The following is a 103,306-nucleotide window of genomic DNA, read 5'->3' as shown; positions in this document are numbered from 1 at the left end:
TTATAGGTAGGTATTCTAGCAATTTAGCTTAAGTTCATGTCCTGCTCTGGTATCACATTGTCTGTTTCATGTCGCCGATATTCAAACAAACCCATAATGTGGCCTGAAGCACTTCATTTTCCAACAGAGTGTGTCCCCGGTCTTGCCAAACAACCTAGTAAGAATTAACTTGGAAGGACAGGAGAACGTAACGCATCTATTGCGAGCTTTGAGATGTGTTGTGCAATTGCCTGTCTCAGCGCATTTTCACACCAGTGACAGCATTATTATAATCACACCAAATGAAAAATGAGGCCCAGAGCCATCAGACTTCTGTGAACTAAAAACAATAAATGTCCTTCGTCTGCCAATGAAGTTCTGCAATGACATCTGGATCTTCAAATAAGTTATTAACCACAAATCAACATCCGATGCATCCTCGATATTCGGTCCGATCAAGAACACATCTGGGTAATTTTATGCATTCTCTGTACTTGCGCTCTTGAGTATTGAAATTTTGGATACTTCGGCTGTTGATGACGATGGTCCAAGAGAACACACAAGAACACACACTGAGAAACAGCCAATGTTTCTTAACAACTCTATGAAATCAGATTAGAAAACCATCTTTATGCTTGTGGACTGCTAAAAATGTACAAAATACATTTTTAATCTTTCTCTCTGGGAAAACAGACCATAGATATTGATGACATTATCTTTCACTCAAGGGCTTATCTCAACCTAATGGCTACTGTCTCTTAAAAAAAAGGGACAAGCCAATATTTCCATCCCAACTTACTGCTAATAGGAAATACATCAAGACAGGAAAGAAAACTGCACTCCACAAGTGATTTCATGGGGTCTTTTAAAAGAATCTTCTGGGTTCAGATTTTAACTGCAGCATGACTGTTGTGAAATGAACGTCTCCCGGACAGACATTCAAAAATCATATTTTTTCATAGGATCTACCAAGGAGGTCTATAATATCTAATAATATTTGTTATTTAAATGTTGCTTGCAATAATTTAGGTTCGTCAGGGTACACGGTTATGCTGCGTTCCATTCAAGTTGGATGTGGGATATTCCTACTTAATATCTCCGAAGATGAATGCAATTCAATCCCCGATATTCGGAACTGCAACACTCCCGTTAGCTTAGCAGAGGTTTGACTCTCATTAGAGATGTCTCCTAGCAACCCAACTGATAAACATTTACATTTATGCATTTGGCAGACTCTTATTCAAAGCGACTGACCACATTTAGAAATCTAGAAGTCCAACTCCGGTGCAACCTGGAGTTAAGTGCCTTGCTCAAGGACACAATGGTGGTGGCTGTGGGGATCGAACCAGCGACCTTCTGATTACCAGTTTTGTGCATTAGCCCACTACGCCACCACCACTCCTCCAATAAACAATGCTAGCAATGGTACTTCAGGTGTACGATTATCAAAAGAGATTATAATGTTTTATACACCGGTTTCTGCAGACGCTTGTTAAACAAGCTTTAATATCATGTAATGTGGAAACAAACTCATTTATCGATATTATTTAATAAAGTCAATGTTTATCACTTACTACATCTCCCTGAGTGTCGACATGTTTGTGTGACGTCATGCCCCTGCATCGGCTAAAACGGAGTTGAGAATTTCTGCAGGAGTACAAGTTGTAATTCTGACTTCCTACTAGGAAAAGTGCAATGACATGCATCTTGAAGTTTTAAAATCAGCACTAATTGTCAAAACTTGATCCGACACTGAATGTTCAAACAGCCTAATCTACACTTAGCAACATCAGTTTTCTATAACAATGCAAAAAGCACTTACCAATTTACTTGAAGTGAGTTCAGTTCTCCTTTCCTGTTTAATAAATTAAACAATCACACGGCCATGCAGAACATCTTGTGTTTTCATATACATAAGGATCTCTTTCTCAATGGTGATGACAGCCGACTTGTCAGACGTGCTCTTGAATTACGTGCGTCACTTAAAGCGTGATTGCGTCACTCAAGGCCAGCTAGAAGACCTTGACATACAGTATCCTAAAGATCACACCCACCAACAACAAATAAATCAATCTGATTGGCTGATGAATCTGACTTTAGATGCCCATTCATTTGCACTGTTGAAGGTTTCTGAAGAAATCCTGAAGGGCTGAGAGGATGGAGCTCAGATTCACAAGCTGCTTTGGGCATGTGATTTGTAAAACAGTTGTCACACTTTGCTTACAAGCAACAATAAATAAATTCTGAATGGATAAACATATGTTTTTTCTCTATTTGTTTGTAGATTAATTAAGAGTGGAAAGCAATTAAAAATACATAGACAAAAGGTGATTGAGAATGAAAGATGAAAAATATGCATTTATTTGGCATGTTAGCCCAGCAGAGAATGCTTTACTGGCCTTGAGAATTCACCACTGCTATAGTCCTTATTCACACTAGAGCCATCTTTGACAATTGGGGCATTGGAAATGACAAAGAGGCTGTGAGGGATAGATTACAGTCTCTTCAATGGCACAAATGGTATAAAGCTCCTAGATCACTTTTAATTTCTTACAACTCATGTTGTCTGGAGTTAAAGGTCTACTGAATGTTTTTGGACAGATCTTTTATCAATGTTTTGTCCAAGCAACAATCCAAAAACACTAAATTGCAGTACATTAAATTGATGAGACTAAGTCTATCCCTCACAACCTTGTTGTCATTCCTATTAATAATCAAAGATGGCACAAGCATGAATAAGGTCTTTGTGTTTTCATTTGCTCCAACAGTAATATAATCCACTACTCCAGCGATGCCCAAACTAGGGCCTGTTAAGGTTTGCACGATCTTTGATTTACAGCAGATGACTTGATTTCTGCTAGGTTCCTGCCATTATTAATGGTAGCGAGATGCCATGGGATGGTATTACAAGCATCATCATAATAATTCAAAACAAACTAGTCCAAATGGCACTGGGTCAGGGAACAAGACTAAGAGCTTTGGACAGAGCACTTAGATTGAGTTTAAACAATCAGAGCTTTCCATCCCCTGATTTTTGAAGAGCCATGATGTGATGTAGAACTAATATAAATTACATCACTTTACTCTTGTTATGTTTTTCTAATTAAATAATGGCGACAACTTCTAATGGTCATCAGTGTTTTATTAATGAAATCAGTAGTAAAAATGCAATTCAAGTATGCAGTCATAAGTTAAGCTTTTCGAACAGTATTTCTCTAGAATAAACCTTCTTCTGTAAATATGGGTGTATGTTATGTGTGAATGAATTCAAAAACTGTTTTAAATTATTATGTACAACACAGGAGTTTTAGTTGCCATAGGAATCATCGTCCTCCACCATTGGCTGCTCCTCCTCCGGCTCCTCCACCCGACTGATCCTGAGCTCCAGACATCATCAGGAACAGAACAAGCGGGACAATATACATCCACTAAAGATAAAAGAAAAGGGGAAAAGACAACTGAGGATTTCAAAATTGTGTTTTCAGGTTTGAGATGGTTCCTCTTCATGTCAAAGATTAAGTGCTGGGCATTTACAGGCGATTTAATTAATTGGCAAGTTTTCCCCCAGCAAATCATTTTCAGTTTCATCCTTCCTCACTCTTTCATGCTCTCCCTCTCTTTGTTCAACCTCCACCACTTATTGCTTCGTACAAATCACATTCCTCTGGGAGGGAGAAATCATGAGAAATGAGACTGAAAAAAATAGGAGAAAGTGAAGCAAGCAAAGTGGGTCATGAACATGAAACTACCCCAAGGAGAAAAGCTCTGCTCGCCTCTTTGAGACTAGTGTTACCTGTTGACTTCATTAACTCACATAACACTAAAGAATCCTCCAAAAAATATCAAGACACCACTGATTTGGTCATGACCCAGCAGAACAAAATGACACAAAAATCAAAGAGGATCAGAGGATTTGAGTTTGTGTGCATGTGGGTGTGTGTGCAGGCCCATATACAGACACACACACAATGAGAGAAATGCAGCTGGAGTGAAAGAGCAACCAAATAAGCTGAAATGAGAATTCAGTACTTGAAATGGAAATCAGCTCTGCTCTCTGGCGCCCCCTGGTGGGGTCTGTGCTGAACTGGTGGCCATGAGGAACACTGCACCTCCCAGAATCAAATACCACTGGAACACAGCACAGACCAGCACAACGTCAACACACAGCACAAGGAACACAGAATTGCCTGCCAAAAAACTCGCTGATGAGTGATCAGTCACACACACGCACGCACACGGGAGTTAGTCCTGTTAAAGGGACACTCAGGGACTGTAGTGTTGCAATTCAGGATTGGCCAAACAGCAGCTTGAACAGAGCAGAGCAGCAAATGAAGAACTGGTTAGCACAGAACATAACACCTAAAACCAAACAGTTACAGTAGCTTAGACCAGAGTTTCCCAACCTTTTTTCTGCCATGGCACACTTTTTACGACTAAAAAATGCTACGGTACATCACTATCCCACATAGGCTAACCATCGTTAATATTTTTCCTTTATTTGTCCATGTTTTCTGTCCGTCTTAGTAGCGTGTTTACTTTTAATGTTTGAAATTCGGCTATGCAAAAAACAAGTCACATAGGTAGGCTATGCTGTGTGAGGTCACAGGTGGCAAGATCGCTAAATGGGTAATGAAAAAACAACAAATTTGCTTTCTAATTTGTAGATTTGTTCTTGCAATGCCACAACACATTACAGGGATGCAAACTCATGAGGGGTGAAAAAAGTAAGACAATCACTGGTCCACGAAAATTCTCTCTGGGGATATTTATTTTTAAAGAATAAGCTAAAAACACCATTTCCAGATATTCTTTAATTCCAGATATTCTATTGATTAAAGTTTACAATTGTGCAGAATTAGCAGCAAAATAAATATTATTTTGGAGAGGCTTGCTCCTGTTTCACAAATTTGTTCAATTTTATTAACATTAGTTAAGTGACCCCTTCTGGAAATGTCACTAGGTGGCGACAAATGAGCGTCTTATGTGCTATGAGTGAGTCAGTGAATAATTTTGTCATTCATGACCGAAATCTACCAAGAGGCTTTTTAGAGTATAAGCATTAAAAGAAGCAGATCTATAGTCTTCCTTCAGTTTGAGCATTATTTTTAATCCAAAAGGCAACAATAATAGTGAGTTTCAATAACGTTCGTTACTTCCACCTTTATTAAAACTTGTATGGCTACAAATCTACTGACTTCAGTAGAAGAATTATAAACACATAGCAGATCTATGGTATCATTTTCCTACAGTATTTAAACTGCAGACTGAGCATGGCTTTTATCAGAAAAGACCACAATAATAGAAAAATAAAATAATTTTCTTTCATCATTGTAAAGCACATCTCACATGAGTTGAGTCGAGGCGTCAACGCTCTGTTCAACGCACAGCGTCAAGCTCTGCATTGCCCTCCACATGACATGAGTTGCAGAAAGCATCACAGAAGGGCGATTTTACAAGTTTGCCACATAAAAAAGCGGGAGGTGTGCTCAATAAACATGGCAAACATGTATTTGGAAGAGAGAGAGAAAAAACAAGCTTGCAGTTGCTTTGATAGCAGAAAGTAATGAAATGACTTGTTTATGTTTAGGTCTAAGTGTTTTCTTGGTGAATTTAAATTAGTTCAATAACTGGGGTCTCTGATATTCGTAAATGATCAGATAACATTCAATAAAAGAAACTATATTATTATTATATATTTCTTATTGCTTACTACTCTCAAAGACATTACTGGTGAAGCAGAAACATGTGTGTGAAAAACACAGTTATAAGTGACGTAACTTCATAGACATCAATGTAGTAGTAGTCCTTTATTGTCACATAGTAAACCAGTGAAATTGGCCATCGACCTGACAATGTGTTCTGCAACGCTGACACGAGACATGTGAAAGTCCTTCAACACGTATAAATATCACTCACTTTAGCACATTAATCATTGCTCTTCACAATCACAAAAGTGACCGATTATGCTTCCAAAATGGCGAATTTCTCCAAAAGGAGAGGAGCTTGGATCCCTGAATTTTTTTTACATTTTATTTTTTATGCATTTACATATTTTGTGGAATTTTATAATTTTCTACAACACACCTGACAATCTTTCACAGCACACTAGTGCACCTCGGTACAGTGGTTGGGAAACACTGGCTTAGACAATGCAGTACATTAGTTTCATAACTCCAACACAAACAGAATAGATTAAGAAAAAATTACACTAATTCCAAAGAGGAACAATAGAGCAAAAACTATTAGTAGGAATCAAAGCCATTTGGAAAGGAGTTATATTCCATAAAAGGATGTGAAATGAAGGATGAGAGAAACAGTACAAAAGTTTTACACCTTTACTATCTACTTAACTGGTGAAAATGATCACAAATAATTAGTCAAGTCTGAAACCAAATGCTTTTAAGTGAGTGAACTCAACTTTTACAGAAATGCAAAGTAAAAACCAGCACAACCAAAGTAATAATTCTTCGAATACTCATACTGTTGAAATTGAATTGTCAGGTGTCATAAAGCAAAAATAAAAGTACTCACGTATTTGGCAAAGAAGGATTTCTGTTCTTGTGGGTTTTTCCCTTTCTTTTCCATTTCCTGTTCCATTCTCTCAATGAATGGTGCGGTTTCAGGTCTAAATCAGAGCCACATGATGCAAAACAACAAAATCAAAATGAGCTTGTAACACATGGCCTTCTCTCACATGCATGTTGTGGGTGCAATAGTTCCATTAATTAGTCATTTCTATGCAAGTCTTGAAAAAGCCGTACAGTCGAAACTTTTACTTTGTTTTAAATGAATCCTAAAGTAACAAAGCCACCGGTGTGAGTGTATGTGTGTGTGTGTGTGTGTGTGTGTACTTACGAAGGTGCAGTGACTGGTGCCACAACACTTATTGTTGTGTTAAACAATTCAAGATCAACCTCATCCTCCATCTCTATCCCACGACATGACCCAGGAATTGTCACCATGGAAATGCCAATAACATATCCGCTGACATCAGTGTGAAGGGTGATGACATCACTGAGGTTGGACTCCACTAATGAACACTGTGGAGAAAAGATAACAATGATGATAGCTGAAAATATCTACTATTTGAATAACAGAGGAATAGTCAACCCAAAATCTTTTTATTTTTTAGGGGTGGATGAAAAAAGAAAGAAAAAAAAAAACAAGATTCTCCACTGCATCCGAATCAATTCTTGCGTATATACTAAAGCAGAGCGCACACTACAGAACTGATCGTAGACTGGATGTATCAACCACACGTCTATTCATTCCCGACTGAAACTACGATTCCGAAACTCATTCACAAACTCATGCGTTGATTTGTGTTAGCACATCAATAAACAACATGAAAGACTGGTTTGCACTGGTTTTCACATAATAAAATTAGGGTTCGGGAGACATGGGTGAAGTTTTTATTTTCAAATAATTTTTTGTCTCTTGCTACCCCAATGCCTTTCTCTTTATGTGTGCGCTCTATTTCATTGGCTGTTGCTCATTGCTTAAACTTGCTCATTGGAGGAGTGTGCATACATGATGCTTGACTGCTTTAAGCAGCAACCCCACTATTTGTGTTACTTTACTATCACCTGTGGTGTGGAAAGGAGAAGCTAAAATGTTTACACAGATGCAGATATCTTATATAGCCATACTGGACCAGCAACCAACAGTTGTGTATATAGTTATAGGATAGGGATCGATTCATTCTAAATTAATAATTTAATAATATTTAAAGCTGCACCATGTAAGATTATTATTATTTTTAACCAAATTCACAACAGAAAGCCTATGATAATCATTTTTATTTTTAACTGATGCGTTGGATTTGGCACGAAATCACAGCCTTACATCATTCATCCTTGTTTGTTTACGTCATATCTGTAAGCTCAGACAGAAGGTCCGGCTGTGTCGCATCAAGGGCGCGTTCTAAAATACGAATCAATTATTTTCATAGATTATTTACAATTTGGACAACATAGATTATTTACACTAGCCATAACTGGATGATAAATTGTGTATATGTACACTGCCTAGACAAATAAAGGCACATACTCTAATATTTAGTTGGACTGCCTTTAGCTTTGATTATGGCATGCATTCATCGTGGCATTGTTTCGAGAATCTTATGCAACATCTATTTCCATCCAGTTGCATTTGTTTTTGTCCGAGATCTTGTATTGATGACGGGAGAGTCAAACCACTCCGTAAATTGTTCTCCAGCACATCCCAAAGACTTTCAATGGTGTAGAGGTCTAGACTCTGTGGTGGCCAATTCATGTGTGAAAATGATTCCTCATACTCCCTGAACAACTCCTTCACAATTTGAGCCAGATGAATCTTGGCATTGTCATCCTGGAATATGCCTGTGCAGTCACAGAAGGAAAAAAAAAAAAAAAAAAAAAGATTGATTGATTGATGGGATAACCTGGTCATTCAGTACATTCAGGTAGTCAGCTGACTTCATTTTACTGCTGCATAACATTGCGAAGCCTAGACCTGACCAATTGAAGCAACCCCATATCATAACACTGCCTTAAATCCAAACGGCAATTTATTTATTTTTTGGCCAAGCAGTGTATCTTTCATATAGCCTACACAATGTATTTTGTGGTTTGACAGCCTGAATGAAGCCCATTCAATGCTACAGATAGAGAAATTGCACAATTAACGTCGCCATTTCTGATCTTTCAGTTTGTGCAGTTACACCAGTTTCATACACTAACCTGCAAACTCATCAACGTCACTTTGTTCCTTCTTAAAGAAGGGAAAAACCTTGGTAACTTTTGTGTGACAAACCCGAACTGCATCGCTGTGCCCTGTGTCTGGTACCTTTACCGCGTCCTACCCACAACGTGGCACTTCTCGTTTGGTGTGTGACCACCTTGAGTGTCAGGGAAGGGAGTGTGACAACTGTTCCTTCACTCTGGACAGCAGCAGCATGAAATCAATCTCCTAATGGATTTCTTAACTGTTTGGCGACGCTGCTTACCTGCTATAATGCTTGGATAGGTTTTCTGGTAGGGTTGTTGAAGCTTTTCCTTTTTTGAGTGAACGAATCTTTTCAGAACACATAAAAAGGACTAACAACATAAACAAATGTCTGTAAATAGTAGGAGGTTTACTTACAGCTCTAACAAATGCAGAGAGGTAACCCTCAGACCGTCTCTCTGTCTGCCAATCTGCCTGTAGAGAGACTCTTGGGACCCGGATTCTGTATATACCATCAACTGCTGCAACATCCTGAAGGACACAGAGAAAGGCAATATTGGACCAGAGAGAAAACATACAAGTTTGAGACCAACATATAGCCCTACAAAACTAAAGCTTGTGTTTTCTCTCACCTTCAGAGTATTCCTATCTTTCTCTGAGAGCTGATTTTGGGAGAGATACACACTGTTCTCTCTCCCACCCCTGAACTGCAGGGCACCACGAAGTCGAAATCTGGGGACATCATCTGAAACGAAGATCAGCAGTGATGATTGCACAGCAGAGAAACACACTCATACAGCAATTGGATTACTCAAATACTCACCCATTTCAAAGGAGTGCTCTAATGGCACTGAGAATCCACTGAAATCTGTGTCCACCACTTCTCCTGACTAACAAAGACAAAAGCAACCAGTCACTTTGGGTTCCAAAATCATAATTGCCAATTATTTCCTTTGATATTGTAATTGCAATTGCAATGGGTGGCAACAGCATGCCATATTCTTAATGTGGATTATACCTCAAAACAAGCAGAGAACTGTTACTGAATTGCACTCTTAATTTAACTGCATGGAAAACAAAGTGCCATTCACATTTTGAATAAATTATATAAAGTATAATTTAGATAGTGAGCATTACTGATATATGCCCTGAATCGAATTTAAACGTATCTGATTTTCCTGTGCATTCATGCACGCGACGGCCCAAAAATATGTTGCAAATAGGAATGCACAATGGAGGTAGACCTAAATTTAATACTTCTCACGATTATATAATTGCGACATTGATTATTTTTTCGATGAATTGTTCAGCACTACAAGCTCCCAATGCAAGACATCAGCAAGCCTCTGGAAAAATACACATTACATATCTGTGAGATATAACGAGCATGCTGAACTTACCCTTCGGTGATTATTGCATTCGCCCAATTCTGTCCATAACAACGTTATAGCTGACAGGACGGACAGAATGAGGGACAAACCTCTCATCGTTGCCATTTTGTCGCAAGCCTTGAGAGACTGTCTTTCCGCCTAGCGGTACGTTGGCGTTTCAAAATAAAAGCCAGAGAAACGTTTAAGATTCTCATCAACACGGTTTTCAAAAACACACTTGAACCCCCCTCTCATTGAGTTTAGAGTGTTTATATACGTTACAATGCGGTAGTTTCACTATCACATAGTTAATGACACCTGATAATACAGGTCTTCAAAATAAAAGTCTTGAGTTACTCAGCTTCGCTTACCAGTTTAACTGAACCTATGTTTTTATACCTGTCCTGCCCGTCAGCACAAAATACAGGTAAAATACAACATATATCTAAAGAAAAACATTCAATGCTCATTCTCTTCGTCTATGGCTGTCAACGTGAAACTTCTGCAGTGTTTTTCGTCGACTGCTAGAGGGGAGTAGAGACACCATGTTTTCATTTACCACTAGAGGGCGCGCTGTGCATTGAAGATTCAGTGACATTGAAAAGCTGCTCAGATCTCATGTTTTCTCGCCGGGCGCGGTGGCGTGCGCCTGTAATCCAAGTTACTGGGAGGCTGAGGCTGGCGGACTGCTTGAGCTCAGGGGTTCTGGGCTGCTGTGGACTATGCCGATCGGGTGTCCGCACTAAGTTCGGTATCGATATGGTGCTCCTGGGGAAGCCCGGGACTACCAGGTTGTCTAAGGAGGGGTGCACCGGCCCAGGTCGGAAACGGAGCAGGTCAAAGCCCCCGTGCCGATCAGTAGTGGGATCGCGCCTGTGAATAGACACTGCAGTGCAGCCTGAGCAAAATAGTGGGACTCAGTCTTTTTTTTGTATTTTACCTCAAATTCCAATTTTAAACAGTATGTGACCTATTTGTCAAATGCATATTTAATTGATTAGCAATTTACATTTAGCATTTTTTAACCTTAAACCTTTTATGCCACATTAGTCAACATTTTCTATCTTTGATATCTTCGATTAGCGCTTATGTTTTCCATTTTTCTGTTAAATTTGGTTCATATTAACTGTACAACATTAGGCTAGAAAATAAGTGCTTTTCTGCCTCCCTCTGTTTACAAGAGCGAATTACACCTGAATTTTGCTCAATGTGAATCATGGCCAGCAGGAGTCACTCTTTAATCTTAACTGTTCCCTCATCACTGTTGTGCTGAACACAAACAAAGATTTTACAAGAATGTTGCAGCTCTGTTGGTCCAACACAAATCTGGGTTGCAAGTGAATAGTGACCAGAAATTTGAAGGTCCAAAAGGACACAAAGGCAGCATAAAAGTAATCCAAAAGACTCCAGTGGTTTAATCCATGTCTTCTGAAGAGATGTTATAGGTGTGGTGAGAAACAGATGAATATTTAAGTATTTGTTTTACTAATATTCTCCACTTTCACATCTTCTTCTTTTGTTTTTGGTGATTCATTTTATTTGTGCATATCGCCACCTAGTGGGCAGGGAGGAGAATTTATAGTAAAAAAGGACTTAAATATTGATCTGTTTCTCACCCTTCTAAGGGGAGCCTACAAATAAGCCTACAAACTTATCAAAAAATAAAATAACACAGTGGTCAGAGGAGAAAAGAGGCCATTTTGTTTTTAATGGATGTCTATGTAGGAGATGCTTCAGTGTGCTGAATAAACTGCTTTTGCAAGGAAACAGCTCATCACCAAATTAATAGACCGCCTGTCCACTAATCTTTAAATATTTTATACTAAACATAGCTTTTGGAATGGACTGTGGAGTATATTTCAATTTAATTGCTGTTTTATTAGAGAAGTCACTGGACAGTTTTGTGACAGGCGTCAGATTAAGGCTCTCCCCATTCAATTGGTATCCAAAAATGGTGATTTACTGTCTTTACATGCTAGTAAGAGATTCTTCTTATCTCAGTAAATCATATTGCTTCAGAAGATATGGATTAAACCACCGGAGTCATATGGATTAATTTTATGCTGCCTTTATGTGCTTTTTGGAGCTTCAAAATTCTGGCCACCATTCACTTGCATTGTATGGACCATACTCTCATGGTTCTTCCTTTCTCAGTGTTCTTGCAAAGAGGTCACTGTATGATTTATCAGATTTTATATCTCCATAATTAAAGGTGGTATTAAATGTAAATCTGTATTTCTGATGTATTCCAAAATACATTAAAATAATATTTTAGGTTCAATACAAGTTAAGCTCAGTCGACAGCATTTGTGACACAATATGAATGACCATAACAATTATTTTAGACTTGTACCTTTTCTTTAAAAAAAGCACAAATCTGGGTTGCATTGAGGCACTTACAATGGAAGTGAATGGGGAAAATCCGTAAAAGTTAAAATACTCACCATTTCAAAAGTATAACAACAAGACATAAACAATATGCATGTTAACATGATTTTAGTGAGACAAATCGCTTACTATCTATCTAAATCGCTTATTATCCAATTTTACAATGCCATTGCCAGGATGAAGTAATCCCTGCTTAAAAATGTCTTTCAAACTCCAAAAATACACAAAAATAGAAGAATTACTGTAAGTGTTTTTATATAAATATAAGCTTCACATTTCTGCCTTTAAACCCTCCAAAAAGTGGCCCCATTCACTACCATTGTAAGTGCCTCACTGGAACCTCCATTTTTTGTTTTTTAATGAAAAAGAGGGACTAGTAAAACATTGTTTGTGGTTATCAACATTATGCCAAAAATGCTGTCGATTGAGCTTAACTTGTATTGAGCCAAAAACATATTTGAAAAGGGTTGTTGTGCCTGTTGTGTTTGCGGCCCATGTTTCTGTTGAGGTCATGGTAATAGGTGAAGAATATGCAATCGCAGCAGTTGGACACTAAAGAGCGATTTAGTACCACATAGTCATACTCCAATATGGATGTCAAAACAAATTTGCCAGAAGTCAGAATCTAAATTGAACGAGTACAAGAACTTTTTCTCACCTCGCAATGTGAGCCAGTTATATTTTTCTAGAATTTTAATGTCATTCTGCTGAGCCTGAAAATGTTTGTCGATTTGTGCACGCTAAAGTTCATGTTTCATTATTAATGTCGTAATCTAGTTATGTTTGTCATGAGCAAGTCATGAATGTAATACAATGTTTTCCGATTTAAGTCGTTACAAATCAGGTCTACACAAATTTTGCAATGTCCCCACAACACCCAAGAACTTACTAATTTTCCAGAACAACTGTTGTTGTTGGAAATTTTATATCGATAAGATAATAGCCACCACTGTCACAGAATGATCAATAGCTTAGATCGATTACTATCAGTTACACTAGCACACCGTTGTTGTGTTCCTCAAAAACTTCTGTTCCTATTGTTCCAAAGTTGATGATTATCTCACTCCCTTTATCTCTAATCGATACAGCACCTCACTCACACACACACACACACACACACACACACACACACACACACACACACACACACACACACACACACACACACACACACACACACACACACGTTGTGTTTCCATGTTTTATGGGGACTTTCCATAGACATAATGGTTTTTATACTGTACAAACGTTATATTCTATCCCCTAAACCTAACCCTACCCCTAAACCTAACCCTCACAGAAAACTTTCTGCATTTTTACATTTTCAAAAAACATAATTTAGTATGATTTATAAGCTGTTTTCCTCATGGGGACCGACAAAATGTCCCCACAAGGTCAAAGATTTTGGGTTTTACTATCCTTATGGGGACATTTGTTCCCCACAAAGTGATAAATACACGCTCACACACACACACACACACACACACACACACACACACACACACACACACACGCTTTCAGTTACAAAAATCAAATGCTAGGGTAAGTGATACGGCACAGAGTATTGGCATTTCCATAACCGAACACATCCCTTTGAGAGCGACTGTATGATTAAAGGACTGTTTCAGCAGGTTCCCCATGAATGCAGACAATTTGATTTCCAAGAAATTCTTACTTTGAAATTAATATCCATTTCATTAATATGTCAGCACACCCTCAGACAATAGTGCAGCCACACACTCCTCCATAATTATAATTAGCCATCTCACCACCACAAAGACGTGTGTGTGTCATAAGATGCTTTGACATTTTATTATAAAGTTGTGTTATCTTATGCTTATATTTCATGATGGACCAAGCCGTAGCCTGTCCAGTAGCTCTACAGTTGTTCAACACTAACTTATGATTATCATTTCTTTACCAATCCCACATTTGAAGCTCTAATTTAATCAAAAAGATTAAGTTAGCACATAAAAATGTATCTTGTTTCCTGGCCGTTGCCTTCTTGTTTGACTATGTGCGTGTATGCAAGTCTTCTCTGTCTCCAGTTTAATCTCTCTCTCTCTTTGACACCTGCCTCTCAAGTTGCGCTCATTTTAAATAGCGCAGTCTCTGCCCAGTTTTCTCTCTCCCCGATTAAAGTTCAAAAGAGCGTTTATTGTTGTGTCATGCTTAATAGTGCATCACTGAACTCCACACTTCAGCATTCATGCCTTGGCATGTAAAGACCTACTAGATAGGCTTAATGAAAAAGCGGTCTTACATGTCAGCACATGTTTCTTGAAAGATAGTCCTGGTTAGAGATCTCTCAGAACTGTGAGGCCAAAGGGTCAAGCTCTCAATTGTACTTAAACTCTGACATCCCTGACAGCATTTCAGCCAGCCTGATTCTGTTCTGCCATGTGTCATAATTCTCAGTTAAAATCACATTGTAGGCTATCACAAGTTAGCTAATAGCCTGGTTCATGCCTTAATAAGATAACCAATTAACAGGTTTGCCAAAGAGACACTCTCTCTGTTTGTTAACCTCTTTCAATCCTGTCTATTTTTCATCTGCTCCTCCTTTCCAAGTTGTATTCCCTCAACATCTCAAGTGACACTCGTTCTGTGATGGGGATGGGGATGAAATGCTTGCCAAGGGAGGAGGGAATAAAAAGGGATGAAGAAGGAAAAGGGGACAGACGAATAAAGTGTGGGAGAAAGAGAAGTTAGGGTGTCCGACATATGACAAAACACCATGCCTGAACCAAAGAACCCAGGTAAGCCTCCTAAGTTCATTTCCAGCATCGACTAAACATTTAATACTGTTTGTCCTATTTGTCAGTTAATATAGTGCATCTCATTTATATAAAAGTTGCTGTAACTGGTGGTATGCTTGAGAGTTTGGCTCAGACTCATGATTCAGCTGATGATTTGTTATGTGCATTAATAATTTAATTTGTGCATCTGTATGACATCAGTAGTATGATACAGGTCACATAGTTGGTTCACACTTTTTGTTCTATGTCTGAGATATATTGTTTAATATGGTCAATACGTAAATCAAGGGTCTGAATGTAAAACTCTATGTAAGGGAATGGTAAGACTACCTCAGCTCTGACAGGTGGTGAAAGATTCATTTTATAGGTTGGGTTGGCAGCCACGGGAGTGAGAGGTCAGTTATCATATCCAGATTTCTGTTCTTGATATAAATGAGGCTATGCGACCAAACTGAGGATATAATCTATATCTTGATACACATTAGTCTGAATTATATATCTTGGTGTTGACTACTCTAATCGTCAATAGTATAGTAAATTATCAACCAGTGGCAAATACTGTGCATTTCTGTTCTCATAACAAATCAACTCAATTTTAATTATTCTGTTCTGAGGTAGAAAATAAATCTGTTCATCACTTGTTGAATTGATCCCAGGACAGCACAAATTATAAGTAATAAATTGCAACAGTCTGGTTCCAGATGTGTAAATCACATTTTGTTTTCTGAAGGGGAATTTAATTTTAATGATAACATATTAACCTTTAAAGACAGACCTGTATTTCATGAAATCTCTGTGGAAAAACATCAATAGGAAATGGAAGCGAAAGTTCTATCAGGAAGACTCGTAGTAAACATACTTCATTCATTCAGTGTAGGTATCTCATCCAATCATAATCCAGCCTATGTTTTATAAGCTCCACACAGCTGTACTTTTATGCCGCCATGGTTTTCACCCTCCACAACCCATCATCACAAGTTTAGGTCCCATCCTGCTGTAAGGGGTACGCTGACTTTAGATCTGACTGTTCGAGTGAGAATCTGGGCGCTGAACAATAGGATGGGGCTTGCGCCAAAGGAAACTATTCTCCCACTTTATTCGAAATAATCATTATATTCTCAGTGTCTTACTGAAAGAAATATACTTCCGGAATCAAGACGGCTGAAAACGTCTATTACATTTCAACTGTAGTACAGAATTTGGGGTCCTGAAATTAGTGTAGATATTTAGCGTTGGATTAGTTCTGAACATGGGGCTTCAGTTGCTACTGTTGCTACTATTAGGCTGCTTGCACCGATACAGAAGTAAAAGCTTTTTGTGTATCTTTTAAGATGAGTGAATTGTACGCCTGAAATCAGAGTGGAATCATTAGGATTATGTTACAAATATCAGAAGTTAAAGTCATGTGCAACCGAGAGGTTATGTGCAACCGAGAGGTTATGGTTCTTAAATATGAACTTTTTGATTTCTTGAAGACAAACTAGAGGTTGTGCAATGCGTCATGCTGCTACTGGATTTCTTACACTCGGATCAAACTCAGGTCAGCCTGAGCTTGTAATCAAAATGCATGTAATACATAGGGAAGTAATATACACTGATTGTGGCACTAAGCTGCTTAATGGTGGAAGGGTGATGGATCAGGATATTGGTTATAACTGTAAATGTAACTGGAATGTCCATGTTTGGGAATTATACTAACATGGGTCATTCTCAGGAAACAAAGGTTACTGCTGTATTTTCAAGAAATCATATTTATTAACATTAGGCTAAAACTGTATCAGGGCCATAACTGCCATAAACTTTGGGCGACATTGGTAGACACTGGGAGACCACTATTCAGATTAGTCAAAAACAAATATAGTTTTTTCAATGACAGATTTGTAAACATTTAACCCAATCCTAGATGCCTGGTAATAGTTCAATGGTAATGAATAGGGACATGCAAATTGGCTTATATTCCTATAATTTGCACTACACACTAAGCAGCATTAAACCTATACAGTAATATGATTTAGTTTGTTATATCAGTAGTAGTAGCGATAGTTATGTTAATCACATCAGTAGTAGGTCATGGAGCCAAAATGAACACACAGATTTCCAAAGTATGACCCACTCAAAGACATACTGTAAGGTCAGACCACTGTCTTTGGTATGTCTTGTGCCACCATCCCTTCTTGAGATCCACACTTACATAATCTCTGCTCAGGATTATCTCAGGATTTCCTTCTAACTCAGTCCTATCACTCTCGGCTCATGTCTTAAAGTGTAAGGCCCTGCCTGAGAGCATGACATCACCAGTTCCAAATAATGGCCTCCTCTGTTGGGCCATAACCTGTTACCTCACAACTTCTTTCTTTCTTTCACCCCACCTTCACCCACAGAAGACCACACACTACACTCTTCTTTTAGTTAATTGCTTCTTAAAGATCACATTTACCACCCTCCATTCAAATCTCTCATCCCACCACCACTGGCCCCCCTGCACACATACAACCCTTTTTACAGTAAGTGGGACCTGTCAAGATAATGTCTGGTTGGATCTTCTGAATCTGTAGAGACTGGCAAGGAGCACGATTCCTTAATAAACAGGTTCCAGAATAGCCCCATGGCCTTGAGCTGCCTGGAGTATGTGTGCTTTTACAAATGGGCATGTTGACAGTGGATAAGTGTTCAGAGATGGTTGTATCGCTGCATATTGCTCTATGATAATGGATACGCTGTAATGATAGTACAGTAATTGGGACGCAAGGCTGTGCTGTCAACTTGTGCATTTGCATTGATATTGAATGGGAGCTGGAAAAAAAAACTCCATGTAATATGTAGTACAGCACAGAGATGTTTTTATCATGGCCTGACTATCACAGGTTGGGACAACCTGATTGCATGAAGTCATAACAATTGTACAAGAAGGCAAAATTATTTTTCTTTTTCATTTAAAAATCTTTTACTTCCTTAGAGAAAAATAAACAATACAATGAAGGTTATTATTATGATTTTTTTTTAAAATCCTAAACCTTAACCTTACCATAAAGGCTAAACCCTTACCCAAACCCTAAACCTAACTATAATTGTAATAGGAAAATACATTTTGTCTACCACAGAAGACAGAAAACATCGGGACAAGAGCAGAATGGGACAGGTTATTGACATATGTCAGTCATTTGTATTGCATAAATATGGAATGAGTAACAAACATTGTTCACTGATGTTTTACTGTATATATTAAAATGAAGTGTTGGATAGTAGGCAAGCCAACATTTTATGCCTGTTTTGTATCAGTTTGTTGATTGGTTGGTATCTAAGGGAAGAAAAGTTGTAGCCTACCTTTTTGAACCAGCCAAGTTGTATGATTTCTTACAAATTTACCTACTTACCTATGTCCTAAAATTGTTTTTCAATGGATTTAGTTATTTGGGATCAATTACCTCATTGTGCTGCTATGCATCTTCAGAGTCTGTAGAGCTGGTGTCCCAGTAGCTGGATACTCTACAATCACATTGACTGAACTCCTTGCTGAATTAATGGCCCTGCCAACACTCTGTCAATATCCAACTTGTTTGAAATGATCATTCAGTTGCTGGGGTGGGCTCTTGTGGCCTTGGTAGTGACTAATGAGCTTCTCACACTAAAGAAATATCAAGCCATTAACCTGCTTAGATCTGATCCAAACCTTTTCCTCAGCAAATGCAAAGCCACATGGTGATTACTGTTTGTAACCAAGTGTTTTACTAGTATTCTAATACACTTACATGATTAATAAAATAGGAAAGCAGAGGCAGAACTGTCTGTGTTTATTGAATTACATTTTTTTTTTGTAAACAGGTGCATTTTAACCCCTCCTCTTCTTCCTTTTTAAAATGTCATCAAGTGTTTTTCTCTTTGTGGTTGGAACTTTTAATTGATGTCTATTTTTTTATACTGAGCTAACTATTTTCTATCTGCCAACCCAATTTATATATTTGTTTTTAGATTTCCATTAAGATTTTATTTACTATGTTTATTAAGCATTTTTACTTACTAGTTCCTCCAGTGTAAGTAATTTCAGGTTTTACTACTCTTTTGGGACAATGTAGGGAAAACCTGCCCTACACTAACACACATGCATTTGCAGGGAGGGATCAGTGTCTTAGCATTCAGTGTCTCATTTCTAGCTGGGTTAGTGTTGCATGATCTCATATTATCAACATCACAATGCTCTCCTTGGCAAGCATTTCCATCGTGATGGATCACACACAGATGAGCACTCACATTTGGAGTATTCTGTGGTATGTCCTCCAACTTAACCATAATGAGATATGCACTGCTTGACTTAATCATATTCATAACTTCTGTTGAATATTCCATACACCAGCAGTGCTTCTGTTCCTAGAGATCTAAAATCATGAAATATTCAAGTGAACCCAATGACCTGATGATTAACTGGTTCATGAGTTTTTGATTAGAGGTGGATGGAGAGTCTGCAGGAAGGTAGATCTGCATGAGAAGGAGTGTGCAGCCCTGCTTTAAATAAGATCAATTTATTTTATTATTATTATTTTTAAACTGTTTTTATAATTAAAATCAAGTTTCAAGATTTTTTTGTATGATATATGATTTTTTTAATGATAAGACCCAAACTGTAAAATCCACTGTGTTTTGGGGTGGCTGTGGGGCGGCTGTGGCTCAGTTGTTAAAGCGGGTCGGCCACCAATCCCAGCACACATGACTCCACATGCCGAAGTGTCCTTGGGCAAGACACTAAACCCCAAGTTGCTCCCAATGGCAGACTAGCACCTTGCATGGCAGCTTTGCCGCCATTGGTGTATGAATGGGTGAATGCGACACTGTGTAAAGCGCTTTGAATACCGTTAAGGTTAAAAAGGCGCTATATAAATGCAGTCCATTTACCATTTAATTTGTATCAATTTAAAATAATTAAATAATGTTTTCATAATAATCAATGAAACAATAAATAATAATAATAATAATAAAATCACTAATTAATATATTATTAAAACACAATTATATTTATTTTATAAAATTCTTATCATAATTATTATGAATTAATTATTTAAAACCATTAATTAATAAATAATAATCCATTAAATAATTACCTTACCATCATGGCACAAAATCTCCTGCTTCCTTAGCAACCCTATGTGTAATTCTTATCCATTTATATGCTATGCTGTTAGAGAGAGAGACCACTGCCAGAATTGTAAGTTTTACTCACAAATACAAGGGAGGCATTACGGAGATACACGTTACATGAGCAGCCACAGAAACTTGGGTTCTTGTGTTATTGGTGAGAGTGATTTGGAGGTTGAATTTTTGTTGACTATATTACATCATTTACAATAAAAAATTATGCTTGTTTTTGCCGCCACTCCGTGCACATTTCACCTGGAAACTGAATCTGACACGTACCTATTGGTTCAACAATAATTCCAGCTTCAACCACAGGGGGCAATTACAGCTACATTCATAGCAACCAATTAATTTTTTTTCTCTGGGCCACATAATGAAGTCGTGATCAGATATTTTAAACATTCTCCCTGGCAAATGCAAATCCCTCTTTCTGCATAGTCACCATCTAGTCGCTCTCATAATCTTTAGCTTTCCAGCTCATCTTTCCTTTTCTATGTAGGAGAGAGTTATTTATAATCTAAATCCATAACTCAAATCATCACCACTGTCATACAGAGTGGGAGACATGAGATATTGCAACATCTCACTTAAGTGTTTCCTCTCACTGCCAAAAGAATCACTCTCACCATCCTCATAAAACAGAAATTTCATCATCTGCGACCTACCCTCCCCGCACTTGTACACACTCCAAATGCTTCTAATGCCAATGATACTCCATCACACACCCGCTCGTAAAAACAGATGCCTTCAATTTGGATCTCCAAACTGAATGAAGCCTGAAAGGGAAAAACATATATTTTCTGTTGTGATACCTTGAGGAACACTACAAATATCACCAGTCTGATCCCATTAGAATTTTCTTTTTATTCTGAAAATCTTGATATTTCTTTATTTAATGAATTCATTTTATTTATTAGACATCAGAATTAGAGTCAAGACCAGAAACTCCAAAACCCAGACCAGTAATAGACCACAAAGATCCAGACCAAGACCTAACCCCAATACTGACAAAGATTCTTTGTACCCAGACAAAGAGCTGTCCCTCCAAGAACCAGGCTGTCCATCAGGGGCCGCGTTTGCGTATGGATGTGAGTTGTCATACCATATTATGCAGACAAATCCGGAGAAATATACCCCTTATTAAGATGCTCATTATTAAAATCATTCATAAAACAGGCCTAAATCTGAACATGACATCAGCAGGAAGGGTCCATCAATTGCAATGATATTTGTAGCCGGAGGTCACTGATGAGCTCTGCTTTCATCCTAAAGGCGACTCTTCTGATTGGATCCAGTGTCAGGATTGTTGGTAGTGTAGTTCTTTACCTGTTTTTTGGAAATTAAAGCTGTTCAATTGAGACGGGCTACAGAAATTGCATACAGCAGCTTTAAAAGCATATTTTAAATAGTCTAAGGATTCATGGTGTGAACAGTTTGACATTTCGAATATTATCCACTTGATATGCTTCTTTTATTATTATTTGTTTAAAAATATTGCCATCACTCCCAGATTGTTCACAGAATATAAGGCTCATTTTCAATTGTATTGGCAGCATATGATCATTTAAAATAGGCTCTATTTTCAAGTGGCAGTGTTTTTTGTGTTAGTCAATTTCCAAGCACCTGAGCCTGACTCTTAACACTCTGACAGTCCTTTCATAATCTGTTTGTATAACACTGTATGTGACAAGTCGAAGTGCATTTGGAGCACATATATGGAGGTATGCAAAGGGCATTTGTCGACATTAACACAGAGTGGTGTGGGCAGACATGTTAACTCAAGCCCATACAAAGTGAGGGCTTTAGGACAACTGCTTTCATTTCTCACATTTAGAGATGTGTCTGCAAGCCTTGACAATGTTGCCAATATTTGTCTTTCCCAATTGACCTGTTGTTCTTTAAATTGTGTAACTAAAGTGTTTCTAAGGCAACACAAGCGGTTCTCTCCTTTCCTCTTTAGACAGTTTATCAAAACTCGAATTGAACTGTCTTCAGTGGCGTCTTTATTTTGATTTGCTGGTAAGCTTATGGCTCAAAGAGAGCTTTTTCCTGTTGCAATACAGTCAGCTGCAGAAACAGCATTTTAAGAAGAGATACCGAGAGTCGTGAAGTAAATATCACAAGAGATTAATTTAGTGAACAGGCCACTATAGTTACCCGGCAAAACAGAGAGAGGAATTGAGAGCGAGAGTGATTTATCGGCAAAGTGAAGGGAGAGTACTAAATCTGTAAGCTAATGTAACTAAAAGGAGCAAATTCTGAGCGTAGCGACCCATAAGATATACAAGTATTTGACTCTGACCTAAATTTCAGGGCTTTGGTTGCTTTTCATGGATTAAAAAAATATCAGTATGACCCACAGGTCTGATGAATGGCATCTCTGAAAGAGTTATGGATTAGCTATTTCAAACCTTCCATGTTTGGATCCGACAGACATGAATGGGAAGAAAAAACTGGCATATCCTCCAGCCTACTCTACCTGTCACAATTTACTTTTTCTTCACATTTTAGAATACTAGTAAAGTCATCAAAACTATGAAATAACATGAATGGAACTATATGGGAATGATGTTGTGACTAAACAAAATCCCAAATAAATCAAAACTGGTTTATATTATATTTTAGCATCTTCAATGTAGCCACCGTTTGCCTAGATTTTACAGACAAGTACTCTTGACATTTTCTCAACCAACTTCTTGGGGTATTACCCTGGATGCTTTTTAAACAGTATTGAAGGAGTTCACATCTATGTTGGGCACTTATTGGATGCTTTTCTTTATGATTTGTTCCAAGTCATCTATTAAAAAAAACTTTTTTTATTATTAAATGTTAGTTTTATAATGAAATGAATGAATATGGTGGCACAATTATATTTTTGTTTACAAAAAATTTAAGCATTCGCCTTCAGATCAAAATATTTTTAAGATCATGAGAAACATTTCAGTCAAGTGTTTCAAAACTTATGTCCAATAGTGTATATATATATACAGTAGAATTGTACATGAAATGGAGAGATATGTAATCATAGAGGATGTATTTATGGAAATGGATTCACATTATTGAAGGAGAGTGGCACTGGAGAGGAGAGGGTTTAAGACCACTCATTTACACTTTACTCACATTATGTTTGTAGTAGATACTCGTAGATATTTGAGTCTTCTCTGTGGCCTCACTGACCTTATGATCTCCATCTGGCTCTGTGGCTTATTTTCTGTTTTCATCTCTCTCTCTTTTTCTCCTTTTCTGTCTCTTTCCACCTCTCTCTCAAAGACAAAATCAATAGGAAAGGTACAAGAAAAAACATTGTGAAATTTGTCAAGTCCACATCTTAGTGCATTAGTGCTCAAAGGGCTACACTGGTCTTATTTTTGACTTCTTTTTCACCACACATAGACTTCCAGAAGATGTGTGAGTGTATATATATATATGTGTGTGTGTGTAAGAAAGAGAGTGTGTAGAGATAGTATGTCTGTATATTAAGTTTATTAAGTGTGTAGCGGTGACAGAGACCAAGACTTGCATGATGGAGAGTGCTGACGACTGGTAACCAGAGAAGTCCCGGGGTGGAGTGGCACAGTAGGAGATCAGGAGCCCAAGGATTTTGGTATCAAGAAATACTCCGAAAAATGTGTATGCCTCATTATAGCGTCATTCCTATTTAGGGACATATTTCAGTGGGAAATTATCTCAAGTATGAGGGTGTTTTGTCAGCTTGGCAGACTTTTATCTCCCAGTTTTTATTTGATTTCAACTTTTTTATTTTGTAAAATTAATTGAAAACTTTTTACCAGGCCTTTATCATTTGTTCAAATGCCCTTTATGTTAGATTTGAATGTTTTAGCCTTGTCCCAGACCTAGACTTTCAACATTAAACTATGAATTATTACATTTAAAACTATTATATACTGAACAAAACAATTCAATATTTATCAAACAAAAATGATGTATAAACATTTTCAAAAATTACCACTGTCCTGCAGTTGTGGCGTCATTTCCACAACACTAAACAACTTTGTCCTTATGCTTTTTTCTTTTTCTTTTTTAAAAGTTAGTGCTCTTGTATATCAAGTCAACAAAAGTAAAGAGCATGAGTGATCATAAGTGATCATTGAAGAAAACAAAGAATTTATTTTATTAGATGTCATTTCCAATCTAGCTGTAATTTTGACAAATTGCGCAAAAGTGCACAAATATGATTTAGTTGTGTTTATTTAGGATACATAATGTGTTAAGTATGAAATTAGCCAAAGCAAGACAAAGGATTAGGCCTTTTAATTTAATACATGCTTAAAATACAATTTGATTCACTGTCATTTCCACCACAGAATTCTACTGAACACTGTACAGAATTTGAGATTTGGTGGGGATTTTCATGACTTTCAGCAAAAAAAATGTCAAAATGTATACAAGTCTCCTGTACTGCATGTACATATACTGTTGGACACAGCTAGCAAACAATAAAATAATAAAAATAAAAAAAATAAAAAAGTAAAATGGAAAGTTTGGAAAACATTTTTAACAAGACTTGACATTTTTTAACCCAAAGTGCCAAAAGTACAAAAAGCACCAAAAGTGCCAGAAGTCGAAGAAACACTCATGATGAACTTGCTTTAAAGGACATTGTTTTTGCAGAAAGAAAATCAGCCTAAATGTACTCTGTTGCAAAGATGAACATATCCAGCATGTGTTTTATTTTGGATGCTGGTCTTCAGCATATGATGCTGTGTCATCAAATTCAAGCTGGTGTAAACTGCTCTTTTCCACAGTGTAGGAGGCCAAGGAAATAAAGATGATTAATAGACGTTTACCTCGGTCGGTTCAACAGATAAGAGCATGAGAGTTGGAGTGGTTTCCATAGTCACAGAAAGACACAAGTGCACCATTGCAGTGATGTTAGCATTAGGTTTCAGAGGGAAGTGCCATTTTAATATATTCTGACAGTGATTCTCCACCTCATCAAAGATTTTAACAAAATTTTATAACTGCAAATAAATCTTGGAGTCAGGTAATGCAGCCAGACCATTCATCATTGGTACGTGAAATGTTGCCAAATTCACTTGAGTATTTCACAATAGATTTCAGAGTTGTTTCAGGTCCTTGTTTGTGTGGATGTAACCTACAACTGTCTGGTGACCCGGTGCTCTGTCCTTTTATGGGTGGACATCTCAGCCTGGTCCTTATATCCTAAGGCAGGGAAAGCATTTATAACCTGCTGGATCCTCATCCCATCCCCTGGATCCATGTCCTCTGAGACTAGGAGATATATCAGAAGTGCTTGGGCGCCATTAACAGATTGCCCTGTGAAAGTCAAACCTTATCAAAATAGAAGTGTCTGAACTTTAGTATGCAAGAAGAGACCACAATCTGAAGGGTGATCACGCAATCTCACCCTGTAGGCCAAGGCCAAGTGTGGTGTCCCATATCTTTAACACTAAATAGTGAAGCGCAAATCCCTTCCTCCAGGTCTAGAGTCAGTCTGAGGCCATGTTTGTGTGCACATGGAGCCAGAGCAAATATTTAACCACAAATTCACATAATTATTTTTGTCATTTTGTGTTTTACTTGAAGTTCACAGAAGTTACTGTCTGTAATTGTCTTATAAGTGCTCAATAACCTACATATCATAACCTGTGATCCTGTGAACTGGATTCTTCACAGGCACTTTTTAACATTCACTGCATGCTACTTTAGTCAAAAAGATTTTGAACAGAACAATGTTGAATAATATTCAGCTGATGTACTTTTTTCCCTCATGAGAGACTAACCTAGAAGTCATTGGTAAAAGCTTAAAATAGTCCATTATATGGCTTGATCTTCAATTGCCATTTTGTTTATTTTTACAGTTATTCTTGAAACCTTTAAATGTTCAGCATTTGATATTTAAACTTGGTTATATTTATTCTTCTGATTCTTTTCCGTATCAAGTACAATTTTTGTTGGATTGTGTGTTCACTGGTAACCGCTCTTCGTTTGCATGGGATGGACAGTTTATGTTCAGTCAAACTAATGTCCTTCATGATTTACATAATACTTTACGTGTATGAACATCTTAAGGAATCAGATGAGATTAAGAGGCTACAGCAACTTGGGTCACTCAGTTTATTTGTACAGTGAAAAAAAAATGCTTTCAATTTACATGATTTAATCATGTACATCAGTTCCACATGAATCAATTAAGATACTTCAACATATTTTTTCCTCTTGGTTTAGCTCATCATTTTTTCATGTGATTTTAAAGGTGCACTCAGTATGTTTTTGGTCATGTCATTTTGTACTTACAATACCTAGAGAATTGGATGCATCATTCAAATACAATAGTTACCAGATAATACTGAAGTTTTTAATTTCTGCTCCACTAGTGCCACCAAATGGAATTGCAAAAATAAATTGCACCATCTGCCATTGGTTTAACAAAGAGATAGTCCCGCCTCCAACTAAAGTCATTGGTTGAGTAATGATGTTGGGGCAGGTCTAAGTGGGTCGCTCAAAACAAACAGATACATTTTATAATTCTACAGAAACAAAGAGCTAAGAGTTATCGAGAAAATTAACCTGTGAATGGCTTACTAATAGTCTTCATATTAAGCTGGAATAGTAGTATTTTAACACAGAAAAAGCTGCATACCTCAGCTTTCAAAATGCTGTTGTAGAAAATCATTATTTTTACAGGCAGCAAAGAATAATTTAATTAATTATGGAAAGTGGGTGGTTACAGAGATTAAGCGAGTGGTATTCAGCTGGTCATGTCATCCTAACATGCAGCCCCCATGAGGGGACCCTCTCCATGTAGAATAAAACAGGTATTATAAGTTTACCAAGATGACTGGAGTATTTCATCTCATGTGAGTGTTCATGATTATATCCATATGTTTCAAAATTGTAATTAATTTCTTTAGGAATGAAACTTTTTCAATGAGGAAAAAATTACTTAGTGCACCTTTAAAGGGCTAGTTCACCCCAAAATGAAAATTCTCTAATAATTTCCTCACCCTCATGACATTGAAGATGTGTATTCACTTTTTTCTTCTGCAGAAGATAAATGAAGATTTTTAGAAGAATATTTCAGCTCTGTAGGTCAATTCAATTCAAGTAAATGGTGGCCAAGCTGATCAATATAAACAGCATAAACATAATCCATCAAACTCCAGTGGTTAAATCAATGTCTTCTGAAGTGATCCAATTGCTTTTGGATAAGGACAAACCTAAATGTAACTCCTTTTTCACTGTACATCTTGACAGCAGTCTTCTTGGCGATCATGGTTTCAAGCTCGATTACACTTCCTATAGTGCCATCTAGTGCTCTGCACCTACCTCAAGCACTAGGAAGTGTAATCAAGCTTGAATTGACGATCGTATGAGAGACTGCAATGGCAAGGCGTACAATGAAAAAAAGAGTAAAATGTTGGTCTGTTCTCACCCAAAACCAACTGTATGGATGGAATTTTATGGATTACCTTTATGCTGACTTTATCTCCTTTTTTGGATCTTCACAGTTCTGGCTTAGTTCACTTGCATTGAATGGACATAAAAATCTTTGTTTGTGTTCTGCAGAAGAAAGAAATTCATACATATGCTGAGAACTGCAATTCCCCTGCCCAAATTGTTGAGCACACTTGATTGGTTCACATTCACCCTGTATAATGTAGAGTGGTATTGTGCACATGTTAGAGAATAACATTAATCGAAAGCAAAGAAAACAAGTTTAGAAGAGAAACAACATTTTGTGTAGATCACAAATAATATGATTTAGTAAATCAACCTTTGTAAATTAAAGTTCTTTATGCTTTTAAGTTCTTTGGGATTTTTTTTATTTATAATTTTATTTTAGCTATTATGATCTCTTTTTATTACTGATTTATTTTTTTTAAAATTATTTTTCAGGTGCCAAGGCAGAGGAGAATGCTGCTCCTGTTGGTGAGTAAATGCATATAACGTTAGACTTTTAACTTTAAATTCTTCAGCATCTCTAAAATAATGCTAATCTTTCATATTTTACCCCCTTTTTTTTGCTTTTTTCACAGATAAGCCTGCAGAAGGTGGGTCACCTGGTCTGAATCTTCTCATGACCACCATTAATCTTCATTCTGTCTGTCAAGGCTACAAGGAATTACATTGCATCTTCAAATTAGTTGTGTGTGTGTGTGTGTGTGTGTGTGTGGGTTTCAGGTGCATATATATGTGTGTGTTGGACACCTCTTACTTTATCCTACCCCCTTACAACATTTCCAAACATTAGACATGGAATTAATTTTTAGCAATAAATACAGAATCACTTAGAAATCAGAACTGAAAAATACTCACACTTTTCTACAGTAAGTGAACTATTAATCTACTTACATATTCCTACAGTTTATGTGCAGTACACTACTTAGTCATACAACAATATAATTATTCAGAATAATGCCAAATGCATAAAGGCATTCTAACATAGCTGACTTGACCTTATGCCTCACTATCTTTATAAATATAATCATAACCAACAGTAATAGAAGTTAATTTAAATTATTACATGCAGAAACATATTAACTGTATTTAATTATTCTTTATCAGAATCAGAATCAGCTTTATTGCCAAGTATGCTTACACATACAAGGAATACATAAACATAAATAGCAGTGTACTCTATGTCCATACATCTACATAAATAAACAGTAATCTTAACTGACTGCTAAAAATACACTATTATTATAAACCAAATATATTTTTCATTGTTGTATTGCATGAATTTATATATTTTTTAAAAGTCGTATATTTACAATACTTATTAAAATGTATTATCTTGATATTCTAATGTTTTTTGTTTATTACTAACACAATCTAACGAATATAATTATTTTATTTTATGAATATATTTGCATTTTTACAACAGCTTCAGGGGGTAAGGACTTATTTTGTTCATTTTAGTACATACTGAATATACACCAAGGTCAGAAATTAATGGGAGCTTGAAAAAAAAAAAGCCCCTAATAAAATGTACTTTTAAATATTTCCTAGTATTTTATTCTGAGCCAAATACATATCATCATAAAATATGAGTTGATGCTGATTTAAACTCATGGATCACAGCCTTAATTAATTATAATATATATTTTAATAAATTGATTAAATTATTTTACAGAAAAAGATGACACAATTTCTTTTAAATGCCCTCATAAAGGAAAAAAATATACCCCAATAATCTGACCGAGGGGGCAAATATTGTCCTAAAATAGTTAATACAAACAATAATAAAAAAAAGTTAATTTCTGACCCTGATATCCATGAATGTGTATATATGATTCTATTGAATGTGTGTGTGATTATGGGCAATATGTGCATTTAATCTGATTATGAACAATTATGATACAGCACAGTTTTTGTATGAGTGCACACTCTGTTGGAGTGTGTGCATACATTACTGAAAAGAAATCAAATCTGTCTCGGCATAGTTTTGTTGTAAGGGTGCGTCTGTTAGAGAACTTTTTTCTTTTCTTTTTTTAAATGTTCCAGTGTCTATGAGAATGAATGGAGCTGATACCTGCATATCAAAACACTGTACTGTAAACTATATTTGACAGGCCTATCTCATTCTCTCCAGCCGCTGTCTGCAGGGACAGGACACAAGGACTTTGAGTTTGTAGTCTGTTATGTTGCCTTTTTAACCTGTCTCTATGTGCTGCCTTAACCTCATTATGCTTTCATTGTTTGTTTTTATTTAGAGGCAAATGAGGGCCGTGATGGTAAGGCAAAGAAACATTCCTTTTGGCTCGCTGTGTGTGTGTGCTTATTTGTCAATGCGCAAGTTGCTTCTTTGACTGTGCACATGAACAAATGTCAGTCACTGTCTCTGTGGTTCACAGGTCTGTTACAGGGGTTCTGACTGGCCAAAATTTTTACCCACAAGCAAACAACTGATTCACTGATGAAATCTGAGATTGCCCTGGCAAATGCAAAGTTTTTTTTTACATTCATTTTATTTATTTATTGCAATGAATTGACTCTTACAAAGGACATTTCACCATGTTTTAGAAGCCATATTTTGTTTAAAGATTCACCAAAGCAAAAATACTAAAAACAGTCTGCTTAAGAAACATTTTTTTCTCTATTCAAATAAGGTTTAGCAAAAGCATTCAGATAAAGAACCATGTTAAAAATATTCTAGCACATTATTAATACTATTTTAAGTGAAATACTTTTTATTGGTAAAAAGTTGGATACTTTGTTTAATAGAGTTGGTATACATACTGTATATCAATGTATGTGTGCTGGTGTATACAAACAAAAAGTTGTTTTATTCAGACATTACTTAACTCCTGGCCACCATGCCAAAAATATCTGACAAACTTTGTTAGATTTTTAAGAAACCCAGTCATTTCCAGACTAAATCTGGGTGCACACTGTATGATATATATGGTCCTTTACAATTGTTGCTTGTAAGACTGTACGATATGATCTCATATCTGTGCGAGATTATCAGACATTACGATCAACATCACAGCCAAGACTCATGTGGACTGGGTCATTTGGCCATCAAAGGAGAAGTCACACTGCTTGACTACTATTTGTGATACGAAGCAATTAAACACTGTCGACTAGAGAATTTCCCGAAATTTGGCTCAGACGGCAAAATCGTACATTGCAAACCTGGATTAATTTTGTTGGCCTTACTTTCATTAATAATTTTCAGTGACAGACATCAGGTTTTGATTTCTTGGTAACAACTTTGTTTTAATTTAACCTCTTCAAATGTTTGTAGATGTGTGGTAACCATTCCTTGGAGGCTAATATTATGCAGTATACTGATACTCTATAGTGGATTTCCCTTTGAAAGTTTCACCGTTGGAAATGTCGGGATCTGTTTTTGAGATCCAGTGCTGGAGTGTGAAATTGTCAGGTTCAGGACATTTAGCAATGTGAGGTTAGGACACCAGAACTGAGCAAGAGCATGAATTATGTTCACAGTGCACATGTTTAGTATCTGACATTGGTGTAAAAATTCAGCAGAGCATCTGTCTAATCTGGGATAAGTGTATCTAGTGCATCTTTATAGAATAGGATGGTTAGGTCTAAACATTAGTAGAACATTTTTGAAAATGTGCTGCTTGCAAAGATTTCTTTAAGTACAAGTGTAAGCCAAACTAAGCATTGCACTGTGAATTTTCATCCATACGTGGCACATCAAATTAACTTGCATAAACATAAAACAGAGAGTGGCTGGGCCAAAGATTGTCTCTCTAGTTTTATGGAAATGCATGATATCATTTGGCCTTGATCCCACATGGATAGTTTATGTTGCTAGTGGCTAAATAAGCACTTTGAAAAATATGCATTTTTTGATTTTCTGATTTTATATAATGTAAATGTCATTTTTCATGTAAAAAAATTCTTTAGAGGTATTGTCTGATTATGAAGGTGAGAAGGAAAATGTAAATAATCAGCTATCACAACTGTCCACACAACTTCAGTTTAACCAGCATTAAAACCAATATGATGATAATGGTTTGCAGGAAAATTAGTACAATTTGTTGAGAATTGGCATGACTTCTTAAAGTAATAGTTCACCCAAAAATGAAAATTCTCTCATCATTTACTCACCCTCATGCCATCCCAGATGTGTTTGACTTTCGTTTTTTGTTTTGCTTTTAACACATTTCTTTAGAAGATAATCTCAGTCTGTAGGTCCACTCCACACAATACAAAAGAATGGTGACCAGAACTCAGAAGGTCCAAAGAGGACACAAAGGCAACATAAAAGTACTCCTTCAGACTCCAGGTTAAATCCATTCCCTCTGAAGTGATATGATAGGTGAGGATGAGAAACAGATCAATATTTATGTCCTTTTTCACAATAAATCTCCACATTTGACCACCCCCATCCTGCAGTTAGGATAGAATTAACATTATGTGGCTTGCTGTGGAAGGCTCAAGGCTAGAGAGCCCCCCCATCAAATGCCTAATACTCACTTAGTATTGATGGAATAGATAGGAGGATATGAGAAGGTGGCAGGATGCCAGAAACTCTCAATGCTACATATAGGTAAGCAGCTGTTTATATACTATTACTCTGGCTGTGTGATTGATCGAATTAAATTAACTTGCTCCTCCCGAACTTTGTTAATAAATCACCATATATCCTTCTCCACCACATCCTAAATATTCTCTGACTGTTGATGACTTTGCCACGTTTTTCTCTGACAAGGTAGTGAGCATCAGTACACATAACACCCACAGCTACTCTCTTCCAACATCCCATCATCTATTTTCCTCTTTATCTCCTTTCTCCAAGACCGTGGTCTCCAAAGTGCACTCTTTCTAACATCCTCCCACTTGTCCACTTGACCCTATCCCCTCCCATCTTATGCATGCAGCCTCTCCATCGATCTTACCCACACTCACAAACATTATCAACGCATCTCTCACAACTGGAAACTTTCCCAATATATTCAAGCAGGCTGGAGTAACCCCACTGCTTACAAAACTAACACATAACCCCACAGTAGATGACAACTACAGAGTGGTCTCTCACCTAAACTTCCTGTATAAAACTCTTGAGAGGGTCGTATTCAACCAGTTGTCTGATTTTCTGTCACAGAACAACCTACATGACAGACATCAGTCTGGCTTCAAAAAAGAACACTCAACAGAGACTTCCCTCTAGTCAGTAGCTGAAACCCTGCGACTGCCAAGTGCTAACTCCAAATCATCGATATCATCCTCCTTGACTTGTCTGCTGCATTTGACACAGTGAACTACAAGATCCACCTGCATCACAGGAACTGCACTTGGATAGCTTGAGTTCAATCTCACTGACAGATCATTCAAGGTCTCCTGGAGAGGAGAGATGTTCAAGACACACCAGCTGACCACTGGGGTTCCTCAAGGATCAGTGCTTGGACCCCTCCTCTTCTCGATGTACACAACACCACTCGGACAAGTCATTATGAGGCACATGACTTTTCCCTACCACTACTACGCAGATGATACGCAGCTCTACCTGTCGTTCAAGCCTGATGACCTTACTGTCTCAGCTCGTATCTCTGCCTGCCTCTCAGACATTTCGGTCTGGATGAAAGAACGACACTTTCAGCTCAACGTTGCCAAAACAGAACTCAGGAGTGGTGATATATGACCAGCTTTATTTCACTGCACACATCTTATCAATCGCATGATCTTGCAGATCCATGCTTTACAACATCAGGACAATCTGATCTTTCCTGTCTGAATATGCTACACAGCTCCTGGTCCAAGCTCTGGTCATTTCAAGACTGGACCATGGCAATGCTCAGTTGGCTGGCCTTCCAGCTAACACAATTAAGCCACTGCAGATGGTCCAGAATGCAGCAGTGCATCTGGTCTTCAATCAGCCAAAAAGGGCTCATGTCACTCATGCCTGCATAAATTCAAGGCTTTGACTCTGGCTTACAGGAGAGCCAATGGAACCGCACCCTCTTAGTTCAATTCACTTCTTCAGGTCTATCCTCCAACACACTCTATGTGATCTATGAATGAGCAACGCATGGTTGTCCCATCACAAAGAGGTTCAAAGTGTATTTCAAGATTGTTCACGTTCTCTGCTCCTCTGTGGTGGAATGAACTTCCAATTTCCACACGATCTGCTGTTACCTTCTCAATATTCAATAACCAGCTGAAAACACACTGTTCCGTGAGCACTGAACCAACCCACACTAATTGCACTATACTTAATGTACAAAAAAATGTAATAAAATCCTTGTCTGGCTCTTTCTTCTGTGCTAGCATTTTTACTACTCCAGCTACTGAGAGAACTTGGCAGTCCTATACTGCAGATGTTGTTAAACTTTGCATGACAAATTGCTTGCTATGTGTCTCAGTTGTATGTTGCTTTGGATAAAAGTATCTGCTAAATTACTAAATTTAAATAGAATATGAAAGAATTTTCATATTTGTGTGAGCTATTCCTTAAATTAAACTTCATTTTCAGCTATGACCTTTTTCGTTTTGAAAGACTGAAGGACTTGGAGGAAAGCAACTACTATGTGTGTGTGTGTGTATGTATGTATGCGTATATGAAGGCCTTCTAATAGGTCCACCTTAAAAGGGCCCTAAAGTCTTGGCCTATATTAAGTTCCTAATGATTTCTCTCTCTCTCTCTCTCTCTCTCTCTCTCTCTGATACAGAATTGCCTGAGGATGGTAAGACACACAAATCCTTTAGCATGTATTGTCAATGACATATACATGAGAAAAAAAAAAAAAACTTTTATATCTTTCATGCAAAAGGAAATTGTGTAAGTGTCTTTCACATCCCAGCGCAGACCTTAAGGAGCTGGAAAGGGTAAAAGTTGAGAGTAATAAGCCCCAATGTGACCCCATGAAATCAAACAGTTTTGTGGTTTTAGTCCATGTCTGTTAGCTTTGAGGCCATTTATATCATAGTGCAAATTGAAAAAGTTTTAGAATTTAGAATTTAAAGTCTTACTCTTCCCAGCAAGGGTGGTTCTAGGGTTAGTGGAGATCCAGGGCATAGCCCAGAGACATCCATGTATGTTTAAAGTTACATCAAGGCGTCCATTTTAAAATAAAGTAAATCACTCAGTATTGTTTGTTAAAAAAATACAAAACATAAAATTTATGTCTGAGAATAAAATGAGTTGGATTGAAAACTTTTCCGATCTACCACCAACTACTTTATTCCACCACTATAAACAATCATCTGCAATCCTCCTTTGTAATACTGATTAATGCTATTATAATTTATAATCAAATGATTATTTAATTGATTAAATTAATTAATTGAACACATTGAAGGCTATATGTTAAAAACCTACACATCCAGAGCCATGACACCAAGCTGTTATTCCTTGTCAAATTAGGAATTAGGAACCTGCTTACTAAATATCCACAAATTACATCATACTCATCAACAAAAATGCATGACCACAAAGTGAGAATACCTGACTGCAACAAGGTTAAAATGGAAAAACTATTTGGCGGGAACAGGCTGAACAGTAAAAATAATATTTAATTAAAACAAAAAGACATGCACACAAATACACACACAGCAGCTGCATGTGGCTCTCTCTCTCTCTCTAACTGCACATCCCACTGCACTTATCCCTCTCCTCGGCTAATTAGCCCAACTGGGGGTTATATTACTATATCAAAAACAAAGTTTTTCAATAAAATAAAATGTTTGTATTGCCCATAGACTACTAAAAACAAACAAATATGCAAACATTAATAAGTAACATGTTGCAATATGGAATTGAGTACACATGTTTGAGCAGGTCTCCATTACATTACTTCATTTTACAATTGTTCATGAAAAATGTTACTTAGCTTTTGGACTGGGCGATATGTAAAAAATATTTTTATTATAATTGCATTTAAAATATTGTGATATTCGATTATATGGTGAATATTTTTGCTTGATTGATTTTGCTTTAAAAATTACATTAAAATTTTTTAAATATATTTATAAAAAGCAATTAAAATAACAAAGTGATTAAAAAATATTCTATATAACCACCTCCCCAAATCCAAACATTTATCATCTCCAACAGCCCCATTTGCCATCACGCAATTATCAATATTCAGCAACAGGTGCAAATTAAAAACTAAAGACCATTATAACTGTAAAGATAATTATAATAAGCATCATAATAAAAAATAAAAAAATGCTGCCATATGCGTGTTCTTATCGAATGTGTTTGTATTATGTTTGTTAATACAGTTTATGCTGCCAAAACAAAAGAAAATAGAACTACATTTTAGCTTCATGGTGAACGTGTCTTGTAGTACTTTATGATTTAATCACATTCGTCTTTATTTCTTTAATACAAAGATACCTGTCAATATAACTGAACCTGCAGAGTTGCATTCACAATGCATAAGAGCACCTCATGAGATGATCGGAGATCATGTGCAGTATTCTCATAGATTACATTATTCTTCAAACAGTTTTCAGTTGAATGAAACAAGAGAAAAATGAGTGATAACTCTTTACATGAGTTTGCTCCACGAGACAGGGTCCCATTGCACGGCAAACAGCGAATCAGATAGGAGCACTGATGCTTTTCTTTTGACTTTTCTTACAATTATATTAAAGTGTGTTTCTTCAAGCGTATCTTTTTGACAGCATTTCTTGTCATGTGGCACTCCGAGATGTCTTACATGTCATCCACCTGTTGTGGGTAGATGAGCAAAATTACTCACGCATGAAACACATTTGGACAAGCAGCTCAAACTGGATTGAGTCTTGTCGCATTTTGTGGGTGGCAGTTGCTAGTTTTACTCCTTGTGTGCACATAAAAAATAACAAACGTTCATAAAATTGCTAGTAGAAAATGCTCTTAACAGCTAAGATCAATAATTATTGGGAAACGAGGCCAGGAACTCTATGAATTGTGCACACACAAGATGAAACAGTCACAATGTAAATCCAAACTGCTTTTTATTTTAAAGAGCAGGCGAAAGTACAGTGGGGAAAATCCAGAGGGAGAATGGTCGAGGTAAGCGTAGGGTCGAGAGCCGGGGAATCAGGATATAACAAAAGGGCAAATCTACAAATAGAGTGGTCAAGGAAAGCAAGGGGTCAAAGCTGGGGTAATCAGAATAAGAATGACGAGACTAGTGGGAGCATAAGACAGGAGAACAAGGGGAGCTGGCAAGCTAAGAGGAAGACAAGAGGAGTTCAAAACTAGACGAGACTAGCGGGGGGCAAAGACACGGGAAACTAAATACAATAACCAACAAGCGGGAGACGAATGTGCTGTGATATTTATAGAGACGAGTGCAGGTGTAAACAATGACAGGTGATAGGGACGAGTGCAGGTGTATACAATGAACAGGAGTGCAGATGACGCGAGTGCAGGTGTACATAATGTTCTGGCGATAGAAGTGGGCATGTGAGCCCGAGGGGGGGAGATAGTGTACGAGCATGTGAGCTCGTAGGAGTAAAACGAGCGTGCAAGCTCGAGCGAGCAAAACGAGCGTAGAAGCTCGAGGGGGCGGAGCGAGGGAGCGGGAAGCGAGCGAGTACGCTCGCAGAGTGCGTGTGTGTGCTCGGTGAAGCCGAGCGTGCGCGTGAGCTGGACAAAGGGGAGCGCGTCTGCGTGCTCGAGGAAGCGGGGATGGGGCAGAGGAGCGGGGTTCGTGACATGTATTAATGTTAATATTCATTAAATGTATTAAATACATTTAATAAATATAATTAAACACAGTAAATGTATTTAATTAATACATTAATTAATGTCATTAGCGTAAAGTTTGTTATTAATATTATTGGTTTGATAGTCAAAAAAATATTGCCTCATTAAGTAGCTTCAATGCAGCTAACTACTTTTTGATAGCAACTTGTAGTGTAGTTAACTACTTTTACAAAAGTGGATCTTGACTGTAGCTTAACTACTTAAAATTATGATTAGCTTGTAGCTTGTCAAACTGCAGCACTGCTTATTGAAGCCAATTATAATGAATAATGGAGACAAGTCTTGCACAAATACCATTATGCATCCGGATCAGATCAAATGAAAGCCTTTAACAGGCTACGAGTAGAAGAACCACATGCGGATATCATGGAAACAGAAACAGAGCATTCATTTAATCGCAGTGCGTGTTTTAGGAAGACTGCGGCTGCGCAAGGGCTATTCAGAAACTCTGCTAGATTTTCATCCTCACAAACAGAAATCAGAGAAACCAGTTTTACATTTTTTTTAGATAATTATATAATAATGAAAACTATATTTGTAAATGAACAGTTAAATGGCTGTTTAGTAACAAATAGTTAGCCTCATTTGACAATGCACACAATCAGTGATACAGTAGTTATACATACCTGAAGCAGCCGCTTCTTGTTGTTGAAATGCTGATAACGGCTGAGGCTGTTTTACTTCTTTTTTCAAATGTCCATTTCAATATTCTAATCAATTCCACCTCACCAAGACAAGTGCATACCTACGAACCATCTGTCTAAAGTAATTGAAGTAATTACATCTAAAACTTCAAATCTCATTAGCTGGATTGTATGAAACCTCTTATCAATGACTGACCAGTTTACATGTCAATCATTACTTCTTGTCTGACTCGGTGGTTCTTCTTGTCAGGATTGAATGAATGTAAAAGGAGACACTGTTTGAAGTGCAGTGAGCAGAATAGTGGTTCTAAAGGATTTGATTTTACTGTGTGCACGAAAACTCAATGATTTGTACAAAGATTAATAAACATTCAGATCTTTTCCTAAAACATCCAGGGAGTAAGCCCAGTAAGCCCACCCCTAGCGCCGCCCCTGCTACAGGGAAGACTGAACAAAAATATTAATGACTCATTTTGCACTCACTTGTCCATTAAATGCACTCTAGCATGACAATGTCCCTCCCCTAATACCACCTACTTCTGACTAGCAATAGCAGATAGAAAGTCATGTTCATGGAGTGATGTAAACTAAAGGCTTTTAAAAAAGAAAGAAAGAAAAAAGTACAAACTCTTCAATATGTCCCACCCAAACTTCCTGTTTCAATAAGAAATACATCAACACAGGAAAAAAATCTGTGCTCATGGGGCCTTTAAACATCAGTATAAATGTATATTTGATGTATTATTAACCCTTTTCATACACTTTTCAGTCCCTGTTGACTAACTCTGTTTATCACGTCCATTAATGTGGGCTTTCAGTAGTTCATAACTGTTTACACTGTTTTTCTGATTTTCCCTGTAGAACATGTCCCAGGAGAAGAGCATCAGCTGTCTGAGATAACTGGCTTGTTTGTTGAGAGGCCTCAGAGTGTCACTGTAACCAAAGGTGAGACTGTTACCTTATGACTCAGTACACTTGACAATGTGTGCCATCGCATATGGGGAGTTGTTCTTCCACACAACCTAGTTGAAACCTCTCTACAACAACGTCAATATTCTAATATTGGCTATGGTGTTTGGGCCCCGCCCTTTTAGGTGCAAAGCTGTCCGCTATAACAGCCGTTGCACAAACACCAGAATTTTCTTCCTTCAAGACAACTATTCATCTCTCACCTAGAAGCCCTCTACTGCTTCGCTGTTGATGACACAAGACAGCGGGTGGAATCTTCATGACAACGAGAAGACTCTCTGCTCCCCTACAGTGCTCCAGTGAACATCACTCCATCTCTTACGTGTTCGCGTCTTTTTATAGATGTCGTTCTGTAAGTGTTCTTTGCGCGAGAGACACATCCCATCATCAGACCAGCATGAGAGCTGCATTCTCTGTCTGGGCTGTGCCCACACTATGGATGCTATCGGCTATATTCCTAGCCTTGAAGGCTTTTCCGTTAGAAATAGCAAAATATCATGTTTCTGATTCGCTCAGACAACATGACAATGGTGGAGTATATAAACCACCAATGTGGAATTCACTCACCGCCATTGAGACTGACGCATCACCTCCACCTGTGGAGTGAGCAACATCTCCTTTCCCTGAGAACGACATATGTCACAGGCCATCTGAATTACGGTGCGGACCTATTGTCATGCCAAGGGGTGATACCAGGCGAATGGAGACTTCATCCTCAAACTGTCCTGAGGATTTGGGAAATATTCAGCAAAGGATAAATCAATCTATTTGCCTCAGTGTCCGCTCCCAGTCCCAAGCACCACTGGGAGCAGACACAATAGCCCACAAGTGGCCGGCTAAATGCAAATATGCGTTCCCCGGTGTGGCTAATTCACTCTGTCATATTCAAAGTCCGAGAGGACAAGGAAACAATTCTATTGGTTGCGCCGAAATGGCCCAATCAGCCATGGTTTCCAGAAATTATAGAGAGGTTATACAGCTCACGTTGGGAAATACTGCTGAGGAGGGATCTCCTCTCTCAGGTGCAAGGCACAATCTGGCATCCCCAGCCCAAGCTGTGGAACCTGTATGTCATACCTGTCAACGTTTGGATGCCAAAATCCGGGAGACCTCTGAGTGGGGTGGTGCTGGTTGGTAGAGGCAAGCTAAATACATACAAATGGTGCTGTAGTGATTTAATGTGCCAAGTAATGCAATTTTTCCCACCATGTCCGATATTAAAATCAGTGCGACACACTTTGCAAAAGGCGTGGGCATTGTCGATATGGCTTCAAGAAATTAAATTCTTCCATCCAGCTCTTCTTAAATTTAAATGTATATTTTTTTGTTTTTGTTTTGTTTTGGTGTCTTCTCCCATCTACCAGTCATGCTTGATTCAACTTCCCGCATTTACTACCTGCGCAGATATCAACAGCGCAACTTTGTTGTAGGTTGCCAGGTTGAGGTCACAAATGGGTTGAAATTTGAATGGTGTGTCGATTGTGTGAGTAGGATGCATTTCATACAAGATCTGGCAACTGGACAACCTTGGAATAATATATTGATTTGATTATTCATATAACGAGGTTTGGGCCATACAAATTACGGGAGTTTACTGGGACAAATAACAAAACGGGAGGGGCAGGAGATCGGTGTGAAATAAGGGAGACTCCCAGGAAAAACGGTATGCTGTTGACAGGTATGCTGTATGTGTGGCCCCTGAATGTAGCACGCTAAATGCACCAGAACCAATGCATTCAGTCACCATCTTACAGGTCAGGGCACAATCCACGGGATGCCTCTATGCGTTAAAATGAAATGTGTTCACTGATTGGTGTCTTTCACATGGCAAAGACCCATTACACTGCCCCGTACATGAAATTCTCATATTTCTTCAAGAGCGATTAGATGCAGAACTCACTCCATTTATGTGGCGGCTATAATAATAATAATACATTTTATTTATAGGCTCCTTTCAAGACTCTCAAGGACACCTTACAGACATAATCAAGTTTACAATAAGAAAACATAAAAGATAAAAACCTAAAATCACATATAAAAATGTGCATTATCATAGGAATATATACCGTCATAAAAAAATAGTTATTTGTAGTAAGCTAATTTAAAAAGGTGGGTTTTGAGGAGGGACCTGAAAGTGGAAAGATGATCACAATTATGGATATCTGGTGATAAAGAGTTCCAGAGTCGTGGAGCAGCACTGCTAAAGGATCTGGACCCCATAAAAGTCAGACCAACCGAAGGTATCACAAGAGAGAGAGAGGAACAGATCTAAGAGTGTGGGTAGGAGAATATATATGAAGAAGATCGAGAAGATAGGAATGTGCTAAGCTATGAAGAGCCTTGAAGGTCAATAACAGAATCTTGTAATCAATACGAAGTTTAACAGGGGGCAAGTGAAGTTGTTGAAGAATAGGAGTTATATGGACAGAGTTAGCCGAGTTTTGTACCAGCTGTAATTTATGCTGAAGTTTTTGTGGTAGACCAAATAGAAGGGCTATATCTGTGTTTCATGCACCTGAAGCTGGCGCCACTATAGGCAAGCATGATTTAATCATAAAGTTCCTAAGAGGAGCAAGACAATTAAATCCACCATGGCTGACTACAGTTCCGACCTAACTTTGGTCCTAAAACTGCTCGCAGGTCCCCCCTTTGAGCCTTTGCACATGCCCTCCATTAATGCTGGCACTGGCCTCAGTAAAACGGGTCGGTGACTTACATGCACTACCAATTGACAATTCATATCTGGAGTTTGGCCCCGGTCTTTCATAAGCCACTGTCAAACCACAAATACGATATGTGGCTTCCTCATGGGCATGGACGAATGGTGTGTCTTTAGAATACATATGTTTTGCAGCAGGATGGTCTTCTCAAAACACATTCTCAAGGTTTTACAACCTAGATGTAAAATCTCTCTCTTCACAAGTCCTGTTTAGAGTGCTTGCTATTTAATTTGCCAAACATATACTTATGCCCCTCCCCTTAAGTACGGCTCCCCATACTTTTACACAACCGCCTGCAGCAGGCCATTGTCATTTACCATAATGTTACAAGCACTTTCATTATAAATAAACTCCCTTCCCGACTGGGTTCGTTAATGGGTTAATTCATTCTACATAAATAGTTCATATATTCATTCTGAGCGCTCCCCTCCTGGCCCAACATGAGGATCACTCACTTATGGCATACTCATGGCAGTCGCCATCGTGTGGGACGCGTCATGTGTCCTTTCTTTATGTCGTGTAGTGCTGCGTGATGGGATTTTGTTCTCCATGTGTGTTCGGACGCAATGTCAAGTATACTGAGTCGTAAGGAAATGTCTTTGTTATGTACGTGAACATCTAAAATAAATGATATTTTAGAGATACATATTAATATCTATCTTATAAAGTTCTCAGCAACCGTTGCCTTTGGCTTGCTCACTGGGGGCTTTGCATTAGCTTAAAATACATTAAAGTGTGATGTTTTGTGAAACGACACGCATTGAGAGGTATTTAGAGTGCACTGCATATATGTATTTAAAATAATGTGAAAAGCACTATACAAATAAAATGTACTTGATTTTATCATTGATAATAGGGAAGAATTTCACATTTGTGGCTAAGGTGGACTCGTCTCAGCTGTTAAGAAAGCCAGCTATGAAGTGGTTGAAGGGGAAATGGTTGGATCTGGGGAGCAAAGCTGGGAAACACCTGCAGTTCAAAGAAACATATGACAGGAACACCAAGGTTAGTGAAGGATTGTATGTTTTATATGAGAGTTGTTCACTAGGGCACACAGTAACTATTTTTCTCATCTTTCTGTATGTAAGATATACACCTATGAGATGACCATTGTTCAGGCTGTGGACGGGGATGCAGGAGGCTATCGTTGTGAGGTCACATCAAAAGACAAGTGTGACAGCTGCACCTTTGACATCACTGTTGAAGGTAGGACAATATGCAAGTATGAGTACAGAGTTGCTAAATATTAATTGGATAGTTCACCAACAATTGAAAATTCTGTAATAATTTTTAGATGTTAAGCAGTATGTTAGTCTCAGTCACCTAACATTACTACATATTAACATCTCTTTTTGTGTTCCATGGATAAGTCATTCAGGTTTGGAACAACACAAGGATGAGTAAATCAGTGGCAGTTCTGGCTATAGGCGAGATCCGACGTGGCACCCCCTTAACTTCCCAACTGAACTTTATAGAATATATATATATATATATATATATATATATATATATATATATATATATATATATATATATATATATATATATATATATATATATATAAATAGTCAATAAAGAAAACGGCAGAATATTTAAAGATTGCTGCTTGTGCTATTACATACAATCCATAATTTCAAATTTAACCCTCCCCCAATTTTCACTGACACAAAATCACCAGTGAATTTGTCAAATCTGCCCAGTAATCACATGGTTGATACTTATTTTCTCAAGATCACTGAGGTGATCCTGTGTCACAGTGAACCTATACTGTTGATCATGGTTATCTTATGTTTGTTCAGAATGTAAGAATGCATTATGAACATCAATAATCCTTACCATTTAGAGCCTTTTAGGCTGAGTAGCCTGTCAGGAACAACTCGGGGCACCTCTCTCCCATCGCTATCTTGCGAGCTCTGTGCAGGGGTGATCGATCAGGTGCCCAGGCTCATGTCTATATCGCCCATGCCAGTATCTGCTACTGGAGTAAATACATGTATGGGTAAACTAACCCTTTGATACAGCACATGATATATATCATAGAACATTTATGATGCAAATTTCTAAATACAAATTCAAATAATTTAACACATCCAATGGGTGTGTATACACTTTACTGTGAGCCACTGAGCTTATTCATTATTCAGTAGGTATTTAGCTAATTAGATCCTTCCCGGCTAGTTATGCAGCACAGAGTAAATAAGCACTACACATTTATTGGCTTTGACAGCAATCCGATTGTGGAGCAAATCAAACTTTCACTGTTATTCATCATCATCATCAATTGTTTCATCTTCTCCCCCCAGCTGCAGAAGAGGCACAGCAAACAAACATATTGGAGGCATTCAAACGATCGTGAGTTTGTTTGTGTCCCTACCTAATCACTGGTAGATGTCATGACCTACATTCATACAGGCAGAAAAAAATCAGATTTTTTTGGACGCAGTCACTCAATTCTGTTTAGGTTTTGCAGTCTGCAGGACAAAACACATTCAATCTATTTTTTACAAGCCTCATCCAAACCACATTCGCAGATGTTTTGTAATCCAATTAAAATCAGATTTTTCTTAACGCGGCTCAGTCTGAACGGTGAGATCGGATTTCATGTTTGCTACAAGAAAACATACTGCAGTCCGAACGGCATAAGTAATGCCTTCATAGGGCACTTCGAAATGAATACAATAATGATGGCCACCCATTAGTATCGTTACAAACAGAATTGTCATTAAAATGACTTCAAAAGTGAGTCCAGCCTGTTCTATTGCACTATTTCAGCCCTACAAAACAGTGGAAAGTAAACAGGGCATAGAGATCATCACTTCTGAATGAAACACACCCATATGTCATTTATATGTTACAGGGCACACCAAGCATTGCAAACCTCTTATAATAATACAGACATTTGCTTAACTTAACCAAAGAGATGCGCTAAGGTGCAGTAACCCATAAAATATTGAACATCACGTGAATACGGGACGCTTGAGCATTTTGAGTGTCTCTTCACGGACTTGGGTCCTTGTCTCACCATCTGACCTTTTTATGATTTAATACAAGGCTCAAAGCCTTCAATACAGGATGTTTCGCTCTCTGCTGAAAATACAGGACACCAAGATAAAGATGTCGTAATTTCGGCCAAAACACAGAATGTCCCCGCTAAAACGGGCAGCAGCAAAGCTAGCAGCAATAAACATTACATATGCCACCTATCCCATTTTTAAGCTGTTGTCTGTAAAGTTTATATTTGGATACTGCCCTCATGAAAAGCATAATCAATGGTAAAACATCCATCACTAAAATCTCATTCTTGGTGAATATACACAAGTTTTCTGCATCATGACAAGTGTGGACGTGATAGCAAAAGTGACTGTAGTCTGAACAGAACAAATCTGATCTGGCCACATATAACTAGCAGTTTGAATAGTCTCACACACACACACACACACACACACACACACACACACACACACACACACACACACACACACACACACACGCACCAAAAAAATCGGATTTTTCCTGCAGTGTTTGGTCTGTTTTTCCATGCTGTCAAAGTGTTGGTTTTGGTGTTAAGGGTTTGTTCTGAAAGGGTTTCTTTTTTGTTTGCAGTCTCTTTTTTTCATGTCTCTCTTCTGTATGCGCCAATTCTTATGTACAAAGTTTCTCTTTTGTCTCATTGTGTACATGTCAGTTTATTTGGGGCACCAAATGACAATTTTCATTCCGTAAAATGAATCTCAGATTGCACCCTGAAAATTACATAGGGATTTCTTAAAAAAGTAAATCCTCCTTAAAGTCATTTTATAACTCTCATGACAAGCTTCTTGAATAAGGTGCTTATGTTATGCTATATTGTTATATGTTCTAAACATTGTGAACTAATAAGTCATAATAAAAATGTGCTTTGCTTGCAAAAACTTAATAACCTTTGCTGGGATGCTCTCTAACATTTTACCCTCTACCATCCATAGAGGAGATGCAGGAGAGGATGCAGGAGAGCTGGACTTCAGCGGCTTACTCAAAAAAAGGTCTGGAACACGTTTTGCATACTAAATGTCTATCCCTCTTACTCAATAAATAATCTTTAATCATTGCATCATTATAATTAATGAACTGATCATCTTCCATTTAAGGTGCACTTAGTATATTATTTTATATATCATCATGGACATACACTAACACCTAGGGGCGTGGATGCAGCATCATTCAAACGCAATAGTTTTCAGTTATCGACACAATTGTAGAAATCCACTATTCACAGTTGGCCATGATTCATTGAATCCATGAGTAAAACTGTTCAATAACAGGGTAATTACTGATATTAAGAGATTAGCAAGCCCATTCGGCTGGTCATGTGATCTTAACATGGCAGACCCCATGAGGGGACCCTCTCCATGTAGAATAAATCAGCTTGTATAAGGTAACTATTATTACCAAGTCTTCATCTTATGTGAGTGCTCGTGATTTTATACATACAGTTTGTTTCTAAATTATAATTTATTTATTTAAAAGTAAAAAAAGTGCACCTTTAATTAGGCTTTTTAAGCAATATACAGGGGTGTAAAGTAACGAATTACAAATACTCACATTACTGTAATTAACTACTTTTTCCCCAAGAATTGTACTTTTTTAAGTAGTTTAAAATGTTTATATTTTTACTTTTACTTGAGTACATTTTAAGTGCTGTATCTATTTTCCCACCGTCGGTGTTCGCTACTTCCCTGTCCTGATTTTATTTTTATCCATCAACATGATTGGCTAGGGAGAGTCTTGTGACTCCCATCAAATCATATCACACATAAAAAACTTGAACGGCAGCTGCAGCTGCCAAACTGTTATGGATGCCTCTATGGCGTTATGCCTCAAGCACAGTTCAACACATGAACATCACAGCTGCACCTGGAAGGGCATTTCGCAGAGAAAAAGGCCAATTGCTTGATTGTGTCATGTGAGTTTAACTTGCTTAAGCCAGATATCAGCATTAATCCTAATTTGAAGAAACATATCGAGGTAAATTTCATATTTCTGCTTACTAGATTCTGTATGTCTATAATGTAGCCTGTAATTGAACTATCTATCACTGAGATTATTGGGTTTATGTGAGAGATTAATGCAATGTTATCAATAGGGCTGGGCGATAAAACAATCTTTATGTTACTCTGAAAAAAAGAGAGAGAGAGATGCCTTCGATATCGATGAGAAACTTTTGAGTAGTTTTCTATATTTAGCCTATGATCTACATCTAGAACAGGGATGTTCATTAAATCAATCGTGATTGCAAGAGCACCACTGGTTGGTTGATCTAGATAAAATATAAAACATTGACTTTTTATTTCCTGACGTCTGTAGCTGCGTGCTGTTTGATTGACAGGTGGATAATGTTTGTGCGCTAATGCGGTTACGCCCCTAAATGTTCAAATACACTTTATAATTCCGCCAATGCCCGTCTTGATGAGGTATTAATATAAATGCAGTTGGTTTGATCGAAAGTGAACGTATGTTGTTGGACATATCATATGTTGGACTTGAAGTGTACATGTAACCGAATTGAGCACTGTCTAGCAGGCTATGTCATATAAAGGCTATTAATCAAATAAAAATAACAAGTAAACGAGAAAACCATTCACTACTTTTGGCTGAATAACAAGTAGCTTTAAGATAATTAATGTAATATAATACATTTAATAATACGATTTTTAGTAATATTGTTAGTTTTTTATAATACCGACCCCTAATGTAGGGATTGTGTTCATTTGTATAATAAATTACCAGGAAAGTAGAGATGATAAAATAATTTATAATTATGCTTAGCCTTTATAAATATCAACATTTGCAGAGCAATACTTCAACAGAACATTCCACCAGTCACAAACTTCAGAAAATTGTGCATCATGCATGAGAATGAGAATACAACTATTTCTTGGCTTAAAAGATACAAGAACTAAATCTATGTTGAACACTGCATCTCAAAATGAGGACAATGTGGCCCCCATGTGCTACTTAAAGAAATAATTCACACAAAAATGAAAATGTTCTCATCATTTACACTTCATCATGCCATCTATGACTTTCTTCAGGATACAAACTAAGATAAAGATCAGAAGAATATTTCAGTTCTGATCCATACAATGCAAGTGAATGCTAGAATTTTTTGCTAGAAATTATTCGCCCTGCCCAGTAGATGGCGATATGCATGAAGAATGTGAATGACAAAAAACAAAAGAAGAAGAAAGTGAAAGTGGAGATTGACAGAGCAGGGAGGAGAATTTATAGCAAAACTCAAATATTGATCTGCTTCTCACCCACATCTATCATATCATTTCTGAAGACATGGATTTAACCACTGAAGTCACATGGATAAGGCTACTTTTATGCTGACTTCAAAATTTTGGCACCCATTCACTTGCGTTGTTTGGACCAAAAGAGCTGAAATATTCTTAAGAAAAATAAAATAATTTGTGTTCTGCTGTTTAAAGAAAGCCAAACACATCCAGGATTGGCATAAGGGTGACTAAATAATGAGAGAATTAATGCCCGATGTGGCCCCTGTACCAAACAACTGCCCTACCGCCTCTATTGTGCCAAGTGACCCTGTTTTTTTTGCATTCCTAGCATTGTTTTGAACATGTTTTATGCACAACAGTAACACTCTCAGTCGGCATTAAGGGAAATTTAGACCCTGCATGTAAACTGATTTTAATGTAGCTGTTTCATACATTATGATATTGAAAATAACCTTTCTACCTTTTAATTTCTGTAATCATGTCACCCTTTTATTTATTTTTTAAAATCAGATTCATGTAGTGTTTACAGTATCATAGATAAGTGATGAATTTTAAAAGTTGTCCATCACAAACACCTATAAAATATCTATATTTTTTATTCTTTCTGGCAAACAGGAATGGGAATGTAAATTACGGTATTTGTGCTACATTTTTAAATTGCAGAATAGAGTTTTTATGTTAAAGGGGCATAACTTTCACAACGCAGATCCCAATACTCACTACTCATGAGTACTTTAAAATGAGCTACTCTTTTACTCTTACTTGAGTAGTTTTTAGGAGGTACATTTACTCTACTCAAACTACATATATAATACTATAGTACTTGAAAATAATACTTGAGTATTATTTTTCAGTACCCTTTCCACCCCTGGCTATACATAATACATACTTTTTTCAAGTCATGAATTTATAAAATTGTTATGCATGAATGCACACAGCTCTGGAAGAGTCCACAATTTAAATATCTAATATTGGCCAATGTATTGTGCATCCCTAATATTTAACTGTTTCCTATCCCTTAGAGAAAGGAAGCAGAAGGAGGAGATTGAGGTGGATGTGGATGTGTGGGAGATCCTGAAGAAAGCTAAGCCATGTGACTATGAAAAGATCGCCTTTGAGTACGGCATCACTGACCTTAGGGGTATGCTCAAGAGACTGAAGAAGATGAAGAAGATGGAGCCCAAGAAGAGTGATGGTGTGACACGCAATTGATGCATACAGATACGGCCCTTCACACGTATATACTGTTCCCAAAATGTATTTTGACACTTTAGCCACACTTAAAAAAGTAAATTGCATTAGATACTAAAATATCAAATCGATCAAAGAAAAAGATAGCACAAGCACACATTTCTAACAAAATATTTCACAAAAAAGGTTTTTAGATTGTAAATGATTAAAAAATTAAACAAAATGAAGAAAAAGGTATTTCAACACTTTTTGGTTGTCAGACATAGTGGAATATGTAATAGTTAATGCAAACTCTGCTAGGCCACCTGATGAACTTGAGGGTACTTTATACATCCACAAATAGTAACATTGGACCAGCAGGTTCAAAGTAAATTAAATATGTTAAGAAAGGTGAAGCAAGCTCTGAGAAATGGTCTGGCATCATTTGTTTGTTTGCAGAAACCACCTGATTTTATATTTTATTTCTCGTGCAAAGGAATTCTTGCATTTTTAAGCATGGCTTAAGTGTCAAAATACGTTTGGGGCCACTTTACACACAGTACATACAAAGACAATACTACAGTATAGTACAATGCTTACTGTTGGTTGTTTCAGCGTTCCTGAAAAAGTTGGATCCTGCTTACTCTGTGGAGAAAGGCAAGAAAATAAATCTTTGTGTGGAACTGGCTGACCCCAACGCTCAAGTCAAATGGCTAAAAAATGGACAGGAGATCAAACCCTCAGCTAAGTATGATCCTGTGTGTCTGTGTGTGAGCTTTGCAAAGAATAAAGGAATAGAGTATTTTGTATAGCACTATGAAACACCAAGAGGTGTTTTGGTCAAAACATTGATGATATTTATAAGGGTGGGCAATGAAAAAAGGCAATGCCACAACATAGAATACATATTATCAGAAGAACATAATTAAGGGCACCTCTTCCATTCTATCTATGATACTTTGATGATCTTTGCCTTCAATGAGGTCTGTGCTGAATTTCCCTCCCTCTGTTAGATATGTCTTTGAGAGTGTGGGTGGGATCCGTAAGCTCACTATTAACAAGTGCAATCTTGCTGATGATGCTGCTTACGAATGTGTGGTTGGAGAGGAGAAGAGTTTCACAGAGGTCTTTATCCAAGGTATCCTGTCATCATCATCACCACCGGCATCATTAGCATAACACCTGATTTGTAAATTCTGTTGTCTCATTTGTCCACCAAATATAGTTATGTCTGCAGCTAATTTGATGAAAATGCCTTTTCTATAGTGTAATGCCACTTGTTGGTTTGTTTGCATCAACAGAGCCCCCAGTAACAATCAATAAGATGCTGGATGACATCCATGTGGTGGTTGGGGAGAAGGTGGAATTTGAGGTTGAGGTTTCTGAAGAGGGAGCCAATGTGAAATGGTGAGATAATGGACTAGTAGTGGGCAACACTTACATGGCACTGGCCATTCAAATCAAATGACCAAATTCTAAATGCACTAGGGCTGGGCGGATCGATGCTAAAGTAGCGATACTTCCGATACTGACGTGGTATCAAGAATTTAGATCCTCACATTAAAATATTGATTCTGAAGGTTTTTTATTTTTGTTTTACTAGTGATCGCATTATTTAGATAACATGAATATTAATGCATCTCATAAGCTTTGAAGTGGAAAAATATTTTTTCCACTTGACTGTGTGTCAAGATGTGAGAAATAGTCAAATACAAATATCTATGGTTAATTTTGTGGTTTTATATGTTGCATAAACTTACTAATTTTTAAAAGATAAACAAAGCAGCCTAATAATTTTCTGCTTAGACCTATAAATATATAAAAAATTAAGCAATAATTTAAGGTAATAATATTATCCAAAGAATTCATAAAAATTAAATTAATTAGAGGTATCAGATTGAAAAGAAAATAAGTGGTATCGCCCATCCCTAAAATGCACAAACTTTCAATCTGTGCTGAGTAGGTCACCAATTGATCAAAGTAACTCAATATCACACAAAGAAATCCAAAAGATACTTCGTAATCAATTGCATGAAATTACTATAAATTCACACCATTAAAATGATTAACTTTCTGCACACTGGATGATCTGGTTGTGATCAAACATGTCCATTCAAATAAAAATAAAAAATATATATATATTTTAGCTTTATCTGGTTACCACTGATTCTTTTGAACTTAAAATATTATGCTGTAAATCAGCAATGGCCTGGACATGCTCTCTTTTCTCTTGTCCTCTTTCCATCATGTTCCATTTCTGTCCAGCCTTGTTCACTTTACACACCCCCACTCTTTTTCATTCCATCTTCAGTTGCCTCGCTATACATCTCCTTTTCCTACTTCTTCTTATAAACATTATTTTCTATCTCCATCTTTGTCTATCTAATCTCCTATATCTGTCTCTATGCATCTCTTTCAGGATGAAGGATGGAGTGGAATTGAGCAGAGATGGAAAGTATCGTTTTAAGAAAGATGGGATGAAGCACTGGCTCATCATCAACGAGGCGACCGCAGAAGACATGGGAACATACTATGTCTTCACTAATGGGGGGGAGTCCAAGGGACAGCTAGAAGTTGAAGGTACTGCTTTTTAAGTGTGGGGAAGCATAGACTATTATTATTGGTATCTACAACATTGCTTCTGAAAGCTGCATAAACTACAGTACTACACAAACAGTGACATAGCTCAAACTATTTTGGGGATCCATGGACTGTGCCTTTTATGGACATATTCATAAAGTAAATACATGGATTGTGTTGATTAAATGAACATTACAATAGTGATGTGTGATATTTTCCACTTTTATTTGCTTAATACTGAAATGCACAAAGAGTAATACAAAATTTATTTAGACTATTTATACATATATTAAATTAGTCATTACCGCATTTCTTCTGAAGTGCTTCCTGTGTAGTCTTAAAGCAATTGCTAATGGTTTGCAGTGTTCATCTCTACTATAATTTCGCTTAACATCTCAATTATAAAGAATTTCTTCACTCTCCTTTTTTATTCTTCCACCCTCTTATCAGCAATATTTCACGTTTTTATTGCCTCTAACTCATGATCTGCTCCTTTTTTCTCTATTAAAGACAAGGAGCTGGAGGTTCTGCAGAGTATATCGGATCTGACAGTGAAGGCAGCCGAACAGGCTGTCTTTAAGTGTGAAGTGTCTGATGAGAAAGTGACTGGCAAGTGGTACAAGGATGGCGTGGAGGTCATTCCCAGTGATCGCATCAAAATAATACACGTCGGCAGGTATATTGGTCCACTCACAACCGGCCTTATCGATTCATGCATAAAAGCAAGCTTGTCTCATCCCTGACCTCACTGATATCTATATATTCCTTCATGAGATGGCACTAAAGCAGATTAGTCACTGAAATGTACACTACGTTCTTCGTTTTGTGTTCTCGCAGTTGTTTTGAGGTTTAGTTCAGTGTTGTCAAGGAAACATACTGTATAATTTATAACAAGACTATTTTTGGGGTAAAGATAAGGTTGTATACTTTGCTGTTGTTGTGGTAACTTTTGGTCTCGGTATCTCAGGACTCACAAGCTGGTGATAGATGATGTGAAGCCTGAGGATGCAGGAGATTACACATTTGTACCAGATGGTCACGCTCTTTCCCTGTCAGCCAAACTCAACTTCTTGGGTAAGTGAGAGAATCAGAGAGGTTTTTTTAATCAACAGTTAAAGGAGTAGTCCACCTGTCCCAAACATGAAACTTCTGTCATTATTTACTTAACCTAATGTTGCTACAGACCTATATGACTTTCTTTTGTCTGTGGAACACTAAAGGAAAAAAAAAAATCTTCACAGGGTTTATTTGCCATATAATGAATGTAAGTAAATAGTGATTCTGTCAAGCTCCTAAAAAAATAATTGCTATTCTTTTGAAGCCATTCAATCACTTAAATAGTAACCATATCAAATCATTTATAAACCGCTGAAATAAAATATAGCGGCTATGTTGATAACATCATCCCTCATAGCTTCTTGCGACATAATATAAGACACAAGCCCTATTTTTTTTATTTTAGCATAGCCTGCATTTTTTATTTCAGTGCTTTAGCAATGAATTGATTTGAGAGTGAATAACAACTTAAATATAATTCTAGTCATCATACAAAGTGGTCGAAGACTTGGAATATAGCGCATGAGTTTTATAAATTTATACTGTGGTTTTATTGTGTTCTTTTGTCCTTTTTCAAGCTTGACAGACTGGAGTCACTATTCACTTTCATTGCATGGCAAATATACCATGTGCAGAGTACTTAAAATTCATCATTTGTGTCCAACAGACTTAAGTACAGAATTTTTGAGTGAATTATTCCTTTACATTTCAACCATGTTACAGATAACAGATTTATGTTTTAATATTATATATATATATATATATATATCTTTTACCCACAGAGATCAAAATTGATTATGTTCCTGTTCTAGGTAAGTATCTCACCTGCATCAACATGTCTGATATCCTAATTAAATATATAGAATTATATGATTCTTAGGTTTTAAGATCTCTTTTTACAGATGCAGTTGCTTTATTGATGCAATTCTTTTCATTATCCTCCAGAACCTCCCAAAATCCACCTAGACACCACTGGCAGCATGGTGAACAAAAACACTATTATCGTCGTGACAGGAAACAAGATGCATTTTGATGTTGACATTACAGGGGAGCCCGCCCCCACCGTCTGCTGGAAAAAGGGAGATACAGTAAGGGGTCACTGGAAAATTGCCACACACTTGCGCAGAGCCAGTGATCCATAAGGGCCTGTGACCAAAACATTTGTTCAATATAAGATCTAAGATATAAAGATGAGAAAATGTTATAACATAATTGATCTAATTAGCCTACATCATATTATCCCTGCAGTTACAAAACAGACTTAATGCAGAAAGGAAGCAACTTTGAAATGTGGCTTTTCCAATATATCAGCATCTTTAAAAATGTGTGTGAATGATGCAGGAGATCACAGAGGCTGAGGGGCGTGTAAGGGTGGAGACCAGGAAGAACCTGAGCAGTTTTGATATTGAAGGGGCAGAGAGATCAGATGAAGGTCTCTATTGCATCACTGTATCCAACCCTGCTGGTGAGGACAAGGCTGATGTCTATGTTAAGATAGTTGGTGAGTTCATCCTTGTTGACCCTCACTCTGTCCTCCACCCCTTTATAATCTTGATTACGGCTCTTCACCTCTGTACTTTTCTGCCATTTTCGACCTGGCTCTGTGCTGTGTTCAGATGTGCCTGATCCACCTGAGAATGTAAAATGCACTGGAGTGGGAGAGGACTCTGCCACGATCCAGTGGGAACCACCCAAATTTGATGGTGGAGTTCCAGTGAAAGGTCACTTTTTTATTTTCCCATGGTCATGGAATTTTTTTTTTATCTGCTGCATTATTTGCACTACTCAGTTCACCCTACCAAAGACATTTCTACATCATAGAACTCATCTGCACATACTGTAACAATTTCTTATTTACTCTATTGATAATGTGCTTGCATTCATCCCTACGTTGGTCTCTTTTTGTATGCTAAATATTCTTTTACAAAACATACTCTGCTCTGTGGCTCCTTGAGTATTTTGTTTCCTCTTCTACCACGTAGGAGAAATGGCAATAAACCAACTCTGACTTGCTACTTTGTCATTTCAGGCTACCTAATTGAGAGGAAGAAGAAGGGCTCTTCCAGATGGACTAAGCTGAACTTTGACATTTATGAGTTCACAACATATGAGGCTAAAAAGATGATTGAGGGGGTGCTATATGAGATAAGGGTGTTTGCTGTTAATAGTATTGGTATCTCCCAGCCTAGTGAAAACTCCAAACCCTTTATGCCCATTGGTTGGTCTCAATCTATTTCTTCCTCAGGCTGTTTTGATTATTGCTTTCTCAACAAAATAATTTAAATGGCATGCAATCTCTTCTCCTTCCTAGCTCCAACCAGCGAACCAACACGTCTAACTGTGGATGACATCACTGATGGTACCTGTGCTCTGAAATGGCTTCCCCCTGAGAGAATTGGAGCCAGTGGCATCGATGGGTACTTCATTGAATATTGTGTTGAGGGAGGTGAGGCACAAAGTTAACTTGTTAGCTAGATGAGGAACATCATTGCATGTCATTGAGTTGTGCTGATTCAGTTTGCATGTCGTCACAGTGAAATAATCATTCTTGATCATTCTTTGACATGTTTACACATCTTGCTGATTTGACCCTTTCTTTACTCCTGGTGGGACTCGCAGGCACTGAGTGGGTGCAGGTCAACAAGACCCCTGTTGAGAAGAATAGTTACAGGGTTAAAGAGTTGCCCGTGGGAGAGAAGATCCTTTTCAGGGTGACAGCTGTTAACATTGCCGGCCGTAGCCCTCCAGCTGAGATGAAACAAGCTGTCACCATCCGCGAGATCGTTGGTGAGGCTCATGCTCACATTTTAACAAACACAATCTCTCAGGGGTATATTTAGATTGCTTAAAGCTGACGTGTGTAAAGATTTCGATGTTTAAATTCTTTCTTGTATCCGAGCTTAATATACAGAGACACCTATAAATAAGTCATTTTTAAGTTGATTTCACCTAAAAGTTTAACAATGTGGATCTGTGGCATTCATAAGTTTTCTGTATGATTGGGTGGCTGTCCAGCCTGGCACAGCAACATTGGTTTCGAACAGTGGAGTGAATTTAGGGCAGGACTATGATTAAACCATGATTATTCTTTGCAATTCTATTTAGTGACGCTAGTGGTGCTGAAATTACTCACTTCAGATTTATTTAGAATAATGCAGATTTTAAATGTAATCACATTTTTCACATACACAGCACACTCTTTCACACAACAATGAGTCAGAAGTGTCATATATAAACACCCCAGTGTCTGTCTTCTGTTGTTTTCAGAATATTTCCTTTCTCCCCCTCCCTTCTTTCTCCTGTCTCAGAGCACCCTAAAATCCGTCTCCCTCGGCAGCTTCGGACTAAGTACATCAAAAGAGTGGGCGAGAAAGTCAACCTTGTCATTCCCTTCCAGGTCAGTCTTGCACTTCCTTAACTTTGTTCTCTACTTGTTTAGTGCTACTGCGCTGTTCAGTCTCTGGTCTTTACAACAGTTCAGATTATGGACAGTACTCAAGTCAATGCTCTCTGCTTCTCTGCACTCAGGGCAAACCACGCCCGGTGGTGAACTGGTTCAAGGATGGTCAACCTCTAGACACAGCATTGGTGAATGTTCGCACAACTGACGTGGACACCATCCTGTTCATCAGGCAGGCAGTCAGAGAGAACTCAGGCCAATACACTCTGTCTGTGCAGATTGAGAATATGGAGGACAAATCTAATATTGAGATCCAGATTGTAGGTTAGTGCCTACATAGTCATTTGGTTAAAGATGATGTGTATTTTTATGTTAAAATGCTTTCTTCTTTAAAAGCATGATTTGGATAGACAACTATAAGCAATTTGTAGGTTGATTTTCTCCTCAAGTGTAAACAGAGTGGATCTTTGGCTCCATCAGAACATTCATCTGTTCATTTGAGTGGCTCGTCCAGTCCGCCACAGATAAACTGGCTCGACCAATGTTGTGAATTTGAGGGAGGACTATCTGTTTGTATATCTAATATAGCATAGTTTTCTGGAATCTGTTTGAAAAAAAAAGTGATTCTTTTTTTCAATTCCTTTTGTGTCATTAGTGGTTGAGAAATGATACACTTCAGCTATGTTTAACCCTCTTATTGCCATAAGAAACTGCACCATCCTTTTGATATTCGGGTCATTTTTGTGCATAAATTATTGATTAGTGTACAATAGCACTAAAGGCCCCCCTTAAGGGAAATCTGTTATATTGTGGTCCTAAAGTGTGTAATAAGGACAAATGTTATAGTGTTGAATATTAATGGAGTAACATAAGTAAAAATATATATATATATATTTAAAAGTGAAAAAACAAAACAACTATATTACAATAAATTCTGATGGTAAAAATCAACAGTGTACATTTTAGATTTACAATTGTAGTGCATGTCTCACAAATGTTAGTTGCAGTGTTACAGGGTTTAAGGAAGGTGTTAAAATAGCTATTTCTTCTATTTTAGGAGAAAATAACATCCAGTCGGTCTTATACCATTGGGGGACCTTTAGCACCATTGTAAACTATCATATAAAATCATATTAGTATACTTATTTTCTAACATATTACCTGTTCAGAACTTCACAAATACTTTCTCTCTCTGTCTTCCTTTGGTTGGATATGTGCATGTGTGCACAAGCCCCATTTGAGAGTAATGTCTTTAATTTATGAGAATGATGCAGCAACAATTGAAGCAGGTGGAAAAGCAAGAGTCTATGGGGCTAGGGGCTAATTTTGAGATATTTTTTAGGTCAAATGTGATTCATAGATGTACAAAAAACTAATTAAAGCTGTAAAACATCCAGAAAGTACAGAGTTGAAAGGTCACAACTAGTTATTTCCATACTGGTCAAAATTGAACCATTAAGACAAATGGAAGGAACATTTTGTTTTAAATTTCGATTTTTCATAAACATTTACATACAAAAATGTTTTTTATTTTCAAGTTTGTTTTTTTTGATCACCTTGACAAAGTCATGTTTGGTTCCAGTTCCAAAAACTATGCTTTATTTATAACATATTCTTTACCTGTCCTGGTTCATAAATGACCCTAAAACAACAGGAGGGTTAAGCAATTCTGCTGAAGAGCCAAATATTTTACGTTCATTTGTGTAGGTAGCTCACATCATCATCATAGACATCACTAGGGCCACAACTACAAGGCTGACATAGAATTATGGGATTAAACTATCAGTTCAAAATGTTCATTTCTGACTCTTGTTAACCCATGGAAAAGAATAACTTTCAAAATGTGTTGTTTTTCTCATCTACTGAATGTACAACTCAGAAATTGTCAGAAAGGTTTCAAACAAAACACTTACAATTTTATCAAAATGAAGGACATCATAGGTCAGTACGGATGCAAGGCTTATTCTGTGGGGTGTTGTTTGGTTTATTCCTGGTGTTGAACGGGATTAGGATAGGATTAGGGGACACTCACTCTGTGTTCCCGCTGGGAGGTAAGCTAATGAGAGTGCAAAAACCCTTCAGATGAGCCAGACAGCCATTTAGTCACAGTTTACTGCCAACATCCCAGCAGCCTGCCCAGGATTCATGCCAACCGCTCCCAGCCGCAAACTATAACTCTCTCTCTCTCTCTCTCTCTCACACACACACACACACACTCTTTCCTTTTTAATTTTCACTCTTATGTTCTCACAATCTCTCCGTTTGTCTTCCCCTCTTTATCAGTCTTCAACTCACTCGCATATCTGATTAGCGCATATTAGTGAGAATGCTGTTTGTAGACTACAGCTCAGCATTCAACACCATAGTGCCCTCCAAGCTTGATGAGAAACTCCGGGCTCTGGGCTTAAACAGCTCGCTGTGCAGCTGGATCCTGGATTTCCTGTCAGGCAGACGTCAGGTGGTTAGAATGGGCAGCAACACCTCCTCATCACTGACCCTCAACACTGGAGCCCCGCAGGGCTGTGTTCTCAGCCCACTCCTGTATTCCCTGTACACACATGACTGTGTGGCAACACATACAGGTCCTTCTCAAAAAATTAGCATATTGTGATAAAGGTCATTATTTTCCATAATGTAATGATAAAAATTAAACTTTCATATATTTTAGATTCATTGCACACCAACTGAAATATTTCAGGTCTTTTATTGTTTTAATACTGATGATTTTGGCATACAGCTCATGAAAACCCAAAATTCCTATCTCAAAAAATTAGCATATCATGAAAAGGGTCTCTAAACAAGCTATTAACCTAATCATCTGAATCAACTAATTAACTCTAAACACCTGCAAGAGATTCCTGAGGCTTTTAAAAACTCCCAGCCTGTTTCATTACTCAAAACCGCAATCATGGGTAAGACTGCCGACCTGACTGCTGTCCAGAAGGCCATCACTGACACCCTCAAGCAAGAGGGTAAGACACAGAAAGAAATTTCTGAATAAATAGGCTGTTCCCAGAGTGCTGTATCAAGGCACCTCAGTGGGAAGTCTGTGGGAAGGCAAAAGTGTGGCAAAAAACGCTGCACAACGAGAAGAGGTGACCGGACCCTGAGGAAGATTGTGGAGAAGGACCGATTCCAGACCTTGGGGACCTAAGCGGAAGCAGTGGACTGAGTCTGGAGTAGAAACATCCCTGCATTCCCCAGGTCAAGCCACTTTTGAACCAGAAACAGCGGCAGAAGCACCTGACCTGGGCTACAGAGAAGCAGCACTGGACTGTTGCTCAGTGGTCCAAAGTACTTTTTTCGGATGAAAGCAAATTTTGCATGTCATTCGAAATCAAGGTGCCAGAGTCTGGAGGAAGACTGGGGAGAAGGAAATGCCAAAATGCCTGAAGTCCAGTGTCAAGTACCCACAGTCAGTGATGGTCTGGGGTGCCATGTCAGCTGCTGGTGTTGGTCCACTGTGTTTTATCAAGGGCAGGGTCAATGCAGCTAGCTATCAGGAGATTTTGGAGCACTTCATGCTTCCAGCTGCTGAAAAGCTTTATGGAGATGAAGATTTCATTTTTCAGCACGACCTGGCACCTGCTCACAGTGCCAAAACCACTGGTAAATGGTTTACTGACCATGGTATTACTGTGCTCAATTGGCCTGCCAACTCTCCTGACCTGAACCCCATAGAGAATCTGTGGGATATTGTGAAGAGAAAGTTGAGAGACGCAAGACCCAACACTCTGGATGAGCTTAAGGTCGCTATCGAAGCATCCTGGGCCTCCATAACACCTCAGCAGTGCCACAGGCTGATTGCCTCCATGCCACGCCGCATTGAAGCAGTCATTTCTGCAAAAGGATTCCCGACCAAGTATTGAGTGCATAACTGAACATAATTATTTGAAGGTTGACTTTTTTTTTGGTATTAAAAACACTTCTTTTATTGGTCGGATGAAATATGCTAATTTTTTGAGATAGGAATTTTGGGTTTTCATGAGCTGTATGCCAAAATCATCAGTATTAAAACAATAAAAGACCTGACATATTTCAGTTGGTGTGCAATGAATCTAAAATATATGAAAGTTTAATTTTTATCATTACATTATGGAAAATAATGACCTTTATCACAATATGCTAATTTTTTGAGAAGGACCTGTAGCTCCAATGCCATCATTAAGTTTGCTGACGATACGACGGTGGTAGGTCTGATCACTGACAATGATGAAAGAGCCTACAGAGAGGAGGTGCACACTCTGACACGCTGGTGTCAAGAACACAACCTCTCCCTCAACGTCAGTAAAACCAAGGAGCTTGTTGTGGACTTCAGGAAGAAAGACGGAGAACACAGCCCCATCACCATCAATGGAGCACCGGTGGAGAGAGTCAGCAGCTTCAAGTTCCTCTGTGTCCACATTACTGAGGAACTTACATGGTCTGTCCACACTGAGGCCGTTGTGAAGAAGGCTCACCAGCGCCTCTTCTTCCTGAGACGGCTGAGGAAGTTTGGAATGAACCACCACATCCTCACACGGTTCTACACCAGCACTGTAGAGAGCATCCTGACTGGCTGCATCACCGCCTGGTACGGCAATAGCACCGCGCACAACTGCAAAGCCCTGCAAAGGGTGGTGCGAACTGCCAGGAACATCATCGGAGGTGAGCTTCCCTCCCTCCAGGACATATATACCAGGCAGTGTGTGAAAAAAAGCTCTGAGGATTATCAGAGACTCCAGCCACCCGAGTCATGGGCTGTTCTCACTGCTACCATCAGGCAGGTGGTATCGCAGCATCAGGACCCGCACCAGCCGACTACATGATAGCTTTTTCCCCCAAGCAATCAGACTGTTGAACACTTGATCTATCAGGATCAATAATTAGCACTGCACTTTATTAATCTATAATCTCACACTGGACTGTCAACATATTCTCCTCAATATACTACTTCATATACATATATATATATATATATATATATATATATATATATATATATATATATATATATTTCATATACTCCTTACTTATTGTATTGTATATTGTGTATTCTATATTGTGTGTATTGTATATAATTATCATGTTGTGTAAGTATGTGTACATTTGATATGTAAATTGTGTTGTGTTAAGTATGTTGTTTACTGTAATTGGTATATGTCTCGTCACTGTCATGACTGCTATGTTGCTCGGAACTGCACACAAGAATTTCACCTACTGTTGCACTTTTGTACATGGTAGTGTGACAATAAAGTGATTTGATTTGATTTTGATTTGATTAACTACTTACTTGGTTGAATTTAGAACGGTGTATAATTGTCAAGATCTACAGTTATACATATCTATAGTACTTTTTCCTTCTTTCCCTTTCCTTCACATACGCTTGCAGACAAGCCTGGGCCACCAATGAGCGTTACTGTGACAGATGTGTGGGGCTTCAATGTTGCTCTGGAATGGAAGCCACCTAAAGATAATGGCAACAGTGAGATCACTGGCTACACTATCCAAAAAGCAGACCTGAAAACCAAGGTAAACCCAAACCAGTAACCATACCACCTTCCTGTGTTGCTTTTATATTGCTCAATCTCTATCACAACTGACATAAATCTTTTCAGTTTCTTGGATTAAAGGAATAGTTCACCAAAAAATACAATTCTGTCATGTTTTATACATGTTCTCTGTCAGGAATAAGAGGCTCAGGACCCAAGCAGAGAGATAAAAAACAAGGAATTTATTTAAATACAAAAATGAATAAAAAACAAACCAAAACTCCCACAAGGGGGAAAACAAACATAAACTACCCTGTATGGGGAAAAAGGTGTCCAGGCTAGGGCAGAGGTAAACTGAAATGGGCTGGACTGGACTGGACTGGACTATGGGGCAAACACACAGGACCGACTGGATGGGGACTAGGACCGACTAGAACACACACAAGACAAACTGGCACTCGACAGCACACACGAGGCGACTAAAATAGGGAAGGAAATCAAACAAGTTAATGCAGGGCAGGTGTAACAAATGAACTAATAATGGGCAAACAAGGAGGCGGGGTATGACTTAAGACAGAAAGGCACGCGGCGATACAGAAACAAAATAAAGCCACATGCTCTCAAAAGACAACAATACACATCGCCAATGCAATAAGGCAATTGCACAGCATGAAGACACGCAGCGCAAAAGCGAGCTCAATGCACCTCCGCAGTCGCGAGACTGCATGCACTCATGCCAATACAGGACAAGACATGGAACATGAGTGCCCAGTTCCTGACACAAAAACCAAAACCGAACCAGACAGAAGGGTCAGGATCCATGCACCAGACATGAAAAAAGACTGACCAAAAACACAAGACAGACATGGGATGATAATGCCACGTTCCCATCAGACAAAAACCCAGATTGACAGAGTAACAGGACCATCATATTCTCATTCTCAAAAGACATTTTTCATGATGCTAAATGCTTAACTATGCTAGTTGCAACTGCAATAAAGCAGGTCCACTGTAAATGAGACATACAGTAGGGCTGCATGATTATAGATTTAAATATCAAATTACCGTGACGTCACAAAGTAATCAACCGTGCAGTTCTTCAGGTGGACATGAGCTGCGCTCCAGTTTCTTTTAAGCATTTAATATTGTAATAATTGTAATATTAATGTTAGGGCAAATACAAATTATTTTAAATGGATATCTATGGTATAAAATAAATTAAATTATTGCTAAATAACTGCTTAAATTATTAGTCCACATACAGTAAATCATTTGACATATTCAAAATTCAAACTTATTAACAGCCAATTGAAATGGATCAAGTTACTTATTGTGTTCAGTTAAAAGACAGGGGACCATTCATCCCATTAGATCTTCAGTGGTGATCTTGCTCACATAAGATCATCTTTAGATAATGTTTTGCCCCAGTGTGGTTGCACTTTGGAAATTAAAAACAGTAATTTGTGATCAGAGTTTGTGCGATTCGTGAAAATGTTAAATCTACTAATACCAGCTGCATGGCAAATGGGTCTTATAAGAGCAGACACGATAATAATGACAGTTAATTTGAATTACTTTATTGTTATTTTGCACAAATCAAATTCACATTGGCCTACTTATTAACATGACAAAACAAAACTGTAATTACATTTTTAGTAAATTGTACACACTAATCGTGCAACGCAACAAACTCAATGAACAATGACTGCTGTCACTCACTGCAGGTTTACACTGTTTGAGATCTGCATTTCGACGCGAGCGCAGTGACACTCCACACAAAGTTCTGCACTCTCGCGAATGCTTCCATTAAAAACAAAGCTGTCTAATCAGCATAATAAATCCATTATTTACATCACGTCTGTGCCTTGATTAGAGCCCGAAGCCATTTGTTTTGAGAATAATGGCTGGCTGATGAAGTTATTGGCTGGCTAGCCGGCTCAGCCAAAACCTAAATGGCTGCTGCAGCCGCCAAACTTTTCATAGCCGCAAATGGCTGAAGCTGCCACTTCATGTCTACAGATGTCTATGTTCAGTGGTGGACAGTAACGAAGTAAATGTAATTCGTTACTGTACTTAAGTAGCTTTTTTGTGTATCTGTACTTTACTGAAGTATTTAAATTTGGGGAGACTTTTACTTTAACTCCACTACATTTCAAAGTCAAATATCTTACTTTTTACTCTACTACATTTTCAAAATCAGTCGTTCCTTTTTATTTATGAGTGGATAAAAATGTAACTGGTCAAACGAGCCACCAATCACAGTACAGCGCGCGCTTTGTTTTGAACTTGCCTTGGCGGCATCTACTAAGCGCGAACCAGGGTGCGCTTCCCAAAAGCATCGTTAGCCAACTATGGTAGCAAGTTCCGTCGTTATCATCATAGTTCAACGAGTCGGTGTTTCCCGAAACCATCGTTCCAACGAACATTCGCAAACAGCATCGCAGAGTTGTGTGGTTGGAACGACAGCTCTCGACCTGTGGTTAGAAGCAGAGTTTCTTGTTATTATAACATGTGGGCTTAATAAATTATTATCTTGAGCCAAATAAGCAAGATGACATTCAGTACAATCAGTATCTTTTATTTAGAAGACATACAAATGTCCTTTATGTCTTTTAGTTTGTCAATAGATTTAAAGCACCGTTTTTGAAGAGTGCGCATGTGTGAACGTGCTCTAGTGCGTAAGAACGAGCCTATGATTGAATCTGGAAATAAAGCAAATAACTGAGAAAAATATGAGAGAGTCCTCAGATGACATGTCCGTAATTTATAGCAAAACATCTAGCATTAATTCGATCATTAATTCGAACAGATTCATTAAAAGTAGTTTTTAATCCACCACATGTGTGACATCATTAACCAACGTGGTTGAACAACCAATTTGCGACAATACGGTTTTGGGAAACAGTCGTGACTAGCAAGTTGATTTCTTCAACAGTGCATCGTACTACGGTAGTGGAGCAGCAAGTTACGTTGTTGTACGGGAAACGCACCCCAGAGCCGTTAAATATGAGAGTTGCGAACATAGACGGTTGCGACAGTGATCTCGCCGCCGCGTGTCACGTGATTCGTGTAGCTCTCAATAGTTCCAAACAAATTGCGTTGCCAATGATTTTAAGCGGGGCAGAGAGCAGCAGCTATTATTGCAGCAATTATCGGTAAATATTGACGCATAATGTACATTGCTTATTATGTTGACACTAAAATGACTTGCATATAATAGCATTGTTTTTCTGGAGAGTAGCAGAAACACTGCATTAATACGTTTTTGTGTTTAATTTTGGAGGAAATTGGCTGCTCCCATAACATAGAATATATATATATATTCTATGTATGTGTGTGTGTGCATGTGTGTATGTGTGTGTGTGTGTGTATGTGTATATATATATATATATATATATTTATATTTAATGGCATTGTGCAGGTTTATGTGAATGTATCATAACATTAGGATGTTAATAATTATGACCATAGACGCTCGAGAAAAATATATACAGTAAATACTGTAAATGTATTATACCTTATGGGAACAGTCCCTTCCCTCCAAAATTAAACACACAAAAAATTTATTCAATTCAAATATATATATATATATATATATATATATATATATATATATATACACACACACATCTGACTAATTAATGTCATATTATTAATAGATTGGTGTGCCAAGAGTGACATTAGTCTTCATGTAGACTGAGTTAAGCAAGAGTCTTGTGACAAATTATAATAGGACATTATGGCCATAAAAATCATAGTACTTGGATACTTAAGTACATTTGAAGGCAAATACTTTTGTACTTTTACTCAAGTGAATTTTTAAAGGCAGCACTTCTACTTTTACTTAAGTAATATTTTACCTTGAGTATCTTTACTTTAACTCAAGTACATGGTATGTGTACTTCGTCCACCACTGTCTATGTTATACTGATTTACTAGATCTCAATATTTCAAAGCAATGCATGGCTTACACTATATTTCTACAAAATGCAATACAATGTAATAAAGAAAACACCAGATTTTACTTTCACAACGTATGTACATATTTATTTTGTAGTCTGTATGCTACTAAACATTTTCAAATAGCCTACAATGTGTTGTGTTTAGGCTAAATGCATGTAGGCTAAGTTGTATACAATAACTTGGCATTATCATGGATGAAGCTTATCATATTACACCTTGATTAAGAATGCAAACTTTAGTTGAATTTTATGAGAAATCTACAGACGCAAACAGACGAAGTGTAGTAAAATAAAGACCTAAATGTGTATTTCGGACTTTTTTTCACCACAAGTCTGAAAGAAGACATGTTATTGAAGACAAATATCCAAAAATCTCAAAATTGACCAGTAAAAAAAAAACTATGTTTTTGCCTGCCGTGTCTCGCCTTAATATAAACACACACTGTTATCAGTAGCCTATTATTTTGAACAAAGTTTTGCACATTTCACTTCAATGTACACTGAAGCATGAGTCGTGAATTAGCAATGTGGAAACGGTGGTTTGTTACTGCAGTAATATCACGTTCAGTGCTATAAATCTCTCCGTTCCAGAATATTTGGTTCATAACATCAATCTTTGATTCAGGTGTTTGTGCAACCATGCCCTGAAGATTTAACAAAAGTCTGGGTAGGCCTAAGTTAAGAAAAAAGTAAGTAGGAATTAGGAAAGCATGTGAGAAGTGAGATCAAAATTACCTTGCTTGCTTCTTTCCGCCATTTCACCTCAGTGCGAGAAAAACATGCAAGGCTTCTTCTGTACGGAAAACGAGCAATTTTAATTGGTCGTCAATTCACTGTGAGTCTGTGTATCGTAGCAACGGGCACAAGACTGCGCTGTTATGAATCCAGTGGGAAAATAGATCTCGTGTATTGTTTATATATTTCGTGTGTGTATGTCTCTATGTGATAGAATTATTATTTGATGCAAATAATTCTAGCCGGCTCAGCCAAACTTTATCAGATGGCGGCTCAATTTGGCTTACGAAATTACTGGCTGGCGGCGGCTGAAATTCTAAATGGCGCAAATGGCGGAGCCTGGCGGCGGCTTCGGGGTCTAGCCTTGATTAGAATGGGAACATTTTAGTTTTATCAGGTTGCTCATTTTCAGTGTATTTAACATCAAGTTCAAAGCGAGTGGTGCAATAAGCAATGAATCCAAAATAATTACAAAGTGCTTTTCGCTTGTTCAACAGCTTCTTTTTGAGTGTCAGGTGATGTTTCTTCTTCAGTATTAATTTTCTTGTGCCACCGCGAACAGAGGTGGAAAATAAAGCAAGCATCTGGGCATTCAGATGGTTTAAAACTTGCACATTAGGATCAGTTGACATTACTAATATGTAATGTCAACTGATGTAGCACTAATTAGTGATGTAGCACTAATTTTAGCAGCTCTGATTGGCCATTGCCGTTTCATTGCTCAACGGACATGTTAGTGATGGGTTAGATTACAACCACTGCAAAATAAAATTGTAAATGGAAACCACCGATGCAACAGGAGCAGACTAATCGTAATCTCAATTAGTTTTCCGATTAATTGCGCAGCTTTAGGTAGATTGCAAGATTTTCACCAAAAAAATGACTTCAATTTCAGATTTATTTTTTTAAAACCTATAATATGCATTCTGTCACATGGTCTATTTTTATTATACTTTTGGGTTATTTTTAAGTTTTAAAGTGAGGCATAATCCACTGCCATTCTATTGAAAAAGACGGTCCCTGACATTCATTAAAACATATACATCAGTAAGCCATAAGCATTTAGAACGACATGAGGGTGAGTAATGAAATAATTTTTATTTTTGGGTGAACGAGTCCTTTAAATCAGCTGTGCTTTTATATGCTTTATTTATGGCTGTTTCTTTGTAAAATAACTAAATCATTAAGAATGATTAATTTTACATCTAACTCCTTTTAGGAATGGTTCACAGTTCTTGAGCACAACCGCAGACCCAGTTGCACTGTGTCTGATCTAGTGATGGGGAATGAGTACAATTTCCGTGTGTTCAGCGAGAACATCTGTGGCCTGAGTGAAGCAGCTGGCGTCAGCAAAAACACAGCTGTCATCGCCAAAACAGGTTCCTAGACACTGACTGTTTGAGTAATCTTTAAACACTACAGTGCATAGTGTATTGCATAAATATAGCGTAACACTTATTACGTTGTAGATGTTTACAATCTTTTTTTCAATAGTTCAAGGAATAGTTTACTCACTCTAAGAACATCCCAGATGAGTATGACTTTTTCTACTGCAGAACACAAAGATTTTTAGAAGAATATCTTAGCTCTGTAGGTCCATACAATGCAAGTGAATGGTGGCCAGAACTCTGAAGCTTCAAAAAGCACACAAAGGCAGCATAAAAGTAATCCATAAGACTCCAGTGGTTTAATGTATTCTGATGCAATCAAATCGGTCTTAACCAAAACCATCTGGATGGCTTTAGGAGATGTGGATTATAGTTAAAATATTCAAAAAATCAAAATTTGTGTTCTGCAGAAGAAAGTAAGTCATGCACATCTGGGATGACATGACGGTGAGTAAATGATGAGAGAATTTTCAGTTTTGGCTGAACTAATCCTTTAATACAAAATGATTTCAGTGTTTTACATGGAGATTTTCAATGAATCTCTATGTGGATTCATCAAATCAAATCAAACTAACAATTAACAATACATCTACAGCATTTATTAAACTTACAATTAATAAATGTTAATTTCTACACAGTAATACATATTAATACATTTTTTAAATAAAAGGTTGTATACATTTACAGTACTTGAGCTAATGTATTATGAATAACATGAACTAAAACAATAGTAAAGGTATAAACATTAAGCAATACTAACAAATGCTGTAGAAATATATTATTGTAAGTTTATGATACCTAATGCATTAAAACATACACCGATTATTGCATTAATTCAAATGTCCTTGCTGAAGCAGTATATGTGATATTTAACCCTCATCCTCTCAGGTCTTAAAATGAATGCACAGCCCTATAAGGAAAAAGACATGAATAGCTCTCCTAAGTTCATCACACCTCTCGTGGACAGGTGTGTCAGTGCTAGTTACAGTGCTTCCCTCAGCTGTGCTGTCCGTGGTTACCCTAAAGTAAGTGAATATCTGTAGTGTGTAACTACAGTATATAAACTCAGTCACCCTGCCAGACATTTTAAGTGACTTTACATTGCTCTCTCTTTCTCTCTCTCTCTCTCTTTCTTGCATGCTGTGGTTCTCCTCCAAGCCAAAGATTATATGGATGAAAAATAGGATGATTATTGGTGAGGACCCGAAGTTTCTCATGCAGAATAACCAGGGTGTGCTGACTTTAAACATCCGTAAACCAGGCTTGTTTGACGGAGGGAAGTATACATGCAGAGCTGTCAATGAACTAGGACAGGATGAAGTGGAGTGTAAGCTGGATGTTCGAGGTAAGGCCAATTAAACCTGCAAAGTCCTTCATCCCCAGACTGCAGAATATAGCAATGCTAATGTGGTACTTAGTATCTCCGTGTTGTAAATCGATCTTTTTTACTTTTTCATGTTTATTTCCCCTTACACAGCCTTCTCAATTGCCTCTCCTCATGTAATATTATTTGCTTTCCCATTTTAGTTTTCACAGAAAAGGAAAAGGAAGGGATGAAGATGTGAACACAAAACCCTGGAGACACTCTAAAGAAGCCAGGAGGGATATGGCATCATGAGAGTATCTGGAAAGCTCAAAAATGAATAATTATTGATTTAGAATCAAATTTTTCAATGACAACATCATTGTGTTGTCTTTTCTCTGCATTGCTTTTGCCCCTTACAAAAAAGTACTGTGGCAGTTCCATGGTAAAGTGATGCTAACAGTGATGGTAACACCATGGTATTTTGATATATAGGGTATAACGGTGCTAACTTAAGGCACAACTTGGTCACAAAAGGGCTCAAGATTCAAGAAATACACTTATTTTTATTGAACACAATTTTTGTTAAAAGAAATAACAGAAGTTTGTTTTGAATAAAATTTATTTATTTAAAGGCTCTTAAAAGGTTAAAAGGCTCCCTCAAATGGGGAAAAAGGCCCTCAGGGGGGTTATATTAATATAGTCTAAATACCCGAACAATAATTATGGGGGACAATTAGTCAACTTAGTCAAATACTTTCATAAAAAAAAAAAAAAAATGGTTTAAGAGGGGCCTTTATCCCCAGCAACAGTGGGGCTCTTTTCCCCAAATGCTATCCTTTCACTTTTTGGAAATTGTTTTATATAATCACCTTGAACAAAATGGAAAATTAGTCTTTTGTCTCAAAATAAATGTGATGATTCCAGGATATTCATGATCTAGGCTTAAAATTCAAGATTTTAAAAAAATATTAAATATTAGCTCAAATTGTCTCAAAATCAAGCTTTAGTCATTAGCCTACATGCACTGATCTGATGGAAGAGGGAAAAATTACAATTCATAGTGAACAGGTGTTTAGGAAAGTACTTTATTTAGTGTTATTATGGAGTCTTTTAGCCCAGGGAGCATTTAGCCATGTTGTATCCTACTGTGGTCCTGAATAAGTACCATTTCATTTACCATAGTATTTACATGGCACATCAAAAAATGTAATGTTTTCGAACAACCATGGTAATACCATGGTACTTTTTTGTTTTTAGTGTTAGTGGAATCAGAGTTCAATCTAATATAGTCTCTTATTTCTTTAGATAAGCTTTGTACTGTATGTCATGTTTTTGCAGGTCAAACTGCTTGAAATAAAAGCACACAAATATCTGTGTTGTTGGAGTATGACTGTTTTAAATAATGTTTTCATAGTCAAGAAGGTCTGGTTATGGTTAAAATGACGTAATCTATGTCTTCTTAAACGCGCTAGTGCAGACTGGAAGAGAATTGGAGAATAAGGGACTCATTAGCATTTTACACTAGAGACTCATTTACGCACCCATCAACACTGCCCTAATTGGCTTTCTCCTACGTCATTACTGAGCAAACGAATTATGGCTAATTTACACACCAGTAAAACAAACACACAAGGTTCGCCTGCCAGCTCCGGTTAAATCTCACCAGGACTACGCTGCTGTATCCCGCAGCCAAGCCGCATAAGGTGGGTTTGAGAGTTTTCCGACAGGGAACACTGGTCCTGGGTACGGTTGCACCAGCTGTGCGTAAGTTCTTAGTTAATTGGGACGTAAAGTTCACACTAAGGGCTTGGTAGCCTAACAACTAGTTAGTTTGTAACTACGTATGTGCTTATTTTGGTTGCACCACCTGTTCTTAAGGCAAGACTTAACTAGTAGGTCGTAAGATTACGTAAAGTAATGCGTAGTCGCATAATATGATGTTTACTTGTATTGATCTAATAAGCAGCCATCAAATTTGTACACAGAAGTGTTACAAAGCCGTGGACTTCAATTTGATCTTGTTACGGTTGATGTTCAGCCTGGTTTATAAATTAGACATTTATTCATTTTAATATTCTATATATATTTAAAATGTGTTTTATCTTGACACCGTGCAACATCCTGAAAACGGCACCACTAGATTATACTAAAACTGGTGCAACCGGCCCCTGAAGTGTTAAAATCATAATAAATATGTACTTAACAGTACATTTTTTGTTTGTTTGTTTAATGGAAAGGACATACAATAACATTTTGTTGACATTGAAAACAAAATAAACTGAAAGTACTTGGTACGGTGGTAACACGACGACAAAAGCTAAGACACGAGACTGTCAGTTTGTGAACTAAAAGTCTATATTGTTAAAAACGCGGGAAATACAAACAAAAGCTTCTGTGAGTGACCAGCAGATAGCGCTGTTAACTAACTCAACAATAGCTTCAGGCCGTTCACATGATTAACTCTGTTAGGAAGTTTTTGCACCTAGCTTAAATCTGCATCAACATAATTGAATAATAAGGTTATGTGTTGAAGTTATATTTATTCTAAAATGTATCTGTTGCATTTACGCGACAGTTTTTTATTCTTTTGGAGCCGGTTGCACAAGCTATACGGAAGTTACTAATTAGCTTAATGGTGGCGTAAATGGGCACGAAGTCACAAAAGTACGCTCTACTAAATGAGTGTTGTACCATTAAACTTAGGTAGGACGTACCCCTTCGTATAAACGAAATATTTACGGAAGCCTCCATCCAGGAGTGAGTAACGGACGGAATAAAACTGCAGATTCATGTAATGACATCAATGAGCTCTTGTTTTGCGTGACAGGCATGAGGCACCAATCTTTTGGACATACAGTATGTTGACATTTACGAGAGAGAGAAAAAATAGGCCTACTTTTAAGCGGCTCTTGAGCATGAAACCGATCTAACGGTGCAGTTTTTAGGATGCGTCGCCCGGTGTCAAGCGTCAACATTTAAAAGAAGATATTAAAATGAATAAATGTCTATTTTTGCAACCTGTTTTATTAGTATTTATTTATCACCCCTAATTTATTTTAGATACAGTTCCTAAATATTGTTATATACATAGGGCAACAGGCTACTATCAAATCTAATTTTATTACGTATCGTATTTCAGTGGGGATATCATTTATTACAGCTGACAGTTATATGAACAAAAAAGTTTTGAACATCAACCATAACAAGATCAAATTGAAGTTCACAACTTTTGAACACTTCTGTGTATAAATTTGAAGGCTGCTTATTGGATAAATTTGGGTAAATGTCTTAATATTCGACTACATCACTTTGGAAAGCTTACAATCTGCTAGTTAAGTCTTGCCTTAAGAAAAGGCAGTGGAACCAAATTAAGCACTGACTTAGTTACAAAATAACTAGTAGTTACTAAACCCTTAGTGTGAACTTCATGTCCTAACTTACGTGATACAGCTGGTGCAGCCCTACCCTGAGGCCGGTTGCACCAGTTATACATAAGTTACAACTTAGACTAGTTGTGGTGTAAATGGGCACTAAGTCACAATTTACACTTATAAATATTTGAGTATTGCACCATTTATTTAAGGAAGCCTCTGACCAGGAGTAAAACAATAAAAAAACTCATTCATTTAATGACATCAATGAGCTCATGTTTTAGTTTACAGGCTTCAGTCCTTTCGACATATATGATTTAGGCACTCGTTTACATTTATGGGAGAAAACATTAAGTAAAAAACGTACTTCTTCAGCATGAAACCGATCTAACAGTGCACTTTCCTGTGTACTCTGCCCAGTGTGTTTCAAAATATACGAAATTTATAAGATATTAAAATGAATTAATGTCTATTTTTCCAGCCTGTTTTATTAGTACTTATTATTTATAGCCTCTTATTCATTTTAGATACATACATAGGCTAAATATACCATTATTGGAATCTTGTTTTATTACACATCATATTTCAGTGGGGATATAATTTATTATAGCTGAACATCAAACATAACAAGATCAAACTGAAGTTCACAGCTTTTTAACACGTGTGTACAAATTTGATGGCTGCTTATTGGATCAATACAAGTAAACATCATATTATGAGATTATGCATTACTTTACGGAGAGAGCTTACGACCTACTAGTTAAGTCTTGCATTAAGAACAGACTTAGTTACAGACTAACTAGTAGTTACTAAGCCCTTAGTGTGAACTTTACATCCCAACTTACGTGAGACCTTCCACACATCTGGTGCAACCCTAGCCAGCTGTGCGCAAGTTCTCACATAAGTAAGGACGTAAAGTTCACACTAGTTAGTTTGTAACTAAGTCAGTGCTTAATTCGGTTGCACCATATGTTCTTAAGGCAAGACTTAACTTAAGCTCTCCGTAAAGTGATGCGTAGTCGCATAATATGACGTTTACCTGTATTGATCCAATAAACAGCCATCAAATATGTACACAGAAGTGTTAAAAATCTGTTGCGACGTTCTTACTAGTCCACTCCATGATGTTATCCACCCACTGTCCCTTGAGGAATTGTCTTTGACAAACTATTACTCCAAGTGTCATGTCTGTACCACCGCATCTTTCTTCTTTTTACGATGGCCAACAGGTCTTCATAATGGCCTTGTGCCTTAATTCTACTTTGGACCTCTTCGTTGGTGATGTGGTCTATATATGGGATACCCAAGATTCTATGATAACATCTCATCCCAATGGTCTTGATTTTTCTTACCAGTTCTGCTGTCAGCTTCCATGTTTCACAGGCATATAGGAAGATAGACTGGACCAGTGCATGCAGCAGCTTCAGTTTGGATTTGAGACTGATTTTACTGTCTCTCCAGATGGGCTTGGGTCTGGCAAGCGCAGCTGTTGTTAGTGCTGCACTTGCAAGGATTTCAGGCCTGGACCCGTCTTCACTGATGGTGGCACCCAGGAACTTGTACTTCTGGACCTCTTTCAGCTTTTGTCCATTCACTAAGATGTTCTTAGTGATAGGTTGGGTGGAGTTTCGTCATGATCGTGTTTTTCTCCACACTTATCTCCATGCCGTTATCTGGTTGATGTTTTATCCAGGAGGGTCACTAGATTTGCCAGCTCATCTTCGCTTCCTGTCAAGCCGTCGATCGGTGAAATGGAGGTTGGTGATGGTACGCCCTCCAATGCTGACAGTCTCATGGTGGTCCTTGAGGGCATCGGTCATAATACGTTCCAGGAATATATTGAACAAAACAGGAGATAGGAGGCATCCTTGATCGACACCGAAAGTCGTGCAGAACCATTTTCCAATTTGGCTCTGGAGTAGAACAGCGCTGCTAGCTTTGGCGTACAGCTGTTGGATGGTCTGTATCAGCTTCCTGCCCATGTTGTAATTTCTCATGGTGTCCCAGAGAGCTTCATGCTAGTTCTAAATAGCAATATTCAATAACTGTATCTAAAATGATTAAGGGACCATAAATAAATACTAATAAAACAGGCTGGAAAATAGACATTTATTCATTTTAATATCTATTTTGTATATGTTGAAACTTGATACTGGGCGGAGTACACAGGAAAGTGCACCGTTAGATCAGTTTCATGCTGAAGAATTAAGTGTTTTCTCCTGTAAATGTAAACGAGTGCCAACATCATCATATATGTCAAAAGGACTGAATCCTGTCAACCAAAACATGAGCTCATTGATGTCATTAAGTGAGTCTGTTTTTGATTCCATCCTTTTCTCCTGGTCGGAGTCTTCCATAAATATTTAGCTTATACGTAGGTTTACGTCCTACCTAAATTTATTGGTGCAACGCTCAAATATTTAGTAGTGCATCAATTGTGATTTAGTGCCCATTTACGCAACAACTTGGCTAAGTTGTAACTTGCGTATAGCCAGTGCAACCGGCCCCTGAGGATTTGTGATAGGATGCAGCATTTCACATACACCGATCAGCCACAACATTAAAACCACCTGCCTAATATTTGTGCCGTCCGCCTGGAAGCAGAGGTGCCGCTGCCATCCATCTGGAAGCGAAGGAGCTTTCTGCCATATGCTTGGAAGCAGAGGAGCTTGTTGCCATCTGCCTGGAAGGGGAGGAGCCTGCTGCCATCCGTCAGGAGGAGAGGGAGCCGCTGTCATCCACCAGGGGGTGGAGGAGCCCGCTGAGGACCAGGCGACAGCGTGTCCGGGGACCGGCAAACCACTTTTTCTCTTTCTCTCTCCCTTCTCCCTCCCCTTGTTCCCAGGAGGTGGGGAGGACAACCGGGTGGTGGAATGACCGGAAGGGCAGCATCTCCCCTCCAGAGATTGAGGAGAATAAGGTTGCTTATCATGATCTCAACCCCCTCATACACCATTCTCTTGTTTTTATATTGAGTTAATTATATTTTCTATACTCTGACCCCACACCCAGAAACTTAACCCGTACATAAACTTTATAGATGTAATTGTAGATTTTCCCACAATGTGGATGATTTCAGGATTTACTACTATATTGGTACCAAGACAGCACACACACGCACACACAGACACATTTATCTTTGTGGCATGGGACGGTCGTGTGTCTGTCATCGGGGAGAGAGGAAGCGGTAAGGGCCATCACCTGATGATTGTTAACACTAAACACCTGTGTCTCATTACAGTGACGACGGAGACATGCTTGGACAGTCCAGTGTTGTTGTGTGTGTGTGTGCACGCACTTAAATGTTTACCTACCGTTGTTATCATTTGTGAAGCTGAAGTGTTAAATTCTATGTTTGTTAGGCTGAAAAGCCCAAAGACTGTGCTTTTGAAACTGAAATGCCATTAAAGGTTGATTTACCTGGACTGCCACCCCGCTTCCTTCCTTAATACTGGAACTAAAATTTTATTTGAAGGATATTTTTACTTGAAAACAATACAAAACTGCTAAAAAAGGTTTTGCAGCATACCTACACATTTCTGGTGGTCGTTTTAGTAATAATTAAAACATGTTTCTTAGTGAAACAGGACTGTCACAGAATTTAATGGACCTGGAATTAGTTGATATCATAGTGGGGACCATGTGGGCCCCCCTTGTCCCATTACAACAGGCCTGTGTCAAACACAGCTCTCAAATGTAATAAGAATAGTTTGACATTGCACGTCCTATCAACGTTCCACTTTAGCTTTCCATGCTCCTTTGCTTCTTTTCAGTGACATTTTGTTGCTAAGCGATCTTACTAATTGTACCTGCTGGGATGTTGCATTCACATTCTCATTTAAATTAAATGGTTAAAGTTGACATCCTTGCATCTCACTTACCAAGCTCTCTTAACTTCAGAGCACAAGGACTCATGCAAAAACAATGCAGTGTAAGCAGTGACCAGGCCCGGTTCCAGAGGAAAATCACTGAGGGTGCTTCTGAAAATAGTGGGGGTGCTCTGTATAAAGTGGAGATGTATCATAATTAAAAAACATTTTTTAAGATTAAATCATGTTTAAATGCTACTTGAATAGCAGATTAGGACATACTGATTTTCAAAATCATACCCGTTTATAAGTTTTGATGCAGCATTTTGTGTGTATCCTGGTATTAAAGAAAATCTACTTGCCAATTTACAGTATTAGTCTTATATATGCAATTGAGCAGGGGTGTGCTATTATTTTGGTGCTGGGGCCACGTCAGCCATTAAGTTGAATATGAAACAGAGTTCTACATAGTTGTTTCTTTAAGCCCAAACATGCACTCAATGTATGATGCACAATTTTCTGAAGCGTATACTGATGGGACCATTCTGCAATTGCTTGAATGTTTGCTGCTATAATGTTTATCATGTGTTAGTAAAACTGAATAAAGGCTGAATAAAATTATTAATTGATTATTTGACCATACTTCAATGCAATGGTAATTTAGTATTCAATTTAACACTCTATATCAGGAGTCAGGTTAAAAGTAAAATAAAATATTCTGGAAAGATATTCTAAAAGCTTATTTTAACGTTGGCCGCAAAGTGGACCCGTTAACTTGTTTTATTCTCAGAACATTATCAACCTGTTTACATGCTCATGGGTCATGATGTGGGTCTTGTCAATGTTTGGCACCCCATTCAGCACACCACTGAATAAAACAGGCTGCATGAGACTAATTAATGATTGCTGCCAGAGTAACATTCACATACAGTTGTGAAGGACTTTTATTAAAAATAAAACAAAGAATAAATATATTCCTCTCTCATTGGTTTTACTCATGTGTCCCCTCCGTTCACTATTGAGTGCTAAGTTATTGTTTGTTTGTTTTTTTGTGGAGAGAAAGCACGTGCACTCGCATAAAATTAAGTATGACATAAGGTGAAACTTTTCCAATTTGTGCAAGTATAAATCTCTGATTGGGGTGTTGCGTATATTATCTGGCAACTCTGAGCATATTAAAAACTTGTGGATGCACGATAGGTCCAAAAGCCAGATAAATGAAAGATCTAATAAAAAAATTTTCATGATAAATTGACCCCCGGGCTGTAGTTTGCCCTGGTCTGCAATTGAGGGTGCTCTAAGTTTCGTTTGAGGGTGCTTAGCACCCTCAAGCACCCCACAGATGTAGGGACTGGCAGGGACTGTACACCACTGTTTCTCAGCAGGGCCTTTCACACACTCCATATTGACAGTGTTCAGGAGAGGTTAAAAGAGAAGCACTTTAACCCATTCAATAAATGTCGTGATAGATTAGCCTAGGTAGGATATGCTTCTCAATCATATTTCACAAAAGAGAGAAAGAGAGCTTTGGTGAGCAAGACAAAACCATAACAGCAGAATGGAGAGAACTATAATTATGCAAGTAATTATGCATGAATTCCATGAGAGACCGAGAACAGAGGGAGATTTTTATGCATGTAATTACAGTATAGAGACTTGGGAAGACAGAGGAATGAAACTTGGTAATATTATCCACCTCATACCTCATTTATGGCAAAAAGTCACATGCACACACATGTACAGTACACACAGGTGTTCTTGCATTTGCACATATTACATTGTGCTTTGCTGTCTCATTTAGCGGCCCTAGTCAAATACGGAAGTGCATAAATTCACATGATTTCCACATATTTAATGGGCGCTGGAGTGTTGTATTCTTTATGATGTTCAGATCATTATGGTAGCTGGGCTTTGACTCCACTCACGACCCATGTAATGGGCTAAAAGTACAGTATCAGGGTGAGTGTACTCATAACATCAGTAGATTCATAATTTAATTTCACACTCTAGCAATACAGACTAACTGCTACTAGTACGTCTACTGTCAGTTGCAGCACAAACTAAATTTGCCAATCTTTTGTTGGCTTGTATAAAATCTCACTTTAAACTTTATAATTCAGTTAAGTACATAGACGTCTGAAATCTGCCGAAGAGCATGGCATTCAATTCAATGAGCCTTTTTTAGAATGCAATGGCTGGCTTGCCATATGACCAAGAAATTCTTCTTCATATCCTTGTTAAAGTCCTATAAAATCATAATCTGGAGAATGCTGGACCATATGGTTTTGCCTTGTTTGGCTAATTGTCAGTGACACTTCTGCTGTAGGTGTGTGGGCTCATCTGCTATCACAAATTGTCTAAAAAGGCTCTGAGGTCTTTTAATTAAAGAATTACAGTTTAGTGGCTGTGGGAGAGAAGGAAAAAACTTTTATTTCAGGAGTTAAATGAGAACAAAGACGACACACACAGGACGCCTTATGAGAGAGAGGTGTGTTGTGTTGTTGACGGTCATAGGTAGAGATCCCTGTGAAACCCAGATGTCTCTCAAACCGGAAAGGTTTTCTGTTTTAGGTAACAGAAAATAACAGATATTTGCCTAGATTTCATTCAGAGAAGGATGGGCTTGTCCAGCTGGTTTAATCCAAGGTTTTTTCTCTGTTTTCAACCTTAACATCTTGTGAATTTTGTTTCTTTGCTACAGCCTTGTTTGCTTGCTCTCTGGTGCCATTAAGGCAGTTTTCAATAAAGCTGTTTTGAAATATGTGTTGTGAAAAGTACTAAACAAATAGTGAGAAGACTTGACTCTAAAGTGACCTGTCATTTTAGGCCACAATAGTGATTTAAGCCATTAAACCAAGAGATTTTAAATTATCCCCTTAAATTAGAAAGAAAATTCTCTGTTTTAAAAAGTTCCTTTGGTATGTACTGAGGAGGACTATGTTCTATTTGTGTTTCCTTGTGTTGCCAGCATAGTACATTGACAGTATGTGTCTTAACAGAACAATCAAAAGAGCACTTTTGAAAAAAAGAGACAACTTTAAAAATTAAACTTTTAGAAATGTCTTGCAGTAGAGGCAAACACATTCTCATATACAGCAGTAGTGGCATGCATCATGCTAGGACTCAGGACCCAATTTAGATCCACACTCACAGGGACAGTGGGAAAACATCAGAGGTGGGAGTAACTCGCACATATGCAAGTCACAAGCAAGTACTTACCTTTGAGTCTTGAGGTTTCAAGTCTGTAGTGCACACAAGTCAAGTTGAGTCCTGATAAAAAAATGTGTAAAGTCAAGTCACCGTACCTAACGATATCTAGTCGAGGTTATATTACTTATTAATTTCCCTATAGGAATTATGAACTTTCTAAATAATGAATTAGACATACGTATCTGGGAAGAAACATACTGTTGCTTCTAAATTCTTTTTGACATTTATTTATTATTATTGTTATTTTCATTCTCAATGTTTTTTTTTGTTTGTTTGTTTTTTTTTTTGTGTTACTATTAGTCCTTGACCTTGTGCAATGCTAGTCATGTGGTTGTTTTTCTGTCACGTTATCTATGGGGATCGTGTTGGGTGGGGTGGGGTTGAGCATTGTGAGCTGGTGTGTGTGTATTGTTGTGTTTTGTTGTGCTGTTTTTGACCGTGATATTTGCTCTGCTGTTTTGGTTCTTTTTTTTTTTTTGCTTTGATGTATTGGAGGACCCCCTCGAAAATGAGATGCTTCATCTCAAGGGGTTAATCCTCGTAATAAAGATATGTTTATAAATTACATTAATATCTGAAAACTTAAATGTTTAATTCTGCCAGCTGTAATTTACATTACAGGGTAGAAATATATATATATAAAAAAAAACTCACTAAGACCCCATTTCCACCTGGTATTAAGATGCATCTCGGATGATCCGATCACATGTGGTCAGGTGAAACACATCACTGTTTACACCTGGCCGTTTAAATGCATCTCCTGTGATCACTTGTGATCAGATATGGAGGCGATTCCATGCGATCAGATATGGAGGCGGCATTCATTTGTACTGGTAGGATGTTTTGTATGTAATGTGCGCATGCGTTGGATGCGCGTAAGTAGATGTTTTCAGTAAAGCCTCCATGTGAAGAGCCCGCTGTCCCCTGTCTGGTCTTTACGAATAATCTAACATGGTGTCAGAAGTGGGATTACCTCGCTTTCTAAGAGATACAGTCATCCGCACCAGCCCGGCGAAGACAAGAGTTAGTAAGTGAAGTTTGGAGGAATCAAACGAGATCAGGCGGTCGGCACGGCTGGAGCTGCGAGACGGAAACAGAGTGTGTGAGGTCCGAGATTATAAACGAAGTGAGAGAAAAGAAAGGAAAAAAAACGACAACAACAAAACAAATTCACTTTACAACAGCACCAAGGTAAACATATAAGATGGATACTTTGTTCTCAATAAGCCCGCCTGAACATTTCAACTTCAATGATTTTGGCAGCTGGCCAAATTGGATTAGACGATATGAGAGATTCCGTATAGCAGCGGGAATTAGTGAAAGAAGCCAAGAATGTCAAGTTAATTCGCTTATCTACACGATGGGAGATAAAGCTGATGATATCATGTGCACGCTGGCTCTTTCTAATGAAGAAAAAAAAAAATATGACGAAGTTAAAGACGCGTTCGAGAAACACTTCGTATGTAAACACAACGTGATCTACGAGAGGGCTAAATTCAACAAGAGGTGCCAAGAACAGGGCGAATCATCTGAAATTTTCATCACTGCAGTTCATAAACTAGCAGAAAATTGCCAGTATGGAGTCCTTCAAGAGGAAATGATACGAGACAGACTGGTAGTTGGCATACGAGATCACGGATTATCAGAGATATTACAGCTTGATCCAGAACTCACACTCATTAAAGCCATCACAAAGATAAGACAAAGTGAAGAAATAAAAAAGCAGCAGACGATCTTAAGACAAGCAAGCGGTGACTCAAATGAGGTAAACATGGACATGGTAAAATACAAAATGAAACCAAGATTTGCACAAAAAGGACCGCAAAGATGACCAGACAGTACAAAACATAATGAAGCCAGCAAGGGATGTGGCAGATGTGGAAAGCCACAAGCACATTCACTGAACAGCTGTCCAGCGAGGGAGGCTGAGTGCAGGAAGTGCAACAAAAAAGGCCACTTCGCTGCAGTTTGCAAAACAAAAAAAAAATTGGAGGAAATATATCATTGTGATGAGACGGAGAGTATAGAGACTGTGTTCCTGGGAGTTGTAAAGGCCGAGAGTTGGACTGATGTCTGGCAAAAGTCCATTGCAGTGAACAGTGAGCAAATTATTTTCAAATTGGACACAGGAGCAGCTGTAACAGCTATTCCAGAGAGCATGTACTCAAAGATATGCCACGGTGTTCTCAGCCCCCCGAACAAAAAGCTGTGTGGACCAAGCAATATGTCAATACAGGTGAGAGGGCAGTTTAAAGCATCACTTTGTCATCTGGGAAGAGTGATAAAACACCCAGTGTTTGTGATACCAAGACTGGTGTCCCCTCTCCTTGGACTACCTGCCATAAAAGAGCTGGACTTACTGCACACAGTGGATGCAATTCAAACAGCAGATCCAAACTACAAAGAGATGTTCCCAAAAGTTTTCACGGGACTTGGAAAATTGGAAGGAGAGTACAAAATCAAACTCAAAGAGAGAACCACTCCATTTGCTCTGGCTGCCCCTCGTCGTGTGCCCTTGCCCATGATGAATAGTGTGAAAGAGGAGCTGGTAAGAATGGAACAGATAGGAGTTATAACGCCCATTGAAGAAGCAACTGAGTGGTGTTCAGGTATGGTGATAGTGCCGAAACCAAATGAAATATCACATGAAATATGATAAAACTGAAATATCACATGGTCCTAAGTATTCAGACCCTTTGATGTGACACTCATATATTTAACTCAGGTGCTGTCCATTTCTTCTGATCATCCTTGAGATGGTTCTACACCTTCAACTGAGTCCAGCTGTGTTTGATTATACTGATTGGACTTGATTAGGAAAGCCACACACCTGTCTATATAAGACCTTACAGCTTACAGCTCAGTGCATGTCAGAGCAAATGAGAATCATGAGGTCAAAGGAACTGCCTGAAGAGCTCAGAGACAGAATTGTGGCAAGGCACAGATCTGGCCAAGGTTACAAAAACATTTCTGCTGCCCTTAAGGTTCATAAGAGCACAGTGGCCTCCATAATCCTTAAATGGAAGACGTTTGGGACGACCAGAACCCTTCCTAGAGCTGGCCGTCCGGCCAAACTGAGCTATCGGGGGAGAAGAGCCTTGGTAAGAGAGGTAAAGAAGAACCCAAAGATCACTGTGGCTGAGCTCCAGAGATGCAGTCGGGAGATGGGAGAAAGCTGTAGTAAGTCAACCATCACTGCAGCCATCCACCAGTCGGGGCTTTATGGCAGAGTGGCCCGACGGAAGCCTCTCCTCAGTGCAAGACACATGAAAGCCCGCATGGACTTTGCTAAAAAACACCTGAAGGACTCCAAGATGGTGATAAATAAGATTCTCTGGTCTGATGAGACCAAGATAGAACTATTTGGCCTTAATTCTAAGCGGTATGTGTGGAGAAAACCAGGCACTGCTCATCACCTGTCCAATACAGTCTCAACAGTGAAGCATGGTGGTGGCAGCATCATGCTGTGGGGGTGTTTTTCAGCTGCAGGGACAGGACGACTGGTTGCAATTGAGGGAAAGATGAATGCGGCCAAGTACAGGGATATCCTGGACGAAAACCTTCTCCAGAGTGCTCTGGACCTCAGACTGGGCCGAAGGTTCACCTTCCAACAAGACAATGACCCTAAGCACACCGCTAAAATAACGGAGTGGCTTCACAACAACTCCGTGACTGTTCTTGAATGGCCCAGCCAGAGCCCTGACTTAAACCCAATTGAGCATCTCTGGAGAAACCTGAAAATGGCTGTCCACCAATGTTTACCATCCAACCTGACAGAACTGGAGAGGATCTGCAAGGAGGAATGGCAGAGGATACCCAAATCCAGATGTGAAAAACTTGTTGCATCTTTCCCAAAAAGACTCATGGCTGTATTAGATCAAAAGGGTGCTTCTACTAAATACTGAACAAAGGGTCTGAATACTTAGGACCATGTGATATTTCAGTTTTTCTTTTTTAATAAATGTGCAAAAATGTCAACAATTCTGTGTTTTTCTGTCAATATGGGGTGCTGTGTGTACAATAATGAGGAAAAAAAAGGAACTTAAATGATTTTAGCAAATGGCTGCAATATAACAATGAGTGAAAAAATTTAAGGGGGTCTGAATACTTTCCGTACCCACTGTACAAATGATTATTTCTGTTTATATACATGCTTTATTCCTCAAACATAGTTTATCCAAGAATCCTCCGCTAGAAATGATTGGACTGTTAGTATGACTGCTTTGAATGGGGCTTTTCCATCACAGGTAATTGAATTTTAATAAATAAAATAGTTATTTAGATTACCATGATACTGTATTACATATTACTATTAATGTGGCAGTATTCTTGATCAATTTAGTGCATTATTTGTGAACATAAGCATCAATTTCTTTAAAAAACAAAAATGTCTTAGTGATTCCAAACTTTTGAACGGTAGTGCAGATCATCCAGGTACTCCGTGCATGCAGAAAATTCACATACTGTGTATGTCATCTACTGTGTAGGCTATACATACTGCAAAACAGCAAAGAGTAGTATGCCATCGTGAACAATACAAAAAAACTTATTAAGAGGGATACTAAAACATGCATTTTAAGATCATGGGTGTCAGTTTTTCACAGTTATTGGACACTTAATTAGCAGTTATTGAAAACAATTAGCATTTTGAGCCATGGATACCCTCTGGATTTTCCTATGGGTTTTATAATGGCAGTATGATAAGGCATTACTATAATAGAGTAAAATAAGTCTGAGGTAAACATTACTTGCAGATACTTACGCGTTTTGTTCTACAACATAAAAACATAAAGTCATACCCCAAATGTAAATTTTGAAGGAAAATATTTAATTTGTATAAAGTTGACAGCATTTCTTTTTTTTTTTTTTTTTACCTACTATTAGAGTAACGTTACATGTTTAAACTTGAAAAACAAATTCAATTTACATTTCTTTTTAATCTTTAGAAAGCATAATGAAACAGTAATAATGTCAAAATAAATATTTCCTTTTTTTTCTTTTACACATTTTTTCAGAAATATTCCACGGACCCCCTTTCAGCACCTCTGGAGGTACACCAGCCCCAGTTTGAAAACCCTGATCAAGCTGAGCTCCAAAACATAAAATGTACTTCTTTGAGCCATTCAGAGGTGGACTTACTTCTATGATTCGGATCATTGTCTTGTTGCATGCTCCAGTTGCGCTTGAGCTTCAACTCACGTTCTTCTTTAGGATTTTCTGGTAGAGAGCAGAATTCATGTTTCCCTCAATTATTGCAAGTCACCCTGGCCCTGAAGCATCAAAGCATCCCTACACCATCACACTACCACCACCATGCTTGATCGTAAATATTATGTTCTTTTTGTGGAATTCTGTGTTTGATATGCCAGATTTAACGGGACACCTGTCTTCCAAACAGTTCCACTTATGACTCATCAATGTGTGTTTTTGCAAAATTCAGACGCGCCTTAATGTTCTTCTGGGTTAGTAGTGGTTTTCACCTCACCACTCTTCCATGGATGGCATTTTTGACCAGTGCCTTTCTGATAGAAGGGTCATGAATAGTGACCTTTATTGATGCGAGGCCTGCAGTTCCTTGGCTGTGTGTGCCCTGGCTTTTTTGTGACTTCCTGGATGAGTCGTCGCTGTGCCCTTGGAGGAATTTTGGAAGGTCGGCCACTTCTGGGAAGGTTCACTACTGTAACGCAAGTAGGAGGAGGCAGACGAGGAGTGCGGATCTAAATGCTGGTCTTTATTGAACGAAGTGAAAACAAGACAGGAACAAAGGAAACATCCACGATGGGATAAAAGAAACCAAAACATGAAAAAATCCAGGGACCACGAACAGGGTGAACAGGGCTAAACATCGACTTCCAGACATCTACAAACAACGATTGACAGAGACTGAACAAAGAACCAGGGTTTAAATACAGAGACACGATAATGACAAAATGACAATCAGATGTGAACAGTAACACAGTGCTGGCAGTGATGAGGGCTGGGAATCATGGGAATTGTAGTCGATGACGGGTGACACGAGAAACACGGGGCAGACAACCAGGGATCGTAACAACTACTGTGCCAATTTTCATCATTTGGAAATAATGGCTCTCACTGTGGTTCTTTGGAGTCCTAGAGCCTTTGAAATGGCTTTGCAACCCTTCCCAGACTAGTGTATTTCAATCAATTTTTCCTCATAATTTCTGGAACTTCTTTCAACTTTGGCATAGTTTGCTACCAGGTGAGACCTTTTAGCCAATTTCATGCTGCTGAAAAAGTTATATTTAGGTGTTGATTTGATTGAACAGGGCTGGCAGTAATCTGGCCTGGGTGTGTCTAGTCCAGCTGAACCCCATTATGAATACAGTTTCATAGATTTGGGGATTTAGTAACTGAGGGGGCAAATACATTTTTCATACAGGCCCAGTTGGTACTGGATAACGTTTTTGCTTCAATAAATAACATTACAATTTAAAAACTGTATTTTGTGTTTACTCAGATTGCCTTTGTTTTTTTTAAGATTTGTTTTTGAATTTTGGAAACAATTTAGTATGAGATATACACAAAAACAGAAGAAATCAGGACGTGGGCAAATACTTTTCCACAGCACTGTAAATGTATATGACAGGAACGGAAAGGGCTAACAGTTAGTTTTATTTAGAAAAAATAATAAAATCTATCATTCGCTACAGAAACCATACTCTCTGCCATGTTTAAAAATTTTGCATCTCCTCCCAACTCAGAAACTTGGGTATCAAAATTAGCTCAGAGTTTCCAAGTCGTAATTATGACTTAAGGGGCTGTTCATGTGCAACTTCTGAGTAGGAAACTCATATTTACAATAATTCGTATAGCATGTGAAGGCAGCAAAAGTCATCCACTTTGACCCAGTCAATTTCAGAGTCTTTTGTCCTCAAATCTAATTCATTTTCATCATTATGTCAAGCATGACACATTTGGAACTTGAATCAGACTCAAGTCAAGTTAACATCATTTATGGGTGTCTCTCTGGCCCTCTTTTGTCACAATAAATACTGTTGGCTTCTTTGATCAAACATTCACTGATCTCAGCACATTACACTGAGCAATACATTTATTCAGTTCTTATGGGCCATTTGTAAATTGCATGCTGTGCTGTAAATGCTGGCTGTGTGTTAGAAAGAGAAGCATTTGCATCAATCCACTCTTTCAATTTCCCGTGGCTGTTATAAGGCTCATGATTGGTTAACCCTGTTAAAAAGAGCAACTACAGCTGTGGTTACAGCAATTTCAAACATGCTTAAACACCATACCATCTTAGGCATGTTTGTGTTGTTTGTTTTCAGTCTGTTGGCTGGTTTCAGAGGGGTTTTGGGCACTTTTCAGCTGTTTAGGATGGAAGACCAACTTGGCCAGACTGGGAGTCCAGCTTAATACAAATACGACCAGCTTAAACCAGATAAGACCGGAAAAATATCTTAGGCTGGTTTAAAGGAATGTTCTGGGTTCAATACATGTTAAGCTCAATCGACAGCATGTGTGGCATAATATTGATTGCAACAAAAATGTATTTTGTGGTCAAAGTTACTGTGAGGCACTTACAATGAAAGTGACTGGGGACATTGAAAGTCAATGTGGCCATTCACAGAAAGGGATTAAACACAGAAATGTGAAGCTTATAATTTATTTATTAGACATTATCACATGACAACAGACACGTCTGTTCTCACATGTGTTGTGCTTTCATCACATGATGATAAATTGTGGTCTTATTTAAGGCCAAACAAATATCGAGGCACATCCTAATTCTTTTAGATGCATCTATTCCTCTATCGCTTTGCTAGATATAAAAAATATTTTGTGGAGACCCCCAGGTACCTTAGTTGGATCATCCTTGTACATTGTATAATCAGCAAATGTTACAGTATGCACTCGTAGCTGGAGATCAAAAAGAGAGTTTCTTTATGTTAAACCTGGGTAGCCTACAATAAAACTAAGAATGTACTATGATCTCCACATTCAAGCTTAAATTTTGGTATGTGTAAAATGTTCTTATCCTATGAGAGATCTACCAAATTACAGAGGTGGGAGACTTGAGATACATGACTTGACATGAATCGCAAATTTAATGACTTGAATTTGACTTGAGAACCAGTGACTCGAGACTTGACTTGACTTGACCTGCATGACTCGATAATGACTTGAATGTTTTTTATTATTATTATTATTTTCAATAACTTATTATAAACAGTAATGAAATGTGTTTAAAAAATATTGCAACATCAATTAAGTCATATACAAAAATGTAAGTCGGCCAGCAATACTGATCTGCATCTGTGCAGTTAAAACTGCGTTCACAAACTCCATAATGACAGATGATTGTCGAGTTCCCAAAATAATCTCCTTTGGCTATAAATATTTCGAATTGAAATATTCGATGAAAAATGAAAATATGCAATGCAAAAATATCCAATACAACCACCACAACCTCGAATTTCATCAGATATTTCAAAAACCACATGTAAAGGCAAGTAAATAATTTTGTTATAATTTCATTATCCAGAAAGATTAGTATGTAAAATTACTATTCAGTTGTTTGATGGTTGTCAGTAAATTAAAATGATTCATGATTAATCTCATGTTTAGATTAGTTAGTGCGTATAATTATTTATTTTCATTCTTTTTTGTTTTTGTTTTTATTTACCTATGTCTTGCTGCTGTTTTTGGTATTGTTTGTATTGTTGTACACTGGAGGCTCCTGTCACCAAGACAAATTCCTTGTATGTGTAAGCATACTTGGCAATAAAGCTGATTCTGATTCTGATGTTTTGTTGCAGGACAAGTTTGAAATGACCCGAAATTGCCTCTAAACGTGTGTGTGCCTTTTCTAAACCTTGTCAACATTCAACAATATACCATAACCATTTGTTGGCAATATAACAACATAACAGGCAGATTTGTAGTCACAACACTTTATTTAAAACAAGTAGTATAAAATATACAGAAACCACTTGACTTGACAATGACTCTTGACGAAATCCAAGTGCTTTCATTGTGATTGACTTCTGAAGTCTTTAACTAAAGCCCTTGAATGCAATATCTTTATGACTATTTTATATAAATCTCTGAAGGGAACTGACTGTCTTCAGAAAAGTTTTGATGGCATTTTCTTTTCATCTTACCTCCATATATTGCCTAATAAAGTATTGTTTATAAGGGCAGGGCTGCTTTGTGTACAGGTGTTACCAGGGTAACCACCATATTTCTGCTGTTCCATAAGCGCCACCTACTGTCAGAGTGTGAATGTGCATTTTCATTCAGCCTGTCTGCCGTTTTTGTTAGATCAATGTGAAAACCTGACTGCCTATTTACACAGCAGTATACACGCAGTGTTATATATTTTAACCAGTTAATTAAAAAAATCTAAACAATTCGGATAATAAGGTATCTAGAATTATTCACAGTATTTTTATGTTCCCATGATAAAAATACTGTGCATGTTCATTAACGCAATTTACTAATATATATATATATATATATATATATATATATATATATATATATATATATATATATATATATATATATATATATTATAACACATTACTGTTATACAATTAATGTAAAAACAAATTATAAGATATGTATATAAGACCATCTTTTAAAAAAATTAACCTCTATTTATTTTAGTACTGTGGCTTATCTCGACTTGACTTGAAACTCATCAGGACTTGACTTAACTTGCTTGAGGTGATTCACTGACTTGACTTCTCTGCACTGCACTTGAGACTTGATGGTTAAGACTTGAGACTTGCTTGTGACTTGAACATGTGTGACTTGCTCCCACTTCTGCCGACTCTGTTCAGCTCTTCAGGCTGGCTGTAGTGGGTCTGTTATGGGGCGCTGAATATAAAATGCAACGTGCTACAAATGACAGCCCAGTTAGTCCAGATTTAGCTCAACAAGCATTAAAACATCAAACTTTCAAACATCACTTTTTAATCATTGATGATTATTTATTTTATAAATGTTAAAATCATTTAAATGTTATGTGTAAATCAAATCAATATCTTTATGGCCAGAATGCAATATTTATCTAAACAACAAATTCTGTAATTACGCCAGGCAGCATTGATGGTTTTTCACCAGTTAAAGTTCCCCAAAGAAGTAGCTTATTATTTAAATGGAAAGTGATACTTTAACAGGCGTTTGTTAGTTTAATGCCTGCCTGTTACTGTACATTGGTATAGGTTCGCTTGATTTTCATTTATCTTTGGTTGATTTAGATGCCACATAATGTTTTTTAATTCATGACTTCATCCTATATATATATATATATATAGAGAGAGAGAGAGAGAGAGAGAGAGAGAGAGTGTGTCATTTGATAATCTTTATTAATGCTCTTTTGAACTTAATCTGAAAGAACTGGGTGTCCATTAACAGAACATAAATTTATTAAACCTTCTGCACCTAAACACTGTCCCACTGAGAAAATTAAATGTGGGTATAAAAATGGATACCAATGCAAATAAAATCAAATATAACTATTACATTTATGTTTAAATACTCAAAAATAACATTTTGGCTCAATATTTTCACTGGTTCTTGCCAAAACCATTCCTACAGTCCATTACTTATGCAATCCTATTAACCACAGAAACGATTCACAAATATTTCATAAGACTTATTCCCATTGTATTCAATCAGAGATCGTTCCTTACCAAGCTGAGCCTTTTGTTTTAGCATAGTTGATGTCAGTATGTGAGAAATTCTGGCTACTGTTGAATCCAAGTTGGTCTGCTGTGGTGTAATTATCCTTGAACATAAAACACACAGCTCTCGGGATATTCATGTTCCCCACCCATTATCATGTGCTCTGGGACACGAGGGCAAGTACATCTTCATGCTAAATCATCAGTCAGCAGGAGTGAGCTGGAACATAAAACATGAGCAGAACTTTGGATGAAACTTATACTAAATGGCAACAAACAATTAAGCACTTTTCCACCACCTTGCCACTCTGTACTGATCTGGGCTCGTTGATATGATTAAGATTATTTTTTCCATTGTGGTGCTGCAAAAAAATGGCCTGATTCATCAAGTGACCATTCATGACTGACCAACCACAATTTTTGTCAAGTCACCATATATTTAGAAATGCCAAATCATGGGGCCTGGGTAGCTCAGCAAGTATTGACACTGACTACCATCCCTGGAATCGTGAGTTTGGATCCAGGGAGTGCTGTATGACTTCAGCCAGGTCTCCTAAGCAACCAAATTGGCCCGGTTGCTAGGGAGTGTTGAGTCGCATGGGGTAACTTCCTCATTGCAGTGATTAGGGGTTCTCGCTCTCAATGGTGCACGTGGTAAGTTGTGCGTGGATCACAGAGTGCAGTATGAGCCTCTGCATGCCGTGAGTCTCCATGGTGTCATGTACAGTGAGCCACGTGATAAAATGCATGGATAGACTTGTCTCAAAAGAGGATAAACAAAAATGTCAAATCACATTCAGATGCTTGTGGTAAAGAGCTGCACGTGAGAAAGCAATAAGTATCTTCTATGCTAAAAACATGTTTTTTGCATGTCAATGTAAGTGTTCTATGGCAGGTAAAATCACATGGTAAAATCCTATTGCATGTTATAGATGCTTCTAATTTCAGTTGATAGCAGACATCCTGAAATACAGTATAATAATTGGATGAATTAGTTTTACCTATATCTTCTTTCTCCTTGACTAGAGGACAACTTAAAAAGTGGCACACTTTACCACTTTTCTTGCATTGTCAATATAACACCTGGCATGTAAAGGACAGAATAACCTGCTGAAAAGACCATCATATGTCACCAGTGTATGTTGCGTTTGAGTGCTGGTAAACGGCATGGCATGCTGGTGTCCTGGTGTTCCCCAAGGCTTTTTAAAGTAGCTTAACCAGCAAGGCTTCCTTGGTCAAATAACTTAACCACAATGATGAATATCATGACAATATCACCAGAAATTGACATATAGCTTCAGAAAGTTCATGTACTCTGATATCAAAACCACACTGTCAAAGTACTGTTGACTTTTAAATGTAATTACCATTCCCTCTATAACTATTGAAAGCGTGTTGCCTTTTCGCTCTTAAATTACATTTTTACTCTACAATAAAAAATACAACTTGCTTTTGGCACCACACTGTGGACACCTGGAAACTGAAGCTTGTGCCCATACTGTATGTTCAACAATACTTCCAGCTTTGGCCACTTGGGGAAGTGATTTGAATTTCTGTATGCACAGACCATATTCAGCAGCAGAACTTTCGACCTAGAGTTGCCAAATTCCCGGTAAGATTAGTCTGAATCAGTTAGATGTCTTTTCAGCAGGGAAGTATTTGAGTACAATCAGAATTTCCACACATTCAAATGATTGCTCTGACCTGTAGATATAATTGTCTGCATTTGTCCATTCAGATATAACATTTTGGTTTCTATATGTCTCTTGAATTTCTATGGTTTCATACACTGCACAAAACAAATTGTACTTGGCACAGACCATGTTTATGCAAGTATCAAGAACCTGTAGCTAATGTAGTCTGGGTTGTATTTATTTAATTTATTTTACTTGCATAACCTTTACTTGATTTACAAGGATGAGGGCACATCCTGCACCTGTCCATGTTGGCATCTGTTGAGAGACACTGATTTAGAACATTATGAGGTATATGTGCACAGTTACTGTGGGATTATTTACATTCTAATCACTAATGGAATTCCTTTTATCATCTGCACGTCTGGAAGTGGAATTTACATACGTTTATGCTCATTTATACACACAGATGTGTGTATGCACTGCCTGACTAGACGCTCAGAGAGAGGGGGAATGAATGCAGTAGTTTTGAAAGAGCGTTTGGCTCAGTTCAAATAGTTGCCATGGATTCAAGATGTTGCCATGGAAACACAAGCTGCCAATAAAATGAATCTGAATGCAATCTTTGCAGAGAGAGGGACAGAGGGACGAAAGGAGAAAGGTAAAGTGATTTTGAAAGAGAGGAAGCAGAAAGAGAGTGAGTGAGGCCGAGCAAGACACAGAAAGTGCGAGAGTTGGAGCCCGACCGGATTGCGTTCCACAGGAAAGTGAGCAGTAAGGTAGATGTTTGGCAGGGTGGGGAAGTGTGCAGGGAGGTAAGAGAAGAAAACAGCTCCAAGGAGAAAGCAGGGGGTGAGAGCTAACTATTTTAGGCCGCTTGTCGTCATAGTAACGACGACCTCACCATAGCATGAGGAGGTAGTGTGAGAAATGCGGTGAGGGAGAGAGATAAACATATAGCAACGCTTTGAGGGCTCAGGAAATGTGTCCTATCTGAGTCATGATGATGAATCTCCTCAAAATGTCATCACTTCTAACTCTTTCTGCTTCCACAGAGCATGTGTGTGATGAGATTGTAACTGTTTTTCAGATAAGGCCTTTCATGTTGTCTGTCAGCTGCTCTAATTTCTCTTACCATATCTATTTGCATCCCTGAAAAAATATTTCTTAAACCATCCTGAGATGGTTTGCTGGTCTTCGCTGGTTTAAGATGGTCTTCCAACCAGGTAAAGCTGGTGCTAAGTAGCTGGGGGGTCAGCTGGTCTTCCTCAAAAGCTCAAATCTGTGTACAGTGAGGCACTTACAATGGAAGTGAATGGGGGCCAATTTTTTTATGTTAAAATACTCACTGTTTCAAAAGTATAGTCACAAGACTTTAATGTGATAAAATTGCTGACTAACCTTTTCTGTATAAAGTTATAGCCAATTTTAAAACTTCGTTACCATGACGATGCAATGTCATCATACCCTAAAATGACAGTAAAAATTACAATTTAACAGCTCAAATAATACACAAGTTTTCACAAAATAAATTATGTAAATGCTTTTATAAAATTATAAGCGTCACATTTCTGTATTTAAACCCTCCAAAATTGTCCCCAGTCACTTTCATTATAAGTGCCTCACAGTCACCTCGATTTTTGCTTCTTTTTTTTTTTTTTTTTTTTACAAATTTTTGTGGCAATCTATATTATGCCACAAATGCAGTCAACTGAGCTAAATTTGTTTTAAACCCGGAACATTCCTTTAAACCAGCCTAAGATATTTTGCTGGTCTTATCTGGTTTAAGCTGGTCTTATTTGTATTAAGCTGGACTCCAAGTCTGGCCAAGTTGGTCTTCCATCCTAAACAGCTGAAAAGTACCCAAAACCCCTCTGAAACAAGCCAACATACCAAAAACAGACTGAAAACAAACAGCATAAACCTGCCAAAAAGAAGGTATAGTGGTTAAACTTGTTTTAAGCTGGTCTCAAAGCCTGACCAGCTAAAATGAAGTGCACAAAAGCAAATGTAATCAGCCAACATGCTGGAAACAGACTGAAAAAACATCTTAAACCAGCCTTGGATATTTTGTTGGTCTTAGCTGGTTTAAGCTGGTCTCTCAGTCTGAACAGCTGAAAGTTGCTCAAAACCTCTCTAAAACCTACCAACAGACCATCCTGACTAGGATGGGAGACCAGTTAAGATCAGCAAACTATCTTAGGCCAGTTTTAGCTGGGGTTTTTTATTCTGTCTCTCTCTTCTGCATCCCCTCCCTGTATCTATCTTTCACTCTCCACCATTTCTCAGCCCCAAACTCTCTTCCTCTCTCTCTCCCCACTTCTATCGCTTTCCCTCTTGCTCCCTCTCTCTGAAGGACAGCGGTATTCCCACATTTCTTGGTTGTCATGGCAATGCTGCAGCAAGAAAGAGAGCCCATGAGAGAGTGAGGAGGGGAGAAGGACAGATGAGACTGGGGATGTGTGAACAATGCTAATGTTACTTCACTGATCACCAATTGTGTATTTACTCCTCTTCTCTCTCTCTCCTCTTCCCCTCACTAATACGGTGTATCTCCCTCTCCTCTCACACTCCTGTCTGCTCTCCCCATTAAACTCTCTCTTTAAACAGTGCTGCCATTGTTATCTGTATTATTGTTGGGTCATTTAGCCGACAACGGTATCCAGGGTAACCAAGGAGATGTGACATTGGTTCCCCTAGTGAATACAAATATAGACAAGTATTCATCAATATCCAAAAGCGCCATTATGGGTGTAATAGCCAAGGCATCCCTGTCAGATCGCTCTATAAATAATGCAGTTTCATTAGAGAACCCTGCCGTAAGTCCAGCAGACTTCATTTTTACCTGATTGGGTGTGTGTACCACCTATGGATGCTTGTGAGTCTGTGTGCGCATGGATGTGTGCCACTGTTTTTGGTAACAAAATTAAATCAACAAAAACTAAATGAAAACATAACTGGAATACAAATAAAAACTAGCACAATACTGAAAACTGAAAATGAAATGTAATACATTTTCATGACTCTGAAAAGTCATGAATATAATAAAAATGGCATAAATCAATTTTAATTTAATATAAAGTGTTATAATAATTTAATTCTTTCCACCTTCATTAAAGGTGCACTCAGTACTTTTTCTCTTCTTAAAAAAGTTTAACGCCCTAAAGAAATGAATAGTTATTTTGAAACTTTTCAATAAAATCATAAAATCGTGTTTAAATGATGCTCATCCATGCTCCTGTGTGATGACAAAAAATGACTGAGTTCACCTTTCAACATGAAAATGCCACTAAATAGTGATAACACTATGGCCCGGTGAAATACTGTATAATGACGTTTAAATGATATCAGTTAAAGGATTAACTTAAAATACCCTAAAATACTAAAACTATACATACATTGGCGGCCAAAATTTTGAATACATTTACAGATTTTGCTCTTATGGCAAGAAATTGGTACTTTTATTCACCAAAGTGGCATTCAACAGATCACAATGTGTATTCAATACATTAATAATGTGAAAATTGACTTTTTCAGAACTTCTTAAACTACTTCAAAGAATTCTCATCAAAAAATCCTCCACTTGCAGCAGTGACAGCTTTGCAGATCCTTGCATTCTAGCTGTCAGTTTGTCCAGATACTCAGGTGACATTTCACCACATGCTTTCTGTAGCACTTGCCATAGATGCAGCTGTCTTGTAGGGCACTTCTCACACAACTTACATTCTAGCTGATCCCACCAAAACTCAATGGGGTTAAGATCCATAACACTCTTTTCCAATTATCTGTTGTCCAATGTCTCTGTTTCTTTGTCCACTCTAACCTTTTCTTTATGTTTTTCAGTTTAAAAAGTGGCTTTTTCTTTGCAATTCTTCCCATAAGGCCTGCACCCCTGAGTCTTCTCTTTACAGTTGTACATTAAACTGGTGTTGAGCGGGTAGAATTCAATGAAGCTGTCAGCTGAGGACATGTAAGGTGTCTTTAGTTGTACATCTGGCCTTCCACATCTCTTTCTATCCTTGTTAATATATATATATATATATATATATATATATATATATATATATATATATATATATATATATATATATATACACACTCACCTAAAGGATTATTAGGAACACCATACTAATACTGTGTTTGACCCCTTTCAGCCTTCAGAACTGCCTTAATTCTACGTGGCATTGATTCAACAAGGTGCTGAAAGCATTCTTTAGAAATGTTGGCCCATATTGATAGGATAGCATCTTGCAGTTGATGGAGATTTGTGGGATGCACATCCAGGGCACGAAGCTCCCATTCCACCACATCCCAAAGATGCTCTATTGGGTTGAGATCTGGTGACTGTGGGGGCCATTTTAGTACAGTGAACTCATTGTCATGTTCAAGAAACCAATTTGAAATGATTCGAGCTTTGTGACATGGTGCATTATCCTGCTGGAAGTAGCCATCAGAGGATGGGTACATGGTGGCCATAAAGGGATGGACATGGTCAGAAACAATGCTCAGGTAGGCCGTGACATTTAAACGATGCCCAATTGGCACTAAGGGGCCTAAAGTGTGCCAAGAAAACATCCCCCACACCATTACACCACCACCACCAGCCTGCACAGTGGTAACAAGGCATGATGGATCCATGTTCTCATTCTGTTTACGCCAAATTCTGACTCTACCATCTGAATGTCTCAACAGAAATCGAGACTCATCAGACCAGGCAACATTTTTCCAGTCTTCAACTGTCCAATTTTGGTGAGCTCTTGCAAATTGTAGCCTCTTTTTCCTATTTGTAGTGGAGATGAGTGGTACCCGGTGGGGTCTTCTGCTGTTGTAGCCCATCCGCCTCAAGGTTGTGCGTGTTGTGGCTTCACAAATGCTTTGCTGCATACCTCGGTTGTAACGTGTGATTATTTCAGGCAAAGTTGCTCTTCTATCAGTCGGCCCATTCTCCTCTGACCTCTAGCATCAACAAGGCATTTTCGCCCACAGGACTGCCGCATACTGGATGTTTTTCCCTTTTCACACCATTCTTTGTAAACCCTAGAAATGGTTGTGCGTGAAAATCCCAGTAACTGAGCAGATTGTGAAATACTCAGACCGGCCTGTCTGGCACCAACAACCATGCCACGCTCAAAATTGCTTAAATCACCTTTCTTTCCCATTCTGACATTCAGTTTGGAGTTCAGGAGATTGTCTTGACCAGGACCACACCCCTAAATGCATTGAAGCAACTGCCATGTGATTGGTTGATTAGATAATTGCATTAATGAGAAATTGAACAGGTGTTCCTAATAATCCTTTAGGTGAGTGTATATATATATACAATGTTGTGTAGTTATGCACTACATGTAATCAGGATTATGTATCAGATTACAATATTAGTTTAAAAAAATCACATACTTGTCATTAGATTAAATAATTAAATAATCATTAATATATCTTTGGATTGCATGATCTCCAATTTTTGTTTATACTTTTTAAAATGATATTTTAATCAAAAGATGTGTAACTGGAGCTAGATGGTACATGATAGCTGTGCAGTATGCATAAACATCACTCCCCTGGCCTCAAGAGACGCACTAGTGACTGACACTAGTGGTTGTAGCATTTAGCCTCCTTGGTAGCACGCACACCTCCCATGCCAGGGATGCCAGATCAAATCCTGTTTGTAACGGGTCGAACAGGACCGGTTACAGATGCAATAAGTAATCTAAAAGCCAGATAAATAGATAAACAGTCAGATTGAATTACCTAAAAAGTGTAATCTAAAAGATTGTTACTTATTACAATTTTAGTTGTATCATTTGTAACAGTGAGTATATATTTAACAGTCACTATAGCATACAAATATAGATAACAGTACTGAGCAAAAGTCTTAGGCATTGTATTTTTCACAAAACATTTGTCTTAAAATTTTTATTTTATCAATTCTGCTTTAATGTGTCAGTTGGAATGTCAGTTTTAGATTTCAACATTCCCTTTGCAAATATAATTGAATAGAAGAAGTACATGGAGCCCTACCATCAACAGATGGTATGGCCCCCACAGAGTTTGGATCTCAACATCAAGTCAGTCTGGGATTACATGAAGAGAAGCAACTGAGACAGCCAAAATAGATAGAAGAACTGTTGCAAGTTCTCCCAGAAGCTTTATTTTTGAAGTCATCCTCACTATGCAACATTTTCCTCACTATGCAACTCTGTTGTACAGTACTGTGTGTGTGTGTGTGTGTGTGTGTGTGTATATATATATATATATATATATATATATATATATATATATATGTATATACTTTCATATTATATATGTGTTTTACATACATGGGAATATTGCCATTTCATCAGATTTCTGTCTGGGTAAAACTACATTTACTTAATTTTTTTTTATGAAAACAGAAAAAATAAATACAAATAGAATTACACTAAAACTAACAGTCATAGTAACTGAAAGGATTTGTGTGTGTGTGTGTGTGTGTGTGTGTGTACGTGTGTACAGCCCAAGCACAGATGCTAATGCACTAGTGGGAACATGCTTATGCTGTGGTTGTATCTGAACACCTGAGCCAAGGGAAGATCCAGCTGTGACATTCAGTACCTGAATGAGTAAATAACCCTGCTAGTAAATCTCCCCATGTCCTGAATCTGCCTTCAACAGCTGTGTGCATGTGTGTCGCTGCTGGTATAACCTGTATTTACAGTACAAGCTTTCGTCCCACAGTGAGCACCTCTTCCTAAAGGCTTTTCTTGGTTTAATCTATAAATAGATCTGCTTTGATATCACTAATTTAATTGAACCCAGCCTGTTAACACCTCCTGAAGCCTGTTGAAACAGCCAATTTATTTCAAAGGTACCACAATCCATTAAAACTATTTTTCATGTGTGAATTAATGCCTATCCAACCTGTAACAGAGTCAGCTACGTGCAGTGTGCTCTGCTTTCTTGAGTGTGAAATGTATTGATCCCATAAAGATCCATGTGTGTGTAAATGCATGCGAGACTAAGATATAACATTGCCAAACTGTGATGTTTAACAAACTAACTGTATATGAATATAAAGTCAGTAAGAACAGCATGTTTTCATTAAGCACTCTGTATTTCTGTGCGCACTATACCCAGAAAAATTATTTTCAACTCAGAACCGATCCTCAAGCCACGTAGTGCCATGGAAACAGTATATCTCTGATAGCAACAGTGACCATGGTGACATTTGTGATGTAACCTGATGTTCTGTCAATTCTGCAATGAACAAGTGTTTTTAAGTCCCTTTTTTTCTATGTTTGTTCAAAGAACATGCTTTTTGATGTGTCCTTAATTACCGATCATTTAGAAGTGTTACTTTTCTGAACAGGTCTGTGTTTCTTAGAGAAACTTATTGAAATAATTTATTAAAAATAGAACAGGCTAAATTTGCTACTTTGTTTCCTCAAATGTTCCTTTTGTGAGGTGTGAACCATGAAACCTGTAAATGTAGCTGTCTCACACATATTTTGCAAGCTTCGGTGAAAGCTTTTTAATCAAGCTGTTTTAAAGTAGAGTTTCTCATCTATATCACCATTTTTGTGGAAAGGCACCACTGTTAGTAACATTTCATTAGAGTACATGCATGAGATTCTGCAATATGGTGTATCTCACATAAAATTGTTGTTATTTGTAAAATTGTTCTCTCTCTCCTACCGTCTTTCTCGTTCTTTCCCCCACTCACTCATGCAACCTGCTTTGCAATCAATAACTCATCTTTCAGCGTCGATTTTCCTTTTCCCCACAGGAAAACAAACGTCCTTCTATAGGACAAACAAAGGAGAGAGTGAGAGGGAGAGATGATGACACACCAGAAAGAGAGGACATGATGTGAGGGTTAATCATTGGAAAATTACAGAAAACTCAGTAAATATACTGAAACTGAAACATGCCATCATTTAAAGACCCCATGAAGTCAAAATGAGAGTTTTGTGGCTTTTAGTGATCTGAATACTAGCGCAGTGTTTCCCAACCTTTTTTCTGCCACGGCACACTATTTAGAACTTAAACATTCTATGGCACATCACACTATCCCACATAGCCGAACCATCATCAATATTTTTCCTTTTCAAGAACTTGTCCATGTTTTCTTGTAATGTTTAAAATTCAGCTATGCAAAAATGTCTCAAAAATCATCCATAATATTGACGGACAGGGTCATAAAAATTTCATCATAATAAATTATTACCCGTCATTTTAATTTTCATATTTTAATGATAATAAGACATTTAATAGCTTTTATTTTTGTTCACATTTTCATTTTTAATCATGAACTTACAGGACAAAAATATAACAGATTATGCATTTATTTATTTATGAAGAGAACAGATGAACAACAGAGACACCAAAGCAGATTAATGTTTTTTCCCGGCAGTGACAGCGGAGGCCACTAAAACAAGGCAAATGAACAATGCAATATTACAAAAAACAAATACGATTAAAATATGAACAAAACACGTAAAAAATTTACTGAACAGAACTCAATCAAGGGAGACTGATGTGGAGGCAACTGTCATTAGATTTTGTGTCTTTGCCTCGGACAGACGACTTCTCATGGCAGTTTTAATTTGGTTCTGGAGTCTGAACCCAGCTTCAAGCACTGCATTGTCCTCCACATGACAAGAGTTGCAGAAAGCTACACAGAGGGGCGATTTTACGAGTTTGCCACGTAAAAAAGCAGGAGTTGTGTACAATAAACTTTGCAAACATGTATTTGGAAGAGAGAAAAAAGCTTGCAGTTGCTTTGATAGCAGAAAGTAATAAAATGACTTGTTTATGTTTAGGTCTAAGCGTTTTCTTGGTGAATTTAAATTTGTTCAATAACTGGGGTCTCTGATATTCGTAAACGATAAGGTAATATTCAATTAAAAGAATTAAAACATTCAATGTCTCTTCACAAATGTGGAATATTTTAAAAATATTTCTTGTTTCTTAGTTCTCTCAAAAACTGTGTGAAAAACACATTTATAAGTGAAGTCACTTCATAGACATCAATGTGTTCTGCTACGCTGACGTGAGTCATGTGAAAGACCCTTAACGCATATAAATATCACTCACTATTGCACATTAATCATTGCTCTTTACAATCGTAAAAGTGACCGATTATTGTTTCAAAATGGCAAATTTCTCCAAAAAGTGAGGAATGTGGATCCCTGAAATTATAATTTTTTTTTTCATGCATTTATTTATTTTGTGGAATTTGATCATTTTCTACAGCACACCTGACAGCTTTTCATGGCAAAACTAGTGTGCAATGGCATAGTGGTTGGGAAACACTGTACTAGTGTACTCCTAATCCCTGACACAAAAACAGACCATAAATATTGATGACTCAACCCGCAATAGATAGATTTTTGTCCTATCAAAGATGAGAATGTCACTCCACCTGCAACTGACCAGCAAGAAGCAAATGGTTCATGGCTGCAACACAATTAAATTGGCTATTAAAATATATTTTTTTCTTTATAAATGTTCAACCAAACATATGTTTCAATAGGAAACATGTAAACATAGGAGTGAAAACTGCACTCATCAAGCGATTTCATCAGGTTTTTAAAGGGAAAGAGAGAGTGGGGAGAGCAGGAGATTGAAAGGTTAGTTATGGGATGGATGATTAGCCCTTGTCTCCAAGGTTGCCCTTTACAACTGTATCAGCACAGAGTGGATTGGGAGAGATGGTTTGTCAGGGGATGTCAGCGTAGAGATCAAAGACCGGCATTGACCTACGCTAGAGCTGCATTAATTTCATATAACTCAGGTTGTAGATGATAGACATATTTTAAGGCACAGTGACACATGAAACTGAAACTCAGGACTAAAAGGCATCAGTAATACTAATATCATGACTAGAAACCTTAACCTCAAAACTAAAGAACAGCTAAATAAATCAGTAAATACTATTAAGCCCAAAAGAGAAGATGTAGCTGTTAGTGAGAGAGCTGTTCTACTAGATAGATTTAAGGTGGAGGAAAGGGTTGACACCAACCTATACAACAACACAAAATTTGAAAAGAATGGTGCCTTGATCCCACCATGGAAGACAAAAATAAAAAAATAGTTAATTCAGACAATATCTTACAATGGGGACTTCATTTCTTGCAAATGCAACTTAATAGGCTATATCTCACAATTATTATTTTAATTGGGACTCTATACTGCATATCTTTCAATTGAAACATCTCGGGTCACTTAACTGTAACCCTTGTTCCCTGAAAAAGCGGAACGAGATGCTGCGCTGATTTAACACTTTGGGAAAGTCTTTAAGGAGTGACCAGCTGTGAATATGTGTGCAACATGTCAATGAAATTGACTGGAATTTATAGCCTCTGCTGGTGACATCATCAGGATGCAGGGGCTATAAATAGATGCGCCACAGGTGCATCAATGGGTATTTTGTCTGAAGAGCAGTCCTGGGGCATACTCAGTGCAGCAATGAAGTGCAGCATCTCATTCCGCTTTTTCAGGGAACAAGGGTTACAGTTAAGTATCCCGAGACGTTCCCTATCAAAAGCTACACTTTGACGCTGCGCTGGTTTAGCGCTTTGGGAACGAGAATACCCACACTGCCGCACTGCGGATGTCTGGACCCCTTACGGTTGTGTAGTTGTGCTCACAAGAACGCGAGAGGTCTCAGACATGAGCTTGTGATGTTGACTCAAGGACATAAGAGCCCGGAGTGGCATGAACATCCAAACTATAAAATCTTATGAAATGTATGCAGAGAGGACCAGCCTGCCGCATTACAAACATGCTGTAGAGGGACACATCCAGCCGAAGCTTTAGAGGAAAGCGACCCCCCTGGTAGAATGAGCCCTGATACCTACTGGCAAAGCTTGCCTCATAGGCCAGGGCAATAGCATACCTCACCCAATATGACATTGTTTGTTTGGTGGCGGCCACCCCCCTGCTACGGCCCCCATGACAAACTAAAAGTTGCCCTGACTTACGCCACTGGCTAGTGCGGTGGACATAAGCATGAAGGGCACGGACTGGACACAGTCTGTGAAATTTCTCCTGAACAGGCATTGTAAACAGCGGGAAACAGAAGGCTTCAAGCGTGACCGGATGTACAGCCGAGAAAGGAACCTTAGTCAGGTAGTCAGGATTAGGATGCAATATTAGGATGCGTTTAGCCATTCCTGGGGCAAAATCTAAGCAGGATGGCAAGACAGACAGAGCCTGCAAATCCCCAATTCTTTTTAAAGAAGTAATCGCCATAAGAAAAACCATCTTGAGAGTCAGAAGCTTATCAGATGCTGACTCTAGAGGTTCAAAGGGGGTCTCAAACAGACCCTCTAGGACTATCACTAAGTCCCATGAAGGGATCCTGGTCCTAACAGGAGGTCTTAACTGCATGGCCCCACGAACGAAGCGAGCGAGCAGAGGATGTTTCCCCAAATTCATCCCGTTAATCAGGGCATGG

General features: G+C 37.9%; 2 protein-coding genes across 4 annotated transcripts; one reads left to right on the top strand and one right to left on the bottom strand.

Moving 5' to 3' along the window:
• Window positions 1-3,109: 3,109 nt before the first annotated feature.
• LOC127647194 (ER membrane protein complex subunit 10-like) lies at window positions 3,110-10,471 on the bottom strand. 2 transcript variants are annotated; one of them, XM_052131308.1, is made up of 8 exons: window positions 10,086-10,214; window positions 9,509-9,575; window positions 9,318-9,430; window positions 9,103-9,216; window positions 6,835-7,019; window positions 6,511-6,604; window positions 4,009-4,107; window positions 3,110-3,407 (listed from the first exon to the last, which is right to left on the bottom strand). In XM_052131308.1, exons 1-7 carry the CDS (start codon window positions 10,179-10,181, stop codon window positions 4,021-4,023), a joined length of 756 nt encoding a protein of 251 aa, XP_051987268.1. In that variant the 5' UTR covers window positions 10,182-10,214; the 3' UTR covers window positions 3,110-3,407; window positions 4,009-4,020. The 2 variants fall into 2 exon arrangements, with proteins under 2 accessions (XP_051987268.1, XP_051987269.1); XM_052131309.1 differs by lacking the exon at window positions 4,009-4,107 and having other exon boundaries at window positions 10,086-10,471.
• A 4,667-nt stretch (window positions 10,472-15,138) lies between these two features.
• Window positions 15,139-70,534, top strand: LOC127648239 (myosin-binding protein C, fast-type-like). Of its 2 annotated transcripts, XM_052132823.1 has the most exons (29): window positions 15,139-15,202; window positions 28,211-28,243; window positions 28,351-28,365; window positions 39,002-39,085; window positions 42,686-42,834; window positions 42,918-43,035; window positions 44,133-44,181; window positions 45,795-45,851; window positions 49,130-49,302; window positions 49,893-50,025; window positions 50,291-50,415; window positions 50,579-50,684; window positions 51,697-51,857; window positions 52,368-52,533; window positions 52,825-52,931; window positions 53,696-53,725; window positions 53,859-54,001; window positions 54,255-54,414; window positions 54,530-54,634; window positions 54,943-55,131; window positions 55,225-55,359; window positions 55,533-55,700; window positions 56,222-56,310; window positions 56,442-56,637; window positions 61,685-61,824; window positions 67,701-67,860; window positions 68,758-68,894; window positions 69,028-69,214; window positions 69,397-70,534. In XM_052132823.1, the coding sequence occupies exons 1-29, from the start codon at window positions 15,181-15,183 to the stop codon at window positions 69,432-69,434; spliced, it is 3,375 nt and encodes a 1,124-aa protein (XP_051988783.1). In that variant the 5' UTR covers window positions 15,139-15,180; the 3' UTR covers window positions 69,435-70,534. The 2 variants fall into 2 exon arrangements, with proteins under 2 accessions (XP_051988783.1, XP_051988784.1); XM_052132824.1 differs by lacking the exons at window positions 15,139-15,202; window positions 28,211-28,243; window positions 28,351-28,365 and adding an exon at window positions 34,333-34,479.
• The last annotated feature ends 32,772 nt before the right edge of the window (window positions 70,535-103,306 follow it).

Source organism: Xyrauchen texanus, chromosome 8 (genome assembly GCF_025860055.1).
Source record: "Xyrauchen texanus isolate HMW12.3.18 chromosome 8, RBS_HiC_50CHRs, whole genome shotgun sequence".
In the NCBI taxonomy this organism is placed as follows: domain Eukaryota; kingdom Metazoa; phylum Chordata; class Actinopteri; order Cypriniformes; family Catostomidae; genus Xyrauchen; species Xyrauchen texanus.
Note: the sequence above shows the minus strand (reverse complement) of the source record. Positions and strands in the feature narration are given on the sequence as shown.

What these genes read in the sequence shown, in the direction of transcription:
- LOC127647194 (XM_052131309.1), bottom strand. Translation starts at nt 10,181, where the DNA reads ATGGCAACGATGAGAGGTTTGTCCCTCATTCTGTCCGTCCTGTCAGCT. An exon ending in AGAGCACTCCTTTGAAATGG is followed by an intron (nt 9,431 to 9,508) that starts GTGAGTATTTGA and finishes TCTTCGTTTCAG; the next exon opens with ATGATGTCCCCAGATTTCGA. An exon ending in AAGATAGGAATACTCTGAAG is followed by an intron (nt 9,217 to 9,317) that starts GTGAGAGAAAAC and finishes TGTGTCCTTCAG; the next exon opens with GATGTTGCAGCAGTTGATGG.
- LOC127648239 (XM_052132823.1), top strand. Translation starts at nt 15,181, where the DNA reads ATGCCTGAACCAAAGAACCCAG. An exon ending in GAGATCAAACCCTCAGCTAA is followed by an intron (nt 50,026 to 50,290) that starts GTATGATCCTGT and finishes TCCCTCTGTTAG; the next exon opens with ATATGTCTTTGAGAGTGTGG. An exon ending in ACCTTGTCATTCCCTTCCAG is followed by an intron (nt 56,311 to 56,441) that starts GTCAGTCTTGCA and finishes CTCTGCACTCAG; the next exon opens with GGCAAACCACGCCCGGTGGT.